Below are 144,179 nucleotides of genomic sequence, written 5' to 3'. Positions count from 1 at the left end.
TCTTCAAACGATACAAAAGGAGAATCAATAACTCCAGCATCCAACTTTTCCTTAATATAATGCTGATTAGCCTCCACATGTTTTGTATGGTCATGTTGCTGATGCGAGAACTATACGCACACAAATTAAACCCTCTTTTTGTCAATTGTAGTATAAGTATAAGTAGGGATCGTTCTTAACCGGGGATTAGGAGGGATTGCAAATCACTTGGAAACTGACTCAAAAACGTAAAATAAAGTTTAAAACACTAAACTAGACTCAAAGAATGCGAAACTAAACGCTTAAAACACTAAAACAAACCAAAAGACTCAAACATCACCCAAAACACTCAAAATTGCCTTAAAAACACTTTCTGGGCAGTTTTGAGCACTTTGGTGAATTTGGACGAATTTGTGTAACAAATTGAATCAAAACACTTATGAACACAAACTAAAACACTTTCTAACTAAGTTGGACACTAAAGTAAAGGGGGTTTAAGGTTTTGACGAAACCAAATTAAATGGACAGATTGCAATTAAAACAGAATGTAAATATGAAATTGATGAAATGGAATGAATGGATGCTAGCCAAGGGGTTCATCTCCACACATGTTACACTTGCATAATAAAATGATTTCCAATTGCATTTCAATAAACCATGAATTCTCAATGCTCCAAGTTAATTAGATCCGCTTAAATTAACTTTCAGATTTCCCTAGATTCATTGGATTGAATGGAATACACATTACAACCAAATTATTCCTAATCAAAGTCCCTAACTATGGAATACGCATGATAGAGACATTCAACAAAGATCATTAAGTTCAACGGAAATCATAAACATCGACTAAGCATTCATAACTATGGAATAAGCATGAAACTTATGCCAAGAATTCGTTTAACGCGATTGTTTATAAGCAACCTCCACTACTTGTGAATATAAGTTCGTAACTATTAGGTGAAACTCACTTATATTCTAGCGTCATATTCATGCATGAAAATTAAGCGTGCACTCTCAATAAACATACATAAATAAGTTATCAATCAAACGGTTAAACAAATTGAATCCACAACTTATGAAACGTAATTAGAAGTAATCAAATCAAAATGCAAGCATAAACATATATTTCGAATCCCCCCTAGCCAAAAGGGGGGTTTAGTTCCTCATACGTACAAAACAAAGAGAATTGAAATTAAACATTGAATTCAAAGGAAAAGAAACACCTAACCATTCCAACAACTCAAACTTGAATTGTATGAACGTTTAGGCCCGCTTCTCTTCCTCTTTGTTGTAGCACAAGGTCTAAGGTGAGTTTTGGGATTATGGATGATGTAGAATGGAGTGGGGTCGTAGGATAGTGAGTGGTGAATGGCTGAATTTCTGGTGGTGTTTGGATTAGTAGGGAACTCACGGCACAAGTTGGTGTGTATGGATGATTTTCTGAAATGGAAGAGTGAATGGGAATTGTGGCTGCAATGGATGCTTATTAATAGGTGAAAAAGAGGGAATATGACAGCTAGGAGGTTGGTGGAAAGCTGGAAATGCATGTGGAGTGGCTGCAAGGTGTGAATGATTATGAATGCATGTGCAATGTTTTGGGAGAAAATGAGAGTGCATGTGGCTGCAATGGATTAAAGGGTGAATGCATGTGCAATGATGAAGTGGGATGGCTGAAATTGTAAGGGGAATGCATGTGGAAATGCTGCTAGGTTGGAAATGAAATGCACGGCTAATGAGTGGTGTTGTTGGTGTGTGAATGGGAATGCAATCTGAAATGGGAGTGAATGTGCATGTGGGTGAATGTGTGGCTGCATGGTTGAATGATTAAAGGGTGTATGTGGGTTGGAAATGCATGTGGAATGGCTGGAATGAAGGGTGAATGTGCATGTGCTTTGACAGCTAGGTTGAATTAATTAAAGGGAGTGCATGTGGCTGCAATGGATTAAAGAGTGGGAGATGGAATGGGATGCACGGCCATGATAGTGTTTGGTGCTAGAAATGAATGTGTTTTCATGTGAATTAAAGCTAGGGTGAATGATGATGAATGCATGTGGATTAAAGATTGAATGCATGTGCAATGAAGTGGAATGACAGCTAGGTTGTTTATGATTAAAATGTGGCTGATTTGCACGGCAAAGATGGATAAAGAATGTGTCGATGCATGGTTGTGTTGGTGATGAATGTGAACTCTTTGTTCTTCATTTTCATTTCTTCATCCCTTTATTTATTCCTAGCCTCCTTTGGTCTTCAATTTCGTCCATCTACTTGGCTTTAAGCATATGCAATCCATTCCAAACTCTAATTTGCTCCAAAAGGCATCATTTTGCATACTTTGCCCTTAGAACCTAAAAACACACAAAAGAAGCATAAAGGACTAAAATAACTAAAGAAACATAACGTAAATGCACGAGAACAAGCCATTTAAGTCGCATGAATATGCTCCTATCAGTTGCACAGGATTATGAGCAATTTCAATTGCTGATTTATTGTCACAATGTAAAACCATGGCCTTCTTGGACTTGAATCCAATCTCATTCAATAATTTTCGCAACCAAAGTAACTCACATACCTCATGCGTCATTCCACGAAATTCAGCCTCCGCACTAGATCGAGCAACAACCTTCTGTTTCTTACTTTTCCAGGTGACGAGATTACCACCAACAAAAGTAAAGTAACCAGAAGTAGAGCATTGATCCGCAATTGAACTAGCCCAATCTGCATCTATGTATCCTTCAATATTCAAATTACCATTCTTGGAAAACAGTAAACCTCTACCAAGAGCCAATTTAAGATACCTGAGAATACAGACGACAACATCCATATGAATCTCACTAGGCAGATGCATAAACTGACTCATAACACTTACAGCATAGGCTATATCTGGATACGTATGAGACAAGTAAATTAATCTTCCCACAAGTCGTTGATAACGCTCCTTATTACTAGGAACCTGATCAGGATATAATGCCAATTTATGATTTTGTTTCATAGGGGTGTCAATAGGTTTATAGTCTGCCATACTGATTTCAGCTAACAGGTCCAAAACATACTTTCATTGTGAAAGACATATACCGTGCTTGGATCGAGTAACTTCAATCCTAAGAAAATACTTCAACTCTCCCAACTCTTTCATTTCAAACTCATAAACAAGATATTGTTGTAAAGAAATAATCTCTTCATGATCATCACCTGTCACTATCATATCATCAACATATATGGTATGATCCGAGTGACTTTGCATTTAACCAAACTTTCTCATGGACGCAATAAACCTCCCAAACCATGCTCCAGGAGATTGCTTCAAGCCATATAAAGCTTTTCGTAACTTGCACACAACACCATTATGAGAAGCAATAGAAGTACCAGGGGGTAAATCCATGTACACTTCTTCTTTGAGATCACCATACAAAAAAGCATTTTTAACATCAAATTTCAACAAGGGCCAGTCCAAGTTAGCAGCAAGAGATATAAGGACATGAACCGTATTAAGCCTAGCAACTGGAGCAAAGGTCTTTTGGTAGTCCACTCCATATGTTTGTGTATAACCCTTCACTACTAATCGAGCTTTGTAGTGATCAATTGAACCATCTGCTTTATGCTTCAAAGTAAACACCCATCGACAACCAACCATCTTCTTTCCACTTGGCAAAGGCACCAAATCCCATATAGAATTCTTGTTCAAAGACTTCATCTCAACATCCATGGCTTCCACCTATTTAGGGTCAGATAAGGCATCCTGCAACTTAGTTAGTACACATACGGTAGATAATTGACATATATATGACTCATGTGACTTAGAAAGGCGATGAGCTGACACATGATTACTAATGGGATATTTGGATTTTGTATGTATATTAGGAGAATATTGGATTTTAGGTTTGCCACGATTAACTCATGGGGCAACTCATAAGTAGATATAGGCACATTAGTATAAACTACCTCATTTGCATCACTTTCATCTTCACAAGTTGATTGAGACAATGGTAGGGCAAAGGGGGGTGGAATACTACTGCTTGGCACATCTTCATCAACATTTCCGTGCACAATTTCACTATCAAGGCATATTACTTCTTCACTAGTGCATAGCGACTGCTCATCAACATTTCCATGCATAATTTCACTATCAAAGCATATTACTTCTTCATTAGTACATGGCGACTACTCAGTGGAAGAAGGGCGACGAGTCGGCTCAAGCAGACCACAATATCACTATTTTTTGTACTTTCTTTGTCTCCTTGACTTAACACTTCACAAACCCTCTCCTATAGAAGTGGAGAGATAGGAAAAGAGGAGGCAAAATACGGGACCTCTTCATGGAAGGTGACATCCATGGAAACATAAGTCTTTTGAGTAAGAGGATGATAACACTTGTAACCTTTTTGAGTATTTGAATACCCAGTGAACACACATCGAAGAGCACATGCATCTAGCTTACTCCGTTGATGGGAATAAGTATGTACATACACAACACATCCAAACACCTTGGGAGGAAGTTTGGAGATAGCAATAGGTGAGACATGTTCTGAAGGAAGATTTGTGAAAAACAAGTTCATTTGAGCAACATCAACAACATGCAATTAACAATTAAAAGGCGGAATCATGTTTATATGCACTCAAAAACAAAACTTAACCCATGAACTTCAAAGCCTAGTAGATAGGTGAACCAAGACTCAACTCAAAACAAAGTGAGTTGAGAAATCAATACCTTTGTAGATTCCTCTTTGCATAAGCAAAGGCTAATCACCCAAAGAGAGGGCCTTCATTCCTTGCATCTTAGATCCATGGATTTGGATGGATGAAAAGGTTTCTCCAAGTTCCCAAAATTGAGAACCTCTAAGTCTCCACACCAAGGCATATTGAAGAAGAAATGAGTGACCTAGAGGAAGTAAGATTGCTAGCTTTTCCCCTCTAGATTGGCCGGCCTCTTTGAGAGCAAAGGGAGGTTTGTGTTCTCATCTTTACTCCTAAGAAAACCCTTAGGATGAAATGGCTATAAAGATGTCTTTATACCACCTCACAATGGAGTGGCAAACTTGTAATTAAGCCAAGTTCAATACCCTCCTCTAAATGGCAGGCCTAAGGGGATTTATTGGGCTATTTGTGCCTTTGTGAATCATTATTCATTAAGTTGTCATACAACTTAAGTCAATGGACTTGACGTTCGAAGCCCATTGGGCTTTAAGGTCCAAAACTATCCCGAGGTCTTTAACGAACTTATTCGTTTGATTAATTAACATATTAATTAATCCTTGCCATAAATAATTAAACCATTTAATTATTCTTACTCATCTCCGTTGAATCTTCAATCTCTACCTTACACGGTGTACGATCCATTAGGTTCCTTTTAGCGAGGCAGTGGGCGATTCAAACTCTTTCAAATCGATTGTGAATTGAAACTTACTTTCAATTCTCCCGTTAGTGATAATACACTTTTAGGGCTTCCACAAACCATGGTTGACGCCTAGCAGCATGTCATGGTTACCCAAGCTAATCAGAAGAGGTGGAGAACCTATTCAGTTTTAGGATTACAAATGCAATACGGTCTTTGTCTAATACAATACTCTTGACCACATTGTTTGGTTTGATAGTTTATTCATGTCTACTATCCAATGTGAGTCTTGTGCTTATATGATTACCTTGAATGTGATTTGGAACACATTCCTAAATCTCATTCATACTTTGGCCAAAGATTCTTAATCATATCATAGAGTATTCTCCCTCAAACAGTTTGAAGGTTAGAGATCCCTTGTTGCGCATTCACTTGCCTCCATGGCTAAGTGGCTTAACCCCAACGATGTCGTGGACACCCTCCTGATGGAGTGACTTTGACATAATCAAAGATTAAGGACCTAACCACAAGACAACTATGATGCCTCAGATCAAAAGACTAATTTGCATTATCCCAACCATGAGTTCTCATGTGACATGAATATGAGAACTCTTCGTTGATCGTGTTCAGTGAACTCATTCTCTATTGAGCACCTACGTACTTGTCTTGATGTCACACACACCAATGACTCGAGACTAGTCACTCTCCCTGAGAGAAGACATAGCACGTACTGATCTTAACGGACTGTCAATGCCCAATTGACAATCCTATGATCAGGAACGTTTAGGATGTGTCAACGAAAGAATGGTCTCATGAATCTAACTTCTTTAGATCGCATTCTTCCAATCACATATTCCTTGGACTTATCGTTTAAGCATATAACATTTATATGAGACGGCTCAAACAATAATCTTTGCCCTTTACATTTAAACTACATTAGTTTAACTTTGTGAAATGTCCGTAAAGTATCATCATATGATTGGTTTTAAGGCACATTTCCAACATGTTCTTGTAAAAATTCGAAAGGAGTGTGAAAATCAATGACTCAACTAGGAGTCTGGTTGATCAAATACCAAGTGGCTAAAACTGCATGTCCCCAAAGGTAATTAGGAACTGACATTCCCAAGAGCAACGCAGGAGCAACTTCAAGTAAATGACGATTCTTTCGTTCAGACAAACCATTTTGTTAGGGTGTAAATAGAGTAGTCGTCTGATGAATAATATCTTGTTCACGAAAGAAACAACTCAAGGTAGTATTCACATATTCTCCTCCGTTATCAAACCGGAGCACTTTGACTTTCGTCTGAAACTGAGTAGATACCATTGCAATAAATTCGTGTACAATAGATGTCACATCAGTTTTATTTTTCATCAGGAAAACCCAAGTTAAACGTGTGCAATCATCAATAAATGTGATAAACCAACGAAACCCATTTGAAGTAATCTTAGTAGGACCCCATACATCGGAATGTACCAAATCAAATGACTAAATAGCTGTATTATCACTTAAAGGAAAAATAGTACGATGACTTTTGGCCAAAACACATGTTTCACACTTAAAAAAAGTCTCATCATATGAACGACATAGTGAAGGAAATAAATGTCTAAGATATCCAAAAGAAAGGTGTCCCAAGCGATGTTGCCATAGCCACAGCTAATGCTTGTCTTTGTCACTGCCACTCTGAACTTTATTAGCAATACAACCATAAACTGCTTTTGTTGATAGAGTCAAGTAGTATAACCCCCCCTATCCATTTACCACGTCCAATCGTCTCTTGAGTTTTGTGATCTTGAGTGAGTCAAGTAATCGTCCCACAGATAATAAATTACAATTAATATTGGGTACCAATAATGCATGTGCCAAGGACAAGGTAGGAGTAAGTGTGATTGTGCCTTCTCCAGTAATTGGAGAAGCCATACCACTAGCAGATGTGATAAATAGGTCACTTGTTTGACTAGACAAATCATCAAAAACCGTAGAATTATAAGTCACATGATCAGTAGCACCAATGTCAATTATCCATGTATTGGAACCATTACCTGGTACAGAATTTGTCGCACTCAAACTCATGGAAGGAGAAGACGGTTCACTCTTGCCCAAAGCCACAGTATAAGCAGCCTTAGGTCTGTACTTACGAGCTTTGTACTGAGGAAACCAGTTTGGAACACCATGGAGCTGAAAACACTTCTCTAACAGGTGGTCACCTCCATAATGAGCACACTCATGAGAACCAGAAGGAACCTTCACTACAGGAAAGCAAGAAACAACATATTTGGAGTTTGAAGACCCTTTGGAATGTGAACTCACAAAAGATGACTAACGACCGTTAGTCGAGGAGGAGCCACTTGGTCGATGTTAAGCTGTAACAATCTTTAAAGTAGCAACACCCTCGAACATAAATACTTGACAAGTGCTTTCTTCCACGACCAAAACATACTCCTCCAAGACAGAAGGCACCAAAGTCACAGCCAAGATACAGCTACGAACACCATCAAATTGAGGATCAAGCCCTCCAAGAAAATCATAAACTCTTTCAGATTCAATTTCCTTTGCCGAATAGCCACATCCTTAGGATTGGTATGTGGATTAGGGTGAAGATTGTCAATCTCCTCCCAAATAAAGTTTCTCATAAAACACAGCAATAGATTCACCATTTTGGGTTGCAGTCACCGATTGTCTTCGAAGTTGAAACAAACAAGAACTATTTTGGGTGACTGTAAAAGTTTTTCTTGCAGGTTCCCACACATCATACGTTGAAGTACAACGCTCAAAGAGACTTCTCGCATTCCGAGTTATAGAGTTGAGAAGCCATATTTGCACCAAACAATTATCCTCCTCCCATTCGGAGAATTCCACAGAATCAACATCCTTAGGAGCAAGTTTTTTGCCATTGATGAATCCCGCCATACATCATCCAGTTATCATAAGAAGAGCACTACAAGTCCAGGAGACAATTGGAGCCATCCAATTTTTCTTGTGCAATAAGAGCTGAGTAATCATGATAGGGTCGTTCATCCTTGGCACCGGATGAATCGGAGTTCGGTTTGACATCTTCATCACAGCCATGGTTGTAGAACACACACAACAAATTACAACGGAAACAAATAACACACCCAAATTTAATTTGGCAAGACACGAACATAGAAATTTTTCACAGCAAGGTTAGGGTTTCTCACGGGTAGGGGTATTTTGGTTTTGGTGGGCACTCAAGGTCACCGGAATTTTAATTCTCTGATGCCAAGTCAAATTGTATATGGGCAAATAATATATCTTTATTCCTCTCTGAATGGAGTATATATAGGTTTACAAGGAGTCCTATACAAGTAAATCAACTATACAAGGAAACAAATAAAATCCCTAAATCAAATACAATTGCTATAATCAACACAAATCGGTACAAAGATTAGGGTAAAATATATAGTATAAAATCACCTCATCAGGTTTCACATAGAGCATTGATTTGTGTGTTAAGCTGAAGATCCTCTCCACGTTGCAAATAGGACTACAATTCTTCAGTATTATTCAAATAGGACTACAATTCTTCAGTATAGGAAAGAATTGCTTAATGGCCAAGCTTGCCGAGGTATAATTCAAATAGGACTAAAATTCTTCAGTATTATGTGACAGTACTTGGAATTATCATCACCAATCGTTCTTTGACTAGAACACTACCGCGGTTGAGATCCTCATAAACAAGGATTCTAAATCTGGCTATATTATAAAGTGAATTCATATCTTATACAGAACCAAACCTCTTTTTTTTTTTCCTTTTTTTTTTTTGGAATTTTTGGAAAAATCCAGGAACCAAACTTAACCTAACCTAATCATAATCTCATCCCGATCTCTAAATAGTTCTATTCTTCATAGAACTCGGTCGAGCTCTTAGCGTCTATTACTAGGCTGAATATCTTACTTCTGGGTTATCACCTGATTCAGCCCAAACATCAACTTAACTGAACTGTGGGTTCTAGGCCCAGTACCACTTTAACCGAAAAGTGAATTTCAGAAACAAACATATATATTTACAATCACCAGCCTATGATACTTGATGACTCGCCAGTTAAAGAATGTTCAAATGCGGACAATCAAATAAATATGGGCTTAACCAAAATGCTTCTTTATTGTACACACACATACATATGGATGTTCAAGTGCGGATGTTTGCACATGTATTAAGTTGTTTAATGTAAATTTTGAATTGTAGTAGATGTAGGTGCTCAACAAAGCAAATGAAGTAATAAGTTTCACACAAACAAATATTTTAATTAGCACAGCACAAACAGATTACTTTTCATACTGTAACAACACCAACAACATAATATATTGAGAGGTGGTGCTATTCACACCTCTCTTTTTACATTCCACACATTCCTTTTAATTATCGATCGTCAGATCGAATAAATTGAAGAGGGTCAAAACATAAATATGAAGTGTGTTGAAAGTAAAATGAGGTGTGTGGATATCATCACTCTATACTGAACATTCTTAGACCACGTCTCATATTTTTACTTACGTGTCGATGACCTGTTGATTCATCCGCCGTCAATTTGTATCACAATTTAATTTAATTTTTGATCAATTTATATTGGAAAAGAAGTACTATTTGACTAAGTGCTAGTTGGTGATATGTCTTGTATTTTTAATGTATAGATTTCTAACATCTAAGCTTCTAAGGAGTATGGACAATGGTATAGGACATAATTTGGGAGGGAGATATGCATTCTCATTGGAAAAAAAAAAATGTAGTAGGACCCAAGGATTTTGAGGTTTGAAATTTTTTTAAAGTGAGCCCTTCCATCCATATTCCAACAAGAAAATTAAATAAATTTGACAAGTATCGAAGAATAGATACAAAGTTTGCTGGTGTATACAAATTAGACAAAAGTTGTTGGAGAGTAGTTTCACATATATGATGTAATAAAATAATATAGTATAGTTATATGTGGTTGAAGGATTATTTTGGAAGATGACATGTTCATTTAAGCAACATCATTAGCATGCAATTAACAAATTAAAGGCGGAATCATGCTAGCATGCACTTAAAAACAAAACATTACCCATGAATGTTCAAAGCCGAGTAAAATGGTGAACCAATAATCAACTCAAAACAAAGTGAGTTGAAATATATACCTTTGTAGATTCCTCTTTGTATTTAAACAAAGGCTAATCACCCAAAGAGAGGGCCTTCATTCCTTGCATCTTAGATCTATGGATTTGGATGGATGAAAAAAGGTTTCTCCGAAGTTCCCAAAATTGAGAACCTCTAATGATTCATCACCAAGGCATAATGAAGAAGAAATGAGTGACATTGGAGGAGTTTGATTGCTAGATGATCCCTCCAAGGTGGCCGAAATTTTAGAGAGAAAGGAGAGCTTGTGTTCTCATCCTTTCTCCAAAAACAACCCTTAATGAATTTTAGGCTATAAAGTCTTTTATATAGTCCCTTCAAATAAGTGACCTAATGGACCAAAAGCCCTATTCTTCTAACATGGCCGGCCTATAGGGTTTATTGGGCTTTCAAGCCCTTTGTTTATTCAAGTTGTCATACAACTTGAGTTAATGGGCTTGACATTCAAATCCCATTGGGCCTTGCGGCCCAAAACTAACCCGAGGTCTTTAACGAACTTATTTGTTTGATTAATTAACATATTAATTAATCCTAGCCTTAGATAAATAATTAAACCATTTAATTATTCTTACTCATCTCCGTTGTTTCTTCAAACTCTACCTTACTCGGTGAACGATCCATTAGGTTCCTTTTAGCGAGGCAGTGGGCGATTAAAACTCTTTCTAATCGATTGTGAATTGAAACTTACTTTCAATTCTCCCGTTAGTGATAATACACTTTTAGGGCTTCCACAAACCATGGTTGACGCCTAGCAGCATGTCATAGTTACCCAAGCTAATCAGAAGAGGTGGAGAACCTATTCAGTTTTAGGATTACAAATGCAATACGGTCTTTCTCTAATACAATACTCTTGACCACATTGTTTGGTTTGATAGTTTATTCATGTCTACTATCCAATGTGAGTCTTGTGCTTATATGATTACCTTGAATGTGATTTGGAACACATTCCTAAATCTCATTCATACTTTGGCCAAAGATTCTTAATCATATCATAGAGTATTCTCCCTCAAACAGTTTGAAGGTTAGAGATCCCTTGTTGCGCATTCACTTGCCTCCATGGCTAAGTGGCTTAACCCCAACGATGCCGTGGACACCCTCCTGATGGAGTGACTTTGACATAATCAAAGATTAAGGACCTAACCACAAGACAATTGTGATGCCTCAGGTCAAAAGACTAATTTGCATTATCCCAACCATGAGTTCTCATGTGACATGAATATGAGAACTCTTCGTTGATCGTGTTCAGTGAACTCATTCTCTATTGAGCACCTACGTACTTGTCTTGATGTCACACACACCAATGACTCGAGACTAGTCACTCTCCCTGAGAGAAGACATAGCACGTACTGATCTTAACAGACTGTCAATGCCCAATTGACAATCCTATGATCAGGAACGTTTAGGATGTGTCAACGAAAGAATGGTCTCATGAATCTAACTTCTTTAGATCGCATTCTTCCAATCACATATTCCTTGGACTTATCGTTTAAGCATATAACATTTATATGAGACGGCTCAAACAATAATCTTTGCCCTTTACATTTAAACTACATTAGTTTAACTTTGTGAAATGTTCGTAAAGTATCATCATATGATTGGTTTTAGGGCACATTTCCAACAGTGGTACGCTTCAAAACTGATATTATTAGGGCCGTTACTGTGATAAAATCTTACACCTAGAAATCATGTTTATGCATTTTGGTGTGAGTTTGAACTCACTAATGTTTCTTCCTCATAATAAACTATTTCAGGTAATTTAGTAAAAAATCAATAAAAACTTTACTACTTAGTCATATATTAATGACATATTTTTGTTTTGGACTTAATCAATGATATATTTTTTTTATTAGACATAGGTCAATAATAAATACCACTTGAGCTGTAAGTCATTACAAGTAGTTTAGAGCTTTACTATTCTATCCTTCTCTCTCTCTCTTCCTATGAATGTATGTTTCTTATCTCAAAAGAGGAAAATTAAAACCCTAAAATTAAAAATTAAGCACCCAAATGAACACATTCTCAAAACCTGCCTTGTTTCCAATCCTGTAGAGTGTGTTTGTCTTCTAACTCTTCAATTTGTTTTTTGTTTTTTTTATTTTTTTCCAACAAACGATATTATCTACACTAAGGGATGGGGAAGTAGGCTAAGCCTCACAATAGGCTAGCAATAATATGGTTCAAATTCACCTTTAACGAGAATCGAATATAAGATCTCTCATTTACCAGTGAAGATTAACTTTTCAAATTAATCATTCAAATCAAATCATCAATGCCGGAACTGGTTTTCCTGATTGCCCGAGTTTTGAGGGCCTGAAGTGCCAACCCACGTTTGGAGACTAAGGGTGCGTTTGTTGCACTGGACTATTTCGAACTGGACTAGCTTTAGGGACTAAGCTGGATTGGCTTAGAATAGACTAAGGTGGACTAATTTAGTAAAGCGTTTGATGTTGTATCGGACTAAAAACAGGACTCATATATTATATTATTAAATTTATATTTACAATATTTTATTATTAATTTAATCTATATATACTAATATTTTATTATTAAATTATCATTTTCCTTTCTAGAACTATCTTCCTTCTTTTTATTTTGATCAAACTCTGATTCATATTCCTCTCTCATTTTTTTTGTCCGCCCAATGCATCCCTCCCCTCTCCCATTTCTCTGCCATTTTATCTGTGGCACTTCAAATCTTTCTCTGCCTCTTTTATTTGAAGATTTTACAAATCTCTCTCTTCCTCTTCACTGCAAATCTCTGTCTGCCTCTTCTATTCCTCTCACAAAATCCCTTGCAAATCTTAAAATCAAACCAAAGAGCAAGAACAAAAATGAAAATTTGGGAGTTGGAGGCGGGATGCATGCGTGAGTGGCTCGAAGGTGGGAGATGGGGTTGAATCTGCTTTCGGTTTCTCAGTTTTCTGGGTTTTTGGCTTTTTGGATTTTTTGGTTTTCTGGGTTGAAATTTTGGGAGTTGGATTTGGTATTGAAAAGGGAAGGGCTGCAGATCCACGAAATGAATTTACAAAAACTCCATGAAATGGGTTTCTCAAAGAAGAGTTTCTGACCACAGATCCATGGTGGCTTCGCTGGAAGAGGAGTCTTATGGGAAAAAAATAGCAGTCGGGAGGGGAAAGGTAGAGAACTGATGAAGAGTGAAGCGGAAAGGGGCGAAGGAGAGCTGGTCTTAGCAATCCGCCCAATTTCGGGGGGTCTCGCTAAGACCGCCTAGTGAGGTATTTAGTCTAGGCGAGTCCCCTTTAGTCTCATTAAAGATAATCCCGGCTGCTAACAAACATGGTATTTCACTCACTATTAATCCTAGCCAATCCAGTGAAACTTAAGGAGGTCAAACAAACACCCCCTAAACCTTCAGGCAAATTTGTTTCTTTGTGACCAATTTTTTCTATATATATAAAAAAAAATAAAAACATAACCGTTCTTAGTCAACAATTAGGGTTTTAAACGTTGTTTCACAGCTAGTAATTATTATCAATGATACACTAGCATCAATATGCTTATTCCATTAAAGTCGGTCTCTATATATCTGCCACAATACATAAAAACCGGAAAAGATGTCTAGCTAGCTCAGTATTGGATCACGTGTTACAATTATATGTAAAAAGCAGGAGTCGAGAGAGATGTGAAGCGTAGGAGGCGTGCTAATGATGGAAAAAACAAGGCTAGGAAACGGATACTACAACGCAGCATCTGAATCCAAAAGTAAAAAAGATAACGGACACTGAATTGCAGTGTTTGAATCTAAATGTACAAAAGGCGTATGAGTGATGGAAAAAACGAAACCAGGAAATGGAAACCAATACTAAAATTGAAACTAATAATCACTCACAGTTAGAAACTGTTTATGACAACTACATTCGACAAAGTAAATGTAAACTGTGCGCTTATACTCATGGTTTCTCTTCATTCTTCAATCTCTTTATCGTCACGTCACCAATACTCGATGAAACGAACTATTACTGCACCTTCACTCACCAATCGTGCGTATAACCCCGAGTGCTTAACCATATGTTTTGCTTAATCCTTAAGTTTCGCCGAAAGATAACAGCATGGCACTATCGACACACACGATACACGGAAAAAAAAATACAAGAAATCAAGTACTTATTATTACTTTTCATTCCCCAATACATACGAAATATAGCAGAAAGAATTTTATTTCCTAGTTTCTACAGGGAAGCTTAGTCATGGCTAGCTATGGAAACAAAATTATGAAATCAGATCTGAAATACTAAAACATAAAAGGGAAATAGGAAAAGAAGAAAAGAACTGACATCTGCATAAACAATTAGATCCCCTGCAGGTTTTTTGATGGCAAAGGTGGGTCAACTCCGTTTGTTACCTGGAGGCCGGGACTTGATTTGAAGAAACTCCGGCCAAATTTGGCATCTTGATGTGTTTTCGGTACTAGTCAGAAGAAGCCCATTTGGAAACAAAAAACACGGATGGAAGCCGAATAACTGATCATGATTGCATCTGATGGGGTGGGATGCCGACATGGGTTGCTAGCTCTTCATTCATTTTCACTGGAAGTGGTGGCATCTGCTTCATTACGTCTGGCATGTCATTCAAGCTGTAGACAGATTTGAAATATAAATTGATGAATATACATACACAAATGTGACAGTTCAACACGCATCGATGTTTATCATTTTAACAGAAATTTATATCACTTGAGGCATTTTATTCACTTCTGCAGTACATATAAAGTCGTAACCAGTGGCTGGGAAAACTAGCATGACACCAATGCAATGCTATAGGTTTTTAGGAACTGAAATTTCAAGAATTTCACATTGTATACCGGAAACAATCGTAAACTGCATTGGCAACGGTAATCAGACAGAACAATCATTTTTTCACAAAAGATAACTGTGGAGCTAAACACAATGATGTCAGATTATGCACTAAAGAACTCGTGTACTCAAAGAACCCTACAATTAAGGTGAGTTTTGGACATGCAGACTGTCAAAGACCAAAATGATGTAGATCCATGGAGACAAGTACGCATCCTGCCATGACACATGAAGTCGTGTGTTCCTCGCATGACAATCTCCCAGTACGCCTTGTTCTCTTTTGTTAATGAGCTGTCAATTTAAAGCCAAAGGTCTACAGAGAAGAAGTTACAAAAAGGTGGTTTTCATATCTAGTAGAAAGGACCAGAGTTGAAGAAAACATAAGTATATCAATTTGTCAATCCCTGTTCTTACAACATAAAAATAAACAAATAGAAAATATGGCATTTAAGAGCAACTGTTAGCATTTAACAAAAGAAAGATAACACATGCGTATTGCTTTTTTGAAGAAAATGCCTCGAGCTTCCCTTTAAAGTTTATAATGAACAAGAGAAAAACAAAGGCAAAGATTACATCATACTCATTCATAATTTTGAGGATGTTGTCTCGAGTTTGGCAGAAGAGGTTGATGTTGTTATCTCGACTTCGGCAGAAGAGGTTGATGTTCTCCTGTATCTGAAAAAAGACAGGAAAAAAAAGGCCCACTCCAGTTACAAAAGCACCAACAATGTATCTATGAAGGACAGACATTATTACCAAGATTATCATCTTTTTGGACAAGTCATAAATTAAAAGTATGCATATATTGTTTATAAATGCCAAACAAAAAAAGAAAGGTCAAATGATTTTTAAAGCAAGTAATGAACTATGAGGTCAAACAAAGCAGTTCCACCGTGGGCAATAGCCCGGTGGACTGGCTCTCAAACAGTGCCAGAAGCCCGAGCAACTTGGTCCAGCATGTGCTGGCGATGGAGCCCGAGCGGGCCCGAAGGAGATAAAGACAAACATGAAATGATCCTCCGATTCATCAACCAGATCACTGAGCCATCTACTACAACGTTAAGGAGAAAACTGATGAAATTTCTAGAGTTTTGGCATCTCTTTGGTCATTAATGTCGTCAGAATATAGGGAAAGCACATTTCTGCTATATCATCAGATTGGAGTCCTGCTGTTTCTTAATGTTCTGTTGATCACAGGAATTTTAGTTGACTATTTTGGTTTTTATTTTTTGTTTTACAGGACATCTCTACAATTGTCTTGTTTCCGTAAAAATAAATAAATAAATTTGAGGCCAAGGAAAAACAAATGCAATAAAAACATACAATTCAGTTAATTATCAAGATAGCATCAACAAATAGATGTCTGTTTTCGTCACCATGCAATGCATAAATAGCAAGTGCTATTAGAAACCCTTTGGCTTTGAGATTTCTGTTACCATCGGGTGTTCAGATAAAATAATAGCTAACATGACAGGTAATAAATAATTCCATGACAGCTCTCTACCTGGAAAGCTGAAAGGTTTGCTGAAATTTGATTCAAGGCTTGGGCATTTTGCTCCAGAAGCTCTCCTGTAATACCGCCAATGGCTGAAAACAGAAGAAGCAAATATTAACAAGCTATTGCAACAATACGTTTCAAAGAGGAAGCTCAACAAACTAGAAACCCAAAACTTTTCAATTGCAAGGCGAAAAAATTGCAGTCCATATACATAACATCAACACCACTCAACTGCCAATAAGTAGAATTAATGTATGTACTTATTTTAACATGAATAAAAATTTTCACTTGACTATTATTACTAATAATATTATGACAGAACTGTTCAGGTTATACTTGCACATACCATGGTCCATATCTCAAAAAGACACCAATCTCCTCATTACAGACATAAAAAGGGCATGCAGAATACGTCACTAGATGTTTCATATATTGTGCTATGCCTTCCCACAAGTTTTAAAATGTAAGAACCATGGCTCCAATTCTATATCTAGTCTAAATGGCTACCAAAGTCCATAGGTGCAAACCCCACCCCCACTCCACCAAGCCCAGCGAAACTTAATTGATTTAAAATGAGCTACTCAAACTAATAAGTACAGGTTCATAAGGAAATCAGACCAAGCACCATTTTTGAGGCATATATATTTGGGTTTGGTTGAATTCTTTTTTATTATAACCACAATATATTCAGCAATAATTTTCGTGCGTGGGATATGGATTTAGCAAACAATGCCAAAAGCAATACAAGTGGGCATGGGTGTGTGTCTATATAGGTCGCTTATGCTGTATATAAGATAAGAACTGAATTTTACTTTATGTACAACATATATACACACTGAACTTGGGTTAAAAAAGTATTTGAGCCTCTGCAGAATAAATACAGAGTATTTAACCAGACCTTTATATGGGATACCATCATCATTGTCCATAGTAATCATTGGGGGAGCATAGGGAGCAACATTAGGCCGCCCAGCAAAGTGAGATGGCTTCGCTGAAGTATCAATTACTCTCTCCTGAAAATCAAATGCAAAGATGTTCCATGAGAACTTTGGGACAGGAAAAACAGGTATGCAAACTTTAACTAGAGACAGAATGATGCAAACTGGTATATGCAATGTCATGTTTAACAAAGAACGAATTGGGGATAATCCATGGCCAAAACAAGATGAAGAAGAAAAACGTTACACAGCTCCTCACTTTTTTCCTATTGGAGTGAGAGCACAAAGGAATACAGTACTTGGGCTGGAGAAAACACTATGTTCCTATTGTTAATTTTACAGAACACCAAGTAATTGTATGAGATGAGTTGTGAGGCTGTTCAAAACCTAATAGCACAACTGCCACAAAAAAGTTTCGAAATCCTCTTTATCAGTTTTTGAATGAGATAGAAAAATGTTTTGAAATCCTTTTTATCTGGCTATACAAGTTTTTAGAATTTTTTCAAGATATTGCTAGGACGTTGCAAAATGTGTTGCATTTGCTTTCTTCCTTAATAGGAATAAATTATTGTGTATCTGTACCATCTCAATTTTAACTTGATTTCATAGGTAGATTTTGCTAATAAAAGAGTGTCATTTTACCATTCTTCCACTTGCTTATATATGCAAGTAAAGAAAACAAAAACAAAATGAATCTCTTGGTTATCAGACTCGAGTATCGATTGGCGAAATTTGGGCTTTGGTAGTTTTGTTGCAATATTGTCCTTTAGGCTTTGTTAGCGTTGTTACAATATTGTTCTTTGGGATTTGTTAACATTGTTACAATATTGTCCTTATTTTTATGCTCCATTACGGATATTATTGTGATACCTCATTTATGGTATTTGGATGTCTTCTTATTTTTTGTGCTGATTGAATTTGAATGTTTGGAAATGCTTTTAGCAAGCCAAAACGATATTATAGTTTTTGCTTGAAACAGACAGAAGCCGTGACAAGACCTGAGTGCTCACAAACAATACCTAACAAACAGATTCTATTTCATAAAGAACTACCAGTTCTAAGTACTATTAACAAAAGTGAGCTACTGAATAAAATGCTTCATGTAGAAGCACTACCGAAGATGTACAAATACAGCTCCAGAGCTAAGCTGCCCATTAACTGCAATCCTATCTCTAATAATCTCCCTATCTTCTCTCGTATTCTCACAATCCACAACTTAACATAGTATCAGAACACCATATCCTGAACTTGAAACTCTGCAACTACAATTTCCGCATTTACTTAAAAAGTACCATATATATATATATATATAGAGAGAGAGAGAGAGAGAGAGAGAGATGAATTCCAAAACTCCTTAATCCTATGTTTAGATGAGGGATGAGGTACTTTAAAGTACCAACGACCTTCAGAATCAACTGTTAAGGAATCACTACAAAGCTACTACAAATGCACTACAATGACATTACACAAAGGACTTTCAGATGACACCTTTCAAGGTGTAATGCCATTTGAGAGTTCTCCCATACGTAGTGCATCAAGTCATTTTGAAGTCCATCTATCTAATTGCTGTAGTGCGTTCCTAACAAATTTAGCCTAAGTTCAAAGTTCAATGGAATCTTCAAGTCCCTGATCCAAACGCACCACAAGGCTTAGTAATTGATTTGCACAAATTTACAAGTGAAGAAACTAACTGCTAGGGAACTGATATTAACAAACAACAAACGCAGATGCACTTCATCACAGGGGCAGGGCTACTTAGAATATTTCACACAACTTTACACAAACAGAAAAGTAGTATAGACAAAAGCCAAAAAACAAAAGCATAATCAACCCGTATTTTAACCCCATGAGCCTCAGTCCAAGTGTTATAGGATGGATAGGAAGAGACTACAGATCATACCTTTTTATCCTTGTTTTTCCTTGATAAGTTATGGTCTTCCTTCCTTCTCTTGCTGTTTTCTTTTTTCTGGAAAGTAAGTGAACCACTAAAACAATCAAATACAGTTTCAAAGTTCGACCAAAAAAAATAATAGCACAGATTTAAAGATATTAAAGAATACTTCAAACAGATAGTTTCAGTAAAATGCTAATGTATTTGCATTATTTTTTGCTAGCTTATATCCAAAACCTACAGGTATAAATGCGTCTCACAAGTCACAGTAGATATAATAGGAAAAGTTCTTTAAATTCTTTTCGAAATGGTAAGAGCATAAGCTTCAACAACCAGCAGTCTACCATACAACTTGAGAGCAGCAACTCCATACACAAAGGCCCAAGAAAGGCCCTTATGTCACAAAGATCATGACCAAGACAGTAAGATATTGTAGGTCTTATTTACGAAAATTGCAAATATAATGTTAACAAGTAATTTCACTACGCTATTCACATTTTTTCAAATTTCAAAACAAAATATAGTAGTTAATAGTTATATCAACAAGAGTAAACCTTAAAGCCCAAACCCACAAACATTAGAAGTCTTCAAGAGAAAAGGACAGAAATAAAGGTAATAAAGCTTACAGTCATCCATCTGCAACGTAAAGCCACATCTCGGACAGTCTTATTCTGCAGCAGCATGGCTATCTTTGCATACCGGATTATGTTTGATTCTGTTGCATATCTGCAAGAGAAAATACAAAGGACATGTAATTAGAGACACTTGCAATGAACAGGAATCAGAAAAAACAAAGTACATAAGAACAAAATTCCACAGCACAAGACAAAGGTTTTGTAAATTGTAAACAACCATCATCATATGGACAGCAACTTAGATGTCGTTTTTCATTTTTCTCCCTTTGTCTGGAAAAACTGACATTGCTTAAATCAGTTTTCAGCATATATTTTAAGGAAAACTAACAAAAAGTCCAAAAAAACTTTAGTTTTAATAAAAAATGACAAATGAAGGTGTAGTGAATAGTACCAAGGAAAGGTAAAAATGTGGTTTTTCGTTAAAAGTGAACAGTACCGGGAGTGTTTCGTTAAAACTCCCTATATTTTACTCACTTGTAATGATAAGCAAGGTATTAGGACCGTATGTATGACAATGTTCGAATGTGACACATGGATATATTGGCAGAGACTTTAGTACGGAAATAATTTCTAATATTGATTCAATTAATGGTGGTAATCCATGAAAAACATGGAAAATTTCAAGAAATATTTGGATAGCAATAACAAAAGGCAAATGATTTAGTTAATAGGGCTTCCTACTCTAATTGTCTTATGAATGTGAAACAAATACCATTATTTAAATCTTCATCTATGTAAAACTTACAAAACTTTACTGGGTTTTGAAATTTGCTAATCTCTTTTTAACCAATCTAAGTTCTATTTAGTGAAGGACTAATGAATATAACACTGAAGCTACCATGAGCCACCATGACGAAGCTCAATCAAATGCCACATTTCTGATTCAACATGGTCAATTTTTTGAACTAAATATGCCACAAGAAACTGTTTCCAAGTTAGGGGGAAAATCAAGAAATTATTCAGTTTTCGTGTGATGATGAGGTGCATGATATCACTGATTTGGATTTTTACTTTGTATAAGAAACTTCTTTTGAAAGCATCAACAATGACAATCAAAAAGCAACATGCACCAAAAAAGGAATCAACAACACGTAATAAAAACAAAAACAAGAATAGCAGCAAAGTTATATGTATAGTGGTAAAAGTAGGCTTTGATCTCCAGCAAGCTACATTTTTCAGACAAATCCCAATTCCTACCAAGCACACCATACCAACAATTAAATATCCAGCTTCAGTACTATCCCAATAGATATTGCGAACAAAAACTCCTTGATAACTGGAATTATTTCAACAGATCAATTAGCACATGAGACCCAAATAACGAGCAAATGAAACATATTTCTCAAGCTACCAAACAAGCATAATTTGGTCAATTTCAAATTCATCATTCCAAAATATCCAAATCCAATCTGAACGTATAGAACTCCAACGGAATGGTACACTCAAATTACATGATCATCACTAAATAAGGAAACAGGTTGTTAGATAGATGTTCGTATGTATGTATCTGACATGTGCATATGATATCCTAACTTCTACTTGGCCACTTAACTGAAACTTTCCAACAGAATTTCTTATTTTATATGTATATCAGAATGGAAAGTATAAAAGAAACCTTTGACAGCTAGACACTGCACAAAAGCTTTGTTTTGATTTCTTTGAAGTACTCGAACTGAAGATTACCAAACATCTTCGCCGGTATGCTGCCATACATCCTTGCATAAATTCACTTAGCATCACTGACCACGTTAAGTTCTTTATATGCTACTTAGAATCTGCTTATGGCACTCTACAGCATTACATGCATTATATTTTAATAATCTTCCTCCAAACTATATACTGCAGGCTATTTAAAGGCTTCACATTCCATAATTTTCATTAAATATCATAATACCTGTCATATCATAAATTCCTACAATTCCAAAACCTTGATATCACATACTGATATGATTTATATATCGCATAAGATTTAGAAGTACATAATTAAATGACACAGCATACAGGTTTAAGCACAAAAGTACAAATGATACTACTAATAATATACCATACCATCTCACACCAGATACTACAATTTATTTGTAAACAATATTAATCCCGCCGGCCACGTTGTATACAATAAAGCAGTATTCACTATTAGAGCATTCAAACTCATTTTATCAAAGAATTATAAAAATAAAAAATAAAACATTTTATAAACTCCTACAAGCAAACAGTCACACACAAAAATTGCAAAATATAAAAGTATTCTAAGACTAAAAATTGAACTTATAATAAAAAATAAAAAAAACCCAAATAGAAAAGCTCAAAATTCAGGCAATTTCCCAATTCAATCAAACGCCCAAAAAATGGCCACAATACATCTAAATTCAAAAGAAAACTCAAAATTCCCATCTGAATACACACTGCAAGGACCCAAAGAGACCAAAACAGCAAAATCCCCAAATTTACTACTTACTTGGCGAGTCCATCTTCGAGAATTGCCTGCTCCTCTGCGCTCCAATCCATAGAAATACCCGGGTTGTGTTTCATGGTCATGGCGGCGCCAGAACTCTCCGGCACCGACACAGGCGTGGAGTTTCCATTACTGGGGTTGGTGCCGTTGAAGGACGAGGAGGCGTGGCTCGGTTCTTGGTGGTTCCCAGATGGGTTCGCCATGAAAAATTCTTGAATTTTTGCTCAAAATTCAAAGAAAAATTAACAAATTTTCAATTTTTATAGCGAATCTGAGCAAAACCAGTTCTCAGAATCACGGAATTCGGCCGTTGGTTCCCGCCAATTTCGATTTCCCCCTCCACGAAATATCGAAAACCCAGATAGAATATATGTAAAATTTGAAAACAAGAAAAACAGAGAACGGATAAATGAGAGAGAAGGAGAGAGAAAGAAGGGGAGAGAATTTACAAAATTAAATTATTTTTACATGTGAATATACAAGAATTGAAGACTGAAGGGAGCTCTAGGCAAAGTGAAGCACAGAAAAATGGAGAGGAGAGGAGGGATGGGGGGAGAGAGAGAGAGGGAGAGAGGGAGGGGAAGGGAAAATCCAAGGGGGGAGGGTTTTGAGTCACGGTGTGTACTGTTTTACTAATAATTTTTTTGTTTTTTTTTGCTAAGACTGTTTTACTAATGATTAAATATTAATTATGCATCTCTACTAATTAATAAAACATTTATTATCAATCAAAATTCTATGAAATTATGAGTTTAACTATCTAATTAAAATAGAAAATGAATAAGAAATATGGGGCAGAAATGTAATTTCATACAACCAAATTTTGTTTTTTTTTTTCAAAGACTCATCTACATGTAATCCTAACATATCTCTAATTAAATTTAAAATAAAAAATAAAAAAAATTCTCATTCCTTACATTCTTTTTCACTCTCTTTCTCTCTCCTTCTATTTCAAAAACAAAAATAAAAAAATTTCTCACACACTTTGTGTGTGCCCATATATGCTAGTATAAATTATGAGAATTGTTATTAGCACTTCAAAAATCTCATTTAGCACTCCAAACTTTCTATAATTAGAAAGAAAAATACACTTGTGAGGAGTGTAAAATGAGATTTTTGGAGTGCTAATAACAATTCCCTAAATTAAATGATTAGAATTAATAAGTGTTGATCCTACAACTTGTTGTGCCACAGCAGGCCGCACCGCACCAAATAAGGAATCTCTTGAACTACTTGTCTATATTTTTTTTTTTTTTGGTCCAACTATAAATCTTGTTAAATTAGATATTATATTAACCATCGATGATAGGAAGGAACCAATTAAATTAGAGGGTGAGGGTGAGACCCAATCAGAAAAAGAAAAGAAAAAAAAAAATCCCAGCTTTCCCGTGGGTTTTTCCAACTCGCAACCACCATTTTCCAAGGTCGATTCTGGCCGACTCCGGTGGAGTTTTTCGATGCCACCACCACCATCTTGAAGCTCTCATTCCCCTCTACAAAACCCACCCAAGAACCACCTTGATTAACCATGGTATGTGGCGGTTTGAGGCCACAAAAGTTGACAAAAATCAATAGTGCTCCGGCCACCCTTTTCGATTTTCCGGCAAATCGGCAAAGCGATGGCTGATGCCACCACTTGGGCTTTGTAGCCCATCATCCTAGGACCAAAACCCAACCAACCTTGACCCCGTTGGACCACCGTAGACGACGAATCGACGTCGAGAAGTTTTAGGCACCCGTCGGCTTTGTGGGCAAAATTGACCATCGTCCGTCCACTTTTGGACTTCGTGTCAGGTATGAAAGTTGCTCCACTCACTGAGATCTTCATTTCTGTGAAGTTTGAGAATTTTTGGAAATAGTTGGATTTTCCGGCGAGTTGGGGCGGCCGACCGCCACCCGCGGCGGCGCATGGCCAGTGGGCCGCCAATGCTATTTTTAGGCTATGTCGAATGTCTTGAATTCAGTTTTGTTATTTGAATGACATAGGTTGATCGTTGGAACCTAAATTTGTTACCATACGTTACTTGATAAAAATGTGAATCGACGATCCGACCGTTGGATCGTCACCAAAATTGGATACATTATAATACGCAACATTTAAAGATCATAGGAATTTATGGATCGGGAATCCGACTTAGGGATCTTCCTGAATTGGATTTGTAAGTTAGTAAAATAAATGTTCGCGACCACTTGTTCTAGGCAATTGGCGGAGATCCGACCGTTGGATCGTAATAAAATTTTAATATGTTGTTCTAGAAACATATTGTGGATTGTTGGGGGTTACGGATTGGAAATCTGATATGTGAATCTTCCGGGTGGAGTTATACAGGGTTGTAAACCCTACCGTCGATCTTTGATCGACTGTTGACATGTGGTCAATGGGTCTCAAACTATTTTAGAATGTCGTTGAGGTTGTGTTTTATGTGAATTACGTATTCTACGGATAAGAATTCTGAGATGTGATTTGATAATTGGTCACAGAGACCAATCATTCAGGACGCCTCGATGCGTGCACTAGAGAATCATAGCGTGGACTCCAGGTGAGTGCATCTTTTCCTTTTTATCGTACATATTATTGAGAGTTCTATCGACACTTTTAAATTGATTAGGTATATTACTTTCATATATAAATATTGTGAATGCTTGAAGTACTATATGAACTACGAATGGCTTGATCTCTGTTTAAGGTACGTAGGCAGTCTAACGAGACGTTAGATGCAGCCATAAAATATTTGAGACAAAAGCCTTGCTTGGGAAATTGAGTAATGAGAAGGAAATTGGTAAAGGCAAGTTTTAGTTTTGTGAATTAGTTAGTTAAATTAGTGTTAATTGGGTTGTCATGGATAATTATCCTTGAAAATATGTAGTTCGGGAGTAGGGCGTTATTGATTGTACACCTCACACCGTATTGTTTATAATTGAAAATGCGACATGGTTGAGTATTAGATTGCATCATGGTATATCCATATGTATATTACTTGCATATAATTATTGGGAATGCTTTCAAGTGCAAAGGTGAACGCAGGACACCCAGGTAAGTTCAGGTGAGTTTATGGTATTAGTTGAATCGATTGCGTTATAGCATGACTACAGTTATGTGTTAGAAAACTTCGATACTGTCGTACTGGTTGCCATGAGTTGCACATGTTATATTGAGATGCATTGAGAGCTCATAAACCTGCACCCCGGTGTTAGTGCTCCTGCCCGTGGCCAGGACACAGTCCTTCACATGATGTTCACCTCCCGCACCTTACGCTTACCTTAGATCCAAGGTAGGTGCACAGTCCTGTCGTACAGACCACTTTAGGTGGTTCCGACTCGTAGGTAACCCGCGATTATTCGCACAGTCTTCACGTGATCGTATTTATTTACACCCAGTCTTGTCGTACAGACCACTTTAGGTGGTTCCAACTCGTGTGCAGGTATACTTATTGAGCTATTGGCTAGCCATGATTGGTGAGATATGGATAAGTCGTACAGGTCACTAAAGGTGACTCCAACTTATATGCTAGCCATGATTGATGAGATATGAATAAGTTGTACATGTCATTTTAGATGACTCTGACTGACATATCATTTTGTATTGATTAAGTTCATTTGGCCTACTTATTAATGCATGGTGGAGTTGATGGCAAGCCGTGGTTTTGGTCATTTTTTAGTATGGTTTGGATATATGTATATATGTTGTACTATCCTATAGAAAACGATAAGGGAATTACAGTGAGGGGTTATTACTGTTTGAAAGGTAATAGTTTTGGGAAACTTGGTTTTACAGCTTACTCACACTTTCTGTTGTGTACCCCTTCAAGTTTTAACTGCTGAGTTCGTATCGACAAGGATATATAGCTAATCTTAGTATTGGTGGCTACTTTTAAGGGTATGATTCTTACCCACACTACTGTACCTTACTTATGCTCTGACATTGCGTGTGAAATGGGTTCGCTCCCACTCGTAGCTAGGGGTGGAAAAAATTCCCAAAAATCCTGAACCGAACCGAAAAATCCCAATCCCAAACCAAAAATTTCCCAAACCCAAATTCCCGAAATTTTTGGGATGCTATCCCGAACCGATCCCAAAATTTCGGTATGGGATTCGGGATTGGCTTCTCAATATTTCGGGAATCCTATACCGAACCGAAAATATATAATGTTAATTATTATATATATATTTATACATATATATATATTATTCTTTTATAATTGATGCTAGTATTTTCTAATTCATGCTCTGCAACCTGGAATGCCCTACACCATGCATATTTTTCATGTTCTGTTTGATATTCATGTGGATTTTATTATTGTTGCTGCCATGGCTGATGATTTCAGAAGACTTGATTCTTTTGTCTCTCAACAGATTGCAAAAAGGGTTTAATTAATTTGAATTTTGACTATGATAAAAACAGTCAGACATGCCAGTGTTCAATTAAATGGTAGTGTGAATGAAATGAAATTCCTAGTTTATGAATGTGTTCTTGAATTATATATTTGAAGAACAATTCATAATTTCATATTTCAATTTGGGATTCCCGATTTGTCCCAAAATCCCTAAAATATTTCGGGATTCCCGAAAATTTGGTTTGGGATTGGTCTTCAAATTCCCGTTCCAAAAAATTTTGGTTTGGGATTCGAGATACTAGTTTTGGTATGGTATCCCATACCGAACCACCCCTACTCGTAGCGCACTCTGGTATTTAGACACTTTTAGATTCAAATTTATTCACTTTTTATACACTATCACATTTTATGACTTCGTCACCTTCCAGGTGTCGGCCAGCACAGCTCGATTCAGGGTCCAAGTTGACTTTTTAGGTCGGGGTGTGTCAAAGTATACCCCCACCTATTTTACAAAATTACAATCATTGCCCACACTGAGACATCCCGACCGAAATCAAGGCGTGACCAGTGAGTTCCCAAAAACAAAACCATGAGGGTGTGGTAGGGGCCTAAAACGAACAATATCGTGCTACGGTGGAATCGGGCCCGGGATGTGGTGGGGGCCCGGGCCGGGATGTGACACATACATTATTATCCTTGACAATTATAATATCATTTTTAGTCGTTTAATATATTCACAGCAATTTATATAAAAGTTTATCAAGCACTCAAACACTTTTTCTGTGAAAAAGCACCTTTACAAAAAGAAAAAAAATTAAAACACTCAACAAATTGTATTTTATAACTGTTTATTCTTATAGTACAGCAGAAACAATTTTTAAAAAGCACGACAATAGCAAACTAGTCCTTAAAGTTTTTAGAGATTTGATCAAACCAGTTTTTCACCATTTTAATTAATTTCTAATTACACAAATTTTTATTATAATTAATTTACTAATTAAATCTAATATATAATAAATTCCTAAAATCTTGCAAAAGAAGATGGGTAATGTCATTTTCACCATGTTTTTGTACAACTTTATACTTCAATTGTATACCACCTAGGTGTCATATGATGTGAACAACCACATTTATTTAAATTAATCAGAATTTATCTACATTGATAGTGTGATTTATTATATAAACTTGTATAATTATGTTTTAACTTTTAAGAACAAAGATTTTTTCTAATGAAGTTACTGAAGAAGATGATATAGTTGAAGTGAGTTCTGGCACTAAAACAGAAAGTGATGGGGTTTAAGCAACAAAATCATCTAATGAAATTATTGAAGAAGAAGATGTAATTGAAGCAACTTTTGATGCCACTAAAGTAGAAAGTAATGGGCTTCATGCAGTAGAGAATAATGGGATTGACATGGAGAACACAATGAATATTGTAGAAGTAAAAGTCTAAGAGCCTTAAGTTGAAATGATCTTTGACCTTGCAGTGGCTACATATTACAAGAAATGTGGGAGACAATTAGGATTTTCAATGGTAAAGAGATTCATTAACAAAGGGAGATGATGGAAATTGAAATATATTACCATGTGTCGTGATAAAGAATGATTGCAAGGCTCAAATAGGTATAGTTTATACTTGGGTGAGAAGTGACGAGTGAATTGTATAAAGCGTGATCATAATCATATGTTGAGTCCAACAAAAGTTCGTGATTGGAAGTGTTTAGGGAGGTTAGTTCTTGAATAAAAAAGAAGGTTGAAGTGAATTATAAAGCTAGAATAACGGTAAACAAAAGTTATAATTCAATGGTGGGGAGTTGGGAGTGGGGAGTGGGGAGGGGAGTTCCGGGGGGGGGGGGGGGGGTGGGGAGGGGGGGGGAGGGGGTGGGATTAGGGGCATGAGAACATGGAATGTATAGAAAAAAAGACTGTAGAAATTATATTGAAAAGGTAAGGCACTTAGGACATGGAGAAGGGGATGCTATTGCAATTCAAAACTACTCCGTAAGCATGCAAGCTTAGAATGCAAATTTCTTTTATCAATTGGTTTAGACAAAGATGGTTGTTTAAGAAATGTATTTGGGCTGATGCAAGGAGTAGGGCATCATATGAAGAATTCGGTGTGTTGTAACATTTGACACACACACACACTTGACTAATACGTACGATATGCCATTTGCTCCATTTTTGGGGGTCAATCATCATGTGCAATCAATTTTATTAGGAAATGGACTGATTTCAAAGGAAAGATACCGACTTCTTTATTTGGTTGTTTTAGTGGCTTGCTTGTATGCATGTCATGCTCCAAGTGGAATAGTTACACATCAAGAAAAATCTATGAAAAAAGCAATTGAAGTTGTTTTTCCTAATACTAGACATTCGTTGTGCTTGTGGCATATAATAAAAAGGTTCATGATAAGCTCAAAAGTTATAAGAAAAATGAGTCTATTAGCTCTTCCTCAAAATGACTTCTAACTATCTTGAAAGAACGTTGGGCTGAGATGATTGGAATATAAGTTTAAAAAGTAAGCACGTAAATGGTTAAGAAGTGTGTATGCAAAGAGACATCATTGGTGCTTGTATATGTGAAAAATAAATTTTGTGCACGAATGTCTACGACACAAAGGAGCGAAAGCATGAATGCATTTTTTTATGGCATCTTAAACTCCAAGACTACTTTAAAACAATTTGTGGAGCAATATGAGAATGCATTGAGTAAGGCTAAAAGAGACCTTTATAGATTCTGATTCTCTCTCTTCAAGTTCGTTGTGTTAGTCATTATGACATGGAAAAGCAAGTTCAAGCTGTTTACACAATTGCAAAATTCAAAGAGTTCCAAAAGGAATTGACAAGTATAATGTAGTGCAACAAGGTTTTAGTTGAAACTGATAATGAAATTTTAGATTACCAAATAGCTGATCCTATTCTTATCAAGGAGACCAAAAGGAAGACTGTCATTTTCAAAGTCCGATTTAATGAGCATGACACTGAAGTTAATTGCAATTGCTACAAGTTTGAGTTTAGAGGTATATTATGTAGATGCATCCTAAATGTTTTAGTTCATCATGACATTGACTTTATTCCAGATAAATATATCATTTAGAGATGGAGAAAGGATGTGAAAATATGCCACACAAGGGTTAGAATAAGTTATAGTAATTGGGTTGCTGCACTGCATAGACCTGACAATTTCTTACATGACCCGTTAACACGACACGAAAATAACGTGTTTCGGGTCAACACGATAACTAATCGGGTTATTATTAGGTCACACAATAATAACACATTAATAACGAGTCCTTAACAGGTTTATACAAGAGTGACACGCGAGTAACCTGTTTCGACACGATAAGAAAAAAGTTATTTTGATGATTTTAATTTTTTAAACTACTGAAAAAAAACTTACTATAAAAATACAATAGACATAATGACTATGTATATATTGTTTATTAATTATTATTCTATATAAATTTTGAAATTTAAATTTTATTTATTTATTTTTATAGTATGTGACAACCCGTTCAAAATTTTACGTTTTTATTTTATTTTAAAAGCGTGAATTTACGAAATTGCCCTAGAGGCAAGGACTTTGACTTCCGTTGACCATCAACTTGAGAGATGTGGGACTTATTCTCTAAGCATATCCTCGTAGTACTCTTTGGTACGAACGTATAGGCGAAAGCCGTTTGCAAGTCCGGATTATAACAGTATAGTTACGGACGTTCGAAATTGGTTATTCAAGGTTTAGTGTTTATTTAAATTGAATCCCCACTTTGTGGGCGAAGCCCAAAATCAGAAATGGAGGGAGGAAAGAAAGAAAAAAAAAAAGAAAAAAAGAAAAGGAGGTGGTTTCCGTCCACCAGCACCCATCGCGGGTCCATCTTCCAAGGCCGATTCCGGCCAACTCCGGTGGAGTTTTTGGATGCCACCACCACCATCTTGAAGCTCTCATTCCCCTCTACAAAACCCACCCAAGAACCACCTTGATTAACCATGGTATGGGGCGGTTTGAGGCCATGAAAGTTGACGAAAATCAATGGTGCTCCGGCCACCCTTTTCGATTTTCCGGCAAATCGGCAAAGTGATGGCCGATGCCACCACTTGGGCTTTTTAGCCCATCATCCCAGGAGAAAAACCCAACCAACCTTGACCCCATTGGACCACCGTAGACAACGAATCGACGTTGGGAAGTTTTAGGCACCCGCCGGCTTTGTGGGAAAAATTGACCATCTTCCGTCCACTTTTGGACTTCGTGGCAGGTATGAAAGTTGCTCCACTCACTGAGATCTTCATTTCTGTGAAGTTTGAGAATTTTTGGAAATAGTTGGATTTTCCGGCGAATCGGGGCGGCCGACCGCCACCCGCGGCGGCGCGTGGCCAGTGGGTCGCCAATGCTATTTTTAGGCTATGTCAAATGTCTTGAATTCAGTTTTGTCATTTGAATGACGTAGGTTGATAGTTGGAACCTAAATTCGTTACGATACGTTACTTGATAGAAATGTGAATTGATGATCCGACCGTTGGATCGTCACCAAAATTGGATACATTATAATACGTAATATTTAAAGATCAGAGGAATTTATGGATCAGGAATCCGACTTACTGATCTTCCTGAATTGGATTTGTAAGTTAGTAAAATAAATGTTCACGGCCACTTGTTTTAGGCAATTGGCGAAGATCTGACCGTTGGATCGTAATGAAATTTTAATATGTTATTCTAGAAACATATTGTGTATCGTTGGGAGTTGCGGATTGGAAATCTGATATGCGGATCTTCCGGGTCAAGTTATACAGGGTTGTAAACCCTACCGTTGATCTTTGATCGACGGTTGACTTGTGGTCAATGGGTCTCAAACTATTTTAGAATGTCGTTAAGGTTGTGTTTTATGTGAATTACGTATGCTTCGGATAAGAGTTCTGAGATGTGATTTGATAATTGGTCACAGGGACCAATCATTCAGGAAGCCTCGATGTGTGCGCTAGAGAATCATAGCGTGGACTCCAGGTGAGTGGATCTTTTCCTTTTTATCGTACATATTGTTGAGAGTTCTATCGACACTTTTAAATTGATTAGGTATATTACCTTCGTATAATTATTGTGAATGCTTGAAGTACCTATATGAACTACGAATGGCTTGATCCCTGTCTAGGGTACGTAGGCAGTCTAACGAGACGTTAGATGCAGCCATAAAATATTTGAGACAAAAGCCTTGCTTGGGAAATTGAGTAATGCGAAGGAAATTGGTAAATGCAAGTTTTAGTTTTATGAATTAGTTTGTTAAATTAGTGTTAATTGGGTTGTCATGGATAATTATCCCTGAAAATAAGTAGTTTGGGTGTAGGGCATTATTGATTGTACACTTCTCACTGTATTGTTTATAATTGAAAATGCTACGACATGGTTGAGTATTAGATTGCATCACGGTATATCCATATGTATATTACTTTCATATAATTATTGGGAATGCTTTCAAGTGCAAAGGTGAACTTAGGACACCCAGGTAAGTTCAGGTAAGTTTATGGTATTAGTTGAATCGATTGAGTTATAGCATGACTACAGTTATGAGTTAGGCAACTTCGTTACTGTCATACTGGTTGCCATGAGTTCCACATGTTATATTGAGATGCATTGAGAGCTCATAAACCTGCACCCCGGTGTTAGTGCTCCCGCCCGTGGCCAGGGCATAGTCCTTCATGTGATGTTCACCTCCCGCACCTTACGCTCACCTTGGATTCAAGGTAGGTGCACAGTCCTGTCGTACAGACCACTTTAGGTGGTTCTGACTCATGGGTGACCCGCGATTATTCGCCCAGTCTTCACGTGATCGTAGCACTTGAGTGTATTTATTTACACTCAGTCCTGTCGTACAGACCACTTTAGGTGGTTCCGACTCGTGTGCAGGTATACTTATTGAGCTATTGGCTAGCCAGGATTGATGAGATACGGATAAGTCGTACATGTCACTATAGGTGACTCCGACTTATATGCTAGGCATGATTGATGAGATATGGATAAGTCGTACAGGTCACTATAGGTGACTCCGACTTATATGCTAGCCAGGATTGATGAGATATGGTACAGGTCACTATAGGTGACTCCGACTTATATGCTAGCCAGGATTTATGAGATATGGATAAGTCGTACATGTCACTATAGGTGACTCCGACTTATATGCTAGCCATGATTGATGAGATATGGATAAGTTGTACATGTCATTTTAGACGACTCTGACTGATATATCATTTTGTATTGATTTAGTTCATTTGGCCTACTTATTAATGTATGGTGGAGTTGATGGCAAACCGTGGTTTTGGTCATTTCTAAGTATGGTTTGGATATATGTATATATGTTGTACTGTCTTATGGAAAACGATACGGGTTTTACATTTAGGGGCATTACTTTTAGAGAGGTAATAACTTTGGGAAGCTTGGTTTTATTGCTTACTCACACCTTCTGTTTGGTGCCCTCCAGGTTTTAGCTGCTGAGTTTGTATCGACAAGAATCTGTGGCGAATCTTAGTATTGATGGATACCATTGAGGGTATGATTCTTACCCATACTACTGTACCTTACTTATGCTCTGACATTGCGTGTGAGATGGGTTCGCTCCCACTCGTAGCGCACTCTGGTACTTAGACACTTTTAGATTCAAATTTATTCACTTTTTATACACTATCACATTTTATGGCTTCGTCACCTTCCAGGTGTCGGCCAACACAGCTCGATTCAGGGTCCAAGTGGACTTTCTGGGTCGGGGTGTGTCATAGTATATTATAGGCAAAGATTGAGATTAAAAAAAATCATAAAACACATTAAAAATAAAAATATCAAGCAATTTAAAAGTACCAAACACATTAAAAAAATCATAATAATTAATTTACATGTGCAAAAAATATGAAAAAAAATATGCAAACGCTTGTAGTCGCATCCTCTACGCTTTGAGGATGAGTATATGATCGTTTGAATTTTTAAAACCATACGAACTCGCATGAATAGTATTTTTAAGGGAGTTCAAAATAAACAAAATTCATAATCATTAATGTATAAGTCTGAAAGATATGAAAGCATAACAAACGTTTATAATTGCATCCTCAATGCTTAGATGATGGTTACATGGTTGTTTAGATTTTTAAAACCCTCCAAATCTCATGAATAATGTTTTTTATTTGACTTCAAAATTAATAAAATTAATAATAGTTATTGCAGAAGTGTGAAAAAGGTAATCATCCGTAATGAAAAGCTTTACAACTTTCATGAAGGGCTCAACTCCGAAATTTAGTATGTATATACTAATTTAGTATTATGTTTTGCATTTTTTTGAGTCAAATTTTGTTTTTCATTTTCATTTTTATTGATTTAAAATATATGTTTCTTAATGGGTAACTGTGACAACCCGTTCCAAATTTTACGTTTTTATTTTATTTTAAAAGTGTGAATTTACGAAAATGCCCTAGAGGCAAAGATTTTGACTTACGTTGACCATTGTCTAGAGAGACGTATGACTTATTCTTTTAACGTATTCTCATAGTACTCGTTGGTGTGAACGCATAAACGAAAGCCGTTTGTGAGTCCGGATTATAACGGTATAGTTATGGACATTTGAAAATGGTTATTTAAAGTTTAGTTCTAAATTATTTGAATTCCCACCTTGTGGGAAAGTGGCCAATCAAATTTTAGGCACAAATAAGAAGGACCAACTAAGTATAAGGTCAATGAACCAATTAGAATTAGAGGGAGAGGGTGAGACCCAATCAGAAAAGAAAAAAAATAAATAAATAAAAAAAATAAAGGGAAAGCTTCCCGTGCACCCGTGCCCAACCCTATGTGACCACCCATTTTCCAAGGCCGATTCTGGCCAACTCCGATGGAGTTTTTCGACGCCACCGCCTCCAAACTGAAGCTCTCATTCTCCTCTACAAAATCCACCCAAGAACCACCTTGATTAACCTTTGTATGCGGCAGTTTGAGGCCATGAAAGTTAACGGTTCTCACGGTGCCCTGGCCACCCTTTTTTATTTTCTGGCAAAAAGGCAAAGCAATGACCGATGCCACCACTTGGGCTTTGTAGCCCATCATCCCAGGAGCAAATCTCAACCAACCTTGACCCCGTTGGTCCACCTCAGACCATGAATCGACGGCGGGAAGTTTTAGTCACCGCCGGCTTTGTTGGCAAAATTGACCATCTTCCGTCCACTTTTGACTTCATGGCAGGTATGAAAGTTGCTCTACTCACTGAGATCTTCATTTCTATGAAGTTTGAAAATTTTTGGAAATAGTAGGATTTTCCGGCGAGTCGGGGTGGCCGACCGCCACCCACGGCGGCGCGTGGCCAGTGGGCCACCAATGCTATTTTTAGGCTATGTCGAATGTCTTGAATTCAATTTTGATATTTGAATGACGTAGGTTGATCGTTGGAACCTAAATTTATTACGATACGTTACTTGATAAAAATGTGAATCGACGATTCGACCGTTGGATTGTCACCAAACTTGGATACATTATAATACATAATATTGAAATATCATAGGAATTTATGGATCGGGAATCCATCCTGCGGATATTCCCGAATTGGATTTGTAAGTTAGTAAAATAAATGTTAACCGCCACTTGGTTTTGGGCAATTGGCGGAGATTCGACCGTTGGATCATAATGAAATTTTAATATGTTATTTTAGAAGCATATGGTGGATCTTTGGGAGTTGCGGATTGAAAATCTGATATGCGGATCTTCCGGGTCGAGTTATACAAGGTGTAGACCCTACCGTTGATCTTTGATCGACGGTTAACTTGTGGTCAATGGGTCTTGAGCTATTTTAGAATGTCCTTGAGGATGTGTTTTACATGAATTACGTATTCTATTGATAAGAGTTCTGAGATGTGATTCGATAATTGGTCACAGGTGCTAATCATTTGGGACGCCTCGATGCGTGCGCTAAAGAATCATAGCGTGGATTCCAGGTGAGTGGATCTTTTCCTTTTTATCGTACATATTATTGATAGTTCCATCGACACTTTTAAATTGATTTAGGTATATTACCTTCATATAATTGATGTGAATGCTTGACGTACTAATATGAACTACGAATGGCTTGATCCCTGTTTAGGGTACATAGGCAGTCTAATGAGATGTTAGATGCAGCCATAATATATTTGAGACAAAAGCCTTATTTGGGAAATTGAGTTATGTGAAGGAAATTGGTCAAGACAAGTTTTAGTTTTGTGAATTAGTTAGTTAAACTAATGTTAATTGGGCTTGTCACAGATAATTATCTCTGAAAATAAGTAGTTCCGGAGTAGGGTGTTATTGATTGTACTTTTTACACCGTATTGTATGTAATTGGAAATGCTATGACATGGTTGAGTATTAGATTGCATCATGGTATATCCATATGTATATTACCTGCACATAATTATTGTGAATGCTTTGAAGTGCAAAGGTGAACGCAGGACACCCAGGTAAGTTCATGTGAGTTTATGGTATGAGTTGAATCGATAGAGTTATAGCATGACTATAGTTATGTGTTAGGCAACTCCGACACTGTCATACTGGTTGCCCATGAGTTGTACATGTTATATTGAGATGATTGGTGAGATATGGATACCTGCACCCTAATGTTAGTGCTCCCACCCATGGACATGGCATAGTCTTTCACATGATGTTCACCTCCCGCACCTTACGCTCACCTTGGACTTAAGGTAGGTGCACAGTCCTGTCGTACAGACCACTATAGGTGGTTCCGACTCGTAGGTGACCCGCGATTATTTGCACAGTCTTCACATGATCGTAACACTTGAGCGTACTTATTTACACTCAGTCCTGTCGTACAGACCACTAGAGGTGGTTTCGACTCGTGTGTAGGGATGATTGGTGAGATATGGATAAGTCGTATAGGTCACTATAGGTGACTCTCGACTTATATGCTAGAATTGATTGATGAGATATGAGTACAGTCATACGGGTCACATTAGGTGATTCCAGCTGATATATCATTTATATTGATCAAATTCATTTGGCCTACTTGTTAATGCATTGTAGAGTTGATGGACATGGCATACCCGTGGTTTTGGCCATTTTTGAGCATGGGTGGATCTATATACATATATATATATATATATATATATATTCATGTAGTACTATCCTATAGAAAACAATAAGGAATTTACAGTGAGGAGTTATTACTGTTAGAAAGGTAATAGTTTAGTTTTACTGCTTATTCACACTTTCTGTTTTGTACCCCTTTAGGTTTTAACTGCTGAGTTCATATTGACGAGGATATATGGCTAATCTTAGTATTGGTGGCTACTTTTAAGGGTTTGATTCTTACCCACACTACTGTACTTTACTTATGCTCTGACATCACTTGTGAAATGGATTCGCTCCCACTCGTAGTGCACTCTGGTATTTAGACACTTTTAGGTTCAATTTATTCACATTATACACTATCACATTTTATGGCTTCGTCACCTTCCAGGTGTTGGCCAGCACAGCTCGATTCTATGTCCAAGTGGACTTTCCAGGTCGAGGTGTGTCAGTAATGGGTTGGGTCATATTACTTGATAATATTAACAGGTTGATTTTGGGTATGATCATATTACCAGTTTACTTTAATAGGTATTACACAACACGACCCGTTAAGCTATCAAGTATGACACGACAATGACATGAACATGAGAAACATGACACGAATGGTGAATTGTTCTATTATTATTATTTTTAGAATAAATTAAATGAATTTAAAGGATTTATATACACATCATTTTGATATGCTAGTTATAATGGGTTGCCCGGGACTTCAACCTGGAACTAGTCGGATGAAGTAGATAATTTCCTTGATTATCAAATTTTTTTAATTAGGTAAAAAATCCCTCCCCAAACCGTGTTTGCCTTTTTCATTGCACACACCTTTCCTTATGTATACGAACAAGGCACATGATAGGTGCTATTACTAGAAAAGATTATAGTGCTCTTGTAGCTATATTTCCTAAAGTACAGTCTTTGAGATATTGTTGATTCCCCAACCTTCTACTTTCAAAGCTTCTTCTTAATGTTCTCAATGGCAGACAACTATGCAAGAAGAGTATGATGCTCTTCAAAATCAAGGTACTTGGGTTCTTGTTCCCTCTCCTCCAGATAAAAATGTCATTGGCTGTAAATGGGTGTACAAGGTTAAAAGACACTCTGATGACACTATTTCTAGGTACAAAGCTAGATTTGTTGCCCAAGGTTTTAGTCAAGAGAAGGGATTAGACTATACAGAAACCTTTAGGCCAGTAGTTCGACACACTACCATTAGCTTAATCCCAGCATTAGCAACTACACATAAGTGGTCATTTTGACAACATGATGTGAAAAATGCCTTTTTACATGGAGATTTACATGAGGAGGTTTATATGAAGCAACCTTTAGGGTTTATTGATGCTAAATGTTCTACACATGTATGCAAGTTGGTAAAGTCATTGTATGGGTTAAACAAGCACCTCGAGCGTGGAATGATAAGTGTGAGGATTAAGGAAAAAGATGATCAGAATGCTGCGTTTTGGGAGTGTAGACTCGTAAGTCATAACCCAATTGCCATGCTCTTTTGATAACTGTAAATTGTAAAGTCTCAAGACTCAAGAGGAATAAAAAGCGTACAGAAACTAACGGGATATTTGGGTGGGTTCAACATGGTCCAGGGCTTCGTCCAATCCAAGATAACAAATCACAACATTCAAAGCTCCATTACGTTGAACGAGGTAAGTAAACTTTTAAATGGCTTGTTATATTAAAACCACACATATTGTTGAATACACTCTATATACTTAATACATTCCACACTAGCTTTTTCAATTAAAAATTATCTTAATGCATCCCACGTACTTCCCCATAATACCATCACACCCCATACTTTCAACATACACCTTATTTTCTACATGCAATCCACATTTTCTACATACACCTCACATTTCCTACGAAGGGTCAGAGGTGGTGGTTGCTAGTGAAGATGCTCGCCAGAGTGGCGAGTAAGGACAGTGGTGATGCTGTCAATGTTGTTGCAAAGGAGAAGGACGAGAGAGATGAGAGAGTGACGAGAGTGCTGAGGGAAGAGAGTTTGAGAGAGTCTGAGAGTGTGGCGAGAAGAACCTGTGGTAGAGAGGGGAAGAGTTTGAGTGTGGGTCCCACTAAACAAAAATCTGGAAAAAAAATTAATAAGAAAGAAAATATCTAGGATGGTGAATTTACTAAATTGCCATTCACCTTGTAGTTCCGTAAAATCTTCATCGTAGCTCCGAATTCGATTTCGCTTGTGCCCACATGTTTGCAGGGATGAGTACTACACAAATACGGTAAAATAGTAGCTCATCTATGTCACAAAAACGATGGTCAACATCCTTGCCTCTAGGGAAATTTTGGTCATTTCACACATTTAATATTAAATAATGTAAAAAATAAGGATGGGTCCTAACATGTTCCCTTGGAGTTATTTTGCCTTCTTCATTTTACTTCCCCTATGACTACAATAGTCATGGTCCTAAACTTCCACAGTCTCTTGAAACTTAGTTGAATTGTGTTGTACACATCAGACAATTTGGAAAGCGTGTGGTAATTGTTCACTATATAGTTTACAATAAACTTAGTGAACCATTTAATTAGGGACACAAAGTTGAAGTCCTAGCCTAGTTTCCATATAGTGAAGTGGTTTAACACCTCAACACTCAATGTTTCAACATCATCATTAGTCCATATTGATGGACTATTGTTCCTTAACAACTATCTTGGTCTTGACAAGATTACAAAAATTCAAGAGTTGTTCAAGGCAACTCTCATTTCTTCATACAACAATTTGTAAGTGAAGAATCATGGATGTGCCCATACCCTTGTGAATACTTCTCTAGTTCCTTGTTCATTTAACAAAGGAACAAGCACTAGTGTTTGTGTTAACTAAGAGTTGTTCAAATCAACTCTTATTTCTTCATACAACAATTTGTGAGTGGAGAATTATGGTCATAAAGTATCCATGTCCTTATGCTAACTTCTTAAGTTCATTTTTTCATTTAACAAAGGAATAAGTACATGTAGTTGTTTTATCCTTTTTATCTTAGACATATCTAACATGTTCTTCCAATGATACATTATCAATAGGAATATGGTGAGGATAGGACTACTTGGGTACATTGACAATCCATTTAAAACAATCTATAGTTTGTGGAAGCTAAAGCCTTTGGCTTTTCATTGTCAAGTTTTGGATATGTGTTTGGAAATATATTTGTAAACAATACACAACGAATATAAATTGATTGATTTTAGGCCATTTGATCCGGGTCTTCAAATCAAATAGCACCACCCACTATTTTGGCAAATTCCAAATCCTTTAGGGGTGGGTTCGGTTTGGTTTTTGGTCGAAACCGGAAACCAAACCAAAGTTACTGTTTCAGTTTGATTTTTGTTTGGTTTTATTCGATTCGGTTTTTTATTTTTTTTGGTTTTTTTTTATTCGGTTTTAGTCCGGTTCGGTTTTTTTTTCATGAAAATTGTTTTTTTTTTTTTTAATTTGGATATTGGTAAAGAAACAAATATGCAATTACACTGCACATACTCATAAAACCATTATCTTCATCTACAAATCACAACAACAATTATATTCATTTAGCCAAAATTTAAATAACTAACAACCCCACAACACAAAAATCGAACAAAATATGCAAACTGGCTTACTCTTTTTCTTTGGGGTTTAACTCGGCAAGTGTGGGCAAATTTAGGGTTTGCAGGACTTGTGGGGTGCTATTGATGCAGCAAAATACAAAGAGAAAAAAAGAAGAGGATGATTAGAGAGCAAAATAGAATGAAGGTCCGGCTAGGGAGGAAAAAAAGAAGAGAATAATGAAGGTGCGGCTGGAGTCCAGGAGAAAGAAATGAAAGAGAGAGACAGAAAGGAAAAAGAAAGAAAGAAGATGAAGAGATGGTAGGGTGCGGCTAGGGTGAAAGAAAAGAAGGGGGAGAAATAATAGGTTAGGGTTTAGAGTTGAAAAAGGCTTTTTTTTAATATTTTGGGCTTAAAGCTTGGCAGCACATTAGGCTTACCACGTTTGGGCTTACAAATTGGGTTTAGAAAATAATACCCAAAATAGATAATTAAATAACTAAAATAAAAAAAATATTAATTTAATTAATTTGGTTTGGTTCGGTTTTTTCAATTCGATTTGGTTTTTTCATTCGGTTCAATTTTTTCAGTCTTGGTTCGTTGTTCAGTTCCATTATTTTTTGTCTTCGATTTTTTGAACCCACCCCGAATATCCTTCAACTGGAATTCGAGAATTTTGGAGGAAACTCTTGATAGGGTATGGGAGACTCACCATTACCAAGCCCATCTCTGAAGGATATAATGTTAGTTAACATTAATAAGAGAGTGACATTTGCTCATTTACATCTCTTGTAAGTACCCACCTCAAATGATATGATATTGGCATCATTGCACTTAGTTAAGTCGTTCCCACCATGCAAGTTTGTGTAGGGGTTCAAGAACAACCTCACAATAATATGATATTGGTCATTCTTGTTGCCTACCTTCACAACATCATGTATGCATATAGAGCTCTCATGTGTGTAAGCACATACTTATTACTCCCTATGATAGGGTGAAGTCAGTGTATGAGTCACACACGATTGGAGCCTATCATGGTGGAAAGCCACAAAAGAGTGTTCAAAATACTCTCACACTTATCAACTTAAATCGGTTTGGTTGAGGGTTTTAGGTCTCATCACATTTAACATTCATTTGAATCTAATTAAAACTATTTGGTCCTATCGCAACTATTGGTCCGTGTGATTGAGTTAGTACACATGATACTTCCACTATTTATGTAAAATGTTTTTTGAAGCAAGAGTATATGGTACTACTAATGAAAGCAAGAGTATATTGGTCCATATAGCCTTAGGATGACTATGAACCTTTGATTTGATCCAACAGAAGCCTAGTATTGGATCTCGTCTAGGGGTGGTTATTGATTTTAGTTACGTGTTTAATTACATTTAAGTATGTTTCCCTATTGGGTGTTGGACTCAACTACTCCAATTTGTATGCATATCAAATAAAACATACAAGGAGTACTTTAAAGTAAAAATGAGCTTAGCTCTTTTACAACACATTTGATCAAATCAAATTACACCAAAATCTAATGTACACATTTTCATGGTTCAAACAAGTTTGAGAGCCGACCAATCACATAGCTCAATTATCGTAGGCTTAGGTTCATAATCATTTTTTTTAATTAATCACTCACTTAACTAATTAAACTAGAATGCAACAATGTCATTTGGTTTTTGTGCCCATAGAATTGATTTAAATGGAGTTAAAAGAAATGAAAATCTAATTCTCCTTTAAAGAGGGAAAACTATTTTTTCTTCTAGCTAATTTTGGCCAAAATGCAATAACCTCAACTTTTGGGCTATTAGGCAAAACACAATATTTTGGGGTCACTTCGTAAAAACATAAGAGTCCACAACTGGAAATAAACAATTTCAACAACTACGAAAAAACTTCATTAAAGGAAAAAAAACTTTTTGTCCTTTAGTGGGCCTTTATGCAAAAACATAAATTTTTGGGTTAAAGTGCAAATACACAAAAGTATCAAAACTTTATGTAATTATAAGAAGGCTTTTTAGCCAAAATGGTCCCTAAGATTTGCATAACACATAACTTTGGTCTCTGAGATTGAAAATCAATAGAAGTGGTCCCTAAGATTGACCACCATTTATTATTTTGGTCCTTCCATTAAAAAAACTCCGTTAAGTGGTCCCTAAGTTTTTTAACGGAATGACCAAAATAATGGACAATTGACAATCTTAGGGACCAAAGTTATGTGTTATACAAACCTCAATGACCAAGGTTATGTGTTATGCCAATCTTAGGGACCATTTTGGCTAAAAATACCCTCAACTTAGCGGTGTTTTTTAATGGAATGACTAAGATAATGGATGGTGGACGATCTTAAGGACCACTTATGATTTTCAATCTCAAGGACCAAAGTTATGTGTTATGCAAATCTTAGGGACCATTTTGACTATAAAACCTTATAAGAAATCCCCAAAAGCACTCATTTTGTGGGGTGGCCGATTTTGATGAGAAAGAGTGCTTGCAAAACTTTTGTGAGTTTCAAAATTTAAAAGTTGTGTGGAAATTGTGAGGAAAAAGAAGGGAAAGTGTGATGAGTGAAAAAGTACCAATATAATCACACAAACCAAGACAAACAAACACTAAACAAAACACAAAGTAATTTGGGATTAAAACTCCCTAGCTTTTAGTTCTTGCTACGAACATGAAGGACACAACAAGGACAATGAAGAACATTCATGAAAATCCATAAGAGCTCCATGAAATTTTTTCACCCAAAGACACCCAAAACTCTCTTAAAAAAGGGGGATTAACATATTAACTTACTAGGGTACTTAGGGGTTTCTAATGTCACATTAAAACTCTTTTAACAAGACAAATATGAACGCAAAATATTCACCCATGGATTTGGTCGAACTTCCCCAAAGGCGAATTTGAACCACATTATTGCTAGCCCATTGTGAGGCTTAGCCTCTTCCCCACCCCCTTAGAGTAGACAATATCATTTGTTCCAAAAAAAGAGGTAATAGTAAAGCTTGTAACTATTACCAAATTCAAATCGTAAGCTATGAACAACAAATCCCAAAAGGGTTTACATACTACTAGACCTAGGCTCTTGATACTATTTGAAGGAAAATATTTGATAAATTAAGTTCATTAAGCAACATAATGTACTCTAAAATGAAATCTAAACCATGAAATTCAAAGCCTAATAGTGCTAGTGAACCAAGACTCAACTATAAACACAGAGAGTTGAGAAACTTTAAACATTTGAAGCACCTCTTTGCTTATCAAAGGTTATTCACCCATGAGAAGCCTTTATTCCTTACCTCCTTGCTCCTTAGCTCCATGGATATCGCTGATGAAGTTTAGTAGTAGACGAAAGATGGTCGAAATTGCCAATAAAGTCGCAGTGCCCAAAACTTCTAAGGCTCACAACATTGTCGTTGGAGGTTCGGTGACATTGAAATTGGTTGATTTTAGTCCTAGGAGGAAGGGCTACAAAACCAGGTGGTATGCCACAACATCTTTTGCCAGAAATGACAATTCATAACCTAGCGTTTTTTGGGGTTGGGGACTTACGAGCTAAAATCCTTCATCTACAATGATAATTGGGTGAAATTGACATTGGGGATCAACTGGTCTGGACAAGACGAATCCAACGCAACCGTCATTACCATCATTGGTCGTTGGAATGAAAAGTTATGGTCAGGTCGGGTCGGTGACTAGTGGGTCGACCTGTTTCTCGATCTGGGTTTGGCAGAGAGAATCTATGGTTTCTGTTTTGGAAACTTTCTAATTATGGCATTCTATGGGTTCCAAAATGGGAAACATACTATTTATAGTAAGGTCAAAAGGCCAAAATGCTCTCCAACTTAAAACGTTTCTAATTCGAAATTGGGTTCATTTGTGTGGAGCCAAAAATAATCAAGAAAATTATGGAGGTGACACGTTAAAAGGATAAAATTACCCTCAAGCACACTGGGATTCCCATGTGCATGCAACGGACAATAACGGCTCAATCAAGGAAGCGTCAAGGGTCATCAAAATGGTATTTATTCAAATCCATCTTATCACTCCTCATCAAATCCTTATTCAAAAGGTAACTCCCAAAACTTCCTATTTAATTTGGGATTAATTACCATGTTAATTGCAAGATATTATTTCACATAATATCTTGCAATTATTCTCCAATTGCACCATAAATGGCCGACCACTATTCTCCAAATACGGCCGACCACCCTCCTATAAATACCACTCTTATCCCACTAAAATGTTAAGCCATTGGCTACCCACAAACTCCTAAACACATTCTTTTTAGAATTCTAACTTTGGCATCAGAGATTTTTTGGCCAAAGCCCCCCCATTCATCGTGGGCATGTGATGCTTTTGGCCTTAATCTTAGGTGTTATTATTTTGCAGCATTTTCGTCAAAGGAGAAGATGGTGGAAATTTGTATCTACAAATTGGTGCTTTCATTGAAAGTTTGATTCACACACTCAAAGAAAACTCTCGCATTCAAAGTTTCTCATTTCTCGTTCGTTCGTAAATTTTTCATACGTTCTTATTCCTAGAATTTTTCAATTCTTTGAATAGACGTAGGAGAAAAATACAATGGCTGGAAATTCGGAAAGCACAACGAACGAAACTTCCTATGTTCAAAGATCCGGAGCACCACCACGTGGCAGCTGGGTCACGAAATAATGACAGTTGCAGACCATCGAGCAGCTGTAGAGCAGCAAGCCCACAGGGCTACCAGCTCAAAACACGCATGCCCATGATGTAGCGCGAACTCAAGTTGCGTCGAGAAGAGGAAAGGCCCAACACCCAAGCGCCCTGATGACCTAGCCAACGCTTGCGATCCGGTTCATGCCTACAATCCGACTCGCACTCGTGATCCAGCCCACTCTTGTGGCTCACCTAGTTGTCCAGATCGGTTCAACTATTCCAGCTTTAGATTTCCAGATTGACAATTGAATCGGGAGTATTTTCACCCCATTTTTCTGTATATTTGACATATCCCAACTCAAATCTCGCGCTTGGAGTCCATTGCACTTCCATTACTCAAGGAGACGCACACCGTCCAAGCTCTTCCATCCCAAAAGGTGAACAACATTTGTCTTGACAAGTCATAGAGTTAACAAGCGCCCTTGCGTAGAAGATAACTTTGGTGAATCAGCTTTTGCAGCACATTGAGATGCAGCGTGCCCTAGACGAGGAACCTCTCCAACAGCATCCCGGTAAGCAGCCATTCGACCAGCCATAAACCAAGCGTTTTGGTAGTGTACACTTCCATATGGGCCCCCAAGATAGCATATACTATTGTCTTAGCGCACGGAGGAACGTGCACTCCTGGTTAGGCCCACAGACAAGTATACATTCACAGTTGAGTCCACACTTTGGATAATGAACATAGCCAACCTTCCAAGCGAAGTATTCATTGACGGCTAGGCTCGCAATGAGCATCATCCACTTCACATCGGAGTATGCAGCACAACGAACGGAGAGAAGCAGTCACTCAAGTCGGCTCAAGTTCAACAGGCAACCTACGAATGACCTACTTGCCTGCCAAAAACGTACCACATGAACCGCAATCGTGGCATATACGAGTCTAGCACAGGGAAGAACAATCTAGACCAATAGGTCACGACCGAGGACATCCAGAAGCTCTGCTACCCCAGAGAGGCAAATTCAGGAAGAGGTTGAAAGGCTCCCGACCGCACGATTGCATGGTTTCCAACGCAACAAATCTAGTGACAAAGCGCTCTGGCGAGACATGATCAACATAAACAGGTCACCTTTCATTGACGAGATCGAGCAAACGGAACCATCCCTCATACACTGGAGGATATAAAGATTACTTATGTTTTGACAAACGCAACAACTCAACCTAATCGTGCACTGGGGACAGATAGGTACGAGAATGACACATCAGGCTAACCACCAAGAATCAGGGGCATGTCTTGTTTTAATCACAACTCTATGCTAAAAGTCATGCCTACCTCCTCCACAGCTGACACACCCTGACCTAGGAAGGTCAAAGCATGCTGGCCATCACCGTGAGGTGACATAACCATAAGGGTAAGTGATGTGAAAAAGTGAATAAGTTTAAACTAATTAGAACTAATTATACTGAACAGTGAAAGAGTGCGTTCGTGGGAATAACCCACTACAATTATTCAGAGCTTAAAAGACAGCATGACTACCAAAGAGTAGTCAAAGCAGCTAAAGTACACTTATTACACAATAGTGATAACTTCGTATGTCTAAACTGGAGAAAATGTCAAAACTGCCGAGATTCCTCAAGTGCCACAAAGAGTACATATCTAGGTCCTGGAGGGGCAAAAAACAAAGTTGAGTGGGTCAGCAAAACAATGCTTATAAGAACACCTTTATTTTCGAATATACTAACCCTTCACTGTAAAACAAGTATAGTTTCCTTAAAACATACTTGATGCGAGATTTATACGCACACAAATTAAACCCTCTTTTTGACAATTGTAGTAATGATGTAAGTAGGGATCGTTCTGGACCGGGGATTATGAGGGATTGTTAATCACTTGGATTTGACTCAAAAATGTAAAATAAAGTTAAAATACTAAACTAGACTCAAAGAATGCGAAACTAAACACTTAAAACACTAAAACAAACCGAAAGACTCAAACAACACCCAAAATACTCATAACTGCCTTAAAAACACTTTCTGGGCAGTTTTGAGCACCTTGAGTACTTTGGACGAATTTTGGGAAATAAATTGATTCAAAACACTTAGAAACACAAACTAAGACACTTTATAACTAAATTGGACAATAAAGTAAAGGGGGATTGGTTTTGGATGAATTTGAAATTAAAACAGAAACTTGGAAACAAAACAGATTGTAAAACGAATTTGATGGAATAGAATGATGAGAAACTAGTTAGAGGGTTCCTGATGCACACATGAACATATGCATATAATTTGATTCCCAGTTATGACTTCAACAAACGATGAATGACAATGCTCCAAGTTAATTAGGTCCGCTTAAATTAACTTTCAGATTTCCCTAGATTCATTGGATTGAATGGAATACGCATTACAACCAAATTATTCCTAATCAAAGTCCCTAACTATAGAATACGCATGATAGAGACATTCAACAAAGATCATTAAGTTCAACGGAAATCATAAACATCGACTAGGCATTCATAACTATGGAATACGCATGTTAATCCAGCCTAGGGTTTACTAAACACAATCGTGACTAACGATTTTTACTACTCATGAATATAAGTTCATAACGATTAGGTGAAATTCCCTTATATCCTAGCATCAAGTTTAGGCATGCAAATTAAGTGTCGACCCTCAACCCACATACATAAACAAGTTCTTAATCAAAACAGAAAAGTAAACCACATCTAAAGTTCATGAATTCATAACTGGAGTAAATCAAATCATAACCAACATATGTCCATGGCTTCAAATTCGCCTCTAACTAAAAAGAAATTAGTTCCACATGTTTAACATAATTGAACAACAAGTTAAATTAAACATGAAAACAGAAACAAGAGAAGAAAGAACTCCAAACACTCCAATAGTTGCAGATTGTAAAGATGAATGTGATGATATTGAATGGATGGGAAGCTAGCTAAGGGGTTCATCTCCATACATGTTATACTTACATATAAAACGATTTCCAATTGCTTTTCAATAAACCATGAATTCTCAACGCCCCAGATTAATCGTGAATTGCACTAATTAACCCTCAGATTTTCCTAACGTTATTGAATTGGATGATTGCATACGACAATCCAAAGCATTCCCCACAAGTTCCCTATATGAACTGCATAATAGAGATACAAGCAAGAATCATTAAGTTCTTTGAAAACCATAGGCAATGACGAAGCACTCGTTACTATGAACTGCATGAAACTTATGCCAAGAATTTACTTAATGCGATTGAGATCATCAACCTTTACTACTTGTGAATATAAGTTCATAACTATTAGGTGAAACTCACTTATATTCTAGCGTCATATTCATGCATGAAAATTAAGCGTGCACTCTCAATAAACATACATAAATAAGTTATCAATCAAATAGTTAAACAAATTGAATTCACAACTTATGAAACGCAATTAGAAGTAATCAAATCATATTGCAAGCATAAACATATATTTCGAATCCCCCCCTAGCCAAAGGGGGGTTTTAGTTCCTCATACGTACAAAACAAAGATAATTGAAATTAAACATTGAATTCAAAGGAAAAGAAACACCTAAACATTCCAACAACTCAAACTTGAATTGTATGAACGTTTAGGCCCTCTTCTCTTCCTCTTTGTTGCTGCACAAGGTCTATGGATAGGTTTTGGAGGGTATTTGTATGTGGAATGGAATAGAGTGGTGGAAATGGAAGAGGAGTGGTGGAATTAGGGGTGAATGTGCACGGCACTTTGGATTCTAAGGGGAAGATGCTGGAAATGAAGGGGAAGTGCACGGCACAAGGGATGTGTTGGTGTGTGAATATGGGAATGTTGTGTATGAATGCATTGCATGGTTTTATAGGGAGAGAAAGGGGTGAATGTGCATGTGGCTGATTTATGGTGCAATGATGAAGGGCAAAGTGCATGTGGCTGATTTGTGGTGAATGAATGTGCACGGCTCAAAGGGAGTTTTCTGTGGTGAATGGGAATGCAATCTGAAATGGGAGAGCATGTAGATTAAAGGGGGAATGCATGTGGGTGAATGTGTGGCTGCATGGTTGAATGATTAAAGGGTGCATGTGGGTTGGAAATGCACGTGGAATGGCTGGAATGAAGGGTGAATGTGCATGTGCTTTGACAGCTAGGTTAAATTAATTAAAGGGAGTGCATGTGGCTGCAATGGATTAAAGAGTGGGAGATGGAATGGGATGCACGGCAATGATGGTGTTTGGTGCTGGAAATGAATGTGTTTGCATGTGAATTAAAGCTAGGGTGAATGATGATGAATGCATGTGGATTAAAGAGGGAATATAGTGTGTGGAATGGCTGGAATGTGTGAGTTATGCACGGCAGAGAACTTTTGTTTGTGTGAATGATGGCATATTGTGTGGGTGAGTGATTAGGTTGGAAATGCATGTGGAATGAATGATTTCTTGGTGAGGGGATGCACGGGTTGATGAATGGGAAAAGTTGCTGAATGATGAAAGGGGAAATATGACAGCTAGGTTGGTTGGTGGCTGCCATGGAGGTGTGGAATGATGATGGGATGGGTGGATTTCTGGGATGGTGGATGCACGGCACAAGGGGATTGTAATGGTGTGTGGTGTTGCTTGTGGCTGAATGAATGGATGGAATGGTGTGTGGTTGGCACGGCATAAGGGGATTGTCTCCTTTGGTCTTCAATTTCGTCCATCTACTTGGCTTTAAGCATATGCAATCCATTTAATGCCCCAAACTACTCCAAAATGCACCAAAATGCACTTTCTTGCTCCTTTAGCCCTTTGGACCTACAAACACACGAAAATAGCTTAAAGTACTAAAATTACTAAGTACTAGCAACATAAATGCAAGAAAACAAGCAAACTAAGGCGCATAAATATGCTCCTATCAATACTACATAGCTATGTAAACAATAATAACAACAATATAACCAGGAAATATGCCAAGTCATGAGACATTAAATGCCACAGTAATATAATCATGTGATAATCAAGTATAACTAAGTGCTCATCCATCTAAGTTGACACACGAGTTCGAACAGATAATCTCTTACATGAACAGGACTGGGTGTAATCAATACCAGGTATTACTACAATCATGTGAAGGCTGGTGTAGAAGCACGGTCACATACAAGTCAGATTGCCTAATGCAATCTACCCGACAGGACTGGCACCTAACTTGGATCCAAGGCGAGCGAATGGTGTGGATGTGAACATACACGTGAAGGACTAGCCTTGGCCCTGGGGCGAGCACTGACACCGGGGTGCAGCAAGATGAGCATGTAAAATTATGTATGAATGTCATGACAGTAATATCCCAACCATATAACAGCATTTATCACAATTTATATCACAATAACGATACTTGGCAATATAAGCATAAAAAATGAAGTAAATACGTATTTATGGAAACTATCAATATGTATAGGTATAAAAACAAACTGCCCACTCACAAGTACGTCGCTGGATCGTAGCCCCTGAGCCTAGCCTGGCCTAGCCCTGTAAGTCCTCCAGATACGTTTCCCCTATATGTGAAATAACTATTAATAGAATTAATTAAAGCACATATACGGAAACCTAAATAAAAACCCCATAGTTTGCTCAAACCTAGGGTTTAAATACATGAAATCGATCTACTCAACGTCACGAACATCCCCAAATTTTTAAAAATAATTTTGGACCTTGCACACACCCCCACGTGCCGACCAAAGTATGGCCAGACATGCCCCCATGTGCAGCTTAACCCTAACAGAGGCCTAACGACCATTAGGAATATTCCACGGAATATTCCATAGAATATTCCATTCAGTACTTAACAGAGGTTGACATCGTTACCTGACGCCATTAGAATATTCTGTCAACTTTGACAGAATTTTCTCCTTCTTTTTTGGCGAGCCCCGTCGTCTGCCACCATCTGCAACTCAAATCTCGTCGGTTTCTGGAAAATTTTCAAACTTGCATAACTTCTTCATTTCTCAACCATTTTCGACCTACTTTATATGGATTTGAAGCTTATGAAGAGTAGAATCGCATTATACTTGTTTGGAGTCCAAAAAGTGGATAGAGCTAGTTATAAATTACCTTGAAATTTCCGGCCAAAAGCGAACTCCTCGAAACCCGGTCGTTTCACTTCCAAAGTTCTTCCAAATTGTTGAAAGAGCCTAGAGGAGTTGCGTAGAAGCTTCCCCAAACTTGAAAACTTCCTAACTCGCTCAAAAATACATCGAACTCAAATCATCCGAGTTCGGACCTTCCGAGTTAACAAGTCAAATCTCATTTAAACTAAGTTCTAAAGGTATGGTTGTGCTCATAGAAGTGAGATGAGCACGAAAATGAGATTCTTGGGTTTGATCTGTGACCTTTGAAGATCATAAAGGGTTGTTGCAAAGGGAATGGTATACGAGAAAGAGAGAGAAGGAAGAGAAAGAAAGAGTTCATTTTTCTGATTTTTGATTGGGTGCCGTGTAGAGGGAAATGATGGGATTGGTGAGAGGTTTGAGGGAGTTGATTACTGAGTGACACAAAGGGAAGGGCACGGGTAGGATAAATAGGAAACTAGGGATAAGTTTTCTAATTTTCTACATTAAGAGGAAATTGAAATCTATCCGTAACAGTGTTTTCACACTGATAAAATTTCACATACACTCGTAACAATGTGTACAAAATAATTACGGAATAACGAATATAAATTAAGAGAGAAATAAACACATCCACGCCACTTGCCTTTAAGGGCATAATAGACAATTCACAAGTCAGGGGAGAAATTACATAGGAAAATTAGGGACGGGTCGTCACAACAGCTCCCGGCTACTCTTGATCTATCACCATGGCTTCCAGCCCTGCTGATCTTGCACCACGGCTCCCAGTCATACCTCCTTGCGGCTCCTATCTGCGTCAATCAAGCCCACGACACTTCAAACTTCAAAGCATCCAATGACGGAGCAAAATATGGAGCCTTACTAGCAGCCTCTACTAGTGAAAGACATAGCGGTCTAGAAGCTTACAATCCATTCAGATTCTCAGCTGACCACCAACCAAGCCTCAGAAGAACACACGATGAAACATCTAAGGATGGCACAATACTTGGAGAAAGTCCATTAACAGCTTACTGTGCTTCCCACTTACACCCTTACGCGGGTTCCACAAGCAGTCCGAAGTCACAATCAGATCGCCGTATAAGACCTCACAGGTTGATGATTATTTCAGTTGTCTATCTTTCCTTAGCTGGGCTCACGACAATGACTTCCATGCTCTCTAGTGCGATAGGGTAAACCAATTCTCCGACACTTATATGGGTCTTCTCTTTAGTGTGAGAGCGTAAACTAATTTCTCTCTAGTGTGAGAGGGTAAAACCAATTCCTCGACACCTTATGGATTAGATCTCCAGTGCGAGAGGGTAAACTATTTGCTCTCTAGTGCAAGAGGGTAAACTAATTCCCCAACACCCATATGGGTCAGCTTTCCAGTGTGATAAGGTAAACTAATTGCTCTTCAGTGCAAGAGGGTAAACTGATGTGATATAAAATAGCACATAAATTAAACCATCTTTATGTAGTTGTAGTATATATAAGTAGGGATCATTCTAGGCCGGGGATTAGGAGGGATGCTAATCTACTCAAATTAGACTCAAAAACACTAAATTAGACTCAAAAACAGAAAACTAGACTCTAATGACTTAAAACAAACTAGAATGACTCAAAATAGCACAAAACAAACATATTGACTCAAAACAAGAACTAAAGGGTGATTTGGACGAATTCTAACTTATGTTGACTCAAAACACTACAAAGAAACGAATTTAAATAGATTCTAACTAAAAGACACAAAATATAAAGGGGGAGGTGGTTTTTGACGAATTTAAAGTAAAAGCAAACAGATTTAAAGACTCTAAACAACTTTGGACGAAATTGGGTGTTTTAATGGGTGAATGGCTTGCTAGAAGGTTCATCTCCACACATGACACATATGCATACAAATCAATTTCCAGTTATTATTCCTATAATCCATGAATGACAATGCCCCAAATTAATTGTGAACTGCACATATTAACTCTCAGATTTTCCTAATCTCATTGAATTGGACTCAGCGACGTAATCAAATTATTCTTATCAAGTTCCCTATATGAACTGCATGATAGAGATACATATCAAAGATCATTAAGTTCTATGAAAATCACAAGCATTGACATGACATTCGTAACTATGAACTGGATGATACTCTTGCCATAGATTTACTTAACACGATTGTGACTAGCAACCTCCACTACTTATAAATATAAGTTCATAACGATTAGGTGAAATTCCTTTATATTTTAGCATTAGATTTATGCATGCAAACTAAGTAGGCGTCTTTAATCAATATACAAGAATAAGTTATCAATCAAACAGATAAGTAAATCGCACTCATATTTTACGAAACAACAACTGGAGGAAATCATTCCATATCACATATATGTTCATGGGTTTGAATTCACCTCTAGCTAAAACGAATTTAGTTCTTCATGTTTGCACTTAAACAAAGATAACTTAAATTAAACATTGAAAACAAAAGATAGAATACACCTAAGAACGTTCCAGCAATCCAAGCTTGAATGGCAAGGCATGGCTCCAAAGGTCTCTTCTCCTTTCTCCTTGTAAGGCTGCAACACTAGAGAGATTTATGTGTATGATGGATGTGTGGTGCGAATTGTGGTAAGAGATAGGTGATTTATGAATGCTGCGGCACAAGGTATTTATAGGGAAAAGGGAGGGCATGACAAAGGCTAAAAAGGAGGGCAATTAGGACTCCAAATCAACAAGGAAAAAGGACACTTCTCATTCAGATTCTAGGGAGGAAAAGGAATGATCCTTGCGGCAGGAAACATGGCTTCTAGAAAGAATGTACGTGACATAGATTTAAGGATAGGCTTTGGCTTCTAGAAACCTAATTTGTAGGTATCCTAATGTTATTTGGATGTCCTCCTTGCAGCTGGAATTAAGGTAAATTAGGATAAGGTTAGGATAAGATAAGGTAAGACTTTGGATATTGTTTGGATAAGATAAGGTAATTTGGATAATGTTTGCTTCTTCTTAGCTGATTCCTTATCTTCCAAGTCTTGAATTAATTTCTTCAACTCTTGAGCACATTCCTAGCCTCTTTTAATCTTCAAAAACGTCCATCTACCTTGCTCCATGCATGTGCTATCCATTCCAAGCCCAAAACTTCTCTAAAATGCTCCGAATTGCACTTTCTTGCCAACTTTGTCATTTGAACCTGAAAACACACGAAAATAGTTTAAAACACTCTAATAAGTAGAAATTAGCTATGTAAATGCAAGAAAACAAGCTAACTAAGTCGCATAAATATGCTCTTATCAAATTCCCCCACACTTAGCTTTTGCTAGTCCCTGAGCAAAACAAAGAAAACAAAAGATAACCTAGACCTTCCAACAATTGCCTCAGGGATTTCCAATGAAACATGACATGTTAAAAACCAAATCCTCATCATTGTGTTGGAAGGTACCCTAAGACACAAACAAACATAAAAAAATGACTCTTTTTGGGTTTTTCAAAGCTTTTTCGAATTTTTTTTCAAAATTTTCAGATTTTCTGTTATAGGACACATTAAAACACTTCAAAACACAATAAAAACACTTAAAAATAGTGAGTAACAACTTTAGAAGTGATATGTTGATAGGAGCATATTTATGCTACTTAGTTATGTTGTTTCCTTGCATTTAGTTAATTATTACTTATTATAGTCTTTTAAGCTATTTTCGTATGTTTTTAGGTCCTAATGGAAAAAGGAGCAAGAAAGTGTATTTTGGAGCCATTTAGAGCAGTTTTGGGCATGGATTGGGTAGCTTAACTACGGAGCAAAGTGGATGGACGAAATTGAAGTCAAGAGAGGCTAGGAAAGGCTACAAATCTGGAGAAAGAAGTTCAAATGCAAAGAAGATAAGGAAAGAGCAAGAAATAAGGAACCTTATCCAACCTTATCTTATCCTATCCTAACCAACCTTATCCTTTCCTAAATCTAACATTATCCTATCTTATCCTATCCAAATCAGGTTGTGCCTTAAATCTAGCTATTTAGAAGGGATTAGTTATACATTTAAACACCTAATTCATATTCTAGAAGCCTAATCCCTTTGTATGCCGCATGTAGGCCATTCCTTGTAGGTTTAGGAGTTGTAAACCTTCCTCTATACCTTTGCCGTGAGTTTGTCCCTTTAGGTCTAGGAATCTGCCCTAAATACTCTTTCTAGAACACCCTATCTTCCTCCTACAAATATGCCGCACTTATCCTTCTAGAAGTCCCTAAAACCTTGTCGTGTATTCCCCTATCCCATTCCCTTTTGGTTTCTGCAAAGACTTAACCCTTTTCCCATTAGATTGTGCAATCCTTTTCCTTAAAAAATTGTGCATAAATTAGCCTATAAATACAACCCTATGCCACACCATTCAATCCATCCATTCACTCATTCATTCATTCAAACTTTCAGCCCTCATACACCACAATTCACACCACATCACCCTAGTGCCGCAAACAAGGAAGGAAGGAGAAGAAGACTTGTGCAATCTGCCATCCAAGGGAGTGCCGTGCATACCATTGGAGTGTGGAGCGTTTCTTGGTTCTTTCTATCCTTACTTTTAGTTCAATGTTTATGTTTATTTGGTTTTCAATTATGATGAACATGTGGAACTAATTTCTTTTTAGTTAGAGGTGAATTCGAAGCCATGATTATATGTTTTATATAAATTGATAACATCCAGTTATTGTTTCTTAAGCCTTGAATGTGATTTGCTTATCTAAGTTATTAAAACTTGTTTATGTGTGTTGGTTGAGGGTCGACACTTAATTTGCATGCATGAATTTGATGCTAGAGTATAAAGGATTCTCACGTAATAGTTATTCACTTATATTCACAAGTAGTGGAGGTTGCTAGTCACAATTGTGTTAAGTAAATCCTTGGTATGAGTCTCATGCGTTTCATAGTGATGAATGCCTTGTCAATGCTTATGGTTTTCAAAAAACTTAATGACTTTTGATATGTATCTTTATTATGCGTTTCATATAAAGAACTTGAAAAAGATAATTTGGTTGTAATGCGTATTCATTCAATTCAATGAAATAAGGAAAATCTGATGGTTAGTTGTGCGATGCAGCTAACTTGGGGCGTTGTCATTCATAGTCTAAAGGAATAATAACTGGAAATAGGTTTATATGTATATGTCATGTGTGGAGAAGGACCCTCTAACTAGTCTTTCACTCATTTAATTCACTTAAATTCATTTTTCCAAAATGTTTTCTACAAAGTTTTTGTTTTAAGTTTTAAATTCATCAAAAACAATCCCCCTTTTATTTAGTCTTATTATTTGAGTCAAAATCTGTTTTCTTTGAGTCTTTTGAGTCAAGTTAAGTTCTATTTTCGTCCAAATCACTTGTTAGGTCTAGAATTGAGTCTTTTTGATTGTTTGTTGCTATTTTAAGTGTCTTAAGTTAGTTTTGAGTCTATAGAGTCTAGTTTAGTGTTTTTGAGTCTTATTTGTATTGATTAGCATCCCTAGTTAATCCCCGGTCTAGAACAATCCCTACTTACATATCTACTACAATCGTCACAAATAGGGTTTAATTTGTGTGTCAAGTTAATTTTCACATCTTAGGCAATAAAATCTGACGAAATTCATGAAAAACACCTTGTTTACCACCCCACACTTAAACCAAACATTGTCCTCAATGTTTCAAACATAGATTCACACACAAACAATCAAACAACACAACTAACAAACATGACAATTATGGCAAAGTAAAAGCAATAAAGAGTAGGGTAAAAGAAAGCAAATCTGGTTGTAGGAGTCGGAGAGTCTTAAGTTTTCTTTATTTAAACGCAAATGCTTGTTTTAACATCTTCCAGCCGGAGGAAACCCCCATTCAAGCTTCACTAGGGCCAACAGCATGGAGGGGTATGTCCTCCATGACATGCTTCTCAAAGTACTCATAGTAAGGCTTCAAACGGTGTCCATTCACTTTGAATTCGTGTTCTATCTTTAAACTTTGAATTTGGACTGCACCATAAGGAAAGACATTAGTAACAACAAAAGGACCAACCCACTTAGAACGCAACTACCTGGAAATAATCGAAGGCGAGAGTTGAAAAGCAACACTTTCTACCCTATAGAGAACGTCTTACTACGAATCATCTTATCATGGAATGCCTTCGTTTTCTCCTTGTAAATATGAGCGTTTTCATAAGCCTCATTCCTAATCTCTTCAAGCTCATTCAATTGAAGCTTCCTATGGATTCCAGTGGCATCTGTGTCCATATTGAACGTTTTGACTGCCCAATGTGCTTTGTGCTCCAATTCAACGGGAAGATGGCATGGTTTCCCATAGATGAGCCGAAACAGGGACATCCTAATTGGTGTTTTGTAGGTTGTATGATACGCCCACAATGCATCATTTAAACGCAAGCTCCAATCCTTCCTAGTTGGCCCAACTGTCTTCTCCAAAATCTGCTTGATTTCTCGATTAGAAACCTCAGCTTGCCCACTTGTTTGAGGATAATAAGGTGTTGAAACCTTATGCGTGACGTTATACTTCTTGAGCAGTGCCTCAATGGTTCAATTACAAAAATGGGAACCCCCATCACTTATGAGCACTCTTGGCATCCCAAATCTGGAAAAGATGTTAGTTTTGACAAAATCTGCAACCACTTTGGAATCATTAGTGCGGGTGGATTTTGCTTCCACCCATTTCGATACATAATCAACCGCAAGTAAAGTATAAGTGAAACCATGAAATGAAGGAAAAAGACCCATGAAATCAATACCCCAAACATCAAAAATTTCGACAGAAAATATAGGGGTTTGCGGCATTTGATCTTTTGCACCTATATTGCCCGTTCTTTGACAACGATCACAAGTCATACAAAAAGTTCTAGCATCTTTAAGGATATTAGGCCAATAAAATCCACATTCTAAAACCTTAAGTGTTGTTCTTTGAGTGCCAAAATGACCCCCACATGCATAAGTATGACAAAAAGTTAAAATTGAATTAAACTCGGATTCATGTGCACACCTATGAAGAATCTGATCAGGATAATATTTCCACAAATATGGGTCATCCCACACAAAACCATGCATCCTTTTTAAGTTTATCACGTTCGTGCTTGTTTAGGGTGCTTGAAACTTGTTTAGACACCAAATAATTCACTAAATTGGCATACCATGGCTCACTTACCTCAATGGACAGCAGCTACCCATTTGGGAATGCTTCTAAGATGGGTAATGGCTCCTCATCGTGTATCAAATGGCTCAAATGGTCAGCCACCACGTTTTCACTTCCTTTCTTGTCCCGGATTTCGACATCGAACTCTTGGAGAAGAAGCATCCAACGAATAAGCCTTGGCGTGACCTCTTTCGTTGTGAGTAAATACTTCAAAGCTACATGATCAAAATAAATGATAACTTTAGTTCCAAGTAAATAAGAACGAAACTTATCTAAAGCAAACAAAATAACAAGTAGTTCTTTTTCAGTGGTGGAGTAGTTCAATTAAGCATCATTCAAGGTCCAAGAAGCGTAGTAGATGACATGCGGCTGCTTGTCCTTCCTTTGTCCCAAAACAGCCCCTAACGCATAATCTGAGGCATCACACATAAGCTCAAAAGGAAGACTCCAATCTGGCGGAACTATGATGAGTGCCGAAGTGAACATTTCCTTGAGGTGTTTGAAGGCATTCTCACATGCTTCATTGAACACAAATGGCACATTCTTTTGTAGGAGTCGGCATAGAGGTGTAGAGATCTTCGAGAAATCCTTGATAAAACGTCTATAGAATGCTGCATGTCCAAGGAAAGAACGAACCTCCCTCACCGAAGTGGGAGAGGATAAGTAGTGTACAACATCTATTTTTGATTTATCAACTTCAATTCCCTTCTCTGAAACAATATAACCTAAAACTATGCCTTGTTTTACCATGAAGTGACATTTTTCCCAATTTAAAACAAGGTTAGTTTCAATGCATCGTTTCAAGATTAATGTGAGATTAGTCAAACAATCATCAAACGAATCACCAAAAACACTAAAATCATCCATGAAAACTTCAATAATCTTCTCAACAAAATCTGAAAAGATACTTACCATGCATATTTGAAAGGTGGCTGATGCTTTACATAAACCAATTGGCATTCGACGATAAGCAAAAGTACCAAATGGACAAGTAAAAGTGGTATTTTCTTGATCATCTGGAGCTATAACAATCAAATTATATCTCGAATAACCATCAAGAAAGTAATAAAAAGAATGATCGACTAACCTTTCAAGCATTTGATCAATGAACAGCAAGGGGAAGTGATTTTTCCTTGTGGTGGCATTGAGCTTTCTATAGTCAATGCAAACTCTCCAACCTGTTTGGATATGAGTGGGCACAAGTTCATTCTTTGCATTCTTTACCATGGTGACTCCAGATTTCTTTGGAACAACTTGAACCGGTGAAACCCAACGACTATTCGAAATTGGATAAATCACTCCACAATCAAGAAGCTTGATAATCTCTTTTTTCACAACTTCCATCATTAGAGGTTTGAGTCAACATTGAGCCTTTCGAGTTGGTTTAGCCCCCTCCTCTAGAAGCATGCGATGCATGCATGTTGTAGGACTAATTCCTTTGATATCGGCCAAGGTCCATCCAATGGTTGTTTTGTACTCCTTCAACACCCAAACTAGTTTTTCCTCCTCCATTGTCGTGAGTGATGAAGAGACTATGATGGGCAAAGTCTCTTTATCTCCCAAGAAGACATACTTCAAATGATTTGGTAACTGTTTAAGCTCAAGGGAGGGTGCCTGAATCACTGAGGGTAACAACTTATTAGTAGAAACGGGAATTGGAATTGGGATTGGAGGCTTACCAATATGTTGTGGCAATGGCTCAAGGGCAGCAACCATCTCGGCCTCTTCTTCACATTTAGGCACGGCAAAGACCTTATTCTTGCCGTGAGTGTGCATAGGTTCTGCCCCTTGGTCTTTGAGTCTCATTCCTTGTGTAATGGTTGTTTCAAGGGCATCCTCATTTAGGTCGTCAAGGTATTCCTGCGCTAATGAATCGAATACATCAATAGAAAAACAAGAATGATCATCTTTAGCATACCTTATAGCTTCAGAAATGTTAAAATCAAAATTTCAGCATCAAATTCCATTGTTAACGTCCCCTTGAACACATTTATCTTGGTGCGGGCTGTTTTCATGAAAGGTCTCCCAAGTAGGATCGGCAATGGTGTGGAATGGGCCAAATCTTCCATATCAAGCACATAAAAATCTCCTGGAAATATCAAGTGGTTAACCTGCACCAAAACATCTTCCAAAACTCCTTTCGGATATGCATTAGAACGATCAGCTAATTGAATAATAACACCATCATTTTAAAGCTCTCCTAGGTTCATAGATGCATAGATAGAGTATGGCATGACATTAATGGAAGCACCTAAATCTAGCATAGTATGTTCAAACTTAGTATTGCCAATAACACACGAGATTGTGAAACTACCTGGATCTTTGCATTTAGGAGGCAATTTCCTTTGTAAAACTGCTGAAACATTCTCACTTACCCGTACCACTTCCTTGTTCAAAATCCTTTCCTTGTTGTACAAAGCTTTTTCAAGAATTTGGCATACTTTGGAGCTTGCTTGATTGCTTCTAGGAGCGGGATATTGACTTGCACCTTTCTAAACGTCTCAAGAATGTCCTTGTCACTCTCTTCTTTCTTAGATTGCATAAATATGCGAGGGAAAGGCACATTTGGTGGAATAGGGTTAGAATTAACTGAATTTGGACCTAACTTACTTTAATTGGACGATTTAAGATCCCTAGGTGGCTGCGGCAAGGGTTGTTCTACCCTTGTCGTGGCTTTGTCCTTTTCCTCCTCCTCGAGTTGTAGCTTCTCGTCCTCCTTTTAGCTAGATTTGGATGGTTGTGGGTCGATTCTAACTTCCTTGCCACTTCTCAACATGATGGCCTTGGCAGTTTCAAAACCTTCCTCTAGATTCACAACGGTTGAACTAGGTAGTTTGCCTTGTTCCCTAAATGAGCCCCATGAACTCCACCATCTGCCCCCATTTGATTCTTTAATTCACCCATCTCCTTGGCTTGGTTCTATAAGCCCTGCGTCAAAGAAGTTAGTACTTGAAGAATTTTATCATTATCCAACGACGAACCTGAATTTGTTTGGGCAGATTGTGGTGGAAGTTGTGGTGGTGCGAATGGCCTTTGATAGAGTCTCGGAGGTGGCTGTCTATATCTGCCTTGTTGATGAGTTTGTTGAGGTTCCCTCCACTTCATATTTGAATGATCTCTCCAGCTCGGATTGTAGGTGTTAGAGAACGAGTCATGCCTTGGTTGATTTTGGCCTTGATATCCTATGGCATTAGCACTTTCCCATCCTCCATTCTCTATCAATTGAGGACATTGATCATTGGAATGTCCTTGCATAGTGCACACGCCACAAACACTTACTCTTTGTACTTTGGATCCATCAAAAACCTATGACACAAGAACAGTGAGATTAGACAATTGAGATTGAATTTCAAAAATTGTACTTACCTCATTAACTTGGGTTTGCCGTGGGGGGGTCTCTTTGTCCAACTCCCTCATATTGTTGTGCATTCAAGGCTCCACTGGCTATGAAGATCTTGGCAGCAACTGGGGTTTTGTCAACCAAAGCTCCACCTGCCGAAGCATCTAGCATTTGTCTTTCAATTGGAAGGAATCCCTCGTAGAAATATTGAATTAAAAGCTTTTCCTTCATTTGATGTTGTGCTCATGATGCAACTAAAGTCTTGAAACACTCATAATGCGATAGAAATGATTCTCCTTGGCTTTGTTGAATTCCACTAATCCTCTTCCTTAAGAGAATGACTCTCGAAGTTGGGAAAAATTTCTCTAAGAATGCTCTCTTCATGCTTTCCCAAGAAGTGACGGTTCCGGGTGCTAATTCATAGAGCCAATCCTTAGCCTTTTCCAAAAGAGAGAATGGAAAGGCTTTCATCTTCAAAATATTCCCATCCACATTAATGGGTGTCATACTCGAGCATACTACTTCAAATTCCTTCAAATGCTTGTTCGGATCTTCCATAGACAGCCCATGGTATTTGGGAATATGATTTAGCAAACTAGACTTTAATTCAAACTCATCGGTCTTGTCCGGAGTTGCCTTAGGGTATTGAATGCAAATAGACACAGCATTGTCCAACCCCGAGGCTGAAAGTTCCTTGATTGTTCGATTGTCCACCACCATGTCTTGTTCTTCTTCCTTTTCTTTTTCAAATTCGGATTCAGAGCTAGAACTAGGTGGATTTGGTTCTGGTTGCTTCCTCTTCCTTTTCAAAGTTCGTTCAAAATCATCGTCAAACTTCAATATATGTGCACGAACAGGTTGGGAACATGGAGTCATACACTAGTACCTAAAACTAAGAAAACAAAACAAAATAAAATAAAAAACACAAGAAAAATAAAAACAGAAACAAAGGGGAGATTAGCAATTTTGCTAATCCCCAGCAATGGCGCCAAAACTCGATGTAATATAAAATAGCACACAAATTAAACCCTCTTTATGTAGTTGTAGTATGTATAAGTAGGGACCGTTCTAGATCGGGGATTAGGAGGGATGCTAATCTACTCAAATTAGACTAAAAAACACTAAAGTATACTCAAAAACAGAAAACTAGACTCTAATGACTTAAAACAAACTAGAATGACTCAAAATAGCACAAAACAAACAAATTGACTCAAAACAAGAACTAAAGGGTGATTTGGACGAATTCTAACTTACGTTGACTCAAAACACTAAAAAGAAACCAATTTAAACATATTCTAACTAAAAGACACGAAATATAAAGGGGGAGGTGGTTTTTGACAAATTTAAAGTAAAAGCAAACAGATTTAAAGACTCTAAACAACTTTGGACAAAATTGGGTGTTTTAATGGGTGAATGGCTAGCTAGAGGGTTCATCTCCACACATGACATATATGCATACAAATTGATTTCCAGTTATTATTCCTATAAACCATGAATGACAATGGCCCAAATTAATTGTGAACTGCACATATTAACTCTCAGATTTTCCTAATCTCATTGAATTGGACTCAGCGACGTAATCAAATTATTCTTATCAAGTTCCCTATATGAACTGTATGATAGAGATACATATCAAAGATCATTAAGTTCTATGAAAATCATAAGCATTGACATGACATTCGTAACTATGAACTGCATGATACTTCTACCATAGATTTACTTAACACGATTATGACTAGCAACCTCCACTACTTATAAATATAAGTTCATAACGATTAGGTGAAATTCCCTTATATTTTAGCAGGAAATAGATTCATATCACATATATGTTCATGGCTTTGAATTCACCTCTAACTAAAACGAATTTAGTTCCTCATGTTCACACTTAAACAAAGATAACTTTAATTAAACATTGAAAACAAAAAATAGAATACACCTAAGAACGTTCTAGCAATCCAAGCTTGAATGGCAAGGCACGGCTCCAAAGGTCTCCTCTCCTTTCTCCTTGCAAGGCTGCGGCACTAGAGAGATTTATGTGTATGATGGATGTGTGGTGCGAATTGTGGTAAGAGATAGGTGATTTATGATTCCTACGACATAAGATATTTATAGAGAAAAGGGAGGGCACGGCAAAGGCTGAAAAAGAGGGGAATTAGGACTCCAAATCAACAAGGAAAAATGACACTTCTCATTCAGATTCCAGGAAGGAAAAAGAATGATCCTTGCGGTAGGAAACATGGCTTCTAGAAAGGATGTATGCAGCATAGATTTAGGGATAGGGCTTTGGCTTCTAGAAACCTGATTTGTAGGTATCCTAATGTCATTTGGATGTCCTCCTTGCAGCTAGAATTAAGGTAAATTAGGATAAGGTTAGGATAAGATAAGGTAAGATTTTGGATAATGTTTGGATAATATAAGATAATTTGGATAGTGTTTCCTTCTTCTTAGCTGATTCCTTATCTTCCAAGTCTTGAATTAATTTCTTCAACTCTTGAGCACATTCCTAGCCTCTTTTAATCTTCAAAAATGTCCATCTACCTTGCTCCATGCATGTGCTATCCATTTGAAGCCCAAAACTGCTCTAAAATGCTCCAAATTGCACTTTCTTACCAACTTTGTCATTTGAACCTGAAAACACATGAAAATAGTTTAAAACACTCTAATAAGTAGCAATTAGCTACGTAAATGCAAGAAAACAAGCTAACTAAGTCGCATAAATATGCTCCTATCATAAACCAATTCCCCGACACCCATATGGGTGTGCTCTCTAGTGCGAGAGGGTAAACTAATTCCCTGACACCTATACGTGTAAGCTATCCAGTGCAAAAGGGTAAACTAATTGCTCTTTAGTGAGAAAAGGTAAACTAATTCCCCGACAACCATCTGGGTATTTCCAGCACGAGAGGATAAACCAATTCCCCAACACTCATCTAGGTAAGATCTCCGGTGCAAGTTGATAAACTAATTCCCCAACACTCATCTAGGCCACACAACTCAAAGGATTGAATACTCAAACACCAACTAAGTAGTAAATGGTCAGGAGGTAGTAGTCGACAATGAACTCAACAGCTTGACGCCCCAAGAAGCCCAAACTCACGCCCATAATGACTTTGTGAGATCATTAGCCTTCTTCGAAGTAGCGTGCTTAACCGACGATTTTATGGCTAAAAGTTTTGCAAAACGCTTCAAGCAAGCAAAGTTTCAAGAAAAACAAAGATGGAGTAAAGTGAAAGCAGTTTATTAAATTTCTAGCAAATTGATAAACTTATTATGAAGGTCACCGAAATTCAACACAAGCTAAACAGAGCAAACTACTCATTCAGTAGCTTGGATGACCTTAGGCTCTCCAGTAGCCATCCTACCTTCAGTAGCCACTTCGCACTCAGCAGTTTGCTCACCCGAGACTTCATCTTCAGCAAGTTCGATGTTTGTAGCACCATCTTCAATTACTCCATCTACGACAATTGAGAAATTAAACTCAAGCAGTTTTTTCCTTCTTGACAAGCAGCACAAACATGGCAGCCCAAAACGTGGCCCCTGCCACACCATTTCCTCGGCCCATGCCGAGCCAGCCCTTGGCTCCAGCCTAGCCGAATAGCCCAAGTGGTGGCCCTTGCCACACCACTTCCTCAGCTTATGCCAAGCCGACTCTTGGCCCCTGCCGGTTGGCGTGCCACACCACCCCGACGACTGCCGCACCACCCAAGAAGAAGACAAAGAAAATTAAATTTTTCTTACCTTGGTGCGGCGCAGAGAAGACAAAGAAATCAACAGAAGACGGTTCTTTGCAAGGGCAAGCAAAGAAGAATGGTAAGGGTGGGGGAACAAATATCCTCTAGGTTTCTCTCTTTCTTGTAAGGATAAATAATTGCCCTCTAAGTGGATTTAATCCCCTACTTAAGGTAGGCTTAAATAGGCTTTGGAGGTGATTCATTTCCTTTTCTTAGAAGAATCTAATTCCAAGTCCAACTGGGATTATGCATCAGAGTTGAAGATCTCTACACCTGCTGCCCTTTCTTGTGAGCAGCCCAGCAGGTGTGAGGGCATTTGTGGAGGAAAAAATAATCAAGAAAATTATGCAGGTGACACATGGACTTTTGGGTTAAAAGGACAAAATTACATTTGAGGCACACTGGGATTCCCACACGCATGCAACAGACAATAACGGCTCAATCAAGGAAGAGCCAAATGTGATCAAAATGGTATTTATTCAAATCCCTCTCATCACTCCTCATCAAAATCTTATTCAAAAGGTAGCTCCCAAAACTTCCTATTTAATTTGGGATTAATTACCATGTTAATTGCAAGATATTATTTCATATAATATCTTGCAATTATTCTCCAATTACACCATATATGACCGGCCACTATTCTCCAAATACGACTAGCCACCCTCCTATAAATACCCATCTTATCCCACTAAAATGTTAAGCCATTTGCCACAAACTCCTAAACACATTCTTTTTAGAATTCTAACTTTGGCATCGGAGATTCTTCGGCCAAAGAGCCCCCCCCGGGCCCATTCATCATGGGCGTGTGAGGCTTTTGGCCTTAATCGGTGTTATTATTTTTACAGGTGCATTTTCATCAAAGGAGAAGATGGTGGAAATTTGCATCCACAATTTGCACCTACACACGTGTGGAATCAAGCTATATCCATCTATTCTAAACCCACTTCCATACACCAAAGTGAAATTTTAAATGACTAAGATGCCCTTAGAATTGTTTTTTCCCAAAACTGTAAAATAAATAAATAATAAAATTTAGTGGTAGTTCCTGTAGTGTTTTCGTGTAGAAGACTAGAATATGCAGGAGTTTATGATGGCAATGATTTTGAATTCGTAGCTAGGTTGGCTACTTTGATATTGTAAAACTAAAGATGCGTTTGCATTTACAGTTGAATGGGAAAAAAAAAAAAACCTAGCTCCATTGTTTTTCTGTTCTAAAGAACAACGGTGAAAAGAGTTTTTTGATATTCCTAATGAATTGGATATTGTCTGGCAATGAATTTATCCATGATGAATATTGTACTTTTTTGGACTCTTAACGCTTTCTTTCTAATGTTATCTTTGCATGTCACTTTGCTAGTCAATCTTCTATGAAAATTATTTTGTACTTTTCCTTTTTAGGGTTAGGTATTGTCCACTTTTGATGCTTTGGACAAGTAGTCAAGACCATTATGATGAAATTTAAAACTTCAACCAGTAAACTGTGACACTCAGAGCAAGATTCACGTTATCATTTGGGCATCTTTGTTGCAACTATTTCGTGTTCGAAGAGATTTGAATTCTTTTTCAGGTTTTCTTAGACCTTAATTGTAACGAAGCTGGAATTGGCATATGTCATTACTTAAATGAAATACTATTATCGTGACACGGCACAAAAATAAAAAGAGGACACCATGACACCATTGCAACATTAGCTTTATGGCTATCCATGAACCATTCTTAAAGTTGACTGGACTTGTTTCTGTCTAGCGGTTGATAGTTTCCATTTTTTGTTGTGGGCGAACTCGAATCATGGGAGAACTTATATCGTGGGAGAAATTTTATAAGGTATTCAGAGTTTAAGTTTTGGACGTTGTCATTTGTGTTTTTTTATGCTGATACATGTTGGAAATATGTCAACAATCTGTAATAAATTTATATATGCTAATAAATAATAAATGCGAACAACTAATTAACAGTGTATGAACAATGAAATAATATTAAACATAAATATTGAAGATCGAGGCTTGCGTACCGCAATATCCATGAAAAAGAAATTTCGTCCCTACTCAGTGTTTGTAATTCTACGGACGTCTGCTTCACCAGGATTCAACGATCAAGTCAGAATTCCAGCATCGGAAAACTTGACTTTTGGCGAATTTCCGTGTGGTTCTCTCAGAAAGGATATTTGTGATTGTAGAAGAAGAATATTGATTTTTTGTATATGAAATGTCATGCATATGAATGTATATATAGTATGTGTATGCCTGTTTGCAACGGGTATAAGAATGGGATGTGTCTGTTGGGAGACATCTTCTCTAGAGGGGTGCTTTGCTCTTTCATCACTGTTCACAGACTTCATCTAAAATGATGAGTCTGTTGATAAAAAATAATAAAAATTAATTAATTAAATCCGAAAATAATTAATTAAATAATTTAATTATTAGAGTCCAAGCCCAAGAACCCCAATGCCCATCTTTTGATCAATTAATTAGCACACTCCAAAACCCAATCCCAAGGGTGAGCCCAATTTTATTCTCCAAAGTTCATCACTCCAATCATTTTCTATAAGGAACAATGCCTTATAAAGTGAGAAAACTTTTTGGTAGTAACCAATGTGAAACAATGAAATTTCTATTTAAAATTTGGAACAATTCATTCCAACTGTGTGCAAGTACTTATCTTTTTCCACCTTGTGCCTTTCGAAACTGGGAGAAATTATGTTTGCTTTCCTTATGATTTTTTTTGTTTTCTTTCCGCAGTGGAGGTTTAGAGCTTCTATGCAACTCTGTAAAGATTCATAATGTCAACGTTGAAATGCAAAACGGAGCAGAAAAGGTGAACTTCAGCTTTTGTTAAGGCTAAGAAGAATAAGTATAACCTGAAGGGGATTTGTAACCTGAAGGGGATTTGTCATTTCAGCGCTTTTATTTGTTCCTATTAGTCAACACGATTTTCGTCTTCTTCTTCTCAGCTAACCATGAAGGATTTGCTCTCCTGGATCCGTACCCATTTGATCAAGGAGAGGCCTGAAATGTTTATGAAAGGGGATACTGTGTAAGATAAAATCTGCATCAGACATAATTTTAAACTGAACATGTTCCTCAGTCGCTTCGATAATTTTATAATAAATATGCTGTTAATGGTTTTGATAGGAAAACAAATAATTTGAAACATGGGTATAATACTGTTGCTATAACATGAAGCTTGGGTTGTCTTGCAGGAGACCCGGTGTTAATAGAAGCATATTTATGCGACTTTGTTAGCTTGTTTCTTTGCATTTAGTAAGTTAGTTTCTATTTATTATAGTGATTTAAGCTATTTTCGTGTGTTTGTAGGTTTAAAAAAACAAAGTTGGCAAGAAAGTGCAATTTGGAGCTATTTAGAGCAGTTTTGGGCTTGGAATGGATAACTTGCATATGGAGCAAGGTGGATGGACAAATTTGAAGTCAAATAAGGCTAGAAACATGCTACAAATTTGGATAAACAAGTTCAAGACAAAGAAGATAAGGAGAGAGCAAGAAACATGGAACATTATCCAAACAACCTTATCTTATCCAAATCTTATCCAACCTTATCTTATCTTATCCTATCCTAATCTTTTGCTACCTTAATTCCTGCTACAAGGGGGACATCCAAATGACATTAGAACACCTAAATATCAGGTTTCTAGAAGCCCTATCCTTCTCCTACATTGGTGCCGCACCTATCCCTTCTAGAAGACATGTTTCCTGCCGCAATGACCATTCCTTGTCCTCCCTGGAATCTGAATGAACGTGTCCTTGTTCTTTAGTGATTTGGAGTCATAATTCCCCTCCTTTTCTGCCCTTGCTGTGTCTTCCCTTCTCCCTATAAATACATGTTGTCATAGCACTCATTCCACCACCCATCATTCACCACAATTCACAACACACATCCATCATGCACACAAATCCCCATTGTGCCGCAGCAAGGAAGGAAGGAGGAGTCACTTGGAGCCGTGCTTGCCATTCAAGATGTTGGATTGTTGGAGCGTTTCTAGGTGTATTCTATTCTTTGTTTTCAATGTTTAAATTTAATTATCTTTGTTTTGCGAACATGAGGAACTAATTTCTTTTTAGCATAAGGTGAATTCAAAGCCATGAACATATATGTGATATGAATTGATTTCCTCCAGTTATTGTTTCATAAAACATGAATGCGATTTACTTATCTGTTTGATTGATAACTTATTCTTGTATGTTGATTAAGGGTGCACACTTAGTTTGCATGCATGAATTTGATGCTAGAATATAAGAGAACTTCACCTAATCGTTATGAACTTATATTTATAAGTAGTGGAGGTTGATAGTCACAATGTGTTAAGTAAATCCATGGTAGGAGTATCATGCAGTTCATAGTTACGAATGTCATGTCAATGTTTATGATTTTCACAAAGCTTAATGATCTTTGATTGTATCTCTATTATGTTGTTCATGTAGGAAACTTGATAAGAATAATTTGGTTGCCGATGCGTATTCCATCCAATTCAATGAATTTAGGAAAATCTAAAAGTTAATTTGTGCGTTTCACCATTAATTTATGGTATTGTCATTCATGGTTTAAAGAAAAAATAACTGGAAATCAATTTATATGCATATGTGTCATGTGTGGAGAAGGACCCTCTAGCTAGCCATTCACCCATTTAAACACCCAATTTCGTCCAAAGTTGTTTAGAGTCTTTAATTTACTTGTCTTTACTTTAAATTCATCAAAAACCCAATCCCCTTTACTTTGTTGTGTCAAATTAGTTAGAATATGTCCAAACTTGTGTTTTTAAGTGTTTTGAGTCAAGTTAAAAGTAATTTTCGTCGAAACCACTCTTTAGTGTCTAGTTTGAGTCAATTTAACTTAGTTAGTGTGTTTTGAGTCTATTTAGCTTGTTTTGAGTTGTTAGAGTCTAGTTTTCTGTTTTTGAGTTAGTTTAGTGTTTTAGAGTTTAAATTGTGTAGATTAGCATCCCTTCTAATCCTTGACCTAGAATGATCCCTACTTACATATACTACAATTATAAGGTTTAACTTGTGTGCTATTATATATCACATCAGGTGTTCTAGCCCTTGTGAACGATTGCGATTGGGAGCTGAGCGGGCAACTTGATACAACGCTAGAGGAGAAGGATGTGGTTGTTTTCATTTCAACCTTGCACAGTGAATAGTACGCGGATCATTGTAAGTACGCGGATCATTGTAATAACTTTAGGATATGAACCAATTGTTTGTATCGGGATTGTAAGATGTTGACGCGATTTGATATACGTATGTGAACATGACTACTTCCCCATGTAGTGGTTGGCTATTATATGAGATTTATGTACATATATCTAGGAGTAGTTAGATATTGATGCAAATAAAACCTGTAAATTGCCTGTGATTGTTATTTGGATATAGGATAATGGCAAATGGGTTGGATTGTTATTTCGATATAGGATGATGGGGCGATATTCATTTCACTTTTTAGAGCGATGAGTGCATAATAAGATTTATGAAATGCTAATAACAGTTCTCTTTATAAATTGTTCAAGATGTCACATTATCAGCAAGACTCAATATAGTCAAAAATCGTCGCTACATTGAAGTTGTCATGCATCAATTTGGCAACGGAGAAAGGTTCAAGTCATACCAACACATTCAGATAAGACCTGTAGAATAATATACGTAGAAATTGTTTGAATTTTGGGATAAAACGGGAACATATGGGCCTAATGACCTTAATCAATTGACTTAGTTCACTTATTTTAATTTGGTATTGTTTAGGCCTCAATATGAATATTCCAGTTCCAACGGAAAAAAAAAAAAAAAAAAAAACCTTTTGGTGTACTGTGAGAATAAATAATTACTAGCCTCTCCGCACGCGCATGTGAGAGGCATTTTTGCATCACGGACGCTACGTGCCCTAAGGATTTGTTAATTTAGATATTATTTTAATTCTGAATTGATTATTGAAAATAAATAGAATCTCATTGCAAAGATGTCTCGAGTTAGTTATTTTTCATTGTAATTGTGAAGATATATTTTTAATGCATTGCGAATGCGAGAGACATTTCTTTATCAGCCCCTAAAAAAGTGTTGCTTTATATATATATATATATATTTTTTTTTTCCCTTATTTCTTAAGTGCTTATTTATATTTTGTGCATGTGAGGGTCATTTCGCAGTTTTTGATTTTGAATTTGTGAGAGGCCAACATCCATCTTTCCTCCTATTTTTTTAATATATACCTTCAACGTGCATTTGTTTTACCTTCTGTTAAGAAGTAGTAAGCACAACCATGTATGTAACATCCCACATCATCTAGTGGAGTGATCCTTATATGTATATTCCCATCCCCACCTAGTACGAGGCATTTTGGGAGCTCACTGGCTTCGGGTTCCGTAGGAACTCTGAAGTTAAGCGAGAAGGGGGCTAGAGCAATCCCATGATGGGTGACCCACTAAGAAGTTGCTCGTGAGTTCCCAAAAACAAAACCGTGAGGGAATGGTAAGCCCAAAGCGGACAATATCGTGCTACGATGGTGGAGCGAGCCTGGGAAGTGATCCGCCCTGAGTCGGGATGTGACAAATTGGTATCAGAGCCTAACCTTGGTTGCGTGTGTGTCGACGAGGACGTCGGACCCCTAAGGGGGGTGGATTGTAACATCCCACGTTGCCCAGGGGAGTGATCCTTATATGTATATTCCCATCCCCATCTAGTACAAGGCCTTTTGGAAGCTCATTGGCTTCAGGTTCCGTAGGAACTCCGAAGTTAAGCGAGAAGGGGGCTAGAGCAATTCCATAATGGGTGACCCATTAGAAAGTTGCTTATGAGTTCCCAAAAATAAAACTGTGAGGGAATGGTAAGCCCAAAGCAGACAATATCTTGCTACGGTGGTGAAGCGGGCCCAGGAAATGATCCGCCCCAGGCCGGGATGTGACATTTGGATTGTAACATCCTACATCGCCTAGGGGAGTGATCCTTGTATGTATATTCCCATCCCCACCTAGTACGAGGCCTTTTGAGAGCTCACTGGCTTCGGGTTCCGCAGGAACTCTGAAGTTAAGCGAGAAGGGGGCAAGAGCAATCCCATAATAGGTGACCCACTGGGAAGTTGCTCGTGAGTTCCCAAAAATAAAACCGTGAGGTAATGGTAAGCCCAAAGCGGACAATATCATGCTACGGTGGTGGAGCGAGTCCGGGAAATGATTCGCCCCGGGTTGGGATGTGACATTTGGGTCATCTCGCTTAACTTTGAAGTTCCAATGAACTCCGAAGCCAGTGAGCTCCCAAAAGGCCTCGTGCTAAGTAGGGATGGGAATATACATATAAGGATCACTTTCCTGGGCAATGTGGGATGTCACATGTAAGCAAGAAATATGCTAGTATAAAAGAACCAAAAGGGGAAAGAATTGCAAATATATATATATATATATATATATTTTGGTGACAAATACACACCAAATTATCTAGTCTTTCTACATGCGCTCTTGGACTATTTTTTTTTTTTTTTTTTTTTTTTTTTTTTTTTTTTTTGGTTTACCTTAGGATTAGATTTAGAAATAAAATGTTAAGTGACAATTTTTTTTTACTATTGTGTTGGACAGCGTTGAATAGAAGTTACTTTGCAATATTTTGTACTCTTATGCTATAATAAATTGGTAAATAGGGATACGATGGTAGTATATTTCTAAACAAAATAAAAATCATGATGCATATATACACTTGTATTACATTTAACGCGGACCAAGAATAAAAAGAAAATTTCTCTGTCTTGATAACTTACAGAAGTATGCATCTATAAGCATATTGTTTTATGACACTACAAAATAATAGGTGAGGCAAAAACATTATCTTTGTGCAATCAAATCTTATTAGTAACACTTCGAAAAAATAGTTTGATTTCCACCAGCCAGTAACTGTCACATCTCAATCCGGGGCCCCACCACAACTTGGGCTCGACTCCACCGTAGCATGATATTGTTCGCTTTGAGCCCCTACCACACCCTCACAGTTTTATTTTTGGGAACTCACACGAGAACTTTTCAGTGGGTCACCTATCCTGGGAATGCTCTCGCGCGAACTCACTTAACTTCAGAGTTCCAATGGAACAAAAAGTCAGTGAACTCCCAAAAAGCCTCATGCTAGATAGAGATGGGAATATACATATAAGGATCACTCCCCTAGGCGATGTGAGATCTTACAGTAACACCCAAAAAACAAAGCAACTTCTCTTGCAGCAACATAATATACATAACCGAAATTTTGTCCATAAGAAAAAAAAAAAACAAAAAAAACCTCCATGCCACTTATTCTCTTTTCTTATTTTGATGGGTAAAATGCACTGAAACCAAACCACATGTAGGCATACTTCATTATAGTTCCATGATATATATGTACAAAGAGTAAAGCAAGAAAATTCCTTTAAGAATACAACCAAATATATGAAGTTCTCTAAAATAAGAACGAAAAAAGAAGGCATAAGGAACTCATAAAGCTATCAAATGAAGAAGAATATAAAGCACAGAGCAATTTAAATAAGTTCCAATAAACCAAATATTAGAACTCTAAAGGCAATTACTTAAAAACACAATTGTAAGACGTATACCTGAACAATTTTATTGTTTGCACTTGAGTTTGTACCCAAATTGTCTCTGCTTTTGTCATTCTCAATCGGTTTTTGAGCCCCTAAAACGAAAGAAATTAAGCTAATAGAGATACGAAAATGAAAACCGAAACTTAAATTATAAAAATGAAAAAGAAAAGAAAATTTTAAAGCCAAAATGTACATACAAAAATTGAAAATTAAATATTTAGAGCATACGTGCCATGATGTCAAATTCACCCATTAATGATGAATCTAGGCCTGTAGTTATGAAGATATCTAAGCAAAACTTTGTTAGAATGTTAAATAATAAATAAATAAAAGTAATTACCACATTAATAGATACTGAAGAAAAAAGATTATTCTTTAAATTTGATTCGATCACTTTAAAAAAAACAATATTTTGTTCCCCAAAATCAACTGCCCAGCATCAAGGGCGAAAAATGAATCAATTAAAACCGACTTCAATCATATGATCACCAACAAGAGATACCCAACCTTATTCATAAATTTGCAAGAACATAAAAATAAAAAAATAAAAAAATAAAAGAAATAAAAAATAAAAACCCAAATGATAAATATTAGTAAACTTAAGGCAATTACCTTATTGCAGCCTACATGAGCACTCTCCAATGGCTCTCTTCTTTACTCATGAAATGTCTTGCTATTAGACAAAATAAACTCATAATTTTGTAAAAGCAGTCTCCAAAACCAAATAGAATGTTAATATGAAAATATTGAATTAACAAAATTAATTATGAAAATAAAAGATTCTCATGCATTGAGCAATTCATATATACCTTGGAATTCTAATATCTAGTACAAATTATTCTTCAATAAGGAAATCGTAAAGTTCCATAAAAATTTGAAATAAAATAAAATATACAAAAGATGGAATTCATATATACCTATATATATCGATATATCTATCAATTTACAACAACCAACATAAACAGTACTTAGAAAGAGCGTACATAGTTGAATCCAAAGCAACAAAATGCCACTCTGCCTATCTCTTCCTCTAGGTTTCTCAGGATGGGTCGTGCTTCTTTCCATCCGCTCCCTCCAATAGATTTTCTATAATCCGAAATTAAAATGCAAGACCGGGGGGTGGGGGGGGGGGGGGGGGGGGGGGGGGGGGGTTGTAAGGGAATCAAACACTAAGAAGACAAAAGAGAATTGAAAAAAAGAAGAGAGAACTTGAGACCTGAAAGACTGAGATGATTCAGTTTTTGCGTGATGCAATCTTCTTCATCTCAATTCATTTATATAAGTAAGGAACTAATTTGTTTTGTCAAATATTTCTCTCCGCAACAATTTGTCCAAGAAAAATGACTGCTTGAAATTGAACTTCTGTTAAATACTCTGCCAAAAGATATATGTTAATTAGCTTAGGGATTATAATCATACCAACATTTGACCCAAAATTGAAAGGTAAAAAGATAAAATTCTATGCATATAGTAGATAATTGATAAATCAAACTTTGCAACTGAAAGGTTGACAATGGCTTCAAAATTAACTAAATATCTAAAACAACTTGTAATCCTAATTATATGGAAGAGGGTAGAGAAAAGCAAAGTGCTTCTACCCCAGGTTATGATGCTTTGCAGACAACTTACATCAACCTCTGAATTTCTTCCTCAATTAGCCAGCTCTTGAATGCACCAATAACATATGTAACTGGGACTTGGATTACATAGCTATCAATTCCATTGACTTCGTCTATTAATTTTTAGAGGGTTACCTATAGTTTTTTTGGGAGTCTTAATGAAAAGGGATTTCCATTATTCATTCTTAATCAAAAAGATATTTTGTGTATGAAAAGCCCATAATGGGACAAGCTCTTTTCTTTATTTACTCTTATGTCATTATTTCCTTATTATAGCGAGGTCCACAATGATGTTGACATTTCTGTCTGAAAATATATTATTTTACATGATGCTATTCAACTTATGCTAATTTGCTACCAGCTCTTCATGCTTCCATCATGTTGTCAATGTTATGCAGCTCTTCTTCTGTCAAATTGTTACAGTATTGTTCATCACCTTCTATTAGCTATACATCTCTTTCTCTATCTTCTTTTACCTTGTAATACATATCTGTTGTTTCTCCTTTGAAATTTTGAGGCTTCCAGTAGGGTTAATGACTGATTTTTGTCTTACTATAAATGTACATTTCTTCTTGTTCTGCTACTAGTAACATATCATACCTAAGATCTTCAAACTCATCTAAGGCTAGCATTTTGATCCTTCGAAATCTTAGAATATTTTAGTATGAAGGAGTCCACCTGTATGGGGAGATAAACGATAGTCTAAAGGACTCTTCATTAATCATGACTATATACCTAGCTTTCTCCTTATGCATATGCGCATACCAATCTGGATGACTACTAATAAAACTTATGCAAATTTCTTTTCACTATTCTAGATAATTTTCTGCTACTTTTATAAGCTTTTTAGGAAATGATTCTAGTTAGGAAATATGGTTAATAAAGATTTTATCAAGATAGCCAAACTCTAATAGTAAGGCCGGGAAAACTTCTACTACATTATGCTTTTTATGATGTTCATAACTAAAATGTCATGGTTTAAAATCTCTCATGTTAATCCTGGCTACAGCTATGTTAACCTCTGGTTTACGAATACAACTCTCTGTACTATCACAAAGACATGGTGGATAGATCTTTGTAATAATATTCATCCCTAGTTTTGGATCAAAGATGGACTAATACAAAGCACATTGTAATTGTAATTGTAACTCTTTCATGGACACTGATGCTTTGCTCAAGATCTCATTTTGTATATCTGGTGGCATTATTCTTAATTTTTCTTTTAAAATTTCTTCTAATAGGATATCATCTATTATTAAGTCTAAAGATATATTCCTAAGAAAACTTTCATATCTTTCTTGTTTTTCCTTGTCACTCAGATGCTGATGCTGCTCATTATTTTGATGCTGCTCCATTTCAATGTCTTCTTCTAAGAGCTCAATCTTAATCTCTTCTATGGGCTCATTAACCTCTTGTTCTATGGGTTCAATAACCTCTTTTTCTTTATTCTTATGCTGATTAATTTCCAAACCTATTTTCAATTCTCTTTTTAAGGTGTCACGTGCCTTTTGCTGCATTCTAAGAGATTGGAGTTCTTCGTTCATTTTGGTAAACTTACCAAGTAATAACTCATGGTCACTAGAAATGACTTGAAGGTTGTGCTCAAGAGAATGAATATGATGTTGGCTTTGAAGGAAATTAAAATTAAAGCTATCAAATTCTTGTTTTAAAGCTCTGATACGTTTTTCATAACCTAACCTCATGCTTGGCTGTTTGATTTGGATATTCCAAAAATTATCTAAGAGAACCTGTTGCCTATTAGAGAGTTTTAGTACCCTTGACCTATACCTCAGAGTTGAATTTATGATTCCTTCAACAAGAGTGTCATTAAAGTTGAAAGTAGGTACTGGTGGTGATGCTAGTCTGCTTATGCTATTTTAGAATCCATTGAATGATGGAGGTCCATGATGCATCATTATGCTATTGAAAGGTGCTCTTCTGCCTTGTGGTCTTGTGCTATTTGAGGATGATGGTCCACGATATTCCATTCCTGTTCAACGAATCAATCTTGATAAGATATCAGCTAATGCACTGTCACTACCTTTTATATGTTCAAAAATTGGTTTAATATCATTTCCTATAATTGAATCAATAAAATTAACCCATCTTTGGGCTGTTTGTTTATTAGCATGTATCTTGTTATAATGAGAAACTATATTTGGACAATCTGTTCTAATCGTAAATACTTCATTATGTAAAAACAAAGAGAATGCTTTAAGTGGGTTAATTATTCCTAAAATTTCTAAATCTGTTAATGATAATCTTGAATATACATCACTAATTAAATTTTCCTGATGAATATCTACAAACTTGTTCATCAGACTTTGGTGACTCTTTATGCTTTTTCTGATATAGTACACATGCACATCCTAATGATGAAGCATCTTTTTCAATTATTTTGTAACTGTCATCTAATGGTAATGTTAATGACTTAAGTTGAGTAATTTCTTCCTTTATATTTTGAACTAGTTTAATATCTTCACTATTAAAATATTTTTGTCCTATTTGCTAGTTTTACTATGTAATACAACTATTTTTCTTCCTAAATTAAGGTAAAATTTCTTGCATAATTTAACAATCCTAAAAATGCTTGTAACTATTTTTTATCTTCTAACTTATCTGGAAATTCTAAGACTTTTCTAGTTATATGATCTTATAATTATATTGTACCTGACTTGATATGCATTCCTAAAAATTCTATATCTTGCTTTTCTAATGTTATTTTATTTATTTTTGCTAATTACAATTTCATTATTGATAAATTCTTGTAAAACTATCTCTAAATGCTTCCTGACACACCCCGACCCGGAATGTCCACTAGGATCCCAAATCGAGCTGTGTTGGTCGACACCTGGAAGGTGACGAAGCCATAAAGTGTGATAGTGTATAAAAAGTGAATAAATTTGAATCTAAAAGTGTCTAAATACCAGAGTGCGCTACGAGTGGGAGGGAACCCATTTTTAACACGATGTCAGAGCATAAGTAAGGTACAGTAGTGTGGGTAAGAATCATACCCTTAAAAGTAGCCACCAATACTAAGATTAGCTATATATCCTCGTCGATACGAACTCGACAGTTAAAACCTGAAGGGGTACAAAACAGAAAGTGTGAGTAAGCAGTAAAACCAAGCTTCCCAAAACTATTAGCTTTCTAACAGTAATAACCCCTCACTGTAATTCCCTTATCGTTTTCTATAGGACAGTACAACATATATACATATATCCAAACCATACTCAGAAATGACCAAAACCACGGTTTGCCATCAACTCCATCATACATTAATAAGTAGGCCAAATGAACTTAATCAATACAAAATGATATATCAGTCAGAGTCATCTAAAATGACATGTACAACTTATCCATATCTCATCAATCATGGCTAGCATATAAGTCGGAGTCACCTCTTGTGACTTGTACGACTTATTGGTGCGATAATTTATACGCACACAAATTAAACCCTCTTTTTGACAATTGTAGTATAAGTATAAATAGGGATCGTTCTGGACCGGGGATTAGGAGGGATTGTTAATCACTTGGATTTGACTCAAAAACGTAAAAACACAATATAAAACACTATACTAGACTCAAAGAATGCAAAACTAAACTTTAAAACACTCAAACAAACTAAAAGACTCAAAACAGCACAAACACACTCAAATCTGCCTAAAAACCACTTTCTGGGCAGTTTTGAGTATAAACACAAATTTGGACGAAATTAAGTTGTAACTTGACTCAAGACTCTTAAAAACACAAACTAAATTGATTTCTAACTAAATTGACATTAAAGTAAAGGGGGATTTAGGTTTATACGAAGTTAAATTAAATGAACAAATTGCAATTAAAACATAATGTAAATATGAAATTGATGAAATGGAATGAATGGATGATAGAATGGCTAAGGGGTTCATCTCCATACATGTTACACTTGCATAATAAAACGATTTCCAATTGCATTTCAACAAACCATTAATTCTCAATGCTCCAAGTTAATTAGATTTGCTTAAATTAACTTTCAAATCTTCCTAACGTTATTGAATTGGATGATTGCATATGACAACCCAAAACATTCCTCACAAGTCCCCTACATGATTGCATAATAGTGATACAAGCAAGAATCATTACGCTCTATGAAAATTATAAGTGTTGACGAACATTTGAAGTTATGGGTGATAAAATCCCACGAATTTGCATCAAATATACTTAGTTACCAATACCCCCACACTTAAATCAAACATTGTCCTCAATGTTTTAAGCATAGATTTACATAAAACATAAGTAAACACACAAACAACATTTATACATACTAAACATGGCAGAATGTAACTAACAAAGAGAAGAGTTTAGGGACGCAAATCTGGTTATGGAGTGTAAATTCCATCTTCTCCTTGGTTGAATGCATGGGTTGATCTTAGTGATTCCACAGGCTTAATCTTGAACTGGTTTCCTCCCATCGTTGATTTTCCACAGGCTACTCTTGAACTGGGCTGGAGGATTCTTTTGGTCTCCTCCGCTCGTTGATTTTCCTTTGTGCTACTCTTGGACTGGGCAGCAGGATTCATTTGGTCTCCCCCGAAGGTCTGAGCTTACCCCTTTTATCTGTTTCTTTGTTCAATCTTTGCAGAAGTGGTCCCTTCTCTGGAAATGTATCAACCGTTGAAGATGACTACTCGAGAGCAACGCTAGGTAAGCAATCAGGAATAGATTCCAGGCAGTCGGCTCCAGATCGGAAGACTGACTCCAAGTGCCGGCTGATTGCTTCTTTTACTTTGCCATGCAAGTAAGAATAAGGACAAAGAAAAAGACAGGGAAATAGCATGATATGAGATACTTTTGCTTTTGACCTTGATGATATGAGATACCTTTGCCTTTGAAGAAGCGGTGAATGAATCAGCACATGCTTCAATCTACCGTTTCCTCCTGGGTCATCTGTACTCCAGGCATCTGGTATCATCTTTGGGGGAGAAAAAATTGAGTATTTCAAGAGGCTTTGCTGGGAGTGCACCCTCAAAGGTGAGAGAGAGTTGGGCATTTTCTTCAGGTCTGCCTTGCCACAAAAGATGAAGATCGACATATATAGGGATTTCTCAAAAGCAAGTGGTGGTACTGTTCTTTTACCCTTGTCGACAAACGTCTCTTCGATATCTGAATGACGCCTCTTTGATTTCTGAGCAGGCGCCTCTTCGATTTCTGAGCATGCGCCCCTTCGCTTTCTGAACGACACGTAGTAATGCGGATGCGGCTCCTTTTGACAAAGCTGCACGCGTTTTCTGAAAAGCAGAGAAAGCGTCGCCGAACTTTGCGCTTGTCGGCTAAAGATGTGTAGTTGCGATGATGGCCTCCACGTGTTTTCTGAAAAGAAGAAATCTTTTGACAAAGTTGAACGCGTCTTCTGAAAAGCCGAGAAAACGTCGCCTAACTTACGCCGGAAATTCCGGCTTTTTGAATCGGTGGACGCGTCGCCTTGGCTTTTTATAGAGGTATCGATCACCGCCAACATACACACTCTGAAGACTGCCCATTCTTGAAAATCGACTCCGGCCCTTTAAGATTTAACTCCATCCAACCCTTATCTTTGAACACCTTTGAAAAATGACTAACTCATCGAACCTTTGCTTAGATTTGAGTCTCAGCAGCGATCCGGTTGATCCCCGTCAAGGTAATGTATGGCGCCCATCTTTTTTATCTTCTAACGGTCCTCTTACAGGTGAAGACTCCATGATGACGGATGCAACAACAGCTACGATAGTAGCTAGGAACCTCCTCACTCCTAAGGATAGTAGGCTGCTTTCAGGACGGTCCGATGAGTTGGCCGTTCAAGAGTCCCTCACTCTTAGTGTTCAGTGTGCAGGCTCTGTGTCCAACATGGGCCAACGCCTTCTTGCTCGCTCCCGTCAGGTTGAATCGTTGATGGCAGAGGTGGAAAGTCTTAAGCAGGAGATCAAACAGCTTAAGCACGAGAATAGAAGTTTGCACGTGCTTGCCAACAATTATTCGACGGGCATGAAGAGGAAGTTTGATGAGCTGCAAGAATCTGAAGGTCGGATTCAAAGTGACCGTCAAAGGCTTGCGGCTTATCTCCAGAGGCACCTTTTTCCTGGGTCATTTAGCGTTCCACCCAGTATTGAGGCCTGGAATGCTCTAGCTCCGATGCCTCCTGCTCTGATGCCTTCCGCTCCGATGCCTCCCGCTTCTATGCCTCCCGCTTCTATGCCTTCCGCTCCGATGCCTCGTAGTGGGGCTTCACGTAAACAACCTCTGTGAAGGCTACATCTGCTTTATTTTTTTCTTTCTTTTTTTTTTTTATTTTTTTATTTTTTATTTTTATGAATCAAACGGCATGGAATTGATCTTTGAATGGAAGGTGATACTTGAAATGACCCGGTAATGGTTTAAATTCAAGATTGGATGCCTGAATCATTAACAACATGTTAGTATAAAAGAAAATTGAAATTGGAGGAGGTGGCTTACTTAAGTGCTCCGACATGAACTCAAGGATAAACACATCTTCTTTGAACATTTCAGGAACTTTACCCTTGGACAGATTTGATGTGAGGATTGGTCCTTGTCTTGTGTCATAAAATTCAACTTCTTTGGGGTTGTTTGCCTCAAGAACGTCCTCTTTGATGAATTCATGATATTCCCTACTTTGCACCTTTGGAAGGGCTTCCAAGATGTCTTTTTCACTTTCTTCTTCCTTGGAATTCATGAACCTGCAAGGAATAGGGATATTTGTTGGAATGAGGTTAGAACTAATTAAATTTGGAACAACCTTACTTGAATTAGATGGTGTAGGAGCAATAGGTGCCTCCAGCAAAGGTGTTTCCTCTTCCTCAATTTGCAATCTTTCATCTTCCTTGTGATTTGATTTTGATGGTTGAGGGTCCGTTCCAACCTCCTTGCCACTTCTCAAGATGATTTCCTTGGCGGTTTCAAATCCTCCCTTCGGATTTGCAATGGTTGAACTAGGGAGTTCGCCTTGGTCTCGAAACTGTCCTACGAACTCCGCGATCTGCCCAATTTGCTTTTCCAAGTGGTCCAACCTTTGTGGTGGCTGCATAGGCGTTGAATAGAACTCCTCATATGGCTGCCAATATCCTTCTTGTTGAGCCTCATTGTCTTGATTTTGTGAGCCCTGCACCAAACAAATTAATTCATTAAGCTTTTGATTATAATCTATTGACAAACTTGAGTTTGGTTGGGCATATTGAATATGAGGTTGTGGTGGCTGCCAATATCCTTCTTGTTGAACATGTTGAGGTTCCCACCACATAGAGTTTGAATGATCACTCCAATCCGAATTGTAAGTATTGGAAAACACGTTATTCCTTGATTGAAGATCAAATATATCAATGTTTTGCATTTGGGACCTTTCCATGAGCTGTGACAAAAGAGAAGCATTATCAAGTGCCATGTTGTTCTTCTCTAGTACTTCAATTCAACAAACAAAACACAATTCAAAAACTAAATGACACACCCCGACCGAGATCGGAGCGTGCTGGCCGTCACACAAAGGTGACGTAGCCATGTGCACGTGCGGAAGCTAATAAAGTAGTAATATAAAAGTACGAGTAATTAAAAACTAGCATACAAGGTACTAAAACAAGTGCTAGTAAGTGAGATACAATTTCAGAGCAGGTCTATAGCAGCCCCAAACGAAAAAGACAACAGTAGTACGCCCGAAGGCGACCCTACAATAGGGAGTGTCTGTCAGAAACGCCGGAATGCCCTCAGGGGAAACCACCTCAACGGCTAAGCAACTAGAACCTGGAGGGGCGCAAAACAAAAGCGTGAGTGGGCAAAAACAAAGCTCTTTGAAAACCATTTAGCAAAATACATTCTAACCCCTCGCCGTAAAACCTGTATACTTCCCAGAAAATAAACATATAAACGTATGTATAAACATGCTCAAGGGTATGCCAATCATGCTCAAGATATGCCATGCCAAAGCCTCATAATGAATGTAAGTGCCCAGGTATAAATCATATCAACATTATAACATCTGGCAGCCGGAGTCACCTAACGTGACCTGTACGGCTGCATCTAGAGCTCAAATCTCAACTGTATAATTGAACCTGCCCACGAGTCGGAACCACTCAAGGTGGTCTGTACGACAGGCCTGGGTGTAACATATATATACGCTCTAGTGCTACGATCACGTGAAGGCTGTGCGAATAATCGCGAGTCACCTACGAGTCGGAACCACCTAATGTGGTCTGTACGATAGGCCTATGCACCTAACTTGGATCCAAGCTGAGCGTGTGGTGCGGGAGGTGAACATCATGTGAAGGATTGTGCCCTACTCTGGGCGGGAGCACTAACACCGGGGGTGCAGGTTATGAGCTCTCTAAGTCTCTCAAACTACTGCTGAAAGTAAATATGAATACCACTTACCTGGCACTTACCTGTGCGTCCATAGCACCCAATATGCATATATATGTATGCCACTACTAATGCGTGCAATGATGTATAAACGATAATAATAACATGCATGGCATAAGGCAAATAACCCTTATTAAATCAATTTCTGGGAATATAAATGTATATAGGTATATACGGAAAACAAAAGCCCACTCACTGGTATGTAGAAGGGTCATAGCCCCCCTGCCTCGCGTGTGCACGCTCGTCCTCGGGGTACGTGTCACCTAGATGCGAAACAACTATAAAAACGTTAACTTTAAAGCACATAACCAACTTCTCGTAATCACTTCTCATACATTGCTCAAAATGGACAAATGAATATACCAACGTGCTCTACACAACCTCAGGATCACAACCATATTTTTAGAATAATTTTCCTCCGCCGCACGCGCCCCCACGCGCCGGCCAAGGCACGGACCTACGCGCCCCCCACGCGCAGCCACGTGCCATGCACACTGACGGTGTCAACAGACGCCGTCAGGAATATTCCGTTAAACTGACGGAATATTCCGTTAAACCTAACTGATGCCGTCACTGCCATTAGGAATATTCCGTTAAACTTAACAGAATATTCTCCTTTCTTCTCCGATCTAACCTCGCCGGACTCCGGCCACCGGAAAACTGGGAAAGTTTAAAATTCACTCTTCTCCGTCGTTTTTCATCCATTTTTCACGTATTTTATACCAAAATGAAGCCCTAAACCTCAACTACCACGTTGGACTAGTTTTAGAGCCTAAAAACAACGGAATCAAACTTTCCAAAATATGAAAATTCGGCCAAACTTACAGTTCGTGATTTCGACGTCCAAATCCGTCCAACGATGCACTCCCAAGCTCCTTGGGACCTCACCAACACATCTACAAGCTTCAAATGTCCAAAAACTAAGTAAATTAATGTTGCATGAACAGTACTCAAATCGGAGTTTAAGAAATCGACGTGAAAACGTCGATGTTCTTACCTGAAAAGGGTATATTCGTGCTCCTCTCGACCTCACGATCATAACTGCACCCTTGGTTTCCTCGATCTGCTACGGTATAATGGTTCTTGGTGTGTGTCCGTACGTTTACAGTGGAAATGGGAGCTCGGGGGAGAGAGAGACAGGGAGAAGACAGAGGGAGAGGGAGATAGGGACAGAGTATGTGTGTGTGTGTGTGTGTGTGTGGCCCAACACATGCCAACACCACACCACCCACCAACAAAATAACGAAACGAACTAGGGGCTAAAATGTCATTTCACTAGTACGTTTTAATAATCCCGGGACGGGATGTCACACTAAAACTAAAATACATAATAGAAACGAACAATCCAAGAGATTAGCAAATTTGCTAATCCCCGGCAACGGCGCCAAAATTTGGTGCGATAATTTATACGCACACAAATTAAACCCTCTTTTTGACAATTGTAGTATAAGTATAAGTAAGGATCGTTCTGGACCGGGGATTAGGAGGGATTGTTAATCACTTGGATTTGACTCAAAAACGTAAAAACACAATATAAAGCACTATACTAGACTCAAAGAATGCAAAACTAAACTTTAAAACACTCAAACAAACTAAAAGACTCAAAACAACACAAACACACTCAAATCTGCCTAAAAACCACTTTCTGGGCAGTTTTGAGTATAAACACAAATTTGGACGAAATTAAGTTGTAACTTGACTCAAGACTCTTAAAAACACAAACTAAATTGATTTCTAACTAAATTGACATTAAAGTAAAGGGGGATTTAGGTTTATACGAAGTTAAATTAAATGAACAAATTGCAATTAAAACATAATGTAAATATGAAATTGATGAAATGGAATGAATGGATGATAGAATGGCTAAGGGGTTCATCTCCATACATGTTACACTTGCATAATAAAACGATTTCCAATTGCATTTCAACAAACCATTAATTCTCAATGCTCCAAGTTAATTAGATCCGCTTAAATTAACTTTCAAATCTTCCTAACGTTATTGAATTGGATGATTGCATACGACAACCCAAAGCATTCCTCACAAGTCCCCTACATGATTGCATAATAGTGATACAAGCAAGAATCATTACGCTCTATGAAAATTATAAGTGTTGACGAGGCATTCGTTACTATGGAATACGCATGAAACTTATGCCAAGAATTCGTTTAACGCGATTGTTTATAAGCAACCTCCACTACTTGTGAATATAAGTTTGTAACTATTAGGTGAAACTCACTTATATTCTAGCGTCATATTCATGCATGAAAATTAAGTGTGCACTCTCAATAAACATACATAAATAAGTTATCAATCAAACAGTTAAACGAATTGAATCCACAACTTATGAAACGCAATTAGAAGTAATCAAATCAAAATGCAAGCATAAACATATATTTCGAATCCCCACCTAGCCAAGGGGGGGGTTTAGTTCCTCATAACTTTGAAATCAAAGAAACACCTAAACATTCCAACAACTCAAACTTGAATTGTATGAACGTTTAGGCACTCTTCTCTTCCATTCCTCATACGTACAAAACAAAGAGAATTGAATTTAAACATTGAAATCAAAGAAACACCTAAACATTCTAACAACTCAAACTTGAATTGTATGAACGTTTAGGCACTCTTCTCTTCCTCGTTGTTGTAGCACAAGGTCTAAGGATAGTTTGATGGTGTGAATGGTTTGGGGAGTGGTGAAAATGGAAGGGGGAGGCCACGGCCTTAAGGGAAGGATTTGGTGTGGTGTTTGGATTAGTAGGGAAAGCCACGGCAAGAATGGGAAATGGTTGGTGTTTGTGACTGAAATGTGTATGAATGAGTGTGAATGAATTGTGACTGCAATGGATGCTTATTTATAGGTAAATAAGAGGGAACATGACAGCTAGGAGGTGGGTGGAAAGCTGGAATGGTGATGGGAGATGCATGTGGCTGATTTATGCATGTGATTAAAGGGTGGGAATGCATGTGCTTTGACAGAAATGAAAGGGGATGCACGGCATGGGTTGTTTGGTGCTGGAATTGAATGTGAAAGCATGTGCAATGAATATGTGGCTGATTTGTGGTGCAATGATGAAGGAATAATCTGGAAATGCAAGGTGAAATGAAGTGGAATGACAATGGCATGTGGAATGGCTGGAAAGTGGAATGGGATGCAGGACATGGGTGTGTTTGTGTGTTGTGGCTGATTTGTTTGTTGGTTAAAGATGCATGTGGATGAATTAAACAATGGGAAAGTATGTGATTGACAACTAGGATGAATGGTGGCTGCAATGATGAAGTGTGATGGCTGAAAATGGCAAGGGATGTGCACGGTAATGATGGTGTTTTTGGAGATGAATGTAGCTGCAAGGTGTAAATAATTATGGCTGCAAGGTGTAAATAATTATGGGTATGATAAGTGATAAGTGTATGGTTATGATAAGTGATAAGTGAATGGTTATGATAAGTGATAAGTGAATGGTTATGATAAGTGATGATAAATGAATGATATGTGATTATGATAAGTGATAAGTGGTGATGATAAGTAATGATATGTGGGAGTGTGGCTGAAATGAAGGAGTGGAATGTTGGAATGTTATGCACGGCTAAGGATATAGGAAAGGTTTAAATGTCCTAAAACTAAAGGGAACAAGGTTCCAACTCTTTGGTCTTCAATTAGGTCTTCAATTTCGTCCAACACTTTGGCTCCAAGCATAAGCTATCCATCCTTAGCCCAAAAGTGCTCCAAAAGTCTCCAAAATGCATCTTTTTGCTCCTTTAGCCCTTTGGACCTACAAACACACGAAAATAGCTTAAAGTACTAAAATAACTAAAGAAACATAACGTAAATGCACGAGAACAAGCCATTTAAGTCGCATGAATATGCTCCTATCACTTATCCATATCTCATCAATCATGGCTAGCATATAAGTCGGAGTCACCTCTTGTGACCTGTACGACTTATCCATATCTCATCAATCATGGCTAGCCAATAGCTTAATAAGTATACCTGCACACGAGTCGGAACCACCTAAAGTGGTTTGTATGAGAGGACTGGGTGTAAATAAATACACTCAAGTGCTATGATCATGTGAAGACTGTGCGAATAATCGCGGGTCACCTACGAGTCGGAACCACCTAAAGTGGTATGTACGACAAGACTGTGCACCTACCTTAGATCCAAGGTGAGCGTAAGGTGCGGGAGGTGAACATCACGTGAAGGACTATACCCTGGCCACGGGCGGGAGCACTAACACCGGGGTACAGGTTTATGAGCTCTCAATGCATCTCAATATAACATGTGCAACTCATGGCAACCAGTACGACAATATCGAAGTTGCCTAACACATAACTGTAGTCATGCTATAACGCAATCGATTCAACTAATACCATAAACTCACCTAAACTTACCTGGGTGTTCTGCATTCACCTTTGCACTTGAAAGCATTCCCAATAATTATATGCAAGTAATATACATATGGATGAAAGTTCTAGTGTACATATATTTTCATTTATTATAAGCAAAAAACATTCAAAGAAAAGAAAAAGTACAAAAACAGAGGACAAAGCTTCCTCTGGCGTGTGTGAATGCATATGAACAATCACGTTTGATCCGAATATGTATTTTGAAATGCAAATCCTGTCTAAGTTGCCAGCTTGGTATGTCTCAGTAGAAGTAAAGCTGGGGACCAAATTACGTATTACCATGGGACCATGCAAAATCAGATTAAAATATGTAGCACTTGCACCAAAATCAGGCACAAAGGTATCTGTTTGTTGTTTTATTTGGACTGTAGAATAACCTTGAACTGTCACTGCAGTTGCAGGCATTTTGCAATGGCATGATGAGAAGACATCTTTTACATATTTCCTTGCTTTGAGTATGTTGTATTACTGGTTTTTCCTTTCTGGAAGAACTTTTGCCTCATCTATGTCCAAGCTTCTGCTGTTTGTTTCATTCGGCCTTTATGGATACAGGATTCTACCACCCAAGATGTAAGTATTTTGTTTATAAAGCTTTTGCTAAATAAATTCTAAGTGCTGGAAGAATTCTTTCGTGCTTTATTTTATTATATACCGACCATAATGTCTATTGAACAGGTTGGGTTTTACCCTTAAGACACTGTCTTTATCTTGTTTTGAGATTCCTGAAACGGTAGTGAAAGATAAGATAGCAAGCATAGCGTATTTGTGGAACAAAGGGGTTTGTTATTTGAGACTACTGGCCCGAAGACATGGCTGGGATATTTTCTTCAAGGTATGGACCATAATAACTCATTCCCTTGGGTGAAGTGCATGACTCCAGGAAATGTCCAATTTCATGTTTTCTGTAGCTTTTATCCGAAACCTTTTCTTCGGCAGAGACTATTGCAGGTGTAGCCGTCGAAGTTCGAGTATTTTAGGAAAATTTGGACCTAAATTTATTTATAAGTCATGGCCAGATTCTCAAGAATTATTATGATATATAACTATTCAATTTTGACTCATTAATTATTTTCAGTGGAATTGACAGGCGGTATTTGAACGCTACTGACCAACACTATTGTATCCCCTGCTTATTATATTTGGTGGAAATGTTTGCATATAATCATTTGTCTAAAAAATATTTCCATGTAGTCATTTGTCTGCAAAATGTTGCCATATAGTCAAATTGTCTAGAAAATGTTTGCACCAACTTGATCCATGCGGAGTATGAACTTCAGCATCTTTTTTCTTTTTCTTTTCAAAAATAACCGTTTAAACCTCATGTATTTTATTAACAAGTATCTCTTTGTGATGCATAAATTTTGATATTTCTCAATACTACTTTTATATGAATGGGTGAGTTTTCATTGACAGCAATTATTCTCTCGTGGCCATCTCTACAGTTTGCAGCATCCCTCTTTTTCCTCAAGTTGATTTTGTCTCAAGCCTTGACTGTGTTAATAGGTGTAGGTAATGGAATGCCAGTTTCACCATGCCGGAGTCAATTAATCGCTTACTTGGATAAACTTTGTATTGATCTTGTTGGAAATGTTTTGCAGCGCTGGTGTTGGCTTTCACCCTATTTTTTGTTTGTGAACAATATGAATCGGAAATAGATGGATTGGCAAAGCTTCTGTTCAACGGGTTCATATCAGTTTCTGGGTCATTGAGAAGAAATCTACCTGCTTCTATGCAACTGTATCTTGAAAAACATGGAATCTTGCATCGCGATGAAGGCCTAAATCATAAATAGCTGCCACTGTCACCTCAATAGCCTTTTCCCAGAGGTTTTTCTAACTGTATAAATCCAATCCAATCCAATGGTCTGCTAGCTAGCTTAGATTTTTATGAAAAAATAGATTTTGGGGCAAACCCAACCAACGAAATAGCACAATACAGACTCTTGCTCTGTTCTTATTGTTAACCAAAAAGTTATAGGCTGTAGAAATCAATGCCTTTTCGATATATCTGTAAAACAGAGAAATATTTTGGTAAAATATTAATCTCTTGTGAGTTTGATGTTCTTATTGTTACAAGTACGATGAGGTCGTTTGAATCAAGTTTTGTTTTTCTTTCAGTTTGGGTGAAGGAATCAAGCTTTGCATTGAGTGGGAAAGATTGGTAACATAGATTAGTGCTTGAGGCCCCTCAAGTTTAACCTAATCACTTTAAGCGATCAATTTCCCAGCATTGCTACTCAAACATCTCGTGCCTATCAACACCTGTCATCCTGCAAAATCGCCTTCTACATCGTGGGAATGGTGCACCGGGCATAGCCAAAACCCGGATAAGCTATGAAGCTCGTGTAAGTGATAGTAATACGACGTATGTGATTAAAAGTCAATTGATCTCTGTTATAAACATTTCACAATCCTTTGCGTAAGTAAAATAAGTCTCGCTCAAAAATCTTGATTGAATCCACAAAGACATTCAACCGACTTTTCTTTCACACATATAATAAAATAATAGGGATGGTAGGCTAGCACAAATCACAATGATCTGCATTCTAAATGCACTCATAGAAGCAGGAAACAGAAATATATAGAAATTGGATTTCAGACTTTCTCATGGCAAACCGATAACAGAAAAATTTGGATATTGTATTCCAGATTTTCTCATGGCAATTCGAATATGGTTCTGCCCCATACTTTCTCATGGTTGACAGAAAGAATTCTAGGCCCTGGCTTTCTCATGACAAGCTTAGAATGAAGGTATTCACAGGGATTCAGATCTACTCATGAAACAAGAAAGAAAGATGGATATCTAGGGTTACGATCACACTCATGCAACTAGAAAGAAAATATGCAACGACAACTGTTCTCTACTAACCCTCTTAGTTCGCAATCATTTCAAACTTGTATACATATATCATTTCACAAATTAGATCGATGACTAGATATGAACACGTTTGTAAATCCATACCAAACACACAAAGTATATAACAAGGGAATCTTTCATATGCCAAGTAATTTATCACACAATATTAAAGTCAACTCACCTGGAGTTCAAGCTACAAACAATTGTAGCACGAAGGTCGAAGCACTCAATCACAATCAACGCCTATAAAACACTTAAGTCTTATCGTAGATACCTATAAATAAACAATACAACAAAATAATTCAGGTCATGTGGACTAAAAAGTCAATCATCGTTCAAAGTCAAAGTCGAAGTGGGCCCCACTTGGGTCAACAAACTAAGATTCTCCAATTCGGAAGATTTGAACGTCAAACTTTCATTCCAAAAGTTCTCAAAGGTTCGAAAATCAATAAATAGCAAGCTGAATAAATTGCACGATGATCCAATGGTCAAATTGTCGCTAATTATGAGAATCGTACAACAATACAATTATCGCAAAAGTTGAATAATCAAACCATCGAATTGAATTTCAACAAATGGACCTTGGATATGGTCTCAGGACATCGAGAACGTCTTGCTGTTCAAATCCATGAAATATGATTTTCCCACGCACCACTACATGAGTTTTCTGGTGAATGGAAACTAAGCTTTTCGATCAACTTTAAATTTCACCAAATTTTACAAGCATGTAGAGCTTAATACAATGGACAACTTTTATAACTGCCACGAAGTCCAAAGTGGGAGTAAGACAACCAATTTCGTAGGTAAACATTGTGGGTGCCCAAGACTTCATGGTGTCGGTTTGCTGCCTACTCTGGTTTAACAACGTCGAGGTTGGTCGGGTTTTACTCCTTGGATGATGGGCGACAAAACCCATGTGGTGGCATCAGTCGCTACTTAGCCGATTTATCAGAAAGTCAAAAAGTGTCATTGAAATCCATTGGTTTTCATCGATTTTTGTGGCTTCAAATCGCCATGTACAGGTTAATCGAGGTATTTCTAGAGTGGGTTTTGTGGAGGGAAGTCTAAGCTTCAAAGTGGTGGTGGTGGCATGCTCTAATTCCTCTTGAGTTAGCCATAATTCGCATAAGAAGTTCGAAAGGAAAATGAGTTGGTGGAAGGGGTCATGTGTCGTTGGACTTGTTCTAAATTCTCTTTCCAGAAATGGAAAATTGCTATTTTTGACAATTCGTACTTAGGAAACTTACTATTTATACTAAGTCCAAATGACCAAAATGTCTCTCACTTTTGAGGTTCGTAATTTCTTTGTTTTAACTTCAACTCGCGAACTGTATTCACATAAATGCTCGTGGGATAAAGCTCTATTATGAAAGTACTAGAGTTGGCCATTAAACCAATGGAAATTTTTGAAAAAAGAAAGGTCAAATCACGCCTTAAAACTTGAAATTTTCAAATTCAATGAAAATAAAATAAAATCTTGAATTAGAAAATGCGTCACTAAACAGTGAATTTCAGGAACGGTATTTCACAAATAAAGGTGATTGTGTATGTGATGTGGTGGCAATGTGGTTGATGTACGGGTGATGGAGATGTCCATGGAATTGTGGTGGTGTTGGCAGTGAGGTGGTGGCAATGACAATAGTGGTGGTGATGATGGAACTGAAGTTGGTGGGGGTAATGCAGGGGTGATGATGATGCCTATGAAAATGTGGTGATAATAAAGCTGTTGGTGGATAGTGACGGTAGTGAGGTGGTCGCAAAGGCAATGGGTGGTGGGGATGGTGAAAGTGGGGGTTATGGTGATGGTGATGTTGCAGTGGTGGTACTGTCCATTGTAAAGTGGTGTTAGCAAAGGTAACGATGACATTCGTGGTAGGGGTGGTATGATGGTGGTAGGAAATGGAGTGGTGGTGGTGATGGATATGGTAAGCTAGTAGTGGTGAAATTGGTACCAGGTGGATTACCCTACAATAAAACTTAAAACCAACTGTACTGACTAGTCAAACGTACTAGTTAACTGAGTACAAAGTGAACTTCAGTTAACACTTAACAATGTGAACTTCAGTTAAGTTTTAGTCTTAGTACTTGAGTTAAGTTCACTTGATTAATTAAGTGTCAATACTAGCAAACCCTACAATGTTTAACTCCAACAAGGGTTATGAATAAAGCTTTGTAAAATATTGAACACAATGAAGTTTTTGGCCAGAAAAATCCACCTCTGGTTAAAAAACCGGGGACTCTCCACTGAGTGCGATCCACTAGTGTAAACAAAGTTCATACAAAAACCACACAAGCTCAATTCCTAGATCTCTATCTACGGAGCAGCTTTACCTTTGTATAACTTTTTCTTACACAAGATGGACTCCTTCAGTTTTCATGAAGTGGCAGCTCCTCTTGAGCTCTTCACCTTATGGCACCAAGATCAACATGATCAATGATATGATGTTATGATATGTTTATGAAATTTGGATTCAAATGACCAGTCAGGTTCTCCAGTCAAACAATTGAAGGAAGAATCTAACTTAAATCCAACTGCTTGGTCTATGAAGGATATGAAACTTAAATTTAGACCAAAGCTTAATCCAAAACCATTAAAACAATGCAACCCTAATATGCAGTGATTGGGTGTTTGTGCATGAGATGTTTTTTAAGGCTAGGGTTTCTATTTGGAAGCTTAAAAGGTAGCTTTAAGCCAAGTGCCCTTTTTTTTTTTTTCTGAAATGTAAAAATCCTAACCAGTGAACAATTGAATCCTTGAGAACCATTTTAATGGGAGAGATGAATGTTTCAGACAAGGGGAGCAAGGAGACACATGTCACAAGCTAAAGAGACATTTCCAGATCAAGGGTGAGAGATCCACACACAGGAAAAGGTGTCAGATGGCCCATGCGGGTTGTCTTAATTTGCGTGCCTAAACAGCTGGACAACAGATCAAATTTCTGACTAGACAACAACAATAAACAAAAGGAATATGGAAAAATAAGCTTGACATGCATATACAAATGTATGATTCAAACCTTTTGTAATGAAGATGACAAGTGCTTTGACAAGTTCAATCCCAGTAGAAATTCCACATCAACATTGTGCCCTAACTCTAAATTATGAGCATATGTGGTAGCATTTACAAATTTTGACAAGGGAAGCCAAACAAAAACCTAGTAATTAACAATCTCCCCCTTTGTCTTTTCTTGACAAAATAACCCCAAACCTATGACTAATTCATACATCACCCACACTCAAGAGATCATGCAGTGACAAGAGAAGAGCAAGTAACAACTCATGTAGCAAACATATAATTCTTGGCAAGAGACAAGTGAGATTCATCATGGGTTATTATAATATAAGCTCATTTAAAAAAAAATTGACACCACACATTGCATGATCAACATAGGATACTCCAGTTACCACGTTTAAAAGAGTTTCAAAATTTTCTCCCCCATTTTGTCATGGTAAGACAAAGGAAGAAAGTAACAAGAAGCACAATACATAACAAGGAGTAAATAGTGAAGCATAGCACGCAACAAAGAAGGGTCAATGCATCTTGGAGAACCAAAACAACCCACAATGGTGCAAAGTTTTGGAACCAAAGTGATAATATATAGCAATTTTAAGCTCAAAAGCCACAAGATCCAAGATAGAATCAAAAGAGTAGCAAGATTAATTACAACAGAAACCAAAAGAAATTGGAGTTTCAAATTTAACAAACATTGTTCAATAGTTAACAAAACATAACTCCCCTATAACACTTGCTCGCAATTAAACTAAAACCCTACAAGAACTCCCCCATAAACTTAGCACTCATCCGATTGTGATGAGCCATCTGAGCCAACAGAAGATCCAGCAGTAATGGCATCTTCAACAGGGGCATCTCCAATGCGGGTACCACTACCAAAACCTTCTGCATCTTTATCTTCATCAGAGGAATATGTGAACCTGATGTGCTTGCCCTTCGAGGTAAGAGTGGAAGGAAAATGTTGATGGATATTGATGGACACTCATTTTCCTTTAGCAGCATAGATTGCTGTCATCTTGGCAGCAACAGCCCTCAAATGACTAGACGAGGTAGCAGTGTGATCGGACAAGGAAGATGGATCCAAGGGACGCTAAGGGACAAGTTTTGGAAGATGCAGAGATGGCTTGGGGACAAAAGAAGGAGGATTCAGGGAGGTTTGACTCTGAGGCGGTGTGGGGAACGAGTGACTAATATTAAGAGAAGACGCTGATGGACTGACCAAAGTTTAAAATCAACTAATTGTCTCCTAAGAGAGTTAATCTCAAACTCAAGATGTGTTATTTTCCTTTCCTAAGAAACATTTGGTGGTGGGACTGATCTAGGATCACCCAGAGCAATAGCACTCATGACATTGCTCAAGCTCATCAGATTTTTGTCAAGATCTTTAGTGGTTCTAGACAAATATCACCTGGATGTTTTTGGACTCCAGCACGCTCACAAAGCTAAGTGATCAGATAATGAAGAGCCTCTCTAGTGGGTTCCATATCATTTCGACTTAGAGAAATAAACTTAAAAATCAGAAACCCAAAAGGAACATCACAATCAGTCAACATTGTGAACAACACTTTGGCAGATTCTAGGGTAGGATTACCATTGTTGGAAGACCCTAGGACATTTTTATGCAGAAAATCTGACCAACTCCTGTAGAAGGGTTTGAGACGAGACTTGGACACTTGACCTTTAACCAGCTGGATGGACGAGTCAACATAAGCGTTACGATGGTAGGCTTTTATGTCATACTAACAAGTAGCTAAGTTATAGCTTGGTAAAACAGAGGCAGAGGAAGGATCAAGTTCTAGAACCGTGCAAATGACAGACGGGTCAAAGGGTACTAAAATACCACAGACACACACAATCCCACAAAATTCAAGAAAATTAGATGAAATATTAAAATAAAATTTTTAAACCATGGTCAGATTGAAATTGGGAGGAGGAGAGTTTACCCTATGAAGCTTGTCTTTTTCAACAAAACTAGTAAAGTGCAACAAGATGTAACTACAATAGAAGACAACACAAAAACATAAGAAAACACGCTACAGATACAAACCTAGTACCATTTTAGCCACATCCAACTATGAATTTCAAGAGAAAAGACCAAGAATAAACAGATTCAACAACCAAGCTTTCATAACAATTTGATAATAAATATTTGACAAAGCAAGTACATTTGAAAAGAAACATGCAATGCAATACTTCAAAAACAATTCTTTACGGACACACAATGATAGCACAACAAGATTAACACTTGTTAATTCCACAGCCATGATGTGTCTAGGTAGGTGAAATGGATTAGTGATAGCCATTGAAAACTAAGTTTCACGCAACTAAGCAAAGATTTAATTCAAAGGCTAACCAAACTTTTAATAACCCATTGAGATTAAGACACAACCCTCACAACATAAATTGAGTCAATATCTAAACACAAAACTACTCACAATGAAGAACCAAGCCTAATAGAACTTTTAAGCTAGCAAATGAGATACGAAGCACATGACCATTGATAGGATTGGTGAGAATTGTACTTTGACAATCTAAGACACATTTTGAGTCTTTCTTGAGATAGGGAGAGAGGAATTGAATAATCATGACATTGCATGAGAAATACTTTTGAGAAATTTAGAATTTTCCTTTCTCTCCCCCCCCCCCTCCCCCTTTTTTTTATAAATTTTTTAGAACTTTGCTTATGTGTGAAGTAATTGAAGCTCAGATAAATTATTTTACTTTTGAGAGGATTTGAGCACAATGAAGGACAAACTAGGTGGTGTTTTGCACTGAAAAAGACACTTAGCCCAATTTATAAAGAAGAATTGTCACTACACCTCAATCAAGACCAAGGTAAGCCTAACCCTCATATTAACAAGTGCTTTTGTCAAATGAGACAAAGATTTTCACTAGCTATTAGCCATAACAGGGAGAATCTTTGACATCACATAGAAGGAATTAATCAAGGCTAATCAACAAAATGCCAACATGTGAGACAATTAAGAAATGCACAAAGTGACACATAGACTTAACTGATGAGTTGATTGACAAGACAGACATAAGATCAAGAAAAAGAACATGCCGAAGAATAACAAAATGGAAGCAAGATTACTTAACCTATTCAGTCAAAGGCACAAAAGTCAACAGACCATTGAAGATTTTTGCTTCTTTGATTTTCCAAAAGACTTATGAAATACGCAACTGGCAGTTCCTCACATGGCACCAAGTTTATAATAAAAACATTTCTTTGCAGAAATCTCCTAAGAGCAAGATATTTATTCCCAAGACACTTGGAAGATAAATATTTAACAACATTCATCCAAATGACCAGTGCATAATCATGATCATAAAACACATCAGGAACCAAATCAAGGTCATCAACTTGAAGAACAAGCCACACTGCAAAGATGTAATCAAACAAGGCATATGAAGAATTCGCATTCATAAGTGAGATAAAAGCATATCTTGGTGTTGTAATGCTTCCAGTAAACAATATAAGAGGCATCTCACCATGAATCAACATGGAGATTGAATTATTGAAATTTCATTCTCTAGATAATAGGCTTTGGAAAAATCAGAGCAATACACCTTTGTGTGAGATATAATAAGCATCCCAAGATGCAAGGCTCACACAAGTAGCATTCAGACACGAAAACTTGTAATTGTCCACATTAGACCATTTGTTGAAAAGGATCAGTGTTCCAACTTGAGCAATCATCACACTTAGAGGCAACAATTGAATAACAATTTTCATTTGATCTTCAAACCACCAACATGTTCTTCCCATGTTTATCAACAACTCTGCAACTTGCCTTGGAAAAACAAACTTCATTAGCAACTTCATCACAGAGTTCACCGATACTAAGAAAACTAGTTGACAACTTAGTCATATAGTAAACATCTTCAAGCATAGGAAGTCCAGGAATCTTGACCACTCATTTTCCAACAATCTCAGCCTTGTCTCCTCCACCAAACTCAATCAAACCACTTTTGAATAGTATAAGAGATAGGAAAGCATCTTTGTTACCAGTCATATGGTGAAAGCAGCCATTATCAAGATATAAGGTGTCTGATTTGTAGAATGATATTGACCTTTGAGTAATCAAACACCTATCAAAATCACATTGAAAGCCACTTGAACTTGACTTCACATTTCTTGAGCTTGATGAAATGATAATATTGGACATTCTACTGATCTCTATAGTTAGACGACCTACCTGTTCCTTTAGAACATTTTGCCTTTCCAAATGTAGCTTTCTACACATAGGTCTAATGTGGCCAAGATCACCACAAGGACGACATTTGGGAACAAATCTAATCCCAGAAGGAGAGTCAACCAAAGGGGATACAAAAGGAAGTTTCTCCAAAGAATGCGAGTTGACACCTATGGAACTTGAACTGCTTTCATCAATAGGAAGCACATATGTACCTTCAAACTGATTTCCAACAGACAGTACTCTTTCTGATGAGTCAGCACCCAAAGATAGACAGTTTAACTTGTATGTAGCCTCATTCAATTTAGAAAACAGCTTCATATTAGCTTCTCGATACAATTCATTGTTTTCCCACAACAAAGGAATTTGTTGAAGCAGACTTTCATGCGATATCATTAAACTCTAAACATGATCTTCAAGAGAGGCGATTAAGTCATCCCTTTCATCATCATCACCATAAAAATGAGCCTTTTTCATTCAGCATGCAAAGTTTGACCTCTAATCGTATGATTTTGTGACTCAATTCTATTCTGACTAGTCGGAGAGACTCAACCTCTTCTTATAACACACACACCTTTTTGGTAAGCTCAGTATTGTCTAGAGATGTGAGACATATCTCATCAAACAGGGATTCATACAAGCTTGACAACTCCTGAGATGATGACACATTAGTATTATCTAATGCTTCAATTTTTCCACTAGAAGATGCTTCGTCAATAGATGCAACAAACCCAACAATCTCTTCTTCATCATCTGATGACTTGTCTATTGACACAAAATCTTTTTTATCATTGTCACTCCAAGTAGCCATCATAGCTTTTTTACGTTTCTAACTAAGAAGTCTAGTGTTGGCACATTCAACGGCACGGTGCCCACTTCCACCACATGCAAAACAGTGACCATAAACTTTTGATGGATTTTTGCCTTTCTTTCCTGAGGAATCACTAGATTTTTCACTAGAGAAAAGTTTCCCATGATTGTTCAATGACCCCTTAGACCACTTAACATCTATTTCTTTGTTTTTTAAACCTCTTTTGAATTACTTGACAAAAAGGGCAAGATCATCCTTTGAAAATTGTTCACATGTGTCACTTGTAACTTTGTTGTTCTCAACACTTTGAAGAACGACATCTTTTCCCTTCTTGGAGACACCTTCATCCATGTCAAACTCCATCTCATAGGTAATGAGTTTCCTAACTAACTTTCTGAGCTTGATCTCACTTAAATCATGGAACTCTTGGATGGCAACCTTCTTTGCTTGGAATCTTTTGGGTAAGGATCTCAAGATCTTTTGAACAATCGTTGTTTCATTGATAGGTTTCCCCAATCTTAAAGCTTCATTCGTCAACATTTCAACTTTCTCATACAAGGTTGAGAAGGTTTCAGACTCAAGCATTCTTAAATCCTCAAACTTTGAGAAGGTCATTTGGAGCTTTAAATCCTTGTTTGTCACCTTCATGAAGAATTCTGAGTTTATCCCAAGCTCACTTGGCAGTTGTGCAGTAACGGATATAAGCAAACTGAGTTGGTGATATGGTAGATACAATGGCATTTATTGCCTTCCTGTTTGCCATGGCAGATGTCACTTCACTAGAAGTCCATTCACTTTTAGGTTTGATCACCACTTCCCCTCAACAACTCTAGATGGAGCCCTCCACTCAAGGGTAAGGTAATCAACAACAAAAAAGTCATGTGCCTCAAGAAATATTTGAAACTTCTCACTCTAATCCGCATAGTTCACGCCATCAAATTATGGAGGAGAGTTACATGATCCAGCAACACGATCACGATCCATGATGATAGTCCACCTAATACCAGCAAAATCACAGGGATTACTCTATGTATGCCTAGAGCAAGGCTCTGATACTATTTAAAATTGGTACCAGGTGGATTACCCTACAATAAAACTTAAAACCAATTGTACTGACTAGCCAAACATACTAGTCAACTGAGTACAGATTGTTAGACCCCCATGCATATAAACCAAACAAACTTAAAAGGTTAACACTTAACAACGTGAACTTCAGTTAAGTTTTAGTCTTAGTACTTGAGTTAAGTTCACTTAATTAATTGTCAATACTAGCAAACCCTACAATATTTAACTCCAACAAGGGTTATGAATAAAGCTTTGTAAAGTATTGAACACAATGAAGTTTTTGGCTGGAAAAACTCACCTTTGGTGTTGAGCCAACAATAATTGAGAAAAATATGGAGGCGACACATGGATTCTTGGGTTAAAAAGACAAAATTACTCTCGAGACACACCGGAACTCCTACGCGTAAGCAGTAGACAATTACGACTCAATCAAGGTCAAAAGTGATCAAGATAGATATTTATTCAAAAATTATTTCATCCATCCTCATCAAATCCTCCTCACAAGGTAACCTTCAATTATTCATTCAAAATAGGATTAATTACCTAAATTCATTGATTAATTTTCTAATTAATTAATTAATTAATTAATTTTCTAATTAATTTCCTAATTGATTGCAAGATATTATTTTGACATGATATCTTGCAATTACACCCAAAAACCACCATAAGTGGCCGGACCCCTTTTCTCCAAATAGGGGCCGGCCACACCCCTATAAATAACTCTCATTTCTCCCAAAAACCTAAGTCCCATCGTCTTGCAAAATTCTCCAAATTTCTCTAAATACTTTTCCCTCAAATTCTAACTTTGGCATCGGAAGTTCCTTAGCCAAAGCCACCCACTCACCCCCATTCATCGTGGGCGTGTGAGGTTCTTGGCCTTGACCTAACGTGTTAATTGCTTTGCAGGTGCATTTTCGTCCAAGAAGAAGAAGGTGGAAATTTGCATCCACAAATTGGTGCTTTCATTAATAGTTTGAGTCACACACTCGTAGAAGACTCTCACATTCAAGGTTTTTCGTTTTCGTGTTCATTTGTAGGACCACGATGACAAGAGACTTAGAAACCTTGATGAATGGAAAATCCAATGTTCAAGAAATAGGACCACGGTGATTCACAAGACTCAACACGATGATAAGTGGAGTGGCACGACCCCCACAGGGCACCACCATGGCAACCACCACAGTGGCCACCACGGCAGCCACCCTCAGCAAGGTCCATAGCACCACAACCATAGCCTAAGCCATGCCATTCAAGCCCACACAGGCCTAAGCCCAAGGTGAGTCGGCCCGAGCCACTCAAGCCCAACGTGAACCCAACACATTGACTAGCTGAGTCCTAGCCTCACACCCATTTGCGCCGCACGCCAAGCAGCCCACTCTCGTGGTCCAACCCACTCTCATGGCCTTCCAAACAGCCCAAATCAGTCCAAGACTAGTTCAACCACCCCGGCTTTAAATTTATGGACCAGCGATTGAACCAGGGGCATTTTCACCTCATTTCTCCGCTGATTTGACTTTCCCTAACTCAAATCTCTCGCTCGGAGTCTACCACACTTCCACTGCTAAAGGAGACGCATTCCTTCCAAGCTCTTCCAACCCAAATGGAGAACAACACTTGTCTCGACAAGTTATAGAGTTGACGAGTGCCCTCGCACAGTAGACAACCTTGGTGAATCAGCTTTTGTAGCGCATCGAGATGCAACGTGCCCCAGATGAGGTGTCCCAAAGTAGAACAAGGACAAAAGAAGAACCTTTCAAGCAACGTCCCGGCAAGTAACCACTCGACCAGCCAGGAACTGAGCGTTCGAGTAGTGTACACTCCCGACTAGGCCCCCGAGATAACGTATACTCCCATCTTAGCACGCGGATGAGCGTGCACTCTAGACTAGGCCCACGGACAAGCATACATTCACAGTTAGGGCCACACTCCGATAGTCAACATGAGTAACCTTCCAGATGAAGTGTTCATTTGTTGCTAGGCCCGCAAAAAGCATCATCCACCTCACATTAGAGTAGGCAACACGAAGGACAGAGAGAAGCAGTCACTCAGTTCGGCTTAAGTTCAACTAGTAGCCTGCGAAGAATTCCCTTGCCTGCTAGGAACGAACCATATGCACCGCCGCCGTGGCATAGATGAACTAAGCATGTAGAAGAGCAGCCTAGATTAGCAGGTTAAGACTGGGGGTTGTCGAGAGCACCGCTACGACGGTAAGACATAGAGAGGCTCTTAAATGAGTGATTGCGTGATTTCCAATGCAACGAAGTCACCGACGAAGCGCTACGACGGGACATGACCAATATGAACAGGTCACCCTTCACATACGAGATCAAGTAGGTAGAGCCTCCACCCAAGTTTAGCATTCCACATTTTACATCTTTCAAAGGAGATTGAGATCCGGAAAGACACTTGAAGCACTACCGAAGCACGATGGTTTTTTATTGGAACAACGATGCTCTTATGTGCAAGATATTCACCACCACTTTACAAGACTAGGCGCAAGATTGGTTCCACACCCTACCACCATGATCCATCTGGAGTTTTGATGATTTTTCCTTAGTTTTCACTAAAGAATACTCATCCTACAGCTTGTTCAAGAAAAAGTCCGACCATTTGTTCAACTTGAAAAAAACCCAAATGTCTTGCTTCGTAACTACGTGAAGAAGTTCAAAGCAGAGAAAGCGAAGATAGTTGGATGCGATGACTCAATAGTAAGTGTAGCTTTCCAAAAAAGACTCCCAACTGACCACCTACTGTTTGGAGAATTGATCATGAAAGAAGATCTAAAACTGGCAGACTCTTTTGCTCTAGCAGAGAAGCACGCACTTTGGGACGAGGCTTGGCGAACAGACAAGGTGCCCGAGTAGCCTCGAAAAGAGTCGGCAGTGGCTCAAAAGAATAAGGATGGGAAGCAATACAACAAAAGCAGGCATAAGGCTAATTGTAGGGATCGACCCATGACCAAAGAAGGCCCCGACGACCAAGAACTACTCTAAGTTCTCAATCCTGATCCACCAAATCCTTTGTGACATCAAGAACGAGCCATGGTTCAAGCTGTCGAAACAATCAAAATGAGATACTTCCAAGTTGGACCACACCAAGTACTGCGCATTCCACTGAGGTTCCGGTCACACAACACAACCGACTGCTACACTTGGAAGAACTACCTAGAGAAGCTCGTGAAATAAGGCAAAATCGATAGATACTTAGACAAGCCGGCTGCTCAGCCTAGAAAGAACGCAGATGCCGATAAAGAACCACCCAATAAGACGATTTGGATTAATGGCATCTTCGTCGAATATGAGCACTTAGGGGCCACCAACAACTCTAAGAAAATGAAGATCTAGCAAGCTCTACTAGTCTCACAGGTCTAGGCAGTCAACACCCAACCTAAACCTATCGTTGGCTTCACCGAGCAGGATGTAGAAGGCATCGACTTCCCACAGGACAACGCACTAGTGGTATATATCCAACTAGCCCATGCTATAGTCGACAGAATGATGGTTGACAATGGAAGTGCAGTCAACCTACTTCAACTCTCAGTAATTCAAAAGATAGGCCTGGAAAATACAATTATACGTTTAGCAGAGGTACTCACCAGATTCAACGGGCACACCTCAACTGCCATCGGTAACATTACACTTGATGTGAGAACACTGCTAGTTGTCTTAAAGTAGACGTTCATGATCGTAAGTCACCCGTCTCCGCACAATGGGATTCTTGGGAGACCTTGGCTGATCAAGCTGGACGCTGTAACCTCTGTCAAGTATCAAAAAATTCAATTTCGCATCCCGAGAGGATGAGTTGAAGAAATTAAGTCTGACCAGGCCACATCTCGACGATGCACTTTGCAAGTATTGAAGGAATCAAGAAAGAAGACATTTACCCCCGTAGAGGCTACCGAGGTCCAAATGGACAATGAAGCTACCAAATAGCAATTGCAGCAGTTGGATCAAGAAGATGGTGTCCAAGTCAACACGCTAGCAGATGAGATAGGATGAAAGCCCGAAAATGATGCCAAGCACATCATTCTTGATCCCCAGCAGCTGGAGAAGACTACTAGTATTAGCTCACATCTAAGCCCAAAGGAAAAAGAAGAACTCACGGCTTTCCATAGGGAAAATCGTGACATCTTTGTATTGTAACCTTCCGATATGCTCGGCATCGACCCCAAGATAGCTTGCCACAAGCTACACGTTGACCCCGCTGCTAAACCGATGATCCAAAAAAGAAGGTAATTTCCACCGAACGAGTGACGATCGTTGAAGTGGAAATAGACAAGCTACTGAAGGCCAGATTCATAGAAGAGGTAACACACTCAGCATGGCTTGCCAACGTCGTATTGGTAAAGAAGAACGAGAAGGGCAAATTGAGGGTTTGCAAAGACTACACCGACTGCAACAAAGCATGCCCAAATGATCCTTATCCATTTCCCCGAATCGATCTATTAGTAGATTTAACTTGTGGAAACCAGCTGCTCAGTTTCTTGGACGCATACTCCAACTACAACCAAATAACCATGTTCGAGCTTGACAATGAGAAAATCGCGTTCATGATCGAGTGAGGCACCTGCTGCTACAAGGTCATGCCTTTTGGCATCAAGAACACGAGAGCCACCTACCAAAGGTTAGTAAACATGATGTTCAAGAAGCAAATTAGAGTAACCATGGAGGTCTTTGTTGATGACATAATGGTGAAGGGCAAGCATCGATCAGACCACATCGGCAACTTGGCGAAAACTTTCGACATCCTTAGAAAGTACAAGATAAAGCTCAATCTCGCCAAATGCACATTTGAAGTATCTTTAGGCAGATTCTTAGGGTACCTAGTAACCCAACGAGGAATCGAAGCATATCCTAAGCAAATCCGAGCGATCCTAGAGATGAAATCTTCAACTACCTTGAAGGAGATCCAAAGCTTGACCGGACGAGCAGCCGCCCTCAACCGCTTTCTCTCGCCGTCCACTGATCAATGCAAGCCCTTTTTCAAGGCCATCAAGAGTGCACAATGAGACAAATGGGATGATGAGTGGGAAAGAGCTTTCCAAGACCTGAAGAAGTATCTCACATCACCTCTCTTACTATCCAAGCTGAAAGCAACGGATGACTTATACATCTACTTAGCAATCTCAGATGAGAAGAGTTGGGGGCCTAACTACCGATATTCTACACTTCTAAAGCTCTTTTCGATGCGAAAACTAGATATCCAAAGATCGAGAAATTAATTTTGGCTTTAGTTATTGCAGCTCAGAACCTCAGACCATACTTTCAAGCTCATACAGTCATCGTCATGACTCAATATCCTCTGCAATCAATCTTACATGGTCCAAATGCTTCTTAACGAGTGTTGAAATAGGCGTTGGAACTTGGCCAATCAGATTTAGTTTTCTGACCTCCCATAGCGACAAAGGCCCAAGCTTTGGCGGACTTTATAGCAAAGTTCAAGCCTAGCCTAGGCGATGCAACAAAGCGACCCAACGACAGCGCATCCTTCAATCCACCTAATGGAAACTTTGGCACTTGCATGTTGACGGCGCATCCAACTACAAAGGCTTAGGAGCAGGCGTGGTCTTTGTCACCGATGTCCACGCAGACACGTTAGCCGGCCTAGGCTCCGCCTTTGACCACCAACTCAAATGATGTATCCCGGTGGAGTATCTAGATAAGCCAAGCATAGAGGCGGAGCCAACAACCAAAGTGTCACATGTTAGTACAACTCTTAACTAACAAAGTTCTATTATAGACTACCTAGTCAACGACATACTCCCCATAGAAAGATTAGAGTCTAGAAAACTCCAAATAAAGGTAGCTCACTACTACATGTGGAACAACATTCTCGTCCGAAGATCCTACACCAGATCACATTTCTGCTACCTAGCGCCTCCAGACGACCTAAAAGTTCTAAGCTCAATCCACGAAGGCGTTTGTGGAAATCACTCCAGAGGCCGATCCTTAGCTCAAAAGACTCTAAATGCAGGCTACTATTTTCCTAGGCTTATGATCGTTTAAACTGGAGCTTTATTAGTGGTGTGCTCTATGATATTGGCCTGCTTGAAAGTTTGATCCATCTTATTATGGACTACATATCCTCTATTAAATACCAGGTTTATGTTAATGGTGAATTAACTGAGAACTTTACATCTAGTAATGGTATCAGGCAAGGGGATCCTTTGTCCCCTTATACTTTTGTACTTTGTATTGAGAAGCTGCCTCACATTATTACTAATAAATTCAATTCTGGTCAGTGGAAACCTAAAGCTTTTTAATTTGGACCCGACATCTTTCATCTTTTGTTCGTAAATGATCTTATGCTCTTTGCAGATGCAACACCAAAACAAGCTAGGGTGATGATGAGATGTATTGAAAAATTCTACGTAGCATCTGGCCAGGCAGTCAACTTTGAGAAGTCTATGTTGTATTGTTCTCCTAATACTTATGCAAATAAGGCTAGAAAAATTAGTGGTATTTGTGGATCTCCTTTATCTGATAATCTTGGAAATTATTTAGGGATGCAATTGATCCAATGTAGAGTCTCTAAGTCAACTTACAAGGGTGTGATTGATAAAGTTCAGAGTAGACTTTCTTCTTGGAAAAGTAATGTCCTTTCAATGGCTAGAAGAGCCACCTTAATCCATGCAGTCACCTGTGCAATACTGGTGTATGCTATGCAAACTACTAAGCTTCTAGTTGGTGTTTGCGAGCATTTGGATAAGTTGAACATAAACTTCTTTTTGGGGGACTCTCAACAGAAAAAGAAAATCCATTTATATCAATGGAACCTTATTTGCAGGCCCAAATGCATTGGAGGTGTGGGATTAAAGAAAATGGCAGAGATGAATCAAGCTTTGTTGGGTAAAATTGGATGGAGAATTCATGATAAGGATACAGGTCTCTAGGCAAAAATTTATGAGGCAAAATACTTGCAAATGAGCTATATTTTGGATACTAAATTACATGAGAAATTTGACTGCTCCTAAACTTGGAAAGGAATTCTTTATGGAACTGACTTATTGTGCAAAGGAATGAAGTGGAGAATTGGGAAAGGTGATGGTGTAAAGTTTTGGAAAGAACCTTGGGTGTTAAATGATCCTTTAATTAATTATGTTGATGCTAATAACTTTCCTGAGGAGGACTTTCTAATCTCTTATTTCCTTCAGGATGGTTGGTGGGACGTCAGTAAGCTAAGATTTGCTATTCCAGAAAACTAATCAATTGGCTTGTTGGGACTATTAGTGTTGGAGAGGACAAACTTATATGGGGGTACACTTCAAATGGAACTTTCACCCTAAAGATGGCCTATAATGTGTTATATGATTGTGAAAGAATGCTTGTTTTTTATTGGTTTGGGATTTAGACTCTCAAAATCTCCCCCCCCCCAAAACTTAAATTCTTCCTCTGGTTCATTGGTCAAGGTAAGTTACTGACTAACGAACAAAGAGCCAAAAGAAACTTAACTGTGGATTCCTCTTGCAAACTTTGTTCTTGGCCTTTAGAGACCATCACGCCTATTCTAAAGGAATGTAGCAAAGCTGGATGCATTTGGGATATTCTACAAATTCCTTCTCAATTGCTCAATAATTTTAATTTAGACTTCAAAACCTAGTTGATGGCTAACGTGACGTCCAAATAATGTGGTCTAAAATGGAATTGTTTGTTTGTCTTTGCTTGCTAGTATATCTAGAAATTGAGGAACCACTAGATTTTGGATGTGGATTTCTCCCTCCCTAGTGATTTTAAAAAGGTTATTGTTGGAGTGCATCTGAATGGATGGATTCCCTTCTAAAAATTGATAAACGGCATCCTCGGATGCATGTTATGTTGAAGTGGGAGCCTTTTATTTTTAGTTGGCACAAGTTGAATGTGGATGGATCTAGAAAAAAAGGTTTCGAGCAAAATCGCTGCTGGAGGAATTTTCCATGACCACAATGGTGACTGTTTTGGAGGTTTCTCTATTAACCTAGGGCAAGGGCAGATTATAGATGCTGAAGTTTGGGGTTTGTATTTCAGAGTTCAGCTTGGTATTGAAAAAGGCATATCTAAGTTAATCATCGAGATGGACTCTTCCTCTGCTGTATTGTTATTGAACCAGTTTGTGCCAGATTATTTTCACCCCCTTACTACCCTTTTGAAGAGTTGCAAGGATTTGATGAGACGAATTGAGCATTGTGAGCTAAAGCATATTTTCAAGGAAGTGAACAATGATGCTGATCAGCTAGCTAAATGGAGCTATAATTTGGACCTTGGGTTGTATTCTTTTCAGTTTCTTCCCCAATGGCTTATGCAACATCTAATGGATGATCTTGTAGCGCCCCTATGGGCTGCTCTATTGTTCCTAATGCTATGTATTAGTTCGTCTAGGGTGTCTTCACCCCCTCTATTCACCAAAAAAATAGGAGCAATTCACGCCTTGAACTCGAGGTCGGTGGAAAAATAAACCTCAGCACCTGGTGCATGAGTAAAAATAAAAATAAATACGAAAACTGAGCTTCTCTTATAAAAAAAATCAAAAAAATTTACAGGGTGTACACAAAGATAAAGAAAACTCTTAAATTCATTTAACACAAACTCAACCGTCTATCACCTCTCTTGCCAAAAAACTCATCTATAAAATAAAAGTGACGAGTGAGCAACAACCACCATAACTCAGTGAGTAGAATATGTAATATGCTAGTCAAGCAATGTTGTTTTACCCATGCTATAAAATATGATAATTATATCAAATCATTATACACATAGTGCCATATCACATTGTCCCTTCATGTGTTCATTATATCCTTCATCCAATGTAACTCACCACGTGACCCTTAATGGCCATTCTGCCCTAATGTTCCCGTGTGCAATTTACATTTATCCCTTGGATTAATGCAACACCAAAGTTCTCATGCTCCATGAAGTATCTCAAGTAATTCCACATATAACGTATATATATCCCATCATAAACATTTCAATAAATCCAACATGCTAAAGTAGAATATTTATAAAGAGATCAAAACCCATGATAACTCATGCTTTTCATTTATAAAAAAAAATAAGGATATTTTAAACACATTACATAAACCACTCACCTCGATCGATAGCTAGAACCCCGGCAAGACAAGCTCCCTAACAATCTCCACATAACCAACTCACTAGCCCTAAGCTCTATTTCTTCTCTCTCTCTCTCTCTCTCTCTCTCTCTCTCTCTCTCTCTCTCTCTCTCTCTCTCTCTCTCTCTCTCTCTCTCTCTCTTTGTGTACACACACACACACACACACACTCAAACCTTATGCATTTTAGGTTTTTTTATTGAAGTCCCTCTCCTGTTACATAAATGACATAATAATAAAAGAGATGGAAAAATACCAATAAAGGCTCAACCCTTTTTTTTTTTTTTTTTTTTTTTTTTTTAATTTTTTGCTTTCATGTACACTACCAATTCAATTATTCAAAATTGTTTATGGGTTTTGATAAAAATAATAATAATAATTATTATTATTTATGGGTGCATTCTAGATTATAAAAAAAAAAAGGATTTTATTTTATTTTCATCAAATATGAGTACATTTATATAATAAAATATGGCTACATTTTACATACAAAAAATTGGTACATTTATATAAAAATGTGGATATATTTTAAATACAAAAAATTGATACATTTTATGTCACATCCCCGCCCAAGCCCCCACCACATCCCGGGCTCGACTCCACCGTAGCACGATATTGTCCATTTTGGGCCCCGACCACACCCTCACAGTTTTGTTTCTAGGAACTCACACGAGAACTTCCCAGTGGGTCACCCATCATGGGATTGCTCTCGCGCGAAGTCGCTTAACTTCGGAGTTCCTATGAACTCCGAAGCCAGTGAGCTCCCAGAAGGGCTCGTGCTAGGTAGGGATGAGAATATATATATAAGGATCACTCCCCTAGGTGATGTGGGATCCTAACAATCCACCCCCCTTAGGGGCCCGACGTCCTCGTCGGCACACACGCGGCCAGGGTTAGGCTCTGATACCAAATTGTCACATACCGGCCTGGGGCCCCTACCACATCCCGGGCTCGACTCCACCGTAGCATGATATTGTCCACTTTGGGCCCCGACCACGCCCTTATAGTTTTGTTTATGGGAACTCACATGAGAACTTCCTAGTGGGTCACCCATCATGGGATTGCTCTCGCACGAACTCGCTTTACTTTGGAGTTCCTATGAACTTCGAAGCCAGTGAGCTCCTAGAAGGTCTCATGCTAGGTAGGGATGGAAATATACATATAAGGATCACTCCCCTCGGCGATGTGGGATCTAACATTTTATACAAAAAAAAAAAGGCACGTTTTATATACCAAAAAATGAGTACATTTTATATAAAAAAACAATGGATACATTTTAAGGAAAACTAATGAAAAGGGCTTGAAAATTTTGAGTTTTAACGATAAAGACAAAATAAAGGGTAAAGTGAATAGTATCATGATTGACTTTTTAGTGTAAAAATGTGATTTTTTGTTAAAGTGAACAGTACCGAGAGTTTTTCGTTAAAGTTCCCTACATTTTATATATAAAAAAGGGGTACATTTTAGATTAAAAATAAATAAATAGATTTTAGATTAAAAAATGGGTACATTTTACATAAAAAATGGTGCTTACACAAAAAAATGATACATTTTGTATAATAAAGTGGTACATTTGTAAAGAAAAATGGGTACCTTATAAATAAATTATGGGTACAAATAAAATGTTAAAAAAATTATGAGTACAAATAAAAGGCTTAAAAGTTTAAAAAATAATGGACAAAAGAAATTAATATATGGGTGCAAATTAAAATTGAAAAGAAATGGTGGTACAATTTAAAAAAGGGGTTGCAAATTAAAATGGTTACAAACTAGAAATTGAAATATATGATAAAAGTTTAGCTATAAATATAAATTTACCAAATGTAACATTTCAAACACTAAATGAATATATTTAGAAATAAATTTTATTATCTTGACATGTAAATAATTTGACACACCCCGATCGAGATCAGGGCATGCTGGCCGTCACGAGGAAATGACGTAACCATGTGCGCAGTGCGGAAGCTAATAAAATAATAGTAAAAATAGTACGAATAAATAAAAACCAGCTTTACACAAAGTAATAACAACTATGTGCAAGCATAAGTGTGAACACAAGGTTCAGAGCACGAAGACCTAATGCAGTCCGGGAGAAAATGATACACAAAAGCGCACCCGAAGGTGGTCCTACACTGGTAATAATCTGTCAGATATGCCGGGAAATCCTCTGGGGAGCCACCAAGAATGCTAGCCAACTAGAACCTGGAGGGGCGCAAAACAAAAAGTGTGAGTGGGCAAAAACAAAGCTTTTCAAAAACCATTTCATAAACAAGATTCTAACCCCTCGCCGTAAAACCTGTATACTTCCCAGAAAATATAATATACATATATATAAATCATGCTCAGAAATATGCCATGCCAGAACCTTGAAGTAAAATGCAAGTGCCCAGGTAATATCACATCAATGCCATATAATCTGTCAGCCGGAGTCACCTAACGTGACCTGTACGGCTGAATCTAGAGCTCAAATCTCCATCTCACTAACTATACCTACACACAAGTCGGAACCACCTAACGTGGTTTGTACGACAAGTCTGGGTGTAATATAAGTACGCTCAAGTGTTACGATCACGTGAAGGCTGGGCGAATAATCGCGGGTCACCTACGAGTCGGAACCACCTAAAGTGGTCTGTACGACAGGACTGTGCACCTAACTTGGATCCAAGATGAGCAAGTGGTGCGGGAGGTGAACATCACGTGAAGGACTGTGCCCAACTCTGGGCGGGAGCACTAACACCGGGGGTGCAGGTTATGAGCTCTCTATGCATCTTAAATCACTACTGAATGTAAACATAAATCATAACTCACCTGACACTTACCTGTGCGTCCGCAGCACCAAACATATATAAACATATGCGACTCATAATACGTAAATAAATGGCAAATAATAAACATGGCATATAAACGTATAAACGTTTCAAATCAATTTCTGGGAAAAACATGAGTATATAGCGTATATACGGAAAACCAAAAGCCCACTCACTGGTATGTGGAAGGGTCGTAACCCCCTTGCCTCGAGTGACCACGCTCGTCCTCGGGATAGGTCTCACCTATATGCGAAACAACTATAAAAACGTTAATTTTAAAACACATAACCAACCTTATGAAATAACTTCTCATACAATGCTCAAATGGGGTGTATGAATACACCAACGTGATCTACTCAACCTCAGGAACATCCCTATATTTTTAGAAAAAAATTTCACCGTCGCACACGCCCCCACGAGTCGGCCAAGGCACGGCCACATGCGCCGGCCACATGCAGGCACGTGCCTGGCACGCTGACGGCGTCAGTTAACGCCGTTAGGAATATTCCGTTAACTTTAACGGATTCTGTTAACGCCGTTAGGAATATTCCGTCCAAACTGACGGAATATTCCGTCGTCTTCTCCGGCGAGGCTCCGGCGCCGTCGTCGGCGCAGGAAAATCGTAAAATTTTCAAACTTCCATATCTTCTTTGTTTTTCAACCAAATTTCACAAAATTGGTACCAAAATGAAGCTTACAACGAGAGGAACAAATTCATACCACTTTCAAGTGCTAAAACACACAAAAACTCGCCGAGAAAATGCCACCAACTCCGGCTAACCTCGAAACTCACGATCTCGACGTCCAAAACCTTCAAACGAACCACCCCGAGCCTCCTAAGGACCTCACCAAGCTTCCTACAAGCTTGAAATTCCCAAAAACACAAGAATTAACGTGTGCATGAACAGTGACAAAAATCGGGTATCCCGAGTTCGACGTGAAAACGAAGGTATCCTTACCTGAAATGGGTATGGTTGAACTTCTACGGACCTCACGAGCATGGATATATACTTTGTTCCTTCGATCTGTGAAGATTTCAAGGGTTTTGGGGTATGTCCGTACAAATGGGATAGGAAATGGGGAAGGGAAATGGCACGGGACAGGGTGCAGGGCAGGGAAGGGTGAAGGAAATGTGTGGGGAAATGTGTGTGGTCCACAACCAGCCACACCAAGCTCAAAACACCCACACAACGTAAAAATCACATTAGGGGCAAAATCGTCTTTTCACGCGTACGTTTTAAAAAAATTCCGGAACGGGCTGTCACATAATTTATTTTTGTAATTAATGACGTTTATTAAAACTTAATGATCTTGATCAAAAATTGAAAAGAAATAAGATTTTAATCAATGGAAAATAAAAAATAGAGATGAGAACCTAATTTCTCCATATATATTTATTTATTATATATATAGTAACATTATGCATGCAAGACTACTACTATATAATATGCATGCAATGCAACGTAACTAAAGAAAGGTGAAGAGATGATATGAATACAATTTGAGAAGCAGTGATGCTATTTATATGATACATAGGTCAGCCATGTTGGTGAATGAGCACTTGTTGTGTCGAATGGCTAAAGCAAAGACATGAGGACCTGACACTTAGGAAGGGAGGGGTAGTGCGGGACATAAATTGTAGGCAGAGGTGTCTAAATGCATGCAAATAAGATGAGGGAACAATTGACACGCACTTAAATGGATTATTCCATACTAAATTACTAATAGTGAAACCAAATTAAGTTATATAGGTGTACACAAAAATCAAATATTTTTACAGGGTGTACACAAAAATAAAGAAAACTCTTAAATCTCTCATCTAACACAAACTCAGCCATCTATCACCTGTCTTGCCAAACAACTCATCAGTAAAATAAAGGGTGAGGGGTGAACAACAATCACCATCGCTCAGTGAGTAGAATATGTAATATGCCAGTCAAGCGATGCTATTTTACCCACACTATAAAACATGATAATTATATCAAATCATTATACACATAGTGCCATATCTGTCAAACCACCGCAGAGTCCTCGTGAGCCACCAACATGCACTTTTATTTAGAACCTGGAGGAGCGCAAAACAGAAAACGTGAGTGGCCAAAAACAAAGCTTTTCAAAACCATTTCTCTTTCCAAAAGTAATAACCCCACACCGTAAAACCCGTTTAGTTTCCCAGAAAATAAAAATACATACGTATATAAAAATCACGCTTGATAGTAGTGAAAATCAAATATATGCCTTGTCAAGTGTCCCAGTATGGAAATGAGTAACTAGGTGAAATAAATCAATGTAAAATGATATGCCAGTTTGAGTCACCTAACATCACTTGTACGACTGAACCTATAGCTCATTAGATATGTCTGCACACGAGTCGAAACCACCTATTGTGGTTTGTACGACAAGGTTAGGTGCAAATAAGTACGCTCAAGTGCTACGATCATGTGAAGGCTGTGCAAATAATCGCGAGTCACCTATGAGTCGGAACCACCTAATGTGGTCTGTACGACAGGGCTATGCACCAAACATGGATCCAAGGTGAGCGTGCGGTGCGGGAGGTGAACATCACGTGAAGGACTGTGCTCTGGCCATGGGCAAGAGCACTAGCACGGGGGTGCAGGATAATGAGCTCTAAATGCATCTACGTATAACCACAAACAATGCATCCACTATCATCAATATATACTCATCTGAAGCTTACCTGGGCATTTGCAGCATCAAGGAACAATATGCATATCTATACTAATGCATACTCTAAAGCATAATTCAATTGACATGGCATTTAAAATCGTGACTCCATTTAAAACAAATTTCTGGGAAAATGCAAAGCATATACATATATATATATATATATATATATAGAAAACCAAAAGCCCACTCACTGGTATGTACCTGGATTGTAACCCCCGAGTCTCGCCTGATTGCGCTCGTTCTCCGAAAATGTCTCACCTATATGTGAAACCACTATTTTAACGTTAATTTTAAGTACATAACAAAAACCGTGCAATAACTTCTCATACGTTGCTCAGTTGGGGTGTTTGAATATCATCATGTCCTACTCAACACCACGAGTATCCCCATATTTTTAGAATAATTTTCTGACGTCCCACGCACCCTTACATGCCGACCAAGGCACGGCCACACACGCCGGCCATACGCAGGCACGTGCCTAGCACACTGACGGAATCTTTAACGTCGTTAGGGAATATTCCGCTAAATAGTAGCATATACCGTTAACTTTACCTAACGCCGTTAGTATATACTGTTAAAGTTGAAGGAATATTCCCCTTCCTTCTCCGGTGGTTCGCTGGATTCCGACGCCGTTAGCCACTGCATCGTCGGAAACTGGAAAAATCTTTAACCTTAATATCTTCCTCGTGTTTCAACCAAATTTCACAAACTTTATATCAATTTGAAGCCCTAAACGAGTAGAACATGTTCTTACCTTTTAGAGGTCCTAAAACCGACGAGAAGTTGTTGGAAAATTCTTCGAAATTCCGGCTAAACCTGGAAACCCACAGTTGAGCTTATTTCGATGTTCAAACTTAACCAAAATTAGTCTAAAACACTAAAGGAGTTGTATTAATACCTTTCTAAGTCTCAAAAACAAGTAAAACCTCGACGATCACGTCGAGGTAACAGGGTACTCCGCCAGAACTTCTAAGTTCTCGTGTCCCCGTGAACTGTTCTTTGTCCCAAAAGTGTCACTAGACTCGTGGAGTCACAAGGAATATGATGGTGACCTCCAATCACTCGATATGTGGGTGATTGATGGTGTTTGAGGACTGGAGGAATCGGATCGTACGGATAGAAAGAATTTTCGAGAGAGAGAGAAAGAACAAGGCTGCACGTGTGTGTGTGGTTTACGAGGTTGGTTACCTAAAACAACCTCAAGCCCTGATTGGGCTACCAAACCCAAGATCCATGCAATTGGATCAAACTAAAAGAACCAACCCAATCTCCCTTATTTCAACATAACATTTTCTCTGCATACCCAACTCGGCCCTAACTTTCATCCACGCTCTTGTAACATCGAATACAACTTAATCACGTCAATGAAAAAAAAATTGAGACTATATACATACATCCACGTCACAAGGCCCACAAAGGCAAAATAGTCATTTCCACGCACTCGAGGATAAAATATATTTTAATTCGGGACGGGTCATCATATGTTATCTCAAAAAGAATTTGGGAACATTTCAATCTTAAAAAAGCCAAATTCTGGCAAAGTTAGATATCATCACTTATAGATTAGTTTTTCATATCTCAATCTTATTCGTTAGTTGGTTTATCTAAAATCAGACAAGATAAGATTTCATCTAATGACTAAATTGTAATGCCTTTCAATTTAGGTATGTTGTTTGTTTATGTTTTCGGTTTAGGTCTCTAAACTCCCAATGTCATTTTAATATGCAGTGTGTTTTTATTTGGAAATTAAGAAAAGTAAGCCCTTTTAGACGTAGAACATCTTATATCATTTTATATCTCCAGCATTAACACATACAAATAAAATGGAGGAGGACCTTTGGAACAAAAGAGAGTATGAGTATATTCGCAAGTAGGGGGAGAGTGGAAAACTTTGGCTCACATGGGTAGCTACTTTTCTTGTGGGATCCACTTCTTTTTGGTGCTGGATGTAGCCTAATTTTTTGCTACACAGGGAAGGAAGTTGCTAGCCCAAGTGGTGGACCTAACACCATTTTCCAGCTTATTGGGGATAAAATTTCTTACTAGGGCTTCAAATGTAGTAGCTTCATGAAGGATAAAACCCTCATGAGGATGCTTTTAGGCTTGCGCCGTCACTTATATGCAACACCTAGTTGCCACTTAGTATTATGGTCTAGTAATATTTTTCTTTACTTATAAATGAGAATTCTTAGGTTCGATTCTTGCCAAATAAGAATTTGAACCACATCGTTACTAACTCATTGTGAGGGTTAACTTACCTCTTTCTCTTAGACCATCTCCAACCCTTGAGAATAAAGCTTAAAAATTTAAGTCAGAAAATTCTAAAGTCAAAACCTAGAAACTATTTTTCTCATCTAATGGTTATTATCACATCCCAGCACGAGCCTTCACCACGTCCCGGGCTCGACTCTGTCGTAGCACAATATTGTCCGTTTTGGGCCCTAACCACGCCCTCACGATTTTGTTTCTGGGAACTGACGCGAGCAGAACTTTCCAGTGGGTCACCCATCCTAGGAATGCTCTGGCCCCGTACTCGCTTAACTTCGGAGTTCCAACGGAACCCGAAGCCAGTGAGCTCCCAAAAGGCCTCGTGCTAGGTAGAGATGAGAATATACATATAAAGCATAGAGGATCCACTCCCTTGGGTGATGTGGGATCTAACAATCCACCCCCTAGGGGCCCGACGTCCTCGTCGGCACACTTCCGCCCAGGGATTGGCTCTGATACCAAATTGTCACATCCCAGCCCGGACCCCCACCACATCCCGGGCTCGACTCCGCCGTAGCACGATATTGTCCGTTTTGGGCCCCGACCACGCTCTCACGTTTATGTTTCTGGGAATTCACGCAAGCAGAACTTCCCAGTAAGTCACCCATCCTGGGAATGCTCTAGCCTTGTACTTGCTTAACTTTGGAATTCCTACGGAACCCGAAGCCAGTGAGCTCCCAAAAGGCTTCGTGCTAGGTAGAGATGAGAATATACATATAAGGCATAGAGAATCCACTCCCTTGGACGATGTGGGATCTAACAATTATGGCTTAAAATTTTAGCCAGAAATTATTAAATAATGATTTTAGCCTAACTTTTTGGGTAACTTTTTTGAAATTAAAATTTATGTAGATTTCTTAATTTATTTTTATGAATATTTTAATTTAAAATATATTTTAAATTTTGATAAGTAATTAAAAGGAAATCATACAAATACATAGGTAATTATAAGTGAAATTTGATTTAAATAATTTTTTTTTTAAATTAGTTTAGACATTAGATTTAATTTTGGACTATCAATCTTTTTTTGTTATTAAATTTAATCTCATTAATCATAGCTGTTGAATTATAAGTAAAAAAACAAAAAAAAAATGTTTTGAAATATGACAGTTTGATGGGTCTAGAATTATTTAAACCAGACTTAATTTCTGAGGGGGGTTTGACCCAAAAATATAATTTTTTTCCCTAGGTCTTATTTTAGCCCAATAGTTAAAGATAGTCAATGTGACATCCCACATCGCCCAGGGGAGTGATATTTATATGTTTATTCCCATCTCTACCTAGCACGAGGCCTTTTGGGAGCTCACTGGCTTCGGGTTCCATTGGAACTTCGAAGTTAAGCGAGTAGCGCGCAAGAGTATTCACATGATGGGTGACCCATTGGGAAGTTCTTGTGTGAGTTCCCAGAAACAAAACTGTGAGGGTGTGCTGGGGCCCAAAGTGGACAATATCGTGCTACGGTGGAATCAGGCGGGGGAAGTGGTCCCGCCCAGGCTAGGATGTGACAATTTGGTATCAAAGCCAAACCCTAGTCGCGTGTGTGCCGAAGAGGACGTCGGGCCCCTAAGAGGGGTGGATTGTGACATCCCACATCGCCCAGGGGAGTGATCCTTATATGTTTATTCTCATCTCTACCTAGCACAAGGCTTTTTGGAAACTCACTGGCTTCGGGTTTCATCGGAACTCCGAAATTAAGTGAGTAGCGCACGAAAGTATTCCCATAATGGGTGACCCACTGGGAAGTTCTCGTGTGAGTTCCCAGAAACAAAACCGTGAAGGTCTGCTGGGGCTCAAAGCAGACAATATCGTGCTTCGGTAGAATCGGGCCTGGGAAGTGGTCCCGCCTGGGCCAGGATGTGACAGTCAAACTAAGATTTTAAAGGATTTTAAAAGTGATAGATTTGATAGGATTTATGAGGATTTAAGACTCCTACAAAATTCATATGAATTTTAAAGAATTTGAATGAATTTAGTTTGTAGATTTTGGTGGAGTGTGGTGGATTTTCATATAATTTTTTTATTGAAAAAAAAATGGAAAAATCTTTCCCCTTGACCTACTGTACTCAATAGCCACTTTATCCCCTCCCTTTTTGGGTCCCCTTTCACACAACCATGACTCCATCTCTTTCTCAATTGATAGATCAACATAACTTTGGTGAGCTTTTGAGCACTACACCACCAACAACCATCACCACGTACCACAGATATTAAAAAATCAGAATGGCAAGATAATAGTATTAACCAAAATCCTAGATCGATCATTTCATTCGATGATCATACATGCCTAATTAAGGTCTAAGGGTCATAATAAGAGATTCCACCAAAGTATATGGTGGTTACCTGTGTGTGGTTGGGGTTGGTAGAGATTTGAGGACTGCCCAGATGAAAAAGGATTTGAAATCCTAGGGGGTGAGGTTGGATTCTTTTTAGTTTTGGTTATATATACTTCTTGCTCTCAAATTCCACAAAATCCACAACTTATTGAAATCCTCCAAAATCTTAATTTTTTGAATACACTTAGATTTGGATGGATTTTAAAATCTCTTAAAATCTTTTAATTGACTACACTAGGATTTTAAAGTCTTTTAAAATACTCTCAAATCCGAGTCTGACTACACCTTCCTTGTATTTAAGTTTTATTTCATGAGTTAGAGATGATTTTAGAATAGATAATATCGTTAGTTAAGAAAATGGTCCAATTGCACCAGATAATTTATGTCTGACCGTGTGGGCCCCAGTCAGAAATAACTAGACAAAATGCCATTTTCAAATTTGAAAACGTAAGGACGATAAATTGACGTTTTAGATGGGTCTGGATTCGGGAAGAAGCCTATTGTATCTTAACTGGCTTTCCCGGCATATCTTCACTTGCTTGAGTTGAGTTCCTTCTTCCTTTGTATTAAAACACACAATTCTAGCCTTCTTCACTATCAATCAAATCTCCCAAACCCTAACCCTAACCCTAACCCTAAAAGCATATCCACAAAATTAATTACTTTAGCCATCTTCAGTCTAAACACTGCTAGGGTTTCAATTCTATTCAATTCAATCGCAATGGCGCCTCCGACCAAACCCAACAAGCTAGCCACAGACGATTCGGAGACGCCGTCCAACAATCTCTGGGTTGGGAATTTGGCCAGCGACGTCACCGACGCCGATCTCATGGACCTTTTCGCCCAATTCGGTGCTTTGGATAGCGTCACCACCTACTCCTCCCGGAGCTACGCCTTCGTCTTCTTCAAGCGCGTCGAGGACTCCGCCGCTGCCAAGGAGGCATTGCAAGGTGCCCTTCTGCGCGGAAACCCTGTTAAGATTGAGTTTGCCCGACCGGTTCGTATTGATCTTTGTGCTTCGTTAGGTTTATTTGATTGTTTTTGTTTGATATTTATCGATTTCTTTGTTTTTCAAACGCGGGGTTTATTTGATTTCAATCAAATTGTGCCTCCCGATTTTCGCAAAGTTGAGTATGAGTGATGCGCTTATTAGATTATAAACTAAAGAAATTGGGAAAGTTTCGCTTACAAATCTAAAAGGTTAGGCATGAAGAAACATAATTTAGAATGAGAAACTGAGAAGTATATGGACGCAGATAATTTTCCTTCCAGCGTATGTTTTTAGTGGGAAACTAAGTAACCCTTGTTTTGCGCCACCGTATGTTCTTAGGTATCCCATTCTAGAGTGCTTAGAATCAATAATTTTCATTCCAGCGTTTCTAAATGCTGCAAAAGTAGATAATTTTCAGGATGTGAAGGATATTTATAATGTATCATGCATCCATTGCTAGGATTTTTCCAACCATTTCATGAAATCCAATTCTTTGTAAAAGTTTAACAATTAGCAAGATGCGTGCTAGTGTGACCATTTGAATCCATAACCAATTAAGTCTCAAAACTGCGAAACAGAATTTACATCAGCGGTTAGGTCTCTGACTCTCCCCATGTATAACTTTTGTAATATAATAAGAATTTGGTAGTAGCTTAGCTGTTATTTGAAATATTCTTCTTCTTTTTTCCCCGCGGGTAGGAGTGATTTCAAATATTATTGTGACCTGCATATCAGATGTTACAAAACATATATACATATGCTCAACTCAAAGTTGTGAATCGATCTCACTTAGTACAAAGGGGGGTTTCAGTCGAAACTGAAGCACCAAAATCAATATGTGTGCACACACCAATCTCAAGGCTCAGTTATGAGTTATGAACATTTTGAAGTCCAAAAACCATTGAAACGAATCCCTTAAACATCCCCATGCTCCAAAACAGCAAAACGAACGCACAACTTCAGCGTTTGTTGGTCTCTGCGAATCACTAAATACAACCTCCCAGTAACATGATAGGTGGTTGATTTGAAATCCCTTTGTACAGATAGGTGATTGATTTCAACTTAAAGGCACGTCACAAAATTATGAACCGATGTTAAAAAGTTGCGTTTCAGTTTCATATTAATTTAGCACCAAAATAGGCGTGTTTCAATTTCAACTTGAGCACAAAAATTGATATATGTGCACTCACCAATCTTAGCTGTGCTTTATATAACCATTTCCAAGCTCCCAAACTGCAAAACAAACACTATCTCCTGTGAATCAAAACTGTGAAACAAACACTACCAACTGCGAAAGATCAGCTATGATTCCTATATTAAATGATTTGAAATCTTATTTTACTCGCATTGACTGTACACAACACTTATGACCTCGACAAATAACTAAAACGCTTACCAATGCCAGTAAGTGCACAAAGGCGTGTTTCTGTTTCAAGCTAACACCGAAGTGTGAGTGTTTGTGTAAGCAAGAATCTCAAAACGATAGTTAATCAACTGTATAGTTGACCAGATCTGACAAATTCTAGTTTGATGGCCTGAATTAACTATGTACTAAGCTTCACTGTCTTCTTTTACCACCCATATAGCGTATATTTGAAATCCTTTGATTTTTACAAATTCAGCATAACTGTGTTCCAAGAAATGAATTAATAGGAGAACAAGTGTTGTGGAACGGAAGTTACAAAATGATTGTATAATTTATATTAATTGGATCAGATGATGTCACTGTGCATCTCTCTATTTTTTTTTTTTGTCTTGCAACAAAAGGGTAGGCCCATAACAAAATTCACAAAGAAAAATTAAACAATGGTAGGGATACAACATTGTGAAACAGAGGTAGATGTCTCTCTTATGTACTTGTACTGCGCTCTAGTCTTGGTCACACTACCACTCACCTATCAGTAACCTTTGAATCTCCATCCTGCCACCTATTTTATAGATGACAAAAGGTTACAATTGTTGCTTCTCATTTAAAAATTTGCTGCAACAATACTTAAAATGAAAGACGGGGATGGAGGAAGAGTGAAACCTAAGGTCATTAGATATTTGCAAATATGAAGCTATAGAAAGACAAAACCTAAGGTCATTAGATATTTGCGAATATGAAGCTATAGAAAGACAATCATACAATATCGTGTTCAGGGTGAGGCAAGGGGCATAAATTCATTGCTGAAAGAGAGATGTGATGTTGTAGTGTAAAGACTCCATTTGATTCTTCACAAAATAGGAACAGAAACAAGTGTCCTAGTTGCTTCTATTGCCTTATCAAAAGGGGGAATAGATATGCAATATGTTAATCATGTTTATTTGTTTTTTTCCCCATTTATTTTGTTGACAGTGTGTCTTTAGCTTTTCGTAGCATGAAATCAACCTTATGCGCCTAAAATCATCCCAAGCGCTGCTAATGTGGCTACTAAGCTATTTCTTTGGAAAGCTCCTACTAAGATGGGAAATTCCCCGATAAAGCTGCTAGTAACGGGTGAACTCATAGTCTTAAGTATGAATGCATTAGCTCACTGAATATGCTGGCGCAGGCATTCCACTGATGTGTTCTTGACTACGCATGCATTAGCCCCCATGTCCGGATGTGGCTTACTTCAAATTTTTTATGCATTCGTCTTGCCATTGTTTTTTTTTCTAATACTTCACAGTTTAGTAATACATGTGATTTTCTTCCTCTGCTTAACAACTGTTATACAAAGTGTTTTTACTCTGAGATGACTTTGTTTCACTTATTGTTTATTTTTTTCCTCGCCTTGAGATAAATTTTTGCAGCTTTTTACATTTTTGGGGAGCTGAAATTTGTCGTTCTTACACACTGTTCACAGGCAAAACCTTGCAAGAATCTATGGGTAGGTGGAATTAGCCCATCTGTCTCAAAGGAAGAATTAGAAGAAGAGTTTTTTAAGTTTGGAAAAATGGAGGACTTCAAGTTCCTTAGAGACCGTAATACTGCATTTGTTGAATATTTTAAATTGGAGGATGCTTCCCAAGCAATGAGAAACATGAACGGGAAGAGATTGGGTGGTGACCAGATACGTGTTGATTATCTTCGATCACAACCCTCGAGAAGAGTAAGTTTATTATTCATAACTTCAATGGTATTTCCATGGGAATATTATTGCGGTTCCAGGACTTTGTAGGTTAGCAGAAATATTGCGAGCGAAAATTCGCTAGAGAGCAGTAATAGGCTCACTGTGTGGCAAACTCAGTGTTGTCTGGTGCTGATACTTTGTTGTGAAGGATTCTTTCTAGGGCTATGTGGGTGTCTAAGGACATGACACTCCCACCTGAGTAACAATGCCAAACATATTACACTTTTTAAATGGATAGAAGGAAAGGAGTTCACTGTTTTAGAAGGGTTATGCATTTTTGTGGAGATACTTGTTGTGTCTAATATTTCAATCATTTTAGTAAATATGAAAATTTTCCATGATAACTAATGGGAAACGTTGCCTTTCTATATGCATATTTTTGAATTTCATAAACTGATAATCATTATTTTGTTGTTTACATGGAAAAGAAAAGACCAAAGAAAAACTAAGAAACAATTAACCTAGGCCGGGAAACACCAGCCATATTATCAGCAAGAATTTGAATCAAACAATCAGGAGGAGCATCTATTAACAATTGTTTATTGATCAGTGTTCTGTGATTAATGCATGATTTGCTTGTTCGCTGTAACATGTCTGTCTTCGGTTACTTATTAAAACGCTTTCTGGTTTCCTTTGCTCTTTTGAACAGGAACAGTGGCCTGACTACAGAGATGGACAGTTTCCAGCCAGAAACACGGGGCCTGATTCTCACAAAAGACAACAGGTGAGTAATAAGCTACATACAGTGTTCTACTGGAGATTGTGAACTTTTAGAATGTTGATTGTGTATATGTTTGTTGCTTCATAAGAATGATTTGTTTGCTGGTTACACAAGGTGCATCTTACCTCCAATATATAACTTGAGTTGTAGACTTACCTTTGGTCCTAGGATCTGATTTATGGATTTGTGGGTTAGACAGAAGATGGAAATCTGTATGTGAATTCCAAATGGGAGTAAACTTCTCAGTTGTGATTATTTTCTCAAAGTTTTGTTTTATGTTGCAGTATTCTCAATCTTCTGGGGGACGAAAAGGTGACAGCCAACCCAGTAATGTTCTGTGGGTTGGTTATCCTCCTTCTGTTCAGATTGATGAACAAATGCTCCACAATGCCATGATTTTGTTTGGTGAGATTGAGAGAATTAAAAGTTTTCCTTCAAGGCACTACTCCTTTGTTGAATTCAGGAGTGTAGATGAAGCTCGGCGGGCCAAGGAGGGCTTGCAAGGCAGGCTTTTCAATGATCCTCGGATTACAATTATGTTCTCAAGCAGTGGGCTGGCACCTGGGAAAGATTACCCTGGCCCTTATCCTGGAGTCAAAGGACCTAGATCAGATATGTTATTCAATGAACATCCGTTTCGGCCTTCACAGATGGACATGTTTGGTCATAACCGTCCAATGATGTCTAATAATTATCCTGGAGCTCTACCACAAAATGGCATTGTTGGACCAAATGCTCCAATGAGGCCTTTAGGTCCTCAAGGTAGGTTTGACCATCTGCTTTCAGGCCCCGAACTTAATGATTTGGCGTCGCTTAATAATTATCAAGATGGAAATTCCAAGAACCTGATGGGTCCCAACTGGAGGCAGCTGTCTCCTCCCACACCTGGGGTCGTGTCTTCTCCTGCGCCTGGTATTAGGTCACACATGAGACCTGCATCTAGTGCATGGGACGTTTTGGATGTTAACCAATTTCAAAGGGATGCTAAACGGTCAAGGATAGATAGTCCTTTGTCCATAGACGACCCTCCATATCCGTTGAGAAAGATTGATGACCATGGATTAGGGTTCGACTCGTCTTATGGACTTGGTCCTGTAATTGATGGAGGTGCTTCTGGACCGTCTATGAATGTCCAAGGGAAGAATCACCTTAGTCCAGCTGGTGTAAGGGTCTCAGTCGGAGGGCTTCCTGATAATGATTTTATATGGCGTGGAACTATTGCTAAGGGTGGAACGCCTGTTTGCCATGCTCGCTGTGTCCCTATAGGAAAAGGAATAGGAAATGAGCTGTGAGTACAATTTTCCTTTCATCTTCTGTTTTTTTTCTTCCATTTTCTTTGGGCACTCGAATGGCATATTTTATTTGTTTTACTAAGAACATGTACATGGATTCCTCTGTGCTATCTACTATGGTATTCGTGTCAAGTTACCAAGAAACCATAGTATTTCACACTTGTTCATATTTATCTGTGCAATATCAGCTTTTTCATGATTACATTGGCAACTGTTATACATTCTCAGTATTTTGGAAACTAAATTATGGTTTCAACTGATGTTCCAACTGGTGTATCATGAAAGAGGGTCTAAGTGAAGTTGATCAGACGCCTTACTGCACACTTATAAAACAATATCGTTTAGCGTGTAGGCTTTTTTTGTCTAATGCATGTTCTATGACACCCTTTTTTATTTATTTAATGTATTTTATGTATGGATAGATGAAGCCGTTACTATTAGCAGTTTGTCTACTTTATGCAAGAATCCCCTGAAGCATTTCCCTTTTGAACTTAATAAGACTATTAGCATATAAGGGTACAATAGTCACCTAATTATTTATGTGAAAATTAACATAATTATTTATTTTTTATTATGATCTTCCTTTCAGAGCTACCTATCCGGCTATCCCAATGCTTTAAACTTTTCTTCTTTATGGTTTTGCAAGTTTATAGTCTCAGACTAATACTTCTTACCCTATCCTTCACCCTAAAGAAATAATATTTGAGTTAACTCGCAATCATACGTTCCATATGTATTTCAGCACGTAGGTGAATAGTTCTAGAAATGTATAAATTAAACAACTTGGTTATAATGTAGTTAAATCCTTATTATGGTTACTAAAAGCACAAAAGTGAGTTCAGACTTCCTAATATCCCTCTTTATTTTCAAACTGTTTCCAGACTCCATGATTTTGGACTCCCAAAATTTTTATTATGTTTCTTTTGTTATATTTCTGGATAATCTTTGAAATTAAACTTAGTTGCCCCGTATCTTATATCAGCATGGGTTGTGATTGGTGTGTGACTAGAGAATTCTCTTGTTTGTGTTTAATGTATTTGTATTCTGTTTTGCAGTCCTGGAGTTGTTAATTGTTCGGCTAGAACTGGACTGGATATGCTCACAAAACATTATGCTGAGGCCATTGGATTTGATATAGTATTCTTCTTGCCAGATAGTGAAGATGATTTTGCTTCCTACACTGAATTCCTTCGTTATCTAGGTGCAAAAAACCGTGCTGGTGTTGCGAAGTTTGATGATGGGATGACCTTATTTTTGGTACCTCCTTCAGATTTCTTGAAGGATGTTTTGAAAGTTGCAGGCCCTGAACGTCTGTATGGTGTGGTTCTCAAGTTTCCACAACAAGGTCCTAGTACTGCTTCCATGCACGAACAGATGCAGCCTATGCCACCTTTACAGTTTATAGACAGACAGCAGATTCCTTCTTCACAAGTTGAGTATAATGTAATCCCACCGAACGATGATCACATTTTACCTATGGATTATAACAGGGTTTTGCACGAGGGCTCGAAGCTTTCTGCAAAACCACTGTTTCCACCTACTAGCAAGTCCTCTAGAGTGCAACCGCAAGACTATGCTTCTAGTAATAGTGCTGCAGTATCACAAGCTGGAGTTTCATTAACTCCTGAACTTATTGCCACTCTGGCCACTTTACTGCCTGGAAATGCACAGCCGTCTGGTCCAGAAGGTGCTAGGGTGCCAGTATCCTCAGCAGCTAGGCATTCATTTCCTGCTTTTGCACCTAGTAAAGTATCCTCTCCTGGATGGAAACAAGATCAACAAATTTCTGATCATACTGGTCATGCATTACAACAGTTAGGTAGTCAGTTTAATCCACATGAACAGAATCTTTTGCAGTACCAGCCTTATCCATCTGTTCCAAACTCATCCAACCATTCTGCCCCAATGGCCCTTGGTATCAACCAAATCCCAGACTCTTCTACCAGTCAGCCCTTGCAGTCTGCAAATCCTTCTAGGCCTTTGAATAATTTTACAATCCCTTCTCAAGGTGGTGGACAAGTTACTGGATCCTCTCATCTCAGCCAGCACTATCTGGCTGAAGCTCCTCTTGGTACTCAGAAATCAGCACATGGAACAGATACGTCTGGGTTGTACAATCCACCTGTTTCTCAGCAATATAATAATTCCATGGCCTTTTCTGGTCAGACTTATGGTGCTAATTCGCAGTCTCAGACCTTTCTGCCATTAGCGGCTGAAAAGGTAAACCCAGAATACCCAAATCAAGTGCAGCAACTTCAGTCTGCACTTATTGGGGCTGGTCAGAGCGCCCCAGATGGTGAGGCTGACAAAAATCATCGGTATCAGTCGACGCTCCAATTTGCGGCTAACCTCCTCCTCCAATTACAGCAGCAACAACAGCATAAGCAAACGGGTAGTCAAGCGGGGCGAGGGTCTGGAAGTCAACAGTGATAATTATTATCCCATATAGGTATTTTCCCGTCTCTGGCCTATGGATATTTTTTTTTCTTTGCATATGATCAAATTTATGTGCTAGTATAATAGTATTTGTTTTATATTAATTAATGCCATAGGTTTAGCACATATTTCCTTGGGCGATTGAACAATATGTGATATGCTCTTTCTAGAGAAAAACACATCTTTTGGAAGTATTAGTCGGCCAACTCATGTGTTTGTTTCTGCTTTTTGCATATGGTGAAACTTATGTGCTAGTATTCGTTTTCTATTACTTCATGGATAAGTTTAGCAAATCATTCTTCTTTTGATCGATCTATATGTAGTCTACACTCCTGGTTGCATAGACATCCACGTTCAGTTATTTGTTTGTGTCAGTGACTTTGTACTTTGGTATGAATGTTTTTTCTAGAGAAACATGCATCTTTGAAAGTTTTGTTAGTTGGCTAATCTATTTGTCTGTTTTCTTTTCTTTTCATATGGTGCAACTTATGTGGTTGTAATTTTTGTGTAATTAAGTCCTTAGGTTTTATAACATCTTTCCTACGAAGTAGAACTGTAGAGCTATATATGATGTGACGTCATGTCTGGTTGGATGGGGTTGCTGATGCAGAATAATATCTAGGATATTATTATTTAGTTTCCTATATTATTTTATATTTCTATTCATTATGGAATTAAGATTACTTTCCTATTTCTAGTAGATTTAGGATGGCTTTTTAGTCAAAATGGTCCTAAGATTGGCGTAACTCCTCAATTTGATCCTTGAGATTTGAAATAAATAGAAGTGGTCCATAAGTTTGTCCCCTAATTATTTTGGTCCTTCCATGAAAAATCTCCATTAAATAAGAATAAAGTGACAAAAATACCCTCAATTTTTGTCAAATCATTTTCACGCATTGGTTATTAAAATGAGGGTATTTTAATCATTTTGGTCCTTTTTAACAGAATTTTTCACGGAATGACTAAAATGATTGATGGTGGACAAACTCAGGGACCACTTCTATTGATTTCAAATCTCACAGACCAGAGCGAGGAGTTATGGCAATCTCATGTACCATTTTGGCTAAAAAGCCATATAGGATTCTTTCATATTTGTTGTAGGATTAGATTACTTACTATAAATATGTGCTTTGTAATTGTATTCGGGCAGTTGAATTATTGATTAAATGGATTTTTTCTGAGTCTTTCTTTATTCTATCTCGATCGTCTTCTCTAAAGTTCTATTTTAATCCTCTGTCTGATTCTTAGAAATTCTCCTCAACCTCCCTATCTACTATTTCTCTGATCTAAAGTTACATACTGGTACTACATCACTTGCTGCAGGCATAATTGTATTCCGTGATTTGTTTGTAGAGTATGGTTTTGGTTTCATCAACATTTTCAATATTGTAGAGTAGTTGGCTCGTGAGTGTTCATGCATATCTAGATACCAAAATATCTTCATAAATAAAGAAAAATGTTGTACCAGTATTAAATTATAATTTCTATAAATGTACTTTTCTTTTTTTACAAGCAAATATGTAACAGGAGTATATCACATACCCATACCAGTATCCTGGCTATCCGGGTATGTACCCAATTAGACAATATGATTTTTGCATCTCGTCTATATGATGTAAGCCCATCAGTTTCAATTCAGAAAATGTTGAGAAATAATCTAGAGCGCATGCATTTGAATCATATTGCTTTGATTTGAATGTAGAATTGAAGATAGTTGTCACATTCTGTTTTAGTTACTTTTTCCCCGGGGAGAAATGGGCTTTTCACAGCCATGATCTTTGGAGAAGGATGGAATGTTTGGTATCTATCTTCCTATCAGTAGTTGACAAATAACTTGATATTATCGTTTGAAGATTATTTGAAGGAAGGAATTGGGGTTTGGTTTTGGGAAGATGTTTATCAGTGGTGACTGTTACTAGGGTTATTTTGATAGAAGGGAATGTGCAGAAATTTGGGGATGTGAGGGGTAAAAGTCTATGTGGGGAGGGAGAGGGTTCGTTGTTTGGGTTTGTCTTTGGGTATTGGTGTCAGCAAAGTCTAGGAAGATGTTTGCTGTTGCAAATTGCGACCATGAGCAAATAATGGTTTTTGTAAACTGGATTGCTTGATCACAAGCATGCAAAAAGAATAGACATGTTCATCCTTTCTCGTTGGATGTGTGGGTACACGAGAAAGGATAAGATTATGAATGAGGATATCCAAGGTAAAGTAGGACTAGCCGAAATTGAAGGAAAGATGAGAGAAAATCGTTTACGGTGGGTTGGACATGTGAAACAAAGGTCTACTGATGCTTTGGTTAGAAGATGCGATTATGGGATAGAGGTTTAGGGCCGAAGGGGTAGAGGAAGACCTAGAAGGACTTTGGAAGAGACTCTAAAAAAAGACTTAGTATTTGGATCTAACGGAAGACGTGACACATAACCGAGTGCAATGGCGTTCTAGGATTCATATAGCCAACCCTACTTAGTGGGAAAAGGCTTCGTTGTTGTTCGTCAGATCATATGGCATGTTTTTCAGTTTATGACAAAAGAAGACTTTGTTGAAGGGTTTTATCTTCTTTTTCTTCCCATCAGTATGCTTCTACCATGCAGTACGCGTTAATTTTATTATCTGTAGGTTAAACTCATTCCATATGGCTTATTTTCTTCTGTCTTTTTGAGACTGACTTTAGGGCCTTGTCAAATTGTAACTATCATATGTAATTATGTTTTGTAAAAATTCAGCTGTTTCTTCGAACTCTGAATCCTTTTGGTTTCTCTGGGAATAACGTGACGACTTGTTTAGTCGAGGTAAGTCCAGGGAAAAACATGTTCTTGGAAGAATGCTACTGACGAATCTTAGGCGGTTACTAGGCCAAGCTTTCAGCTCCCATCCATCCGATTCGATTCTATGCAGTGTCTTGCTAATTTCGGCATATATAGGAACATATGAAACAATTTACTCTCCTATGGTGTTCTCTATGAAACAAAACTAGTAAATGTTTTAACACTAACAGAAAAATGCGTTATAAAAACCTTCTACTTCATTTTTCTTAGGATCTCGGAGGTTATACACCACCCTCGTTTGTTTTGCTTTTGGTTTGAGTGAAAATTATAGATGACAGCATACCGAGAATGTTGAACATCACATTGTTATCCGTCTATGATAGAAACCACCTACCGTTGCTGCTTCAACCTTACAATTGCAGCTATGGCAGAAATGGATGAAGGAGACGGAGCTGAGGTCCAGTGAAATGCTATTTTTTAGTTAATAAAAGTTCATAACTGTTACGAGAGCTGGACATTCCACTAACAAACTATCTTTAGTAAAGGCAAATCAACATAACAGAAACTTTAATTATTAATATTATTGAATGAGGAAATCACTAATCCTTTCATCACTCCCCCTTGAAGAACAAGCTTGTCCTCAAGGCTATTAAAGTTGAAAATCTGGAAATCCGGAATGGAACTCTTCATAGTCTTCCCAAGTAGTTGTAATTCCACTCAGCCCAGGATAACCAATGAACCCATTTCTTAGGCTAATTTCCTGCAAAAGACTTCAGGTAGGTTTCAAGACATCTATTTACCACCTCAATTTGCCAATCTCTCTGTGGATGGTAACCAAGACTCATGCATAGCTTTGACCCTTGAAACTTAAAGAATTCCTTCCTAAAAGCACCAAGGAATATTGGATCTTTGTCACTAACAATGGTAGGGAGCTTCCCATGTAGTTTAAACACATTGTCAACAAACAACTAAGCCAGTATAGGTGCGTGTTAATGACAAAAAGTGAGCATACTTCGTGAGCCTATCAACCACAACCATTATAATCGATTTACCCTGACATGTGGTAGCCCAACAATGAAATCCATACTGACATCAGTCCAAAATTATTGTGGAATAGGAAATCAACCATTATAACCGATTTACCCTGACATAGTGGCAACCCAACAATGAAATCCATACTGACATCGGTCCAAATTTACTGTGGAATAGGAAATGGTTGAATCAAACCTGGAGGAGAAGGAGTTTCATACTTATTCTGTTGGCAAGTGTTGCATTCAGAAATGAAGGCTTTGATGTCTTTCTTCAATCCAGGCCAATAGAAGCCCCTTGTGATCTTGTGATAAGTCTTCTGTACACCTTGATGGCCAGCAATTGGGGTGGAAGGGTGTTCTTCCAATATGTTCAGCTTCCAAAGAGAGTTAGGACTAATCACAATCTTGTTTTTATATTTCAAGAAGCCATTGTCCATTTGGTAATGAGACTAAGTAGGTTCCCCAGAAGGATAGACTTTTCTTCTTCACAATCTTGAGTTTTTGCTTAATCCACTCATCCTTTTCATTTTCTCTTCTCAATTCATCTAACCACCCAAAATAGGGTTAAGAAATGGAAGAACAATTGATTTCTGTCAATTCTGTGATATCACTAGAGTTGGAACCATGAACCCTTGAAAGTGCAGCTGTCGCCACATTGTCACACCCTTTCTTATACCGGATCTCATAGTCAAATTCTAGTAATTTGGATACCCACTTTTGTTGAAAAGGAGTATTTGCCCTTTGATTAAGAAAGTACTTCAAACTCTAGTGATCAGTTTTTATAATGAAGTGTCTTCCTTGAAGATAGCTTTGCCATTTTTTCACAGCATGCACTATAGCAATAAGCTCCCTTGCATAAGTTCATAAGTTGACAGTTTTTGGTTCTTAGGTCCTAGAGCCTGATTAGTAAAGGCTATAGGCTTCCCTTGTTGTAAAACTGCCCCTATGCCATTACCTGAAGCATCACACTCGAGTTCAAGGGGCAATGCAACATAACAGAAATTTAAACTATTAATATTGGTGAAGAAGGAAATCACTAATCCTATCAGTCTATGCCAGCTCACCTTTTGTTGACTCTGCGTCCTCTAGGAGTTTTGTCGCTTAGATTTGCAGGAACTAAAGGTTTTACCTGCAAGTGAGGTAGGGAATCAAGGACTCAACGATCGCTAAAGAAACAAATACAGGTGTTCTTTCTGGATGTCACTGCCAGTTTATATCTCCATTGCTATTTGAAGTTTACCTAGCACGAATCTTCGATAACCATATTGTTTTTCGCGTTTTTGAGTTCATATTTTCCCTCCCACTGACATTGAAATTCCGCTTTGGTTTGCCGAGGGATGTGCCATCTGCGTATTCAACCTTTGTGTTATACGTCGTGTAATTCTTTGTTTTCGTATGCCCCAACTTACGTTTTCCTGCACTAGTTTCCATTCAAAACATTTCCACCCATCGGCAAAGCTTTCCAGTCGTTTCTTTTCTTTTTGTCTTGTGAGCAAAGCATCATTTTCTTTCGTTGGGTTCGATAATCTGTTAAATAATGTCTCGTTATTAAGCTAATCGAGCTGTGTAGACCACTGATCATGCCAACTAAAGCAAAATTAACAAGCGTTTATATTTGGTTTTTTATTTTCGGGGTTGTAACGAACGTTTCTGTGTGTAATTGGACTTGTAGATGTTCGGGGTAAATTTGGAGTTTCACGTAATCGACGACCGTTTTGCAATCACCAAGAGAGAGGGTCCTTCGGAGAAGCTCAAAATCCAGGAGATATTTTGTGTAAGCTTAAAGGTTAAAAAGCACGTTTGGCTTGTTTCAAAAGGTCCACATGACTACTTTTTTTTTTGTTTTGTTTCAGTTTTTTCAGCACATACAAATGCAGTGATGTTGCCCTTTGTTTTTTTTTTTTGTTTTTCGTTTCCTAGATTGTTAGTTTCAACCTGCTCTTTAATTGAGCATTTGCGCGCGCTCTCTCTCTCTCTCTCTCTCTCTCTCTCTCTCTACCATTAACAGTAGTATTAGTTAGTGTAGTCCGAAGAGGTTTGAATTGGAAAAAAGAAGAAGAGCATACCAGATGGCATTGTGTCTGCTCAGAATTTCTACTCCGTGACTGAGAAATTAGAGGCCCTGCGCTCGGAAACTATAATATTTAGGCACACTCTCTTCCACGCCCATGCTTAGAGCGTCCAAGTAAACTAGCTGCTAAAGCTCAATTCAACATGATTAACCAATATTTGACCCAAAAACAAGAAGAAGAAGAAGATTAACCAATACTGTTTTGTTCTAGTTGACGGTGTGTTGAAATTTATGGAGTTTAATGGATTTGTAGATATTTCATGTAAAATTTTGATTCAATTCCCTTGAAATCTCATGAGAAGATGTGAGATTTGTGGATGCTTAAAATACACTTCAAAATCTCTCAAATTCCCTCTAATTCCTCAACTTTTTCAAATTCTTTAAAATAAAATTCTAATTGAATACACCCAAATTTTTAAGGATTTTAAGAAACTATCTTAAAATCCTGATTAAATATACATTGAATTTCAGAGAATCACTTAAAAGAATAAAATCCCTCAAAATCTTAATTGAATACACCCCCAACACACTATTTGTTAACTTTTTTGGGCCAAAAAAGGGAAACATAACCTGATATGTATTTTAGGTGTTGTATTCAATTGAGATTTTAAAGGATTTTACAAGAGTTATAAGTTTGTAGAGTTTAATGAATTTTCATAGACTCCATGTGAATTGTAGGTGAGTTCATTCAAAATCTTAGAGGGAGTGGTCTGATATACTAAAGCCTAAAAACATTAGAAAATCCATCACCTTTAAAGTACTTTAAAATCATATCTTAATTGAATACACAATCTTAAGGATTACGTTAAAATCTTGAATGAATACATGTCAGTTTCTATGGAGTTCATAAACTTTTTTAAAAGGGTAATTACAGTTTACCCCCTCCACTTTGTGTTCAATTAAAACTCTTGAACCCCACTTTAGGCCAGTTGGACTGTCAGGAATTTTATAAACAAAAAATAAACTTCAATTTGTTGTGAAATTGAGGATAAGTGTGCGGTGAAATATAAAGTAAATAAAACACAATATTTACGAGGTTTGGCAAGTGTGCCTACTTCCTTAGGACAACAATAGTATTTTCTTTCATTATTTGAAATAATAGGATTACAAAGATATCTCTCATTATTTTTCTTTCTTCTCTTTAGCCTTATAGCTTACTGATATATTTCTCTTCTACGTCCTCTACTACTTCTTCTCCTCTTGGTTTTATAGGCAGATGGCTTACCATCCTTTCTTCATTCAACCTTACATTTCCAATAGTCAATAATATTAAATACAAAAGTTAGGTGATGAACTTACCAACCACGATGTGATGCCTAAAGTCTTCAAGTGGGTGCTACTTTTATAGAGGGCATTCACACTGCTTTTACAACACTCTCCCTTGGAGGTCCATATGTCAATATTGGTTGCCACATTAACAAAAGTACAACACACATGTGTCTTGGATGCTCCCCCTGATGAGTAGCTCTCCCTAGTGAGTATATCCTCCTGATTCCACATTCTTCAATCTAACTGATTACAAAATCGCGTAATCCGATATTATGCACCAACTTATGGAATATACAATTTGGTAGAGATTTGGTGAAGAGGTCTGGAAGATTATCGTTGGAACGGATTTGTCTAACTTCAATAACTTTAGCTTTCTTAAGCTCATGTGTACTGAAAAAAATGTTGAAGATATATATTTATGAGAGATATGAAGATGTAACAACAAATGTTTGCTTCATTGAGTGTTATAGGATTAATCTATTTCCATATGAAAATACAAATCTTTTCTATGAGCTATCTTTTTGCATGCTAGAGAGATAATAAGATTTTGCTTGCCCAATAAGCACGTGGCTATTAGTGAGATATCAATGGATAAGTTTCACTTCATTCCAATACCCATATGTTGGTATTGTGCTTCACATGAAATGTAACATATGATTCAATGTATTATGCTAACTACAGTAAGACACATTTTTCACTAAGATATGGTACTTCTGGACCAAATATCAATTCATTATTTCTCTCACGAGGAAGAATGATCTTTCTTATTGTCTAAATGTTAATCATTTAAGTGTTCAACTCATAATCTTCAATCCATATGACTCTTTAATACCATAAACATTTTGATGGATAAGAATTGTGTTGGTATATTGTTCGATTTGCAGTTCGAGACAATATTCCTTTCAACACCTTATAATTTTTCTAGACTCTTCAAAAGTCCCAATCTAATATCAACTCTTGCTAGAGATTTAGTATGTTGCAACAATATCATAATGATAGTACTCACTAAGGTAATTTATACCATCCATTTGTATTGAGTACATAACTTTTGCTTGACCCTTCCAAGGTTAACTATAAGGAATTTGAATCCTTCAGTAATTTTCTACATTTCATGACATATTCTCCTTTGAAATTTATACAGAGCAATTTGTTTCTATGTATAATTGAGGGATTTATTTATGAAGATATGCTTCAGGAATTTCAGAAGCCTTCGTATAATATATAATTCTCCATTGAAATGAACAAGTTTCACAATGGGAAATCATGTTTACAAAAATGTATTAAAATTTCAGGTTTCAACTAGGATCCTCATGTCATATTATGTGAGTGTACTTCACTGTATTTCAAATCTCCATATGTAACCTTCTAAGTTTAACATCATTTGGCGATTTGCACTATAGATCCATTTAGAGTTGCCTCTCTCCATTTTGGCCAATAATTTATCTTTTCATCAACAAACAAAAGAACATGGTTCAATATCAACACATCATTGATGAATATTGTAGTTATTGTAAAACCAAAATTAACAATGGTTATCATCAATTCATGAGCCACAATTATCATGTACATGCACATGTATAGTTTATAAGCATTTCATTACCCTGGACATCCTTGCTTCTTCAGGGACTTTACATTGTCTCTTCTATGACAGTCATCTCTTATTAGATTAATTGCATTGAGAATTTGAATCATAACCTCCTATAGAGCTTTATAGAGCTTGAATTTTTAACTCCACTTCAAAGGAGTTGAGTCATTGGAACCTATACGTCTATCATGCTTCAGGCATGAGATATATTAAAATTGCCATGTCCATGAATTTTCCTATTGTGACTTGAGTCCATGTGGCGATTGTCATGCTTCGGGCATGGAACAGTTTAGTAGTGCCAAGTGCATGGGTAGTCTTATTGAGACTTCAATCCATGTGCCATCTTTGTAACTTGTTAATGCATTTGGTAGTTTATTAGTAATCATGAAGATTGTATTACCTTTTTTACATCATCGGAATGAATAAACTAGTGAGACGGAATAATTGTTGAAGTCATCCCTTGTCCTTTGGTCGTCATAGAGTCAGGTAGAGTTCGATGGGGTTGTGAGTGGGATTCTCGTCATTGAACTTTGGTCTTCCATTTAGTTAACTACTCATTTTCTCCCTTTGAACTTCTATGGGTTTGTTGTTGACCCTTCAGCTTTAGCCTTATGCACAACATAAGTGGTGTGCGTAACCTTGTGCCTTTGGATGATCCTTCAAAACATCATTTCCGTTGACTCATCCATGCTTAGCAGCTTCGATGCAAAGAGCCAACATCGTACCAACTGTTCAGCGGTGTTGGTGATTTGAAACCTGGCTTTAACAACAGTAGAAGATGACTAATCGAGAGCAACGCAAGGTAAGTAATCATGCAAGGTTCTAGGCAATCAGTTCCAGACTGAAAGTTTGATTCCAGGTTCCAACTGATTGTTTTTTTTTCTCCTTGTCTTGCAAGCAAGGGCAAAGGAAAAGACAGGAAAAAAGCATGATATGGGATATTTTTGCTCTCGACTATGATGATATGAGATACTTTTGCTTTTGAAGAAAAACAATAGAAGGATTTGATGTTGATATATTCTATATCAGAAGTATTTTCTTGTTAAGGAAATGAGTTGGGCATTTTGAGGGACTTGGTTGAAGAGGTATTCTCAGAGAGAATGAAGGCTAAGTATTTGAGAGGCTTGGTTGAAATTCATTCTCTACAAGGTAGAAGAGTTAGGCATTTTGGAGGTTTGCTTTTCCATGGAGGATGGAGGTCGACATATAAATAGGGATTTTTCAATAGCAGGTAGTGGTGCTATTGGGACCTTGTCATCCATGCTTGTTGGCAACAGTGGTATAGTTGGAATAGTGAAATTCACGCGTTTCAATTTTGTCAGAGATATTTTGATGGAGTTGTCATTGATATCTAGAAAGCTGAAATTACGTCTAAGAAATGACTAAGAACTTTATTCAAAAAACTCTGGGCTTTTGAAATTCGAAAAACGGTGTCTCTTTGATTTTTGAACAAGTGGTTATATTGCCTCTCCTTTATAGAGGCATCAATTGTGTCCAAAAAGCATGCTCGGAAAGTTGCCCGCCTATGGAAATTGCCCCTGTTGCATTTTTGATATTTCAATTTATCTAATTTCCTTTTCTTTCATCATTTCTAAAAATAGCTTGCCCATATAATCGTTGTTTTGATTTGAATGCTATGGAAGATGCATACGTGCCTTTTCAGGATCATATATGGTGCCCATCCTTCTTATCCTTTAACGGTCCTCTTACAGTTGGAGATTCTATGATGAAGAATGATATAACTGCCATAATAGTAGCTAAGAATCTCACTCCCAAAGATAAAAGAATACTTTCAAAAAGGTTTGATGAATTGGTTGTTCAAGACTCTTTGGCTCTTAGTATTAAGTGTGCGAGTTCCTATCCAACAGGAGCCAACGTCTACTTGCCCAAGCTCGCCAAGTTGAATCATTAATGACTGAGGTGGCAAGTCTTAGACAAGAGATTAGAGGGCTCAAGCATGAGAATATAGAGTTGCACATACTTACAAATAATTACTCGATGAACATGAAAAGAAAGCTCGACTAGCTGCAAGAATCTGAAAGTTGGATTCAAAGTCAAAGGTTCGTGGCTTTATTATGAAGGTACCCGTTGGCTCCATCTTCTAGATTGTGCCAAGTACTAAGGCTTCACACGATCAACCTCTGTTGCCTCCCCCTTTTGCAGTGGCCTGAGTTCCGCCAAGTACTAAGGCTTCAAATGATCAACCTTTGTTGCCTTCCCATTTTGGAGTTTCGCCAAGTACTGAAGCTTCAAATGATCAACGTTTGTGAAAGCTCTTTTTTTTTTTTTCCTTTCTGTATTGGAACTCATGTGTGTACATGTGTGTGTGTGTACATATACATACATATATATATAGAAAAATTGCCTCTCTTCTGGTTTTATAAATGTTATTATAAGAAAGGTGATAGTGTTGCACCATTCGCACATACACACACACATATATATATATATCTATATATATATATATTAATAGAGGAATGGCGATGAATCTGCACCATTCATACTATAATAATATATACATTATAGATTCGTGATTATACCACACTAATCACATGAATAACAAAATTAATAATGATAAGGAAAAAGTAAATATTAACTTACTATACATCCTTTTTTCTTTCTAACTGTGGTCATGTATCAACGGTAGTGTCTGAGAATTATAGGAAGATCAAACAGTTAGATCCGACCCAAATTTAGTATGGTAGTGACAAGAGGGTAATGAACAACTTCAATGAAGAAAGTGTTTCCATCTGAGGTCAGGAAGTTGGAGTTTAAAAGTCGTTAACTTGGCTGTTAGTTGTTTTGTAGATTTCAGGTCTATAGTAGTATTTATAAGATGTGGAATGAAATCTTTCAAGAATTTTGATATGTTATGGGAGACAGGATATACAACTTTAAGAAGGAAACATTTATGTTTGAGCACAGGAAGTCGGAGTTTTAGAACTCATAACACGACTGTTGGTTTTTCAGCGAATTTCAAGTCTGTGCTCTTTTTGTTTCTGCAAAGAATGATATACAATCATATAACAAGATATATACTTTAAGAAAATTAGTCTTATTGAGATATGATCATAAAATGAGAAGATTCTCTTATTTGTGAGATTTTAGCCGACAGAGGTGGGAGGTAAATAGTGCTTCACTGGATTTATGGCATTGTGCTTTCCACTAACCCGAGAGATTCTCACGTTGATAACGTGTTGTGAAATTGAGGATATGTGTGTAGTGAAATATAAAGTAAATAAGACAATATTTACAAGGTTCGGCAAATGTTCCTACGTCCTTGGGGCATCAATACTTTATTTCATTATTTGAAATAATAGGAGTACTAAGATATCTTTCACTATTTTTCTTTGTTCTCTAGCCTTATAGCTTACTGATATATTCCTCTTCTACTTCTTCTCCTATTGGTTTTATAAGCAGATAGTTTTCTTCATTCCATCTCACCTTTCCATTAGTCAATAATAGTAGGGTAAACTACACAAAATTACCCCAACTATGGGTCAAACCACAATCTCATATCTCATGTTTTAAACATTGCAATGTTGTACCTCAACTTATGAATTTGTTGCAATATTAGAGCTCCATTAAATTTTCTATCAATTTGGCTATTAAATGATGGCATGGCAGGAGCGGGCCCTCCCTTTTTGCCAACTGGAATAAAACATTAATTTAATAATAAAGTAATTTTTATTTATCAACATAAATTAATTAAAAAAATTCTCTCCCTCTGGCCAGATTTTGCAAGGAAGATTACCAGAAAATTCCGGCTCCGTTCAACACTCAAAACTCCGCTAAGCCCTGACCCACATGTTGACAGCAAAAACCTCAATCACTTACTCAAAACTCTGCTGAGCCCTGAATAAACTTTTAAGTGTTAGTGAATCTATTGCTTTGATGGGATACACATTCTACGAAACTAGTTTCAACGATCCAACCGTCAAACATGTTTGTATGTACTTTGAGATCGCATATGCCAAAAATTGGAAAAAACAAACATTTAGAGATTAAGTAATGGGACAAAACATTTCGACGGTTATCAACGAAAAATCACGATTTAACGGTTATTTTAACTTTGATTTGGATGCTTTTTTACAGCTACACTCCTTAACCTTATTTGAATACAATGAATGAATTCGATCTTCAATTTAAAATATTTACGCTAGTGGATACCACAAAATCTTATGTTATACTTGATGAAAGTATAAATACTCTAGGTGTTAGTGAATTTATCGTTTTGATGGGATACGCATTCTATGAAAATAATTTCAATGATCCAACCGTCAAACTTGTTTGTATATGCTTCAAGATTGCATACGCCAAAAATCGCAAAAAACAAAAATTCAGAGATCAAATAACGGGACAAAAAATTTCAACAGTTATCAACGAAAAATCACGATTTAACGGTTATTTTAACTCTGATTTTGTTGATTTTTTACAGCTACACTCCTTGACCCCATATGAATACAATGAATGAATTCAATCTTCAATTTAAAATATTTACACAAGTAGTTACCACAAAATCTTATGTCATGATGATCGATGAAAATTGAGTATTTTGTAAAAGGAATTACATTCAAGCTTTGAGTTCCATTGGAGAAAAGCTTCACAACCTTGAATATCCTTTTGCATATCCTTGCACATTTAATATTTTGTATATCCTTGCACATTTTGCATATCCTTGCACATTTAATATTTTGTATATCCTTGCACATTTTGCATATCCTTGCACATTTAATAGACTAGTAGTGTATGAATGTTTCTTTATTATTAGGCTCTTATTTTCAAGTGTAGATGTAGTACTTAAACGACAAATGTGCTTTAATGTTTTGAAGTAATATTTATGTGGTAATGTGTGGTATGTGCAAGTTTAATAAAAAAAAATACATTTTTCTTAACGGGTCATAGCGGGTCATAACGGGTTGGTCACTTTACCCGTTGGGTAAAGTGACCCGACCTGTTAAGATAACAGGTGTGACACGACACGACCCGTTAAGATAACAGGTGTTACACGAAAATGACATACACGACCCGTTTGCCAGGCCTAAGAACTAGTACCGAATAGAAATGATATATAACGGTTCGGTTTTATATCGAAATCAGAAGAAAAACAAAACTTAAACAAGATCGAACCGACTGGTTTTTTTTCGGTTCGAGCTGGGTTCGACTTCAGTTCTCAATTTGTTATGCCCAGGCCTAAACAAAATTGATAAGTGACTCTATGGATAAAAGACGAAATTGATGAGTTCGAAACATAAATGACCAAATTGATGAGTTAGCAAAATATTACTTTAGTCTAAAGAAGGTGGCAAAATTGCACTGTAGAAATGAACAGTATTTTGGACCACATTTCAGTTTATTTACAAGCTTGCCACTAGATGAGGGCGGCTGGGTTAGTTCGTTTTGGGCTGTGTTTGCTGGGCTTACCTCAATTGTTGATGAGGCCGGTCCTTTGGGTGTTCAAATGAATCTAGGTGAGGGGATTGTAGGGACTGATTGGGATCGATGGTGAGGGGATTGTAGGGCAGAAAGGAGGCCATTCTCAGTTTCTGCTACTCTCCGCAAACCCTAATTTCTTCATTTTTTCCAGATGAGCAGATCCTCAAGTCCAAGATCGAGCTCCTTAACATGACCAACACGGTCGACTACGCCATGGACATCCACAAGTCCCTCCATCACACGAAGGTGATTAATTTCCATATTGGGGTTCCATTTTTCTTCATTTCTGGATTTTGGGTTTTAATTTCAGTAATTTATTTCTATTAATTTTAGTTCTGTGTTTAATAAATTTTATTCCCCTTTTCTTTTCCTCTTTTTCTCTCCTCTCTCTCTCTCTGTAACCATCCATCAAATCCCCTTATCCCTCCCTTTTCTCATTCTGTAATTTCCCTAAAATCCCTCACTGATTCTCTCTCGCCATTCTCTCTCGAGTTCCATAATTGCTGGACCATTGATATGTTAAGAGAGTTGATTAGTGTAGGTGTGTAAATATAGTGTATGGGTGTTAAAGTAATTCAGATGTTATTGACGATCTCAGAAGGGAAGGGGTATCCCCTTCTTCCTTTTCTCTTGAGCTCCCTCTATTGAAAAACTAAAGCATGGCTGCCAGTTTTCTTATCCTTTAATCGCCAATCTCCTCAGGTTTGCCTCAAGCCGGCGAAGGAATCAAGGTAATGGAGCTCAGACTATCAGAGTTATATTTTCATATCCTTAAATTTTTTTTTTTAATTTTATTAATTTCAACCGGATCTGAGAATTTCTAAGTCATGGATCTATGAATAGTGTGTGTTGAGTCTCTGAGCATCTCTATTTTTTTTTTTCATCAAATGGTCTCGGTAGTGTCTTTGTGTTTGTGCATCCATGTATGAATATGATCTCTGCAAGCTCATTATTGTTCTGGGAAACCACCTAAATTATCGATTCCTTGCTTTCTACGTACAATGTTATCAAGTTCTATTTTCTAATTTTCTGATGTTGGGGTGGAGGGAGTGCTAATATAGTAATTTTGAGGTATTTTGTGTCTTTTGGGTAACTTTGTGATATGCAGTTGATTTTAGGAATTGATTTATGGTGGAATGCACTGACATAAGTTAATGTTTTTGTGCATAGAAGTTTGTCTCTGCTTCTCAGGTTCTTTGTCCCCGTGTTTATTAATTGTGTTTTTCTCTATTCATATGGGCTGTCTCAATGATTGAAGATCTCAATCAAGGTTCTTTCCCTATCATTTCAAGCTAGATTAGCTGGTGAGTGATATGCTCTTTGTACTGGTGCGGTATCATTGGTGCTCACTTTGTATTTTTCCAATCCCTATATATCTGCTCAACTCTTGGGTCAATTATTTGCCAGTAGGAATGTTTAATTGCATGATCAATGATGTCGATTCAATTTGAAGAAGAAATAGGACTTTTGTTCAATAGGGATTTGAAATAGGGATTGAGACTCTCACATATGAGTAAGATGTCTCAATTGTTCATTGATTCTTAGGTGCTACGTCTTTTTAGTTGCTTTGTGTGGAAACTATTCATGCCTATTGCGACTAATACATTAAAGTCCCGCAGCAACGCGCGAGCATATTTTCTCGTAAAAGAGTATTACTGATAAAAAAAATCATTGTATTAATTTGCAACTTTTAAAGTCCAACATTGGACTCTCCTGCATAACACATGAGCTTATACGGATCCAAACCAATACACACTTAGTCACGGCCTTGTTTGGTCTCTGTAATTAAAATTGATTGGATAACTTTGTAAATTGTACGTATCTAAAATAAAGTGGATGCTGTTTACCTTTAACTA

General features: G+C 37.7%; 4 protein-coding genes and 1 long non-coding RNA gene across 11 annotated transcripts in view; 3 read left to right on the top strand and 2 right to left on the bottom strand.

Moving 5' to 3' along the window:
* Positions 1-3,220, bottom strand: part of LOC125474010 (secreted RxLR effector protein 161-like) — a 3,317-nt gene extending 97 nt beyond the window's left edge. The window contains exons 1-2 of the mRNA XM_048577440.1: positions 3,052-3,220; positions 2,549-3,009 (exon numbers count right to left, since the gene is read on the bottom strand). Of these exons, the coding sequence (XP_048433397.1) occupies positions 2,549-3,009; positions 3,052-3,220 (630 nt within the window). The remainder of the gene's footprint in view (positions 1-2,548; positions 3,010-3,051) is intronic.
* An 11,325-nt stretch (positions 3,221-14,545) lies between these two features.
* LOC125474001 lies at positions 14,546-23,092 on the bottom strand. 2 transcript variants are annotated; one of them, XM_048577428.1, is made up of 7 exons: positions 22,669-23,092; positions 20,205-20,304; positions 19,588-19,653; positions 17,648-17,762; positions 16,756-16,838; positions 15,825-15,926; positions 14,546-15,031 (listed from the first exon to the last, which is right to left on the bottom strand). In XM_048577428.1, the coding sequence occupies exons 1-7, from the start codon at positions 22,866-22,868 to the stop codon at positions 15,023-15,025; spliced, it is 675 nt and encodes a 224-aa protein (XP_048433385.1). In that variant the 5' UTR covers positions 22,869-23,092; the 3' UTR covers positions 14,546-15,022. The 2 variants fall into 2 exon arrangements, with proteins under 2 accessions (XP_048433385.1, XP_048433384.1); XM_048577427.1 differs by having other exon boundaries at positions 15,832-15,926.
* Positions 23,093-67,568: 44,476 nt separating this feature from the next.
* On the top strand, positions 67,569-70,699 carry LOC125474009 (ubiquitin-related modifier 1 homolog 2-like). The gene is made up of 5 exons (XM_048577439.1): positions 67,569-67,687; positions 68,286-68,361; positions 68,498-68,580; positions 68,747-68,754; positions 70,590-70,699. The coding sequence occupies exons 1-5, from the start codon at positions 67,569-67,571 to the stop codon at positions 70,697-70,699; spliced, it is 396 nt and encodes a 131-aa protein (XP_048433396.1).
* An 18,163-nt stretch (positions 70,700-88,862) lies between these two features.
* LOC125473996 lies at positions 88,863-90,281 on the top strand. Its single transcript, XR_007255759.1, has 3 exons — positions 88,863-89,082; positions 89,188-90,021; positions 90,111-90,281. It is a non-coding gene; the product is annotated as an uncharacterized LOC125473996 (long non-coding RNA).
* A 29,991-nt stretch (positions 90,282-120,272) lies between these two features.
* Positions 120,273-133,936, top strand: LOC103942053 (flowering time control protein FPA). Of its 6 annotated transcripts, none has more exons than XM_009352249.3 (6): positions 120,273-120,628; positions 123,451-123,696; positions 124,367-124,441; positions 124,723-125,726; positions 126,786-128,179; positions 133,635-133,936. In XM_009352249.3, the coding sequence occupies exons 1-5, from the start codon at positions 120,353-120,355 to the stop codon at positions 128,158-128,160; spliced, it is 2,976 nt and encodes a 991-aa protein (XP_009350524.2). In that variant the 5' UTR covers positions 120,273-120,352; the 3' UTR covers positions 128,161-128,179; positions 133,635-133,936. The 6 variants fall into 6 exon arrangements, with proteins under 6 accessions (XP_009350524.2, XP_048433382.1, XP_048433383.1 ...); XM_048577425.1 differs by lacking the exon at positions 133,635-133,936 and adding an exon at positions 132,141-132,765; XM_048577426.1 differs by lacking the exon at positions 133,635-133,936 and adding an exon at positions 130,951-131,196.
* Positions 133,937-144,179: the final 10,243 nt, after the last annotated feature.

Source organism: the organism of the source record quoted next, unplaced genomic scaffold (genome assembly GCF_019419815.1).
Source record: "Pyrus x bretschneideri cultivar Hongxiangsu unplaced genomic scaffold, Pyrus_bretschneideri_v1 Contig113, whole genome shotgun sequence".
NCBI classification, from domain to species: Eukaryota; Viridiplantae; Streptophyta; class Magnoliopsida; order Rosales; family Rosaceae; genus Pyrus; species Pyrus x bretschneideri.
Note: the sequence above shows the minus strand (reverse complement) of the source record. Positions and strands in the feature narration are given on the sequence as shown.

What these genes read in the sequence shown, in the direction of transcription:
- LOC125474009 (XM_048577439.1), top strand. Translation starts at nt 67,569, where the DNA reads ATGAAAAAGAAATTTCGTCCCTACTCAGTGTTTGTAATTCTACGGACG. An exon ending in TTGACTTTTGGCGAATTTCC is followed by an intron (nt 67,688 to 68,285) that starts GTGTGGTTCTCT and finishes TTCTTTCCGCAG; the next exon opens with TGGAGGTTTAGAGCTTCTAT. An exon ending in TGCAAAACGGAGCAGAAAAG is followed by an intron (nt 68,362 to 68,497) that starts GTGAACTTCAGC and finishes TCTTCTTCTCAG; the next exon opens with CTAACCATGAAGGATTTGCT.
- LOC103942053 (XM_009352249.3), top strand. Translation starts at nt 120,353, where the DNA reads ATGGCGCCTCCGACCAAACCCAACAAGCTAGCCACAGACGATTCGGAG. An exon ending in GATCACAACCCTCGAGAAGA is followed by an intron (nt 123,697 to 124,366) that starts GTAAGTTTATTA and finishes TCTTTTGAACAG; the next exon opens with GAACAGTGGCCTGACTACAG. An exon ending in ATTCTCACAAAAGACAACAG is followed by an intron (nt 124,442 to 124,722) that starts GTGAGTAATAAG and finishes TTTATGTTGCAG; the next exon opens with TATTCTCAATCTTCTGGGGG.
- LOC125474001 (XM_048577427.1), bottom strand. Translation starts at nt 22,868, where the DNA reads ATGGCGAACCCATCTGGGAACCACCAAGAACCGAGCCACGCCTCCTCG. An exon ending in CTCGAAGATGGACTCGCCAA is followed by an intron (nt 20,305 to 22,668) that starts GTAAGTAGTAAA and finishes TTTCTCTTGCAG; the next exon opens with ATATGCAACAGAATCAAACA. An exon ending in TACGTTGCAGATGGATGACT is followed by an intron (nt 19,654 to 20,204) that starts GTAAGCTTTATT and finishes CTTACTTTCCAG; the next exon opens with AAAAAAGAAAACAGCAAGAG.